Here is a 122,216-nt window from a genome sequence, read left to right on the forward strand (position 1 = left end):
TCTCAAAAAGTAAACAAAATGAAGTCTTTTTTTTCATGTCAATTTTTGTAAGAAATGTGTAAAGTGCCTAGAATATTGTCATTTTTTGGCAATGTTGTACGCATGCATAGACAAAATTTTTAAAAAGAGGTAAAAAACTAAACTTTTTGATGGAATCTTTAAAAGATTCCAAATGTTTCTTGTTTTCAAAAAATATTACTTATTTTGTAACAGTGTTATATTCTATATGAGAATATTGCTTTAAGTCATAAAACATTGTATCCAATGTAACCAAACCCAAAAAGTACTCTAGTTTAACATGCAAAAAAATCAAAGTACTCACAAGGACAAAAATAGTGCCAATTTTTCCTTGGTCAAAAGGAGTAATTACTTTGTCTATCAAGATCATATAGAATTTGAACGAGTCAATGTAGCATGCTTAGAAAAAGAAATATCACTGATCATAGGCTAATCTTGTCTCTCTAATACCGATGCATCATGACACCTTCCAGACCCCAGCTCGTGGATACGGCATTGTCATTATATCGGTCTGATTGCCTCGACAATTCACACACCAACATGGAACTTTCTGCTCATTGTATGTATGTGCCTAGTCAGCTTCATGCTGCACAGATCTAGACGATGTCAGAGAACATGCCAATGGAGATGAGGACACACCTCCTTGCCCTTTCATAGGAGTGTGTAGGCGTGTTGGAGGAGGTAATGTACCGGAGGATAAGTTGAAACCTATTTGCTATTAAAACAAAAAAAAACTAGAGTAACTACTCATTAAAGTCTTTTATGTATGAGTTTGTAGTGAAAGTATTCATAGCATGTTCAATTTTTTCACTCATATGAACCTAGTAAGTATTATCTCTAGTTTTATCTATATTTAGACTCATTATTTGTTGCAACCTATGTCTACGTGTGATAGGAAATTCAGTGACTTGATGGGCGAGTGTTTCACAACTCATAGTTAACACACATGCATTAATTTTTTATTTAAACTTATTGGATGTGACTTCAAAATGTCTAGGAGATATTCCTCAGTGGGGCAGATAACATGTACCCCACTAATATGCATCTTGATTTGTGGAGGGCCTTTCGGTGGGAGATGTAACTCAGGACACATTAGGATTAGCACAAAAGGTACATACTATTTATTCTCTAGCTATGTACGTGTGTGTGTGTGTGTGTTAAATCTTAGGTCTATGTATACATGTTTTTTGATTCCAAACGTATGCCTATAGGAAAGACTTTATTGTCACTTTTGTAAGTAATTATTAGAATGTTTATATTTGGTCTTATATGTGCATGTAGGTGTGTATCATATGTTCTTTATATCAATCAATAACTCATGTTTTTTTCAAATAAAAGGTGAAGGATTATGGTCGCGCACCCCTCCTTAGGAGAGATAGAGATGGCCACCTATGAGGGTTATAGGCATGCACCTAAAGACCTAGTTACCTCCAGAGCTACTTTGTAAGTAATCTCAATCAAATTTCATTCGACTTCTAATCAAAGTATTCAAAAATTAGCTCATTAAGATTGCAAAACCATAGGAGTTGCATGACAATGAGGACATGATAGAGGTAGATTCACTGAGCATCGTTGGGTGCAAATCTACATCGACGGAGCAGCCTGTGTCGGGGGATGATGATCATGAGGATGATGAGGATACATGTTAACCTATGGCTAACATTGAGACATAACCTAAAACCTCTCATTCTCTAAGTGTTGAATACAAGGAGTGCTCTTGCTTCATCTTCTCCATCTCCTTCTTCAACGTGTGTGTGTGCGCGAGAAGGAGAGAGTGTCAATGGCGGCACGGCAGCGGCAAGGCAGTAGAGCGGCGGCGGCAGCTCATTCTTCATCGTGGTGCAAGAATCCTTCATACTCACACAAACCCTAGAAGAGAACACACATGGGGAGAGGCTGAAAATTCTTCTTCTTCTTCACACAAAAAAAGAGGTCTACAAAGAAGATAAAGCGACTCACATAATAGAGTATATAAAAGTGGTCCATAATGTGAATATGCTAAGTGGATTGGGTAAGTGTGGACTAGTAGCGGTGTAGTCCAACTGTACAATCTCTAGCGAAGATATGTCGATGCCAGCTACTAAACCCACCATTGATGTAAATGTCGAACGGTCATATAGGTGCCTCATGAGTGTCAGCTTATGTTGAGCTTGACATCTCAACATATAGTATCTATAATTGAATTAGTCAAGCTAGCAAGACACCACACAAGAGAGCAAGAGAGTAGAGAAGAAGAGCACTCTATTAGTTGCATAAGAGAATGAATGGTGAGAATACAAAATGACCCTTATCTTTGTCCGCAACCTTCACACCTTGGGCATCCATACTTGAAATATATGTCCATGGCTATCTAGGACTACCTTCTAGGCTTGTGCAAACACTTAATCTAAGAGTGCAATCTCCATAATTAATCTTGTGGCACACATTTCAAAGAAAGATGTGATCATACACATAAAATATCCAATGTGAATGTCAATAGCCAAATGAAGCAATAGTTGCCAATGGATGGCATCAACGCTGGAGAGGTATCCAATGAGGGGGTTAACACATATGCAAAGGTTAACACCTATGCATAAAGCTTGTAAGCCTATGCATAGCAAGCCTAAACTAAACCTAAACCCAGCATCGAGGGGAGCAATAAACTTAGAACTGGCATAAACAATTAAAGGAAAAAGATATGGTAGATACCTTGATATAGGAGGAGGACTTGTGAAGGTGGGAAGGGAGAAGAGGAGGAGGAGTTGTGAGGGAGATTAGAAGAATATGTTGTGAAGGTGAGAGAGCAGGGTTGGAGATTAGGTAGTATCGATCGATACCACCTAGCTCAGGAAGGGGGGAGTCACAGGAAGCTTCTAGCTCCTCATGCCATTCACACGTTGATATAGAAGTTTCTGCACGCTCTACACCTACCCTTGTCAATACCCACCAAGAAACCAATGAGTCTACGTCTCCCCTTGTAAATGTATCGTCGAAAGCCATATCCTCCGTTCGTTCATGGGAGCGTACACTACCATCTCTGCAACTTGATGTGGACACAAGGGTCATAAAAAGCTATCTGACCACATCACCACCTATAACCCATTGGACAAATTGGCTCCAAGGGGCTACAACATCATTGCAAAAAATATGATCTACCCAAGAGGGGAGCATGTACTCACGTTTGACATTCTATTGCTTCCTCCCTAACCTTCTCCCCTGACCATGTAACTTCCAAACTTGAGGGAATGTATATATATAGCTTCATACAAAAAAAAAGTAAAAAAGAGCAAAGCACATTAAGAGGAGAGTTATCCGCACACAATTAGAAACAAGATTGACCTATCTTCATGAACCAACTGATGCTATATCTATGTTTGCAGATATGGCACATGCACGAGCATCACACACTTCATCCACTTCCACCTTTGGTGAGAGGTATCATCTGTACCTTTCTCAGATATTTCACATGTGATATCCTGTAATTAAAATTGAATTGGGTCATATAGATGTACTAGCCAGCCGCGAGGGAAATGTGAGGAATTAGAATGGCTAATTCGCCTATTCACCATGACTGACCCCTACTCTGTAGAGGACGTATCCCCGATATCCCAAGTCTTTACATTTCCACAAGATAACTTCCCTCGCATAGTTACATTCTTGACGAGTCTATGTGGATGGGAGGACGAAGAAGATATATCTAACGATGAATGGACGGATGAGACTCATGGCACTATCGAGGCTGATTTTATTTATTTGGATGATGCGGATAGAGGCTTAGCCTTAGGGCTACAGCCAGGACTCTACAACATCCTCTTACCTTGATCCTCAGTATTAGTGTGGTGACTAGTAGTAGGTAGGTTAGTGTTTTCAAGTTGTTTCTAATTTTGTGTCCTTAAACAAGTCCTTATTTTTTCCGCTGATGTGCCTCTCGAGGTATAGTGCTTGTTAGTTAATTGTACAGGTTAAAAAGTTTGAGGTGGGTTTGCTTTCATATAGTTCTGGGACTGCCCTAATGTTCATACATGGATATCTACATCAAATTACGGGCATTTCAAGGAGATCTCCAAAATACAGGTGTAATTCTTCCATGCCCACTCTCTTTCATTTTTACTGTTTAATTAATTGCATGAACTATAATGCATGACCACATGGAATTTGTCAAGCACTACTTAGCTTTTGAAGTTGCCTAAGGTGTTAGTGTAAATCATTAATTGAGTTTAACCTTATTTTAGAAATTCTTGGGAATGCATGATGTCTTTAGTTAACCTTGGAATATGGTTGTCTTAGGTCTAGGGTTAAAACCATCTTAATGCTTGAACAACCTGCCCGTGTGTGTTGACCTCTAAGACATAGCTTCTACCCCTTTGTCGAAAGGATGTAAGAACGCATGATAATTTGGGAGCAAAAATCCAAAGAGATAAATAAAAAATAAAAAAGAAAGACCTACAAAAAATGGCAATGTATGTCTGTTATGTGCTTTAATGTCGGCCTATCACCCTATTGACACTTGTTGGTAGGTGAGGAGTATTCCACTCCACACCGATGCCCTGGGTTGGTAGGGGGTAGCCTTGCCTAAGGTGAACTAGTAGATTCCTGGAGAAGGCCTTGTGGTAAACATGGCACTAAGGTCGATGCTAGTTTTGCTTTAGGGAGGTCGCCATTGTTTGTAAAAATTATCACGTGCATAAAAGAAATAAAGGCAAAAGACTCCTATGACTCTGATATTTCTTGTGTCAGGCTCTTGGGATTAGCTTGTTCTTGGAATAGACACATTGTGGTCATGTGTTTATTTATTAAGCTTGGTAATTTTCCTTGACTTAGGCCAGCTGTAGACCTTGATTAACCTTCGGCACCTTGCTAACTCTTGAATTACTTTCAATAGTTTTAATCTCCTGTTCATTTGCTATGTTAGCTCTTTAATGTGACCTCTTAAACTAGGTTCTCATGGCATGCTTCCATTGTGTTCTAACATGCTTGATTTTATTTTTGATACACTCTATATCTTTTGAAGACCAAGCATGCTTTCACTCTACTTCCCTGTTTTGCAGATACAGCCTACCACAGCAAACCCTGTCGAGCTTACCATACCATAGCTTCCAACAACGGAATCTACATTAGGAAGGGGGGCATGTTAACCTATGGTGGACATCGAGACGTATTACTTTTTACATCATATAATTATTTTACGTATTCTGAGTCATGGGCCGGGCTTGTCGGCACCACATGTAAAGGATAAGGGGATTGGGTGATCGCCGATGAGAGACGCACCTCAAATTTCATTAGGATAAGGGTTAGGATCGACAGCCATGTGTGGGTGCCCATGTGTGAACGGCCAGGTCACATATAAAAGTCAAATGTAACCTAAAACCTCTCATTCTCTAAGTGTTGAGAATACAAGTAGTGCTCTTGCTTCATCAGTCTGTAATGCTACTCTAAGATGATCAATCTCTGCTCTTTCCTCTAGCAACTATTTGCGAGTCTCTCACTTGCAAACGTGGAACCCTACACGACATAATCAACCACCATTAATTTTAAAAATATAGAAAAGTTGATATAAAGACGTAAACAAACAACTATGAAAAACCTAAAGAATTAATGAAAATATATAAGTACCTCAACATCTATCTCAGCAACGATCATCCAAACAGACATACCACGTGCTAGATTCTCTTAGTGAACTACGCACGTCAATCCCCACCTGAGCGCCTAGTGAGCCAATAGTAGACAAAGGTACAAATGGAGGCTCTACAACAACAACTACATGTAGGGCTGGTGGAGCCTGCTCCCCCTAGTCCTGGAGATGATCTCGACCAACACTGCCGCGTGCCGATGCGGCTGGTGTAGTCAACCTACTCCCCTAAGACAAACTTTACATATAGCTTCTGTACAAAGTAGATGGGGATCTCGTCATCGGCTACATATCAACAGATATGTGCCACCATAGGAGGATGCGAACACCACAAAATAGTAAGTGGCTTCACTTCCCCCAGGCCACATGCCACACGGCTATTAAGAAAAATATCCAAGTATGCTACATCTCTAATAGTACCAAGCTCACACACCTGATGATATGTCAAGCCATGTGATACTGGAGCAATACGCTGATGTTCTTTCCAATCATCTATATAAACAACATCGTGAAGGCTATAAAGTGAGAGCATCGCCTCCAGGTCCACATGAGATGTAAAGTAGATGATGTGTCTCTAGCACTCCTACAGATAGCCACTAACTCACGGTCTATCTCTGCAACAATGAGGTCCACATGAATAGACGAGCGGCCCTCCACACATGACTCCATGCTAGACCATAAGCCTAACAACACAAATGAGCAGGCCAATGTGAAAGGCTAATGTGAAAGGTACAATGCCTAGTGTTTAGTAAATACTACTTTACTCGCACATTTGACACTCTTAGTGCCTACATAAGCGAACCCAAATGAGGAGGACTTAGTTGTTGACGAGGGTGCTACAATGCACGCTTGAGGTTGTAATTCATGTTAACACTCTTGAGTTAGTTAGGCTTAGGGTCTAGCATGGAATCACACGAGGAGGACCTAACAACATAGACGAGCAGGCCAATGTGAAAAGTACAAGGCCTAGTGCTAAGAAAATACTACTTTACTCATCCATTTGACACTCTTAGTGCCTACATAAGCGAACCCAAATGAGGAGTACTTAGTTGTTGATGAGGGTTCTACAATGTGCGCTTGAGGTTGTAATTCATGCTAACACTCTTGAGTTATGATGGTACTCCATTAAGACATCGATCTCTTATTGATGAGATTTCTCCCCATAAATAATTACTACTTCTTTTATGAAAGCATTATTATGTATGGATGCCTTCCATGTTTCATCATACGTGGGAATGCTATGGATGGTATGCATGTGGATGATGATGTAAAGAATGATTTGGAATTATCGATACACTTACTCAAGGATTCACATTTTTTTATTCTTTCATCTAGATGACGCAGTTGTATCACACCCTTTAGTGCTTGCATGGGAGGATTCATGAAAAGGAGCTCTATATGCAGTCCAACTTTCTTTGTGGAATCTCCCAAGTGTCTATTTCCTTTGATGTGATCCGCAGAGCAAATGACAAAACACCAATGGATAACTAACTTATTATTTAAAAAGAAGAATCCTAGACCCTTTTTTGAAGGAACATTACCTTACAAGAAACCCCAAATGGTATACGAAATCTCGAATGCCCTTGATTAAGAATTCATCAATTATAAGTGGCAAGATGTGCTACAGATAGTCCACCTCTGATGTTAGTATCCACATAAATTAACAAATGTCAAGAATAAGATTTAGAGACACAAAATACCTTTAGGAAGTTATGCCAGTCCTTAATCCAGAAAGACACTAATCGTCCATAAGTAAACATGTTTCACATGATGCACCCTAGCTTGAAGAAGTGTACATATCGATCTCATCCAATCATTCATTGTGTTCATCTCGTCCATTATTCAGTACCCATGGTCTTGGGTCTTAAGTCATCTTTACTCTTTTAGGGCTTACAATAGGCCATAAAGATGGTTTCTAGTTTTGTTCCTTTAAATATGCCTATAAGATGTTTCCAAAGTGAGTGTCCAACATTTTTGAAAATATGCATGGGGTCAAGAAGATGTGTAATTTTTGATTCTTTCCAATATTCCAAACTATACCATATTGAAATCTCGGGTGCCATCAATTTTTTCCCTCTGTCTCTCTATGACAATCCTTGTCTTCCTCTCTTGTGAGATCAGAGTTTGGATATATAATAGGCCCAATTGTCCATTTTTTGTACCCAGTCCGTAGGATTCGTTCGTATAGGACACATCCTTCTACTGAAATTTTTTGCTTGTTTTTCTGATCGCAATATGTGTCCTTCAAGCAGAAATCTTCCATGTTGGAGATATATATTCATGTTGAGATTCTTGAGCTATATTTGGATCGTATCTAGTCCTGGCATAGCATACATGCCTTGTAACCTTTTATTGATAGACCTATGAACAATCAAAGTCTTAGTGCAATTATAATTCAACATCACTTTCAAATTCAAACAAAGTAACTCTAATCATGTCCTTAGGCAGGATAGCCATGAATAGTCCATGTTAGAATGCTGCAAACCCTTAAAGCTTTGTTCACTTTCAAAGTAACTCTAATCATGTCCTTAGGCAGGATACCCATATATAGTCCATGTTAGAATGCTGCAAACCTCAAAGCTTTGTTCACCTATAGGCTGGGATATGTCAGGAACTTTTATCCCTTTTCACAGTTGTATATATTCAATGGTGCCAGGTACATACCAATCTCTTATACTTGTCATTTTCCTACATCCAAGTGTTGTATCGAATACGAGTTTTCAAGAAGTATAAACATATCGAGTGTGGATACAATTTCAAAACATGTTGCTTGTGCACATACTTGGAATTAGTAAACTCAATATTAGATGCTCCTTATTTATGGACATGAATGGTGGTAGGTTGTAATTGATCAGCACACTACTACTAAGTTCACCACTTCATTGATTAATGCACACATGGATTGATCCCATCGAGACCAACACCAAGTTTTAAGTGACAATTTTCTTGACTAAAAAACTCTAGCCATGTTCTATCAATGTGCTTGAAGGCTCGTGTGCTGTGCAAGTTGGCTCTTTTGAAGGACTCTCTGGTATCCATCAAACTCGTGTGAACTCCACTCAATCTCTGGAGGTACCTCAAGCTCCTGAACTCTGTCATCATCAGCATCGACTCCTAATTCACTAGTTGGTGTAAAATCTAGAGGCCTACCAGTCCTAACATCGACTCAAGTGATGCATTGGTAAAGGTCGTTAATACCAAGAACTCTATATGTGGCCTGGTTGACTCGTGCTTGCGGCAAGAGGGACATGTCAATAAACGTACAAGCTCCTTGATGATGCAGGACAAATGGAAAAATGTCCACATCCTTGAGCATATCCACCGATACTATCTATGTCCTTAAGGCATAGAGCAGAGCAAGCATTGCAGAGAAATGGTGGTGCATCCTAAGGGAGAGGTCACCAAAAAACCTCCGTAAAGTAAGACATTGTCACGTCAAAAGACCTATGGAACTCCCAAATATGCAAGATCAATTGCTCTGCCCTTTGCGCAATCCTCTCCATGATCAATGCTGCTCTGCCTCCGCTCTAACACTCTCTACCTGAGTCCGGGCGGCTTGATCAAAAAGTAAAGCATAGAAAAAATTGATTAGTCTCTCTAATTTGGTATAACTTAAAAAAATTTACAAGTTTAGATCTTAATTATAACACCTTTACATAAAAAAAGAGAGACCTACTAGGTGGATATCAATCTCTTTCACCAGACACGCCTCTATAGTGGCCGCCTCTATGGTCTGTAATGTTGTTCTAAGATGATCAATCTCTGCTCTTTTCTCTAGCAGCTATTTGCGAGGCTTTCGCTCGTAAATGTGGATCCCTACACGACATAATCAACCACCATCAATTTTAAAAATATAGAAAATTGATATGAATACGTAAACAAACAACTATGAAAAACCTAAAGAATTAATGAAAATATATAAATACCTCAACATCTATCAGCATCGATCATCCAAACAGACACACCATGTGCTAGATTCTCTTAGTGAACTACGCACGTCAATCCCCACCTAGTGCCTCAATAGTAGACAAAGGTAAAAATGGAGGATCTATAGCAACTACATGTAGGGCTGGTGGAGGCTGCCTCCCCTGGTCCTGGAGATGATCTCGACCAACACTGTCGCGTGCCGATGTGGCTGGTGTAGTCAACCTGCTCCCCTAAGACAAACTTTGCATATAACTTCTGTACAAAGTAGATGTGGATTTGATGATCGGCTACATATCAACAGATATGTGCCACCATAGGAGGATGCGAACACCACAAAATAGTAAGTGGCTTCACTGCCCCAGGCCACATGCCACACGGCTATTAAGAAAAAGATCCAAGTATGCTACATCTCTAATAGTACCAAGCTCACACACCTGATGATATGTCAAGCCATGTGATACTGGAGCAATACGCTGATGTTCTTTCCACTCATCTATATAAACAACATCGTGAAGGCTATAAAGGGATGAGAGCATTGCCTCCAGGTCCAACATGATATGTAAAGTAGATGATGTGTCTCTAGCACTCCTACAGATAGCCACTAACTCACGGTCTATCTCTGCAACAATTAGGTCCACAATAGATGAGCGGCCCTCCTCACATGACTCCATGCTAGACCATAAGCCTAACAACACAAATGAGCAGGCCAATGTGAAAGGCTAACGGGAAAGGTACAATGCCTAGAGCTAAGCAAATACTACTTTACTCACACATTTGACACTCTTAGTGCACCTACATAAGCGAACCCAAATGAGGAGGACTTAGTTGTTGACGAGGGTGCTACAATGCACGATGCTTGAGATTGTAATTCATGTTAACACTCTTGAGTTAGTTAGGCTTAGGGTCTAGCATGGAATCACACGAGGAGGACCTAACAACACAAATGAGTAGGCCAATGTGAAAAGCACCTAACTACTACTAGTGAATCAATAGTAGACAAAGGTACAAATGGAGGCTCTACAACAGCAACTACATGTAGGACTGATGGAGGCCGCCTCCCCTGGTCCTGGAGATGATCTTGACCAACACTGCCGCATGCCGGCTAGTGTAGTCAACCTGCTCCCCTAAGACAAACTTTGCATATAGCTTCTGTACTACGAAGTAGATGGGGATCTGGTGATCGGCTACATATCAACAGATATGTGCCACCATAGGAGAATGCAAACACCACGAAATAGTAAGTGGCTTCACTGCCCCAGGCCACATGCCACACGGCTATTAAGAAAAAGATCCAAGTATGCTACATCTCTAATAGTACCGAGCTCACACACCTGATGATATGTCAAGCCATGTGATACTGGAGCAATATGCTGATGTTCTTTCCAATCATCTATATAAACAACATCGTGAAGGCTATAAAGGGATGAGAGCATCACCTCCAGGTCCAACATGATATGTAAAGTAGATGATGTGTCTCTAGCACTCCTACAGATAGCCACTAACTCACGATCTATCTCTGCAATGAGGTCCACAATAGCCGAACGGCCCTCCTCACATGACTCCATGCTAGACCATAAGCCTAACAACACAAATGAGCAGGGCAATGTGAAAGGCTAATGTGAAAGGTACAATGCCTAGTGTTTAGTAAATACTACTTTACTCGCACATTTGACACTCTTAGTGCCTACATAAGCGAACCCAAATGAGGAGGACTTAATTGTTGATGAGGGTGCTACAATGCACGCTTGAGGTTGTAATTCATGTTAACACTCTTGAGTTAGTTAGGCTTAGGGTCTAGCATGGAATCACACGAGGAGGACCTAACAACACAAACGAGCAGGCCAATGTGAAAAGTACAATGCGCGCTTGAGGTTGTAATTCATGTTAACACTCTTGAGTTACATGATGATGGTACTCTATTAAGACATCGATCTCTTATTGATGAGATTTCTCCCCATAAATAATTATTGAGTTAGTTAGGCTTAGGGTCTAGCATGGAATCACACGAGGAGGACCTAACAACACAAACGAGCAAGCCAATGTGAAAAGTACAATGCCTAGTGCTAAGAAAATACTACTTTACTCACCCATTTGACACTCTTAGTGCCTACATAAGCGAACCCAAATGAGGAGTACTTAGTTGTTGATGAGGGTTCTACAATGTGCGCTTGAGGTTGTAATTCATGCTAACACTCTTGAGTTACATGATGATGGTACTCTATTAAGACATCGATCTCTTATTGATGAGATTTCTCCCCATAAATAATTACTACTTCTTTTATGAAAGCATTATTATGTATGGATGCCTTCCATGTTTCATCATACGTGTGGATGCTATGGATGGTATGCATGTGGATGATGATGTAAAGAATGATTTGGAATTATCGATACCCTTACTCAAGGATTCACATTTTTTTATTCTTTCATCTAGATGATGTAGTTGTATCACACCCTTTAGTGGTTGCATGGGAGGATTCATGAATAGGAGCTCTATGCAGTCCAACTTTCTTTGTGGAATCTCCTAAGTGTCTATTTCCTTTGATGTGATCCATAGGGCAAATGACAAAACACCAATGGATAACTAACTTATTATTTGCAAAGAAGAATCCTAGACCCTTTTTTGAAGGAACATTGCCTTACAAGAAACCCCAAACGGTATACGAAATCTCGAATGCCCTTGATTAAGAATTCATCAATTATAAGTGGCAAGATGTGCTACAGATAGTCCACCTCTGATGTTAGTTAACATCACTTTCAAATTCAAACAAAGTAACTCTAATCATGTCCTTAGGCAGGATAACCACCATGAATAGTCCATGTTAGAATGCTGCAAACCTCAAAGCTTTGTTCACTTTCAAAGTAACTCTAATCATGTCCTTAGGCAGGATAGCCATGAATAGTCCATGTTAGAATGCTGCAAACCTCAAAGCTTTGTTCACCTATAGGCTTGGATATGTCAGGAACTTTTATCCCTTTCCACAGTTGTTGTAGATATTCAATGGTGCCAGGTACATATCAATCTCTTATACTTGTCATTTTCCTACATCCAAGTGTTGTATCGAATACGAGTTTTCAAGAAGTATAAACATATCGAGTGTGGATACAATTTCAAACCATGTTTCTTGTGCACATACTTGGAATTAGTAAACTCAATATTAGATGCTCCTTATTTATGGACATGAATGGTGGTAGGTTGTAATTGATCAGCACACTACTACTAAGTTCACCACTTCATTGATTAATGCACACATGGATTGATCACATAGAGACCAACACCAAGTTTTAAGTGACAATTTTCTTGACTAAATTCTGGCCATGTTCTATCAATGTGCTTGAAGGCTCGCGTGCTGTGTAAGTTGGCTCTCTTGAAGGACTCTCTGGTATCCATCAAACTCGTGTGAACTCCACTCAATCTCTGGAGGTACCTCAAGCTCCTGAACTCTGTCATCATCAGCATCGACTCCTAATTCACTAGTTGGTGTAAAATCTAGAGACCTACTAGTCCTAACATCGACTCAAGTGAAGCGTGGGTAAAGGTCGTTAATGCGAGGAACTCTATATGTGGCCTAGTCGACTCGTGCTTGTGGCAAGAGGGACATGTCAATAAACGTACAAGCTCCTTGATGATGCAGGACAAATGGAAAAAATGTCCACATCCTTGAGCATATCCACCGATATTATCTATGTTCTTGAGGCATAGAGCAAAGCAGGAATTGCAAAGAAATGGTGGTGCATCCTAAGGAAGAGGTCACCAAAAAACCTCCGTAAAGTAAGACATTGTTACGTCAAAAGACCTGTGGAACTCCCGAATATGCAAGATCAATTGCTCTGCCCTTTGCGCAATCCTCTCCATGATCATATGCTGTTCTGCCTCCGCTCTAACACTCTCTCCCTGAGACCGGGCTTGATCAAAAAAGCTTGATCAAAAAGTAAAGCATAGAAAAAATTGATTAGTCTATCTAATTTGGTATAACTTAAAGAAATTTACAAGTTTAGATCTTAATTATAACACCTTTACATACAAAAAGAGAGACCTACTAGGTGGATATCAATCTCTTTCACCAGACACGCCTCTATAGTGGCCGCCTCTATGGTCCCTGTAATAATGTTCTAAGATGATCAATCTCTGCTCTTTCCTCTAGCAACTATTTGCGAGGCTTTCGCTCGCAAATGTGGAGCCCTACACGACATAATCAACATCCATCAATTTTAAAAATATAAAAAAGTTGATATAAATACGTAAACAAACAACTATGAAAAACCTAAAGAATTAATGAAAATATATAGATACCTCAACGTCTATCAGCATCGATCATCCAAACATACACACCACGTGCTAGATTCCCTTAATGAGCTACGCACGTCAATCCCCACCTGACCGCCTAGTGCCTCAATAGTAGACAAAGGTAAAAATGGAGGATCTACAGTAGCAACTACATGTAGGGCTGGTGGAGGCCGCCTCCCCTGGTCCTGGAGATAATCTCAACCAACACTATCGCATGCCGATGCGGCTGGCGTAGTCAACCTGCTCCCCTAAGACAGACTTCTTTGCATATAACTTCAGTACAAAATAGATGGGGATTTGATTACATATCAACAGATATGTGCCACCATAGGAGGATGCGAACACCACAAAATAGTAAGTGGCTTCACTACCCAGGCCACATGACACACGGCTATTAAGAAAAAGTTCGAAGTATGCTACATCTCTAATAGTACCAAGCTCACACACCTAATGATATGTCAAAGCCATGTGATACTGGAGCAATACGCTAATGTTCTTTCCACTCATCTATATAAACAACATTGTGAAGGCTATAAAGGGATGAGAGCATCGCCTCCAAGTCCAACATGATATGTAAAGTAGATGATGTGTCTCTAGCACTCCTACAGATAGCCACTAACTCACGGTCTATCTCTGCAATGAGGTCCACAATAGATGAGCGGCCCTACTCACATGACTCCATGCTAGACCATAAGCCTAACAGCACAAATGAGCAAGCCAATGTGAAAGGCTAATGTGAAAGGTACAATTCCTAGTGCTAAGCAAATACTACTTTACTCACACATTTGACACTCTTAGTGCCTACATAAGAAAACCCAAATGAGGAGGACTTAGTTGTTGACGAGGGTGCTACAATGCACGCTTGAGGTTGTAATTCATGTTAACACTCTTGAGTTAGTTAGGCTTAGGGTCTAGCATGGAATCACACGAGGAGGACCTAACAACACAAACGAGTAGGCCAATGTGAAAAGCACCTACTAGTGAATCAATAGTAGACAAATGTACAAATGGAGGCTCTACAACAGCAACTACATGTAGGGCTGGTGGAGGCCGCCTCCCCTGGTCCTGGAGATGATCTCGACCAACACTGCCGCATGCCGGGCTGGTGTAGTCAACCTGCTCCCCTAAGACAAACTTTGCATATAGCTTCTGTACGAAGTAGATGGGGATCTGGTGATCGGCTACATATCAACAGATATGTGCCACCATAGGAGGATGCGAACACCACAAAATAGTAAGTGGCTTCACTGCCCCAGGCCACATGCCACACGGCTATTAAGAAAAAGATCCAAGTATGCTACATCTCTAATAGTACCAAGCTCACACACCTGATGAAATGTCAAGCCATGTGATACTGGAGCAATACACTGATGTTCTTTCCACTCATCTATATAAACAACATCGTGAAGGCTATAAAGGGATGAGAGCATCGCCTCCAAGTCCAACATGATATGTAAAGTAGATGATGTGTCTCTAGCACTCCTACAGATAGCCACTAACTCACGGTCTATCTCTGCAATGAGGTCCACAATAGACGAGCGGCCCGCCTCACATGCTAGACCATAAGCCTAACAACACAAATGAGCAGGCCAATGTGAAAGGCTAATGTGAAGGGTACAATGCCTAGTGTTTAGTAAATACTACTCTACTCACACATTTGACACTCTTAGTGCCTACATAAGAAAACCCAAATGCGGAGGACTTAGCTATTGACGAGGGTGCTACAGTGCACGCTTGAGGTTGTAATTCATGTTAATACTCTTGAGTTAGTTAGGCTTAGGGTCTAGCATGGAATCACACGAGGAGGACCTAACAACACAAACGAGTAGGCCAATGTGAGAAGAACCTAGTGAATCAATAGTAGACAAAGGTACAAATGGAGGCTTTACAACAGCAACTACATGTAGGGCTGGTGGAGGCCGCCTCCCCTGGTCCTGGAGATGATCTCGACCAACACTGCCGCATGTCGGGCTAGTGTAGTCAACCTGATCCCCTAAGACAAACTTTTCATATAGCTTTTGTGTACGAAGTAGATGGGGATCTAGTGATCGGCTACATATCAACAGATCTGGTGATCGACTACATATCAACAGATATGTGCCACCATAGGAGGATGCGAACACCACAAAATAGTAAGTAACTTCACTGCTCCAGGCCACATGCCACACGGCTATTAAGAAAAAGATCCAAGTATGCTACATCTCTAATAGTACCAAGCTCACACACCTGATGATATTTCAAGCCATGTGATACTGGAGCAATACACTGATGTTCTTTCCACTCATCTATATAAACAACATCGTGAAGGCTATAAAGGGATGAGAGCATCGCCTCCAGGTCCAACATGATATGTAAAGTAGATGATGTGTCTCTAGCACTCCTACAGATAGCCATAATCGAAGCATGTTTGGATTGGTAATTAGCGCCCAGTGCGGATTTTTCAAGTCTCTTGGTGCTTAAGAGGCCATGGAAAATCCGGGCCTTCCCCATACCGTCGTACCCAAACATGCTCCGCCGATGGGGACCAAACTTTGCAAGTATTTGGGGGGGACCCACCCCCACATGCTTGCAAACTTTGGTCACAATCAGAGCATGTTTGGATTGGTAATTAGCACCCAGTGCGGGTTTTTGAAGTCTCTTGGTGCTTAAGAGGCCATGGAAAATCCGGGCCTTCCCCATACCATCGTACACCCAAACATGCTCCAATGGGGACCAAACTTTACAAGCATGTGGGGGGGACCCACCCCCAGATGATTGCAAAGTTTGGTCACAATCGGAGCATGTTTGGATTGGTAATTAGCGCCTAGTGCGGGTTTTTCAAGTCTCTTGGTGCTTAAGAGGCCAAGGAAAAATCCGGGCCTTCCCCATACCATCGTACCCAAACATGCTCTGATGGGGACCAAACTTTGCAAGCATGTGGGGGGGGACCCACCCCCACATGCTTGCAAAGTTTGGTCACAATCGGAGCATGTTTAGATTGGTAATTAGCGCCCAATGGGGATTTTTTAAGTCTCTTGGTGCTTATGAGGCCATGGAAAATCCGGGCCTTCCCTATATCATCGTACCCAAACATGCTCTGATGGGGACCAAACTTTGCAAGAATGTGGGGGGGACCCATCCCCACATGCTTGCAAAGTTTGGTCACAATCGGAGCATGTTTGGATTGGTAATTAGCACCCAGTGCAGGTTTTTGAAGTCTCTTGGTACTTGAGGCCATGAAAAATCCGGGCCTTCCCCATACCATCGTACCCAAACATGCTCCGATGGGGATCAAACTTTGCAAGCATGTGGGGGGGACCCACCCCCACAATCATTGGAATGTTGCAGGTGCGTTGGTTAAGCCAAAGGCCATGACGTGAACGGCAAACACTCCAAACTCTGTTATAAAAGCTGTTTTAGCTTGGTCCTCTACTGCAATTGTGATCTGAATATAACTAAAGTACCTGTCTAAAAAGCTATAAGCGTCCTTGCCTGCAACTCTTTCAAGCACATGTTTCGAATACGGCAAGGGGTAATGATATCTTCTGGTGGCTGCATTAACCTTTTTGAGATCAACGCACGCTCTAAGTTTCCCATTCTTCTTTGGTACAATGACTATCCGAGAAACCCATTTTGAGTGCTCAATAGGGTATATGAATCCACATTTTATAAGCTTTTCAATTTCCTCTTGTACAATCTTTGCATACTTAGGATTCATTGGGTAGGGTTTAGCAGTGCTAATCATTGGAATTGTGTGTTGCACCACATTGGGTGAAACACACTTCATATCATGGTATGTCTAAGCAAATATGTCCTTGAATTCTTTAAGAAGCATCTTAAGTGTAGCTTCTTCCATCTTGGTGAGGTCTTGAACAATAAAAACTGGTTTAGACTCCTCACCTGGATCTGCTAGTTCTATCTCCTTAACTACCGCCGGGACATAGGACATGAAATCCATTAGTCTGGACACATTCAATGGTACTTTTCGAGATATCGACCCTTGACTAGGGACTGGTGAAGATGGAATCACTTCCTCTTCGATGGGATCAGGCATTCCCTCACTAAACATTCTTTCAAGCAAGAAGGGTGTCTGCCCACTTCCTGATGTCCTATCCTCACTTTCTTCCCGAATGATACTAGGCATAGCTAACGGTTTATGGCTCCTCCTGTGAGGCTGAACTCGGGTAGGAAACACTATGTCTGGGATCTTGATTTTTCTAGGTTCTGGCTCCAGTTCTCTTTGTGTTTCTTCCACCAAACCCCTTAAGTGTTGCACTCGTTCAATCTCCTCTACTGGGTTTGGGTAAGTCCCAATCTTTTTCTTGAGGGTTTTTGGCCCACGTGGCTTGTCTTTGAGAGTCTCAGTCAATCTGGGTAGCCGAGAGGGCATTAGATGACTTGGTTGTGGGGCAGGAGGAGTTTCTTTTGTTTCCCCTGATTTATGTTTTTGCTTGATTCTCCTTCGTTGTGCTCCCGAGTAGTGGCTTTGGTCCCCATGGTTTCTATTGAATCAGAATCATCTTCAGGATCATTCATATACACAGGGTCATCTCCTGTCCCTATATTAGTCTTTGAACAAGGTTTGGAGCTTGTGGCATTAAGCGATCTCTTCTGTCGTGTTTTCTTTTTCTTTGCTCGAGTAATTGATGCAGTATCCCTCTCTTCAAGAATGTAGTTTTTATTTTGAAGCATTGACCGTGTGACTACATTTGTGATTACAACAGGTGTGATTCCTAGTGCCTCATTGGTGACCTCAACCAAATTCAATGGCGTAATCTTGGGTGCACTTGCATTATGTGGACATTGAGCAATCAAATGATCTATGCCACAACGATTACATGTAAGTACTGGCATTCCCGACGTGCTCCCTTGATTTGGTTGCATTTGAGTGGCGATCTTCTATAGCCTATTAGGGCACTCCGCTACACGATGCGGTCCACCACAATCGTAGCATTGAAGAGGTGGTCTCCTGGCAAAGGTATTAAGGTTTTGCCCTCTTGTGTGGCGAGAGCAGCCGTTTGATATATAGGCTTGAATTGCCCAAAATGATCCTCCATGTAATACTCGGGAGTCATTTCAAACGTATCAATCCCATATGGAATAGTGGGGTCTATATCCTCTTCATAATCCCCACACGCACTATGTGACTCACAACCCATCTGGTTTATATAAGGATAACCCTCGGGATGCGGAGGTTGTGGTCCTAGCACTGGCGGTGGTACGGCACCGACTGGACTAAATTTGGGTTCCCTAGAACTATGTGTTGTGACGATTGCTCGACAGGTGGTGGTGCAGGCATCAGTATGCGGGTACTTGAGGTGTGTTTGACCAGGCTAGTGGTGCCTGATTAGCTAACATACGCTTAAGTACTAGGTAATCCTTAGATTGATGGCCATACTTACCACATGTATTGCAAGTCCCATTGAATTTAACTCTGAATGTGGGACATTCACTCGTGCTATGTGGTCCTAAGCAAACCGAACACCATTGTTTCTCTCTTCTTGGGTACATATGGCTATTTTGAGGAGCTCGATTACCCTCAAAGTATTCTTGGAGAGCCTTAGTAAGGTCAGCTATAGACATTTCAGATAGCGGAGGTTGTGGTCCTAGCACTGGCAGTGGTAACGGCACAGACTGGACTAAATTTGGGTTCCTTGGAACTATGTGTTGTGACGATTGCTCGACAGGTGGTGGTGCAGGCATCAGTATGCGGGTACTTGAGGTGTGTTTGACCAGGCTAGTGGTGCCTGATTTGCTAACATACGCTTAAGTACTAGGTAATCCTTAGATTGATGGCCATACTTACCACATGTATTGCAAGTCCCATTGAATTTAACTCTGAATGTGGGACATTCACTCGTGCTATGTGGTCCTAAGCAAACCGAACACCATTGTTTCTCTCTTCTTGGGTACATATGGCTATTTTGAGGAGATCGATTACCCTCAAAGTATTCTTGGAGAGCCTTAGTAAGGTCAGCTATAGACATTTCAGATAGCGGAGGTTGTGGTCCTAGCACTGGCGGTGGTAACGGCACAGACTGGACTAAATTTGGGTTCCTTGGAACTATGTGTTGTGACGATTGCTCGACAGGTGGTGGTGCAGGCATCAGTATGCGGGTACTTGAGGTGTGTTTGACCAGGCTAGTGGTGCCTGATTTGCTAACATCATACGCTTAAGTACTAGGTAATCCTTAGATTGATGGCCATACTTACCACATGTATTGCAAGTCCCATTGAATTTAACTCTGAATGTGGGACATTCACTCGTGCTATGTGGTCCTAAGCAAACCGAACACCATTGTTTCTCTCTTCTTGGGTACATATGGCTATTTTGAGGAGCTCGATTACCCTCAAAGTATTCTTGGAGAGCCTTAGTAAGGTCAGCTATAGACATTTCAGATATCTTGGGCTCCTCGGCAATAGGTTTTATAGCCATTGGCTTGTGCCTAGATACTTGCGAACTAACAAACTTTGTCTCCAAAGACACCTTTTTACCTGTAAATCATCAAGTTGTCTTCTAACTGGATTGCATGGCAGTGACTGCTTCCCATGTCGTAAGACCTCTAATGACTAGGCCATTGTATATGTCGTCGTGGCACAATCCTCGGATGAATCTATCAAGAAGTTTGTTGTTATTGAAGCACTCATCGGGAATACGACAAGAATTTAGATGCTTTAGTCGACTAATAAAGTCTCTCACTGACTCTCCTTCCTCGCGTTCAGTTTTTTGGAGTTGAGATGCTACACCCCAAAGCACACCCTCACATATGTATTCTTTCAAGAACAATCTCTTGAGAGTGGGATAGTGAGTACACTCTTCAACCCTTAAAGTTCGATACTAATCTCCGGCTTTTTCACTCAAGGTTAAGCCTAAGGCTTTACACTTATGTAGCTCATTGTGCTCTTCAATGTGCTTTCTAACATCTTTGTTACCCCACTGAAGTTTTGAGTGAGCTTGGCAACTTGTACCGCCTTACTTCTAGGCTCTCTCTTAGGTATGCCATGCATGTTTTCCACAATAGATCGTCCGATCGTTTGAGCAAACACTGCTAGATCACCTAATTGAGCAGGCATAGCTAGTGGAGGCACTTCTGGGATGGCCTGGTTGACAGGAGTTGGCAGTGGTCTTGGTATGTATGCAGCTCACGTAGGATATGATATGTGACTATGCATAGCTCCTCTTGGATAAGCGTTCTGATAAGGATACGCCATTGGCATAATAGGAGGCGTAGGAGCTACATGAGCATGAGTAGTGATAGAGGTACATATGATCGATATGCACTGGTACGCACTGTTGTAGATACTGTACCACTAGGTAGCGGTGTTGTACTAACTACAGTGGTGGTAACGGGTGCACTTTCCATCATGTTCATCATCAGAGTAGGCATTGTGGATTCCCTAATGAAAAGTTGAGCCAAAGTTGGAAAGCTAAAGTTACTGCTCGTGGGCTCAACCTGCATTGAGATCCCAGTTTGACACTCTTAGTGCCTACATAAGAAATCCCAAATGAGGAGGACTTAGTTGTTGACGAGGGTGCTACAATGCACGCTTGAGGTTGTAATTCATGTTAACACTCTTGAGTTAGTTAGGCTTAGGGTCTAGCATGGAATCACACGAGGAGGACCTAACAACACAAACGAGTAGGCCAATGTGAAAAGCACCTAATGAATCAATAGTAGACAAAGGTACAAATGGAGGCTCTACAACAACAACTACATGTAGGGCTAGTGGAGGCCGCCTCCCCTGGCCCTGGAGATGATCTCGACCAACACTGTCGCATGCCGGCTAGTGTAGTCAACCTGCTCCCCTAAGACAAACTTTGCATATAGCTTCTGTACTACGAAGTAGATGGGGATCTGGCGATCGGCTACATATCAACAGATATGTGCCACTATAGGAGGATGCGAACTCCACGAAATAGTAAGTGGCTTCACTGCCAATCAAGTTTAATTATCAACTTTCCTTGATCTAGTTATCAGACTCTTTGCTCCACCATCAACCACGTTAAAAGAATAGTTACTCTAATTTTCATACTGACAAAACTTTCTAAGTTTCGTCCATTACTTGGCTCAGTTAAATGCAACTTTTTCTCGACTCAATTCCATTAAATCTAAGTTTCTGTTCACTTTTGGATCCTCGATCCTTTCAAGTATTCTAGATTCCTTTCCCAGGGAATCTAGGAATAATTCAGTCCAAGTAATTACATTCATTCACTAAGCATGTTTCTGATCTTTTTCTGATTAAAAATTATCCATGTTTTCTCGATGCATTCCTATGAATATTTTCACATTCTTTCTCAAAATTCTCAAAATAAAATATGCTCAATATTCTTCTTTTTGAATAAAAGATTTATGCATAACGACCTCATGGGATTTACAAAATCAATTATACCCATATTTTCTCTTTCAGCATAAACACTAATTCATTTTTATCTAAATGAATCATTTCCATAATTCTCGTAAATTGAATGAATCTAGAAAATTTGTGCATAACCTTCTTTATTTTTCTAACAAATGAATAATGCTCAAAACTCCACTTTTAGCATAAAATTTATTATGCATAATTTCATTTTCTAATGATATAAATTCTACCATAGTCTCCTCGCATTTTCTATGAAATGAGAATGCCTAAAATTCCACTTTTGACATAAAATTAATTTATGCAAATCCTTCATTTTCTAATGATAAAATTTTACCATAGTTTTCTCACGTTTTCTATGAAATAAGAATGCCCAAAATTTTACTTTTAATAAAAAAAATTAGTTTATACATAACCTTCATTTTCTAATGATAAAATTTTGCCATAGTTTCCCCGCATTTTCCATGAAATGGGAATGCTCAAAATTACACTTTTAGAATAAAATTTATTATGCATAAACCTTCATTTTCTATTGATAAAATTTTACCACATTACTTCCCCATATTTTCTATGAAATAATAATACTCAAAGTTCCTCTTTTAGAATAAAAATTATTTATGCATAAACCTTCATTTTCTACACTGATAAAATTTTACCATAACTTCCTCGCATTTTCTATGAATTGAAAATACTCAAAATTTTATTTTTAATATAAAAGTTAGTTTATGCATAAACCAAAGCTTAAACATAAACATTAATTCATCATAAATCAAGAAAAGCATGGTTTTAAGATAAAAATAAATAAAATACTTCCCAAGCATGAGGGAGATTGGGAAGAAGATTACCATTGAAGAAGAGAGTAAAACACCATTTTTTAAGGCTTACCCTTGGTTTTTGGCTTGATTCTTTTAGAGAGAAGAGAAGCCCACAAGAGAAAGCTTGGCCACCAAGAAGAAGAGGATGAGTGAAGCTCCAAAGCTTCACAATGGAGAGGCAAGGTAGAGAGATAATGTAAATACACTAAACTAAAAATTACACTAGCTCCAAAGCTTCACAATGGAGAGGCAAGGTAGAGAGATAATGTAAATACACTAAACTAAAAATTACACTAGCATAGAGTTACTCTAATACGAAAATACAAAGGATTGGGGGTCTATTTATAGGTGAGGGAGGCCACCAACAAAGTCCAACTGGGATCTAGAGGCTTCCAACTTTAGTTTGATCCAATTTGGACAAGTTTTAGACTAGTTAAACCCATTTTCTGATCCAGTTTGATGAGAGAGAAAATATCTAGCCTCTTTATGATTTTTTTGAATAAAAAAATGCCCCCTTGAGGTGATTTCTAGGTGCCTCCTTCATGAGCTCCACTCCCCCCTCCTGAGGTGTCAAAAATCTATTTTTTTACTAATAAATCTCCATTTTTTTACTATTAAGTCTTGTACTAGTCAACTCTTCATCTTATGTGAGAATTTACTCCTTTTTGGGGGATTTTCTTTTATTCTTGTATTTTTCTCATTCCAACACTTGGATTAACCCTATTGGCCCTTTAGAACACTCTTTCGACACCTTAATCTATAATTTTCTGAAAATGTGGACCCTTAGGCTAAGGTGTCTAATGCTGCACATATTCAATTAAATTCTAATGCATATTAGAAAACTCTTTTTGAACTTCTCTTTTAGGGGAATTCATCTTAAATAAAAGGGATAACTTTATATCCAAAAATATCTCAAAATTGTATTACCTCTCTCTATAATATTTTCTCTCTATATGCCAAAAACAAAGGAAAACATTGTTTTCTTGCATTTTGAAATAGGGGATGATTACAGAGACTAAAGGGGAGGTTCTTACATCTTTACATCTCAAAAGCTGGAGGGAGGAATCTTACAAATTTAAAGTCTCTATTTTTTATGATAGTTTATTCAAGGATAATTTTTCACTTTGGAGATAGTTTGATCTTTAATGATACCCCTTTTAACCATCAGATTATCTTGGTGAGGTTGAGACCTCATGTTGTAATGCTTCATTAGAGTCTTCCTGATGGTGGGATAAAGCACCTCCACACATGAAATAGTTCTTTCTTGATGCATTTGCCAATGCAAAGTTGCTATTTTGCATGACATCAATGTATAAAGAGAATAGGATAGTTTATGTGAACGGCCATGTTAGTGGACACACCAAGGATTCACCTAGAGAATTTTCCATAAGATTAAGGGGTCTCATTTGGAGACACACCAAGGATTCACAACATAATTTAATCAACATGAAGAAAAAATATCATGCATAACACTATTTTCACGATGCACGGGGCTATTCATGCCAAGGTGTCCCAAATAAAGATTCCCTTATTAAAGTTGAGTGGATTTTTCATGTTTTGAAAACAAAACATTAAAAACCTTGAAAAATCACATAGATTTTGATGACTTTACCCTCTCAAAGCATTTCATAGTTCGGGCATGCTGATTTTTACGTAAATCTTGTGACTTTTTTGCAACTATGAAGTTCTTTAAGAATATATATTACATTTTCTAAGAACATAATAGTTGCAACATGACATATATATTCTTCTCCTTTTAATGTACTATTACCCATTACATATCTACACTTATGTTGCTTAGTATTTACATTTTTTATCACTATCACTATAAGGGAATGAGGGCATACTAGCGATCATATGAGTGAAAAATAAATGGGATGTTGGGCCTCATTTTGTTGGTACGACCATTGGTAAAAGAGCTAGTACGAGATCACTGGTAAACGAGCACCCCTACTAACAAAAATTTCACTGGTATAAATACTAGTAGGAGCGTTGTTTACCAATGAAAATTTAAAAAAAAATGAATAGAGCATGAAAAATGTAGCACTTTTGCTTTTTACAGTATTAAAAGTTATGCGCATTTTAAGATGCACGTAGCTTTAAATTGCATTTTGCATGCAAGCAACCAAAAGCAAAGTATGGGGCTTCTTTTATGCTCTATATAGATAGTTAATACACTATTACACTACAATTGTGATCCAAACTTACATAGACTTGGTCGTTCACACAAATGTCGACATGGGACATGGATGCTTAACAACTAAACACACACGAAATCTATGGAAACTCTCTTTCATTGAGCATAAAATATACATGGATACTAGTAGTTGATGGAATCCATGTAGGCTTTATGCCTAATCAAAGACCCTACACACTTGTTCAGATTGGACATAAAGTGTCCATGGCTTACATGGATGCATCTCATCCATGATTAGCATGATTAGCATGGATGATATAAAGTGTCCATGGCTTACATGGATGAATATCATCCATTATTAGGCATGCATGTCAATTGATTACCATAAGGCATCCATACTTTGTGTAGATGCTTTTTCTAGTAGCATGTATCCAAGCCATGATGCTTTACATCCAATCAACAAGAATTTACACTTGTTGCTGTGATTGGGCGGCGTAAAAAAGCATCCATAATTGTTGGGCAACATAAATGCTTGCCTGTCTTGCTCGATAATTGGATGTAAAGTGCCCATGGAATGCCAAAATGCTACTTGCATAGCCTCTAAGCATGCCATGGACGCTTTGCATCCAATTCTCAAGAGCAAACATGCTCGTCGAGTGAATGCAATGCAGCCATGCCACACAAAGACACTATGTGCATACACCACAACAAATGAAGAGCACAATCCAGTGAAGAGCAAACATGCTTGTCGAGTGAATGCAGTGCAGCCATGCCACACAAAGACGCTACGTGCGTACACCACAACAAATGAAGAGCACAATCCTGTGAAGAGCAAACATGCTCGTCGAGTGAATGCAATGCAGCCATGCCACACAACATCGTGAAGGCTAAAAAGGAATGAGAGCATCGCCTCCAAGTGCTTGTGTAATGAAAAAAAATACTTCCAAGAACTCAAGGGTGCACCATAAATAAGTAAAGAAATGAACTATGAAAGACAAGTACTCTTACCTTGAGAAGAAGATAAGTAGGCAATGCATTGCTATAGTCATATTTGGTAGTGACGTGTGTGAACACACTAGAACCAATCGAGGCACTTATTCCCTCTTTAGGAGGTTCTTTTCCCCATGCTAGTATACACCCATCTTGGGGTGTACTTATCATCTTTGTGTACAACACACATTTATTACTTATCTATCTATCATCTCAATGTATGCTCCCTTGAGCTTCTCCACTATGTGTGTGTGCATTCTTATAAACCTATTTCCAACATTTGGTATCAAAGCATACGCTCCTCGCCCGTGTGTTGCTACCTACCCTTCACCATGAGTCACTTGTCTTCTTAAATCGGATTAAGGGCCTCTTTTGGGAGAAGAAAGAGGACTGTGAAGTGTACTGATGTTTTGAGGGGTTTGATTTTTGTTTCATGTGTTTTGGGGACCATTCACGCGATTTTTGAGTTTCTCCAAACATCTTCGGGGACTAGATTTACACTGTTCTTCATCAAATTATGGAGTAGTTTTGTCAAATCTACTACAAACAATGATAGAATTTTTTGTGGACCAAAGGATGACTTAATGGAGGCCCCTGCCCACACTCCAAAAAAATAATAAAGCTCATAGAGTACATATAAAAATTGTTAGGAGAGGGGATGTTGCATGGCCACCAACCTCAAGTGTATGGTTGTTGATAGCTGCAGTGAAGTAAAGTTAAGAATTATTGCATGCGGGTGCTCCCCCCACCTGCTCGTTTGCTGTTGCCCTGTGCCCCCCTTCGCCACCCTGCTCGTGCCTGCACCTCCTCGCTTGCCTTGTGTCTGCCCCCTCCCCTCTGTCCTACCCGCCTGCATCTCCCTTTGCTCCCCTTGCTCCTGCCTTTGCCCCCTCCTTTCTCTTGCTTGGGCCCCTACCCACTTACGCCTTTACACCTCTTCTCTCCCCCTAATTCCCCCTTCGCCCCCTACTCACGCATGTGCCCCCCCTTGCTCCTGCCTGCCAAGCACCGCCTCCCCCCCCTTCTCCTCCTATTCCTACCTACACCTTCTCCCACCTTTTGTGCCCCTTCCTTTTTCTTCCCTTCATTCCCTCTTATATGCTCCCGACATCCTCCCTGCCACCCCCCTGCGCTCATGCCTCTTGTCTTGTCGCCTCCCCTTCTTCCATCGTCTCATCAGCAACACCCTCAGCTTGTGGGGTTGTTTCTCTACTTTTGGCAAGCTTTGGCCTCTTCTGGTCTTCGCCCCTCTAGGAGGACTCCATGGCAGCCACACTCCGTCTCCCCCAACCAAGGCCGTTGTTAGCGGACCTGCTACTACGACAATAGCATCCCTAGAGGGGGTATGCGTATCTACCGAGCTAAAACCTCAGAGTTAACAATCCCGAGCTATAATTTTCCACATGCATTAGTTCATATATTTATCCAAGAAATTCTACAACATACTAGAAAAAAGGGTTAGTGGGGATACATGTTCAGTGGAATTTCTTAGCATGGCCTCCTCTACAAGCACACATGACATCTATATCCTCCCTATTTACTTGTATAAAGTACCTAGGGAAGAGTCCCTATCATGGCTATGTTCTCCATTACATTACCATGACCTTCTTTTTCTCTCTACGCCCCCTTAGGGAAAGTACTTAAGGAGGAGTCCCTAAGATAGCAAGATCTCCTCTGCATGCACATGAACTAGGATAACTTGGTGTGAAAGAAAGCAATCCCAAGTACTTTCTCTAGAGAAAGTACTTGGGATAGCTTGTAAAAGAAGGCAAGCGCAAGTACTTTCGCTGGCAAAAGTACTAGGGACAACATCTCAAAATTGCCATAACTCTCACATCTAATGTCTAAATATATCCATCCAGCCACTCAAATTGAAGGGAAAATGCCATTTGAGTGCATTAAATGGGTTAAATCTTACCCCAAAAAAAACTTGATTTACTATGAAATTTTTTAAAAATAAAGATCTAGATCTACAATTGGATAAGTTTGAAAGCTATTTCTTATGCTTTTTTAGCAACATTACTTAAGTCTACTATCCCAGTATATGTATCTTGGGATGATCTCCTCTACAGACCCATGAACTCCTTGTCCTTCCTAATTTTGTTAATTAAGTGCATGGAGAGGAGTCTCTTGCATGGGCTTGATCTCCTTTACATATGCCTACATTCACGTGTCTTAAATCCACCAGCTCTCTCCATGCCACCTCACATGTAACTCCTAATATTCAGTTGTGCTTGTTTTCTAGCCATTGTGTAATATCAATGTTTCTTTCTTGGAATGTTAAAAATATATAATTTAATAATATATCCACATTTCTTGGATAAACATGCTGGTGGGATCATGTGATTTTTCTCAAAAAGTTAGTAATTGCCCCTCTTTTGTGATACCTTAGCTCGGGAGCTCGTGGGTTTTAGCTCGAAAAATGTTAAAAATACATAATTTAATAATATATCCACATTTCTTGGATAAACATGCTGTGGGATCATGTGATTTTTCTCAGAAAGTTAGTAATTGCCCCTCTTTTGTGATACCTTAGCTCGGGAGCTCGTGGGTTTTAGCTTAGAAAATGGTAGGTCCCCCCTAGAGGCCTCCACTCTGGTATGCAAGATTGTCAGTAGCCGCCCCGCACATGGCTAACTCAGAGATCTCCTTCAGGCTAGCCTCCTAGGTGCACCTAAAAAGATCGTAAATATTCATCCAATTGGGGCGTGGCTACTATCAAGTTAAGTTCAATTCACAAGTAGCATCTGATCTTGTCATGCAGCTGAGCCCCGTTGCATTGCATATGGCCTAGGCCTTCTTTGCACGGTGGCAGCACGGCTTCAACCCGGCATCTAACCCTCTAGAGCTGGAGTTTCAGGCTTTCCTATGACAGTTTGCTTTCTAGGCCCCAGGAAGGAATACCTTCCTCTTCTCGTGCGGTGATTTTACTGGTGCCATCGAGAGAGTGATGGAATGCCCCCCCACCACTACCTCAGCCCTCGCACGAGCAGCTGGGGTTCCATCTCTCCGCATATGTGTTACCTCATTGGATTCTATGCCTCATCTGATATCTATTCCTAGCCTTCAGGATGACCCCATTATGCAGAGAGTGGAGTATTTTGGACTTCCATGCCAATGCTTCATTTGCAGACAGATGGATCATCTAGCCAGAGCTTGCCCTTAACGTCAATCTAGGAGACTGCCCCCTGGTGGTTCCTCCCTGCTTCCCACTTAAATTTGCACCAAGGGACCAAGGGAGGAGCAAGTTCCCAAGTAGCAGAGCACCAGGTACCAACCATAGATGACCCACCAACCGGATAGTGGCAGATGGTTGGCCCCGCGCCCGTGGCCCCGCACCCGCCGAGTCGGGCACTGAGCACCAAAGTTGAGCGTCATCGCTATGCATGCTAGGCTATGCATGCTAGGCTGGCAGCATACATGATGATTCAGTTCTGTCAAAGAACCATTATGAGCACTTATCTCATCACCTGCCCATAAACGACAGGCCCCCTCCAGTCATGGAGAGGGCCCCTCCGCCTCTCCCTTGCCCTCCCCCCCCCCCGATTTGGTGATCGATTCCTCGTTTGTGACTCCTCTTTGAGCCCTCACAGTGCCCACCAGTGGGGTCAGTTGACCCCAACCTCTCTCCGTCGAGCCTTCCCTAGCAGCCTTCCTCTTTGATGGATGCCTCTCAGTAATGTGCCTACCCGCTCCCCCTTGTCACCTCCCCTGCCTCCTCCCCACTCTCACCTCCGAGTGTTCCCATAGTCACTCCATCTACCCCTTTCTCTTCTTTTACAAGCCCACCATCTCCCCCCCTCCTCCTCTCCCAGAGAGCACTCCCATCGGCCCCCTGTAGTAGCCCTTGATCCGAAGACGAGAAAGCTGGCGAGTTCCGTTCATCACACCTGATTCATCGTTTCTCAGAGCTGGTGGAGATGACTTCAGCCTCATCGGTGAGGGCTCTCCCACCTCGGTCTCCAGGTGGGGCCCCCAGGATCTTGGGGCAGCCTGTGGATTATAGTTTCTTCCGGTGTCTTTCAACAGAAGGGACAGACACGTTTGACGAGACTATAGCCCCTATTCGGATATGTGTGGTCTTCCACCACTCCATACCCTCTATGCCAAAGAATGGCACAATGATCTTCTCTTTCCCCTCCTTGAGCACAGCCTCTGAGCGCAGCCTCAGGGGACAGAGTGGGATATCCAGAGTCGGTGGCCACTACTATTCAAAGCCAAGCAGTTGAGCTATTGTGCAGAGTGGGATATCCAGAGTCGGTGGCCACTACTATTCAAAGCCAGGCAGTTGAGATATTGCAGAATCTTCAAGATGTTTGCATCACCGATGTTCTTACTCATCTATGGCCTCTAGTCAAGATGGAGCTTGGTGAATCAGTCCACAGAGACCAGTAAGGGGAGATGGTGACCTTCAATTGGAGGTGCTGCTTTTTGTGTTCATGCATACCTTTATTGTACCTCTCCCCCCTTCATAGGTATCTTCATTGTGATCGATGGAGCATGGAGTATGCATGCTCTCACAATCAGACAAAGTGGTAGTACATAAAGGGTAGGATCCACACCCACTTGGCACGACTTCTCACCAGGACGGATTGTGACTATTCCCCGTCTAAACCCGCTCCCAAGACTCTTCAAGTGGAGGGCAGTTCCAATAGTTCTACCTCACATAGAGATTGATATGAGGATTATCTCATGGAACATTCAAGGTTTAGGGGGGCCTCAGTGCTTTTAGAGATGAGGCATCCTTAGAGGAGAGCTTCAGTGAGCTATGGTAGGGGGACCGTGTCAGCTAGGTCTAAGGCCAAATTTTGAGGCAGAAGTGAGCTGAGTCTAGTCAAGAGGAGGTCAGAGGAAGGTTAACAAGACCATCGGAAAGGCCTTAGGAGTGTTTTTATCAAGTTTGCAGACGTTGGAGAATCATAAAGGATACTAGAGGATTAGTTTTGGACTAGAGTAAGCCATCCGAATTCGAAGCCAGGTAATAGTAAGAAAACTGACGTGTCTGGGGCATCCAAGAGAGAGTATTATCTCAGGAAGAGGTCAGTTGACTAGTTCTGAAAGGTTTTGAGACCTGTTTGTGAAGCTATCTAATGGTGCAGGACATCTTGGGATTATTCTGAAGAGAAAATTGCAGAGACATAAAACAAAGAGTTGACTTCAAAAGCAGGTTCTTAGTATTTCTACATCCGCTCTCGCTGGAGGTGTGTTTGGTCAACTGAGCGTCAACTGTGGTCAAGAGAGGGTTTTAGGTGATAGATCAAAGATATTGGAGGTCAATGTTAACCATAGAGGACAATTGAATCAACAATTGCAATAATTTGGGAGGCTAGGAGGGTAGTGAAGTATTCCTTTGGGGCAGCTGAGGACTAGGGAATAGTGACTGGGTGTGCTGGTGTCCTATAGTGTTATGTTTGCTGGGGTTTGGTGCTTGTGATAGACTCCTCTCACAGTGGTGTGCTTCAGATAGAGTTATAGAGGTAGTACTTCCTGAAGCCATCAATGGGTGTGTAGATACACAAGAAAGCATCTACAAGCTTCACATAAGTGATATTGATCTCTGAATCTTTCGAGTGAAGTTTCTACTCCTATACTCTTCATTTCTTTTATACACCTTGCAGGTCTCCATTATCAACAGTGACCTTATTAGTAGCCACCTTGGTTGCATCAAAGAGCACTCAGCACTTTGCAAGTTGCATGATTACTTGATTGGGTATTATCAGAAATGGCAAACAGTGATGTATTTTGGATGTTATCCACTAAGGATAAGCTTGACGGGACCAACTACCCATTATGGTCCTATATGATGTGGCATGTATTGGTAGCCAAATGGCTATGGAATCCTATGGTTGGTGTTGAGAAACATCTTGGTTCCTCCGATGAACATGATGCAAAAAGGCAAATATGTAGAAACGGACTCAATTTCACATGGCGCATTACCACATCATAGCATACCTCCTACACAAGAACAACAAAGTGGAATGGAAGAGATGCACTTCTTTGTCAGTTAAGAGTATCCTTCCTCACATTCGGTCATGCAGGACTATTAAACATGCTTAGGATGCACTTGCATCATTGTACCAGATATGTAATGAAGCACGTGTTGCCTATATACACAAGCAATTAGAGTCAGAGCATATGGATGAGAGAGACTCCATGAACAGTTTCCTTACAAAATCAAGGATTTTAAGGAGCAGTTGGTTAGTGTTGATAAAATATATCCTGATAGTTCATTGGTTCTTACTGTCTTGAATGTGTTGCCAAACTCGTATCAAGGTTTTGCTTCTACCATTAGACTCATGAGATGAAAGGCAATCTAAATGCCTTAGAGTTTGAGGAGTCAATTTATGTACTCTTGTGTTATGTGCACATTATATGTGCACATTATATGTGTATATACTAGGAGGCTAACCCACCCTAGGCATGTGAGCATGGGAGCATGGGAACATGCTCTAGTGGGACTAGGGTTAGGCCTAACCTTAAGTTGAGCTTAAGGTCAGGCAACCAAGGGTCACACATGGAAATGGAAGGTCAAGAGTCACTCTGGAAATGGAAGGTCAAGAGTTACTTTAGAAATGAAGAGTCAAGAGTCACTTGATAGATCTCCTATATAATAGGGGCATGGGCCACTCTCAAGGGATGTTCTCATGTGTAGAGTATTGTGTCTACTCTCTTGCCAAGTGCTGCTGGAGTGAAGTCATATCTCTTGGTGGTATGGGACACTAAGGTAAGATATGTGATACTTCATTGTATTTATGTGTGCACCCCTGGGCTCGGGGGTGGTCAGGTGGATGAGTATATGCCTGGTTTATGCATAGTGATTAACTAGAGAGATCTATGGGATTTTAAAAGTGGTATCAGAGCGATCTCTAGTTCATTTTGGATGTTTTTTCTCCTCTTAATTCTCTCATTATACCAAATTTTTTTGCATTTTTAAAGTAAATTTTAAAATTTACTAAGCAAAAAAAATGTTATTTTTTGGTTTATTTTGGTGTCTGATGCGTTGGTGGGAACGTGCTTCTCGACTTGGACGGACGTATCGACGATGCGGGGGAATGCCGTAAGTGTAAATGCTATTTTTCTCTCTTTTTCATGGGTAAATAAGCATTTTGCGCACATGATATTGTGGATAATTTTGGTAAAAAGATTCCCCTTACATCTCATGAAATTTTAGGAATTTTTTTCTTAAATTTTAAGACATTGTTTAACCATAGAAATGGTAAATTAGGCTTTTTTAGCAGTTTTTTGCGAAAAGCCCGCATGTGTGTTGATTGGCATCGTGCTTGTATGTCGTGTGGAGCTTATGCTTTCTCCCCTGTCTCTAAGAAAACACGGTGGCCAGGATGAGGGCAAGAAAACCTGGCAAGCGTAAAGAGTAGAATTTGGAAAGGTTAAGACTTTTTATGCCATATATGTGTGTCTTTGTACACAAATTTTATTTTGGCACACGCATTCACATTTGGTGAATGGGATGGTGTTATGGTTGAACCTTTGTTTGATTCCATTAGTCATGTGAGTTAATTTTTCCATGATTTTTTTTCGAGTTTATCTCGTGTGGAATTATTTCTTATTGGACTTGTTCCTTGCTTTCTTCGATGATGGCTGGAATCTGCATTCCAAGTGTGTCTTGCCTTTGACACTTGTCCATGATAATTTATTTTGCACTTGCTTAAGTGTGTTCTATGCTTCATTTCCTAAGCCTAAGACAAATTCTATCATGGGTTAGTTGATCTATTTGTTTTTGTGGATTTTATTGGATGGTTTCCAAGTTTTATATGGACTTATCAGCTTCTTCCTAGATCACTTGCGTCTAGGGGTTTTTAATGAGTGCTACACACATGTGTTTCACTTGCTTACTTTGGAGTTTTGCTTGAACAACACCACGTTCATATACTCCGGATTGATGAGCTGGCCACCAATTTTTAATGCTTCTTTTGGCATGATTAATGACCATTAGATGGCATGCATTGATTTTTATGATCAACTATGGTTTTCATGGATTCGAGGTGCTTCTATGCTTCTATCCATGGTTTTATGAGGATCTTTTGATCTTTTGGATAGCATCATGTGCTTTGAAGGTAGCATTTGCCTTCGTTTTTACACATAATTTTGGACTATGTTCCTTGTACTCTTGTACATATTCTAGCTTAGATACCTAGTTGCTTATGTATCTAGGTGAATTGTTATTTTTCTACCCCAACTTTACTGTGTGTATTGGGTAGTTATCATTAGAAAGGCGCCAATAATCCAAATTTTTTTCTAATGATGTACTCGGAAAGAGTTATTCTTTGATGTGGTCTCCGGTATTGGGTAGTTATCATTAGAAAGGCGCCAATAATCCAAATTTTTTTCTAATGATGTACTCGGAAAGAGTTATTCCTTGATGTGGTCTCCGGTATATAGAGACAGGTTTTAGTATGCGAAAGTCTGGGATAAGGCCGTTGCATTCCTTTTATATGCAGGATTTTGTTCATATTTCCTAGACGCATACTAGGGAGTTCCAAATTGGTAAGGTATGTATGGGTGGTATCATGGTGGTATGGGACATTAGTGATCCCTCACATATATTATCTTATCAGATAATTTGGGCTCAGGATTGTTGCCTTGCTTGCATCACTTGGCATGTTGACCCCAACATTCAAAGACAATCTCATTTTCTGACTTTCTTGAAGTTGTAGTGTAGGCATTCTCTAAATAAACTTCTTTCTATAGCTTGCATATTTTAATGTGTGTAATCTTGTCGGCATTTTCACTTGTTGAAATCTCTTTCTTTAGAGTTCAGCGAGTTTATCTTCTTGTGTTTGGATTAAGGAATTTTAGATTCTTCCTTTGTTGGCATTTCTTTCTCAAGTTCCATCCTTTAGGTGATTTATACAGTCCACTTGATGGTTTACGGATGTACATATGTGATCATCAAGACGTTGATGACTCCCTATGTTGATATGGGTAACTCAGGACATCGATAATTCCCTGTGTAGATGTGGGTACGTCGGGCCACCGATGGATCCCTAGTTCTTGCCGTTATAATGCCATGTCTTCCTACTTTATTCCGAATGGTTTGCAACAAGTTTGGAAACTACTTTAAGTATGAGTTCCTACTACGATCACCCGTAGTCTAATGGAAAAACAAAGCGTGTGAATCAGATTTTAGAGGATATGCTTCGTGCGTATATCTCTGGAAAACCATCGAGTTAGGAAAAATATCTTCCAATGATGGAATTTGCCTATAACAGTTTTAAGCATACGGTTCCTAGTTATAGCTTATGTATGGGTATCAACCCAGGGCACCTGTTGATGTCGGTCTTAAAAGGACATTGAGCTTGATGCATCGAGGGATTTCTTGTGTGATATGCAGGAAATGCTGACCCAAGCTCAGGATTCTATCAGGAATGCTCAAGATAGAGCACGATTTTATGTTGATAGGGGACGCTCACCTCGGTCTTTTGAGCTAGGAGCGTTGGTTTATTTGAAAGTTCCTAAAGATTCTCAGACTTTTTCAACATGAAAGTGCTCAAAATTATCTCCTAGATATTGTGGTCCATTCCGAGTTATACGTCGGACTGGCACGATTACGTATGAGCTAAAACTACCTCCATATGTTAGAGTTCATCTAGTATTTCACATCAGCAGGACTGAAAGAGAAGCTGGGAGGTCGAGGATTTATCCTATGTTCCACATGAACCTGAAAAGGTACTTGAATTCAAGGAAAGAAAACTTTGTAATCACTTAATCCTTGAGGTTAAAATTGGGTAAAAAAATAGGAAAATCGAGGATTCGACTTGGGAGTCAGTTGAGAACATTCAGCGCAGGTTTTCTTCTTTTCATTACAAGAGTGCAATGTTTTGAGAGAGGGAAAGTATGTTATGTGCACATTATATGTGCATATACTAGAAGGCTAACCCACCCTAGGCATGTGAGCATGGGAACATGCTCTAGTGGGACTAGGGTTAGGCCTAACCTTGAGTTGAGCTTAGGGTCAGGCAACCAAGGGTCACACATGGAAATGGAAGGTCAAGAGTCACTCTGGAAATGGAAGGTCAAGGGTTACTTTGGAAATGGAGAGTCAAGAGTCACTTGAGAGATCTCCTATATAATAGGGGCATGGGCCACTCTCAAGGGATGTTCTCTTGTGTAGAGCATTGTGTCTACTCTCTTGCCATTTCAAGCTACTAGAGCTAAGTGCTTTTGCAGCAGTGAAGTCATATCTCTTGGTGGTATGGGACACTAAGGTAAGATATGTGATACTTCATTGTATTTATGTATGCACCCTTGGGCTCGGGGTTGGTTGGGTGGATGATTATATGCATGGTTTATACATGTTTATGCATAGTGATTAACTAGAGAGATCTATGGGATTTTAAGATCTTGCAAGAAGAGCAATCAAGGTAAAATAAATATGTCATGCGTACAGGAGATTGTGCTTTTACTACTAGTCAACAAAGAGATAAAGGTGAATTCTTTCCTCAGGGTAGTTACAAGCCAAAATCAAAGTCATCAGGAAAGCCTACAGACAAGGAAGGTGAAAAGCCAAATAAAAGGGCAAATGCAACAATTGCAAGAAACCTAGTCACTAAATTAATGAGTGTAGGCAACGGCTAGAGAAGGAGAAAAAGAAAGACTTAGGTATGGTTATATAACTGATGCATCAGATTCTAATGCAAAAAACAAAGAATCTCTAAAACTATGCACATAATGATTGACTTTCATTGTGTAATGCAGTTATGACCCTTCGCATAAGAATTTATGCATGGCTTACAAATGTACATTTCTGGTATTTTGACAATGGTGCTAGTAAGCACATTACTTCTCCTCACAGTTTGTTCTCATCACTTGAATCTGCTCCACAGGGAAACACTGTAACATGTGCAAACAACTCCTCATATCTTGTAAAAGGAGTTGGTAAAATTGTTCTCTCACTGCTGGAAATGGTGAAACAATCACGCTTTCAGTTGTAATATATGTACTAGGGATCAAGAAGAATTTGCTATTTGTCTCTTCCCACCATTACTAAGACTCGATTAGTGGTTCAATTTGAGGATGATAGATGTATTGTTCATGATCGTAGTGACGGCAAGATAATTGTTGCTTTTGGTAATTTGTCTCATGGCCTTTACAAGCTAGATGTATATAAAAAACAAAGGCATGATATATGTATAGTTTCTACTACAAAGGCAATGGGTGATGCTAAGTTGTGGCATGCATGCTTTGGTCACTTGAACTTTGGCAGTTTGATGTGTTTACATAAACATGACGTGGTGTTTGAGCTGTCACATCTTGAAGCCCCTATCAAACATGTTTGTGAGAAGGGCTATATTCTTGGAAATTTCAGTTGGGCATCATTTCCCAAAGATGGTTTAGTTAGACCTCTCCAAAAATTACAGCTTTTACAACAATGTATGTGGTCCTATGAGGACACCATCTATTGGGGGCTACCTCTATTTTGTCACATTCATCGATGATTATTCCATACATACCTAGGTATATCCATTGAAACAAAAATCACAGGTGTTTATGTGCTTTAGGTACTTTATTGCTATGGTTCAAAATGTTTCTACATGTAAGAGTGGTACCCTACGTACTGATTGAGGGGGAGCGTATATGTCTAAGGAGTTTCATGCATACATAACTGATCATGGGGGATAAAACACCAATGTACTATGCCCTATACACCTCAACAAAATGATGTAGCTAAACGTAAAAATAGGTCTCTCATGGAGATGGCACATTATATGGTGAAAAGTTAGGAGTTACATCATGGTTTCTAGCTAGTAGCAGTCATATGTGCAGCATATGTTTTAAATAGGTGTCCTACAAAGGCTTTGCATACAATTACACCTTTTGAATCTTGGAATGGAAGAAATCCCTTTGTGACTCACTTACGCATTTTTTGTTGTCTTACTTATGCACTTGTGCCTAAGCAACTTCGTAGCAAGCTCGATGATAAGGTTGTTAAATGTATTTTTGTGAGATACAACTCGAAAAGTAAAAGTTATCATCTCTATCATCTTGCTACCAAACGGATTCTTGTGAGTAGAGATGTTGCATTTATGGAAGATACAATTCAGCCCTTGCTTCCATATAAAAAATAACAAAATTTATGTTTTGCTAGACATATTCGACACTCTCCTTCCATTCTCCAATGTAGGACACATTGATGTAGAGCGTTTGGGTAATCCAAGGAATGTTGAGAATTAGCCCACATAAGTTACAAATCAACATGTTTTTCAACCCACAGATCAGCCTATTGATGAGGCAAATGTGGATGACGTAGTTGATGAGGAAAGATGGGAAATTGTGGACTCTAAAAGTATGCCAAAATGGCTAGTGTGCAAACGCCACATGAGAGTAAATTGGCCACTCCTTTGCCTAACAGAACACGTGGAGGTTTTCATCATGCATCTCATGTTGATATGCAAGTTATGCTCTTATTGCCAATTTATGTGATGAAGAGAAACCTGTCTCCTTTGATGAAGTAAAGTAATCGAAAAATTGGATGAGTGCTATACAATCTGAGTATGATTTAATATTCAAAAAGGATACATGGGATTTGGTAGACTTGCCTCTTGGCAAGAAGGCCATTAAAAAAAGAACAAAATAATGAAAGAACAAAATCACTCACGGTATGCTTAAATGCAAAGTGTATAGCGTCATTAACATACCTATGCATAGACATAGCTAAGTGTAATACATATCCATGCATAGGCCATGCTATGACATTGCAAATTTCATAGCAATGCTATGCCATGCTATGGCATTGCAAATTCCATAGCATGGCCATGGCTTATGCATAGCAATGTCTATGCATAGCCATAATCACACGATGCTTACCTCACACAAAGTTGATTTATATCTTGTCCCTTAATTTGGAGCTAGGTTCTTGCCAGTTTCCTGCATACATACACACAAACACCACATAAATATGTGGGTGGGGGTGAGAAACAAGACCTTGTATAAGTGCTAAGTGTTAAGATGCTATGCAAGTGCTATACATAGTTTAATGTAAGAAGCTATGCATAGTGCTAAAGAGGCATACAAGTGCTATGCATGGCATGGGCACTTTGTGTCCAATCCACAAGCAAAAACTTAATGATTGAATGCAAAGCACCCATGCCATGCAAAGACACTATGCATAGGCTATGCATAAACCTAGGCATAGCCTATACATAGCTTAGGCATATGCATATGGAAAGACTACATTGGTAAGAAAATGCTTGCAAATGCTTAGGCATATGCATATGGAAAGACTACATTGGTAAGAAAATGCTTGCAAATGATTAGGCATATGCATAGGGCAAGCCTAGAAAAGCTTTCAAACCATATGTAAGCCTAGGAAAGCATATACATGCCATATGTAAGCCTAGGCGAGCATATACATGCCATATGCAAGCCTAGGCAACGTGTATGCAAGGCTAGGCAAGCTATATGCAAGCCATATGCAAGGCTAGGCAAGGCATATGCAACCCTTTGCAGTCATATACTTACGTATGCTTAGGCAATCATGTGGCAAGCCTAGGCATATGCATATATAAAGCCTATGGCAAGCATATGCATACAGAAAGCCTATGACAATCATATGCTTAGGCATACACATATGCATATGTCAAGTCTAATCATATACGTAGGGATATGATTAGACTTGACATGTGCTATATGCTTGCATAGGCATTGGAGAGCCTAGGTATATGCATACGAAAAGCCTATGGCAATCATATTCTTGCATATTCTTAGGCATATGCATATGTCAAGTCTAGTCATATGCATAGACTTGCATATGAAAGCCATATGCAAGGCAAGAACATAGGCCTTGCATATGCCTAGGCAAGCATAGGCAAGCCATATGCAAGCCTAAGCAAGCATATGAGATACATATGTAAGCCATATGTAAGGCTCTCCCTATGCTTGCCTAGGCTTTCCCATCTGGCTTTGCATATTCTTGTATGGCCAACTTAGGCAAACATATGGCAAGAAAATGCAATCCGTATGTAAGATTATGCAAGCCTATGCCTACATATGCTTAGTCAAGCATATGGATTTGGCAAGCCTAGGCATATGGATATGGAATGCATTGTGTTGGTGGTGATGATAATATTTTGGCAAGCACAATGGGGGAGCCTAGGCTAAAACCAAATTGAGAGTTTCGCCTACCTAGTCTGATCTTCTATGTGGTCTGAAATTTGAGTCAAAGTGAAGGGTGTCAATGATGTTAATATTAGATTTATGCCAAACATCTAAGCCAAGTCCAACATTTAATGCTGATCACATGTAGCATCATCAGTCCAGCATGTGCCTTGAGCATAAGCCAAAGCGGATTGGTTTGAAGTTGGACATCTGAGCCAAGCCACTGTGTCTAACTTCAAGCAATGTCAAAGTTTGAGTTTGAGCAGATGAGTATAGGTCTAATTCGGCATACATGACTATTCGCATCACATTTCAAGTGGAATTTTCAAAGGTATGAGACAAATGGAGTTTTCTCCACTTGTTGAACACGTCTCTCAAAGCTCATCTCAAACCTTATGAGAGTACACTTGCAAGATAGGCTATTATTACTCTCGGTTTTTAGATAAGGAGAAGTTGGGCTAGCAAAGGCTAATTGTGCTCTTTCGAAATGGCTTGAAGGAGAAAATGCTTAATCGTTACTTGTATATGGAAAAAGAAGTAACATTTAACAAGTGTTGTCTACTCGCCATTTACTTTTGCGATAATATCATGAAAGGGACTTTGGGATCTCAAGGAGAAGATTCATGCTCGGATGCTTCTTTCATTACATCAAGCAAACCCTCTCAGAAGGACAGCAAGAAGATTGGATGATGTAGTTGATAAACTGCTAGAATGTGTGAAGGCAAAATGGAGATACACTCAAGAAGGAAATTAGGAAGGTATGCCCTTATTGTGGAGGCATCCACCTTGCAAAAGAGTGCTTGTATGCAAGAGAATAGAATATGCCTTGGTGTGGGCATTGTAGAAGATACACAAATAGTGCCACACGCGCATGTTGATATGACCCTGTCAATAGGGTTTCACAACCCCTACCTTACCTAGAACCCAACAACTATTAGCATTACTGCTTGCCCCGCCTGGAGTAGGAAGTGGGACCCTAACTAGAACCATTTGTTCCCTTTATGATCTTATAGTTGCACCCATGAGGCATCTAGAACCACACCGATCATTGAAGAACCCCTAGAACCTTCAAATGCCTATGGTGAGTTTCCCCGAGACTTATTTGGTTATCATATACCTACCCCAGACCATGTACATTATGTTCAAGCATCAAAATACCACTTGGTACTTGTCACTGACTATTATGTGCTGCTACATTTATTGTCTAGCCTTTTGGTTTGATGAACGATCTTGCAACTTTCATGTGTCTCATGAATAATATACTAAGTACTTACATGATTGTGTTTTTGTGTTTCTTTGATGGTATATTTATTTAGTAATCTATGGATGAAAAAGAACACAAGGTTCATCTAAATAAGGTTTTGTAAAAGCTAAGGATTAGCAAGCTTTATGTCAAGATTTTTAAATGCATTTTTGCGTGAGATTAGATTGTCTACTTGGAATGCATAATAACCAAAGATGAAAACCATTGCCAGTTCGGACTTATTAGGGTCATATCTCTTTGAAGAAGATGTTGAGTTAAGTGTTGTGTATAATTGTGCATCCAAATATTAATCATGTTTCCAATGGTACAAGTGCCCTCTATACACTAGCATAAGTGGGTGTAGAATCTATGGTTAATTCTATTCATGATGATGGTGTTGCTAATGATGAGGAGCTATAAAAAGCTCTTGTTTGGATGATGAAATTGATGATGTCTTGGGTGGTCTTAAAGCTTTATGTGCTAAGTGGGAGCTCTAGTAGCCTTGATGAGAAAATACAAAGTTAATGTTGGTGTAGCAATGACCAATTTTCTTCCTTTGGGTTTATGTGATGAAAGAAAGGGGGATGTATCTTTGGTTAATGATTATATTTGTGGGCCCTTAAAGATGCATGTGATGCATGGTCAAAAGGGGAGACACTAATTGTATGTCCTATTCCAAATCTAGATCTAGTTGGTCTAGGGTCGTGTGATAGGAAGATTGCAACATAGGTGTGATCTAGTTGGTCTAGGGTTGTGTGCTGAGGAAGATTGTAACTCAGGTGGTGAGACCATACTCAATGGAGCATCTTGTGTAGGGCTTGGGTAGGAGTTCCCTATGGAGGTAGCACTAGCGGTGAGACTATGCTCAATGGAGCATCTTATGTAGGGCTCGGACAAGAGTTCCCTATGGAGTCACTATTGGAGGTGGTGAGACCATACTCAACGGAGCATCTTGCGTAGGGATCGGGTAAGAGTTCCCTATGGAGTCACTATTAGAGGTGGTGAGACTATACTCAATGGAGAGCCTTGCATAGGACTTTGGCAGGCGTTCCATATGGAGTCACCTATTGGAGGTTACAGTCTTGAAGATGGGTAACCCTGTAGCTTATAGAGGGGAATTCCCCACGTATGAAGGTGGATGATAGATCATGATTGGACATGGTACACGTGTGTTCTTCTCTTGGAGCACGTATGCATGTAAGTACTCAAGTTTATGAGGAGTTTGAAAAGTTTTGTGATTCTTTTTTGGATCCTTAACCAACAAGGTAAGATATAGATCACATACTGTTCCCTTAGTTCCTCTACTAACATATTCTTCCCTTGATCGACTAATGCACACATGCTTCTTTAGATCAATTGACATGTGTATGCCTTCCCTATCAATTGACACACCTGCTTCTTTAGATCAATTGACATGTGTATGCCTTCCCTATCAATTGACACACCCTTCTTCTATTGTCATACTCTTCCCTTGATTGACCAACACACGTATGCACACTCTTTCTTCTTGGACATACATAGCCTTCTTTTGATAGATCGGTACGTGCCCTCTTTTCTATGTAGGTCAGTATGCATACCCTTTTCTCATGGATTGGTACAATGTTTTCTTCCTTTTTCATACTCGTGTACATATTCTTCTTAATTGGTATAGTGTATGCTTTTTGGATTGATTGGTGCATTTCTTCAAGTTCAATTAGTATGTCGTATGCTTTTGGATCAATATGGATGTATGATTTTTTTACAACACAAGAACTTCACAAAAAGAAGTTGGCTGCTTTTCTTCGACCGTGACTAAACTGCACAAAAGAGAGGACAATTGCTTTACTCCAAAACACAATTTACCTTCAATGAGACATTCAGCAAATTGAAATACTTGTGCAAGTCTCTATACAAACAGAAGTTGGTTACTTTTCTTCATCTGTGACTAAACTATACACAAGAGAGGACAATTGCTATACTCCAAAACACAATTTACCTTCAATAAGACATTCTGCAAATTGAAATACTTGTGCAAGTCTCTATCCCTGGAATTGTTAGATCGCCTATGAAGTCTTCAATTGGATGATGGCCAGATGCAAATGGGGGGCAATTTCTTGGCATTGCTTGAGGCGTGGTTCAAAACTACACACTCTTGTAACTTGTCAAAATGTGAGGTCGATTGGATGACCTGTCGTCCTAGTAAGTGTTTGCACTCCTGGGCCCATTTAGAGAGGTGCAAAGGCTGGAGCCTGGCATATGCCATGGATGCTATGTAGGTATGTAGCGTGTGATCCCTTTGCGTGTCACTAGCTTAGAGGACGAGCTTAGCTTAATTAGGTTGCATAGGCATTGCCACACTGAGTGCACTGTTTGTTGATCGGTCAAAAGCAAAGGGATCTTCTGCCATACTGAGTACGTCTTGCTGTTGTTACAATCTTCGCTACAGCAATGGTGCCATAGCTACAGCGAAAGAGTACTGCTATCTACACCAAGCGGGATATTGAGACCGTTGAAATATAGAGCAGAGGCAGGAAAAACAAAGGCTACACAGAGGAAAGGTTCAGAGGTTATGGCATTTTCTGAGCTCGTGTAGGCTCCACGGTGATGGCGATGCTTGGAGACATCAGTGCTTTCAGAGCCTCCAACGGGCCACCATCGCTGCTGCAAGCCGAGTTTTCGAAAGAATGGCGAGGTAAACCGACACCCCTTCCTCACTATGTCTCTCCCACATGGCCATTTCTTCGTCTTTCTGCCGAATCATGCACGTCCGCTTCATTTAATATTGCCAACAAATCCTCTCCAAGGCACAGAAGAAGCCCCCGATTATCCCGAGTAGTAGGAGGACGAAGACCTTTTTCCAAACATGTTCTAGGGTCAGGATTAGGTTTAGGGTTTCAAGGTAGACATGGAAAGCATTTGGAGATCTTTCATGGCCTCCGGGTTTGCTTTGATTATCACCATAACTTATCTGTTCCAGAAACAATGGAGAAACATCTAAATCATAGCTTATCTCCAGTCAGAGTAGTGGAAAGACATTTGTTGAATCAGATTCCTTCCAATATTGGCAAGAGAAAGCGTGGCACTCTTACGGTGGTTGCATGCGAGCCTGGTGATGGCATTGACATGGAGACTCTTGGTTTTGCGGAAAGCTTGGGAGGGAAGAATGGACACTGTGGATCATCTGTTGGTGATGGAGATAGTCTTCTGGCAGAGACTGGCAATGGAGCCGATAGAATCAGTGCTACAGAAAGTAGTGTGCAGATCGATGGGAGTGAAAAGGAGGAGGGCAAAATGCTTTCTCTTGAGCATCTCAGGGGAATGCTTCAATCTGCACTGGGAGAGTTGGAAACAGCCAGATCAAATAGCTCTAAAGTTGAAGAAGATGCCCAAGCTATTGCAGAAAGAGCAATTGCGCTACGCGATGAGGCTACTGATGCCGAATTGAAGGCTGAGAATGCGATGGCCATGGTTGACAAGGTCTCAAATGAAGAATCTGGGGCAGAAGAGCTTCTTCTGAAGGCAAGAGCTCTGTTAGCAGAAGCAGAGGCACAAGTCAGTCATGCTGAAAAGGCGTTGTTGGAGGCACAAGAAAGACTGAAGGGTCAGCAGCTGATCACTTCTGAAGAGGGGGCAGATAATATGGGCGAAGGTGCTTCGATGCAAGTTGGCATTAAAGCTTTGAACGACACTAGTGATGCAGAGAATGTCAAGGGTAACTCACCAGAGGGAACATCTATATTGCCGAAGGAAGAAGAAGAACTAAGTGCAGCTGAGGCAGAGCTGATGGCTCGGGGGCTTGCCCTTGCACAGTACGAGGCGGATCTTCTACGGATTAGGAGCTTAAAGTCAGAGCTTCAAAAAGAGGCTTTGGGAATGACAGAAGCTGCGAAGTTGGCAAGAGCAGTTGCTGTGGAAGCAGACGAGGAAGTTGCTCAAGTAATGTCCTTAGCTGAGCAGGCTGTTGCTTTAGAAGTTGAAGCAGCACAGAGGGTATGCATTGCTGAGATAGCCCTCCAGAAGGGAGAAAAACTTGCACTTGAGGCAGCACAATCTAATGCAACTTTGGCAAGTACACAAGTGGTCGATTTGGGTGGGATTGCAGTAGATGAGTCAGGTAAAGGAAATATGAATACACCTGTATATGAAACATTACCTGAAGGATTTGGCTTTGACAAGTCAGTTATGAGAGAAATTGTTCATAGCAGTGATGGTCTTGACAACCTTGGCTCTGAGCAAAGAGGACTAGAGTTGGAACAAAAAACGACTGCCTCTACATCTTTTGAAGTTGCAGAGGTCACTGATGAGGTTGGGAAAAAGGCATCTGAAACTTTGAAAGTAGAAATAAGTGTTTTGCAGGAGACCGAGCTTGATAAGCCTAAGATGACACACCAGCAAAAGAAGGAGAACGTGAAAGAGGCTCCTCCTGCTGGAGTTCCCAAGTCATCCACAAAGAGATCTTCTCGTTTCTTTTCTGCTTCATTTTTCTCTTTTAATGACGACGAAGCAGAGTTCTCTCCCACCACTGTTTTCCGTGGAATGAAACAGCATTTTTTGAAGGTGTCTGTTGGCCTGCTGTTACTTTGCGGAGGGTAAGTTTGCCAGGTTTTCTCTCCTCTAGTTATCAATCAATACGAGCTTTCCTTGGATATCTTACCCTGAAGAGCTTGGCTTCAACCTGGTAACATGTGTGGCATCAACCTGCCTTCTTTTTGTCCACCCTGTATGGCTGTTTTAACATACTGATTGAATTCAGGAGCCTATATTTGAAGAATAGGATGGAAAATCAAGCACAGCTAGCTGAACGCACAGAGTTTGTTGCTAGTTTTGAAGAGGTTACCACTACTGCGAAGCCGCTCATGAGGGAGTTGCGGAAGCTTCCAAAAAGGGTGCAGAGGGTTCTCGAAAAGATTCCACATCAGGAGGTAGTTTTTCATCTCATATCAGAGTCTGCTACTTCATTGATTTTGGAAAACAATTAAGACATGCTCCTATGCCTTTAATACAAATGAAGAGAACACTCAATAACACACATTCTTATTCATGACAGAAATCTTGTCTGTTGTTTAAGTATAGGTGGCTTGTTTACAAGAGGTTTTTGATCTCTTGGTTACAAATTTCATGCTCTGGGACATAGTTCACTTGGTTTCAGATCTTGGTACATTTGCAAAAGTGGAATTTTTTGGCTCTGTGGGTCGGCTTCATGCACGCAGCACAGGTGTAAGAGCCTTGCAATGTTCAACCAAAAGCTGGGATGGAATCCAAGAGCTAAGGATACTGTAAATTGAGCTCAAGTTCAATGCACAGCTTGACTGGCTGGTTGCGTGTACGCCATTTTTGAGTATTGGCTACGAGCAGCATCTGGAAGCAGTTCCCCTTTTTTTAGCTGACATCATTGTGCCCTAAGCCAATAGCATAATAGACTTGCTCAAGAGATTATGGAGTCAGAAAGGCTGAAGTTTTGATCACTAACTTAATTGGTGTATGCCAAGCAAGCCAATAAGCACAGGGTTGACATCAAATTTGTGGAAGGTTTTGGCATCTTGATTCACATGCTGCTTAGCTTGACCATGTATCACACGTTTCATGTGGTTGCAAGGAAGCCCCATTTAATTGTGGATCAAGAAGATTCTTAGCTCCAAAGTAGATTATCCTTCACGCCTGTAAGCATGGAACTGTACACAGCTTGGCCAAGTCTGCTGAGCTGGATGATGCATGATGTGTTCCATGTGAGCTGCAACGAAGCACCATTTAATGGCGGATTAGGTAGAACCTTTAGTATCATAGTGGATTATGTTTAGCAAATCCAAGCATTGAACTGCACACAGCTTGACCAAGTTCCAGGGAACAACTGGACCTGCAATTCTCAATTCTTCATTGGGGGATTTTCAGCAGGAGGTTTTTGCCATTCATTCAAGTAGGAGAAGATGTCAAATGCACAAATTTCTGTCTGTAAGGCATATTCCCCATTACTTTAGGGAGGAGAGTTATTCAAATGCATACATTTCTTATCTTGGTGCAGGTGGCATTATTGTACCATACCTGTACTTTTACAAAGATTGATAGGTGTCATAAGCAGCTTTGTGTTTGATGAGCCTGTTCGTTTGTGGGACAGCAGAGCAGCAGGTGCGCCAGGTAGGCAGTAGTAGGAAGAATATGGGTACATGTTGCCAGCTGTGACCGGGCAGTTGTTAGGATTCGGGGCTCAGTGTGTGTGAACACCCTCTTATTAGAGGATAGGATAAAGGGTACCATGTGTCTTCAGTATAAAGGATAGGGTAAAGTGTGCCATATCAAAAGATAAGGCGACTAGCCTACAAAAGCATGTACTCGTGAAGGGTTTCATCATCAATCGATCAACCAACCATAATTGAGTCGTGCAATACTTTCTCTCACCCGAGCTTTGTCATATCTTCTCTCTCTACAGTCGCAATCTCTCTCTCTTTCTCTCTCTCTCTCATATCTGTCTCACTCACCTTGTGCACAACTTGTGACCACCGTGTAATCCGTACATGGTATCAGAGCTTGTTCATCACCTAATGCATCACCACTGAGCATGCCGCCGCCCTCGAAGATGTTCGCTGGTTACACTCCTCCCTGCTTGCAGCGCTCCGCTTGCTGCCCTAGGCAGCTCTAGTTGTCATTTGGTCCATCTCCATTTCTGGTGCCACTTCTATGGGACTGTCACTCCATAGAGCGGCCAGATTTGTGCCATGTTCACAGGAGGCCAGGCCGGTGTCTTATGTGAAAGGGCCAGTTACTTTGTGTCACATGGGCGGGAGACAGTCTCGTGCCACCCGTGTGTGACTAAGATCGTGTCATATGGACGGGAGCTTGTATCGTGTCACCCGTGTATGGCCATGACGGTGTCTTGTCCATGGGACTGTCAGTCCATGGAAGGACCTGTGTTTGTACTGCGTCTTGCCTATGGGACTGTCACTCCATGGAAGGACCTGTGTTTGTACTACGTCTTGCCTATGGGACTGTCACTCCATAGGAAGGCCAGGGTTTTCACATCCTGTCGCGCTAGATTCGTGCCCAAGTAGAATGTCTTGTACAAGTTTCATGACAGGTAGATTTCATCCATTACATGTGCATGTGCATCCATCTTTATATGTTGGATTTGTTTTCGTGTGATTGCTTGTTATGTCGTGCCAATGCACTGGACGGGGATGCCCTCTAGTGTACCATGGGTGTGCCTGTCTGTTTATGCGTTGGTGTGGCATGTGAACAAGTGGTAAGTATTCTTTTTAACCCATTTTCTAAGGTTATAATTTTTAAATTATGCTAACCTTTGTATTTATAAGGCTATGTGTTCACATTCATTAAAAATATTAGCCATGGGCAATAATAAGTGTGGGTGCCAAAAATTCATTTGAAGAAAGTCGTGTACTTGCCATGAAGATCACACACGTAAATATACTAGATGGGGGCCACATAGAAGAAGGTGTGGAGGAAAGAACTTTTGCCAACTCTCTCTCTCTCTCTTCTGGCAGTCGAAGCGAATCTCTTTTCTCTCTCACCCGGCGCATGGAAGGGAATCTCTCCTCGCTCACCCGGCGTACTGAAGTGAATCCGACTCCTCTTTTCATCACTGGTGGACTGCAGCAAACCCGACTTCTCTTATCCGGTGGACTAAAGCAACCGATTCTCCTCTCACACAGTGGATTGCAGTGAAAGCTCTCGAATCTTTCACTATGTCTCATTCGGCATACTGAACCAAGGGTTGTGACATAGAGGAGAGGGAACTGCTGGTTATGACATCCTCTCTTTTCCACAGGGTAAGAGCTGCATACAGAGTGAAACAACAGATCATTATTTTCATCCACTCTTACACACTCACGGGGCTGCACAAGTGGGTGGTGAACCATTCAATCTAGTGTGGGACTTGCTAAAGATTCTCCAGCAAACACATCATTTGAAACCAGTACTTTGAAGGAGTAGCAATTGGAGGAGTTCTTGTGAAATAGTTCTATTACTCTTTCTTCTTACCAATGGAACTCTTGAGGATGCAAGAGTCAAGATGCTAGAAGACGGGACCAGAAACCGGGAGTGAAGCTGAGAGTGTTTCTCTAGGAGAACTGGCTATCCTATCACCATGGTTGAGTACTTTGCCAGGCGTCAGTACGAGAGTGCCTGTTCGTGCACGGTCTCGGAACACTAGTATTGTGCAAGTGTTCAATCCAGGAAAGGTGAGGATTGCTCGAGATTGGTCTTCTTCAACGGAATTCTTCACCGACACATACACTGTTTTGGTATTTGTATTCACTCCATGCTTTGGAAAATCTGGCTCTCAGGTCCGTGAAACTTGTAATCATTAAATACTCCAAGAAATACATTTTGTATTGAGGGGGAGGTTGGCCCTTTCCGGCCCTAGTGGTGGTGTCAAGTTGGGTATTGTCATTTTCAGATTTGTGGATGCTTATGTTGTTCATTGATTATCAAGGTTAAGTGAACTAAGTTTGTGCATTTGTTTTCCGACTGTGGTTGGTCTCCCGTGGAGAGCAGTTGTATTGGTATCAGAGCTTGGTCGTCTTTCTTTTTCAAGAGGGGCCACGATGTTTTGAAATCAGAAGCAATCACATAGACACTTGACCCAATGGACAGCCAAGGCAATCCTTTGGAAGTGCCAGATTCAAGGGGCCAATCAAGTGCCTCGCGAGATTTTGATGCATTGCAAGGAAGGCACAAGCTCCTTGAGAGGGTTTATGACAATGATTTGTTGGGACAGACGTCCCGTGGAAAAGAGCCTATGCATGAGGATGAGCCTGATGCATTGAGGGTTGAATTGGAACACATGAAGAAGCTTTTGCAGGCAAAGGAGCAAGATCTGAAATTTTTGCACAAAGATCCTCATGTACAAAGTGTCATTGAAGCAAAGAAAGCTGATGCTATGGTGGATATGACCTTTTGAGTCCATGGCTCGTGAAGTGAGCAAGAAGCCAAGGGAGTTAGGACTCTCCTATCTCATCCGAAAGAGTGATCTCAAAGAGGGAGAGGATGGAGAGCTAAATGTTAAAGAATTCACCTCGTTTGAAGCATGGTGACCCGGCCATAGTCACATGGGAAGGGGAGCGGGGACGGGGACGGGAAACGGCAAAAGGCAGGGAACGGGGACGGGGGGACGGAATATACAATTTATTGACGACAAAGCACACTTAATAAAATAACATTTATGTTTTTACACTTTGAACTTTCAAGGCATCACTTTAAATGTACAATATGTGGCGCAAACACTGAACAGGCGCTAATAAGTACACTGACAAAGTTCAAACCAATATATAAGCATGGAATGATGATCACTATCAAATAACAAAAGACTAGTGTCTACAATGCACATAAAGTGCCGAGTCAAGACTCAAAAGTAAAAACAATGAAACATAGCTAAATGATAAATCATAGAGCCTGCAATGCTCAATCGGAGGGTGGAGCGTGAGAAGTATTGGCGTCATGATCATGGTTGCCTACATGACCAGTCTGAAAGGTAGTGGCATCGTCCTCTGGGCTTTGTTGTGTCTCCACCTGCTCATTTCCCTCCTCCTACTCCATCTCCCACTGAGTAAAGGGATCTGCCTTTGCAGTCGCACCCTTGCAAAGCATTCGCAAGTTTGCGCTTACAAAGACAAGATCATTGGCCTTTTCTACACCAAGGCGGTTCCTCTTCTTTGATGCAATATGGTTGTAAGAACTCCAAAGCTGCTCCAAACAAGAGGAGCTTACAGCTTGGTTGAGAATGCGGATAGCCAAGTGTTGCAGCTCAAGCCCATCTGAACCATAGTCTTCCCACCACAAAGCAGCCCCAACCTTTAACCTATCCTCCTGTGCATCCGCACAACCAAAAGCACCACGAAAGGACCTGTATGCAGCAAGCTGGTCTCTGATTTTGCGCCTAATGCCTCCATCTGGCACTAGATGAAATCGTAAATCCCTACATAACTAATGGCACATCTAAAATCATTAAATCCAAACGATTTATTCATGACCGTTTACTAAAGATACCATATGATGATGGTCATGTTAGAAGTCATCTCCTGTCTAGATTTATACACCAGGGCCTTTGTTGTGGGTGTGTCCGCCCTTATGAGGTGTTTTATCATTTTTCCCCACTCTCCGCATTTTTCCCTTATTTTTCCCATTTTTTCTGTGGCTTGGGAGGTAGCCCTGTAGTGGCAAGAGGACCCTGAGCCTGGCCAACTGCATCTGTGAGATAGCCGACTGCACCTCATGAGTCGTGGGACTCTTCTGCTGCTGGCCAACCCATCTTGATGCTGGCCGATTGTGTTTATCCAGTCGTGAGGCTTCTTGTGTCCAGTCGGCTGCCTGCATGCTGCTGACCGACTGCTGATGTGGGGGCATATAAATAGGCCCCCAGCCCCCATACCACATTTGTATCATACCGGGATCTTCTTGTGTATATCAGAGCAGAGTTACACGCCTACATCTATCTCTCTCTTGTGCTGTTTTTTTTGCATGCGTTTTTTGCTCGTGTTCCCAGATCTGGTCCTTATCTCCGCTGCGTATTCTGACATGGTATCATAGCCCTAGGCTCTAGATAGTTCTTGGGATTTGTGTGAGCAAGAGGGGGACTGTTTTGTGGCTGATTGGTGGACTGTTTGGGACTGTTCGGGAAGAGGAGAAGCAAGAGGAAGGCGGGCTGATTTGCTGAACAGCCACTTGCAGGTATTAGTTCTTCTTTGTTCCCACCGACCCACCCTTTTCAGAGTACATCCCCGCAATGGCAGATCTGTTTGAGATGGCCGAGAGACGTGTGAAGATCCCGACACTCCCCACGTTCCCGGTGGACCGTCAGTTGGACGGGAGCAACTACGGCATATGGAAGGTTATGATGGAATCTGTTCTGGAGTCTTACGACCTCGCTGATTTCGTCATTGTTGGCGTTCCACGGCCGGACGTTGAGGAAGGGGAGTTACCATCGACTCGAAAGGACCGAGAGGCTCAGACACACATGTGGGATCGTCTCAACGCCAGGGTCCGTTCGTTTATTTTCCTCAACTGCACACCATAGGTAATCAATCATGTAAAGCATATGACGCTGGCCAGAGGTATATGGCAGCATTTGGCCTCACTTTACAACAGGGTATCGCCCATGAAGAGGATTTCCTTGGAAGTACAGATGCGGGTTATGAACCCTGCAAAGTCGTCGACGATGCGGGAGCATATTAACAAGTTGCAGGCTCTTCAGGAGGAAGTTCTTCAGGCTGGGAAGGAGATATCGTCAGAGGACATGGCCATAACGTTGCTGTCGCACTTGCCCTCTTCGTACTCAGCATTTTACTCATCTTTGATTACCAGTGGCAGGCTCAGCACCATCACGTGGGAGGAGCTTGTGCCCATGGTCTTGGACCAGGAGGAACGATTCACGAACCCTCCTCAGGGTGGAGGTTCGGAGGCCTTAACTGGCCAACGGTCGAAAGGCCGTAACACGGGCAAAGGGAAGGCTTCGTCGGAGAAGTCTTCTGAGAAGAAGTCCGTTATTGACCGCGAGAAACTAAAGGCAGAGAGGGCCTGTAATGATTGTGGCGAGAAACTAAAGGCAGAGAGGACCTGTAATGATTGTGGCGAGAAAGGCCACTACTGGAGGCAGTGTCCCAAGCGGAAGACCGAGAAGGATGAAGATTCCGCAGCAGCAATCATAAAGACTCCGGCTTTTGTGCACCTGGAGGTGATGGACACCGATGTTTCATTTTCTTCAGGCAGGGAGGAGATTGGAGGACTCTCCCCGCAACGGATACTCGGGAGTGGATTCTAGATAGTGGTGCTTCCAGGCACATGACTCCTTCCCGTTCCGGTTTACAGGATCTCTGCAGGCTTTCTGGTCATATTCTTACTCGTGATACATCCACTATCCCAGTTCACAGTGAGGGCAGGATGGAGATAGTTCCCGATGGCAGAGGGGGGAAGCATTCCTCCCAGGTGTTGTATGTTCCGGCACTTGGTTTTCATCTGTTGTCAGTGCATCAGGTTTACAAGACTGGCGTACGGGTGGAGTTTGATGAGCATTTTGTTGCTCTCCGGGACAAAGCAACAGGCCAGGTGGTTTGGGAAGGCGGAGTGGAGAATGGAGTTTACAGGCTTTCAGCACTCTCTCTCCCAGGTCCTCAGGCTTGTGATGAGTGGCAGTCTGGTAATGGCCACTTAAGTGTGGATATGCTGCAGGTGCGGGCTTTCCGGGACCAGACGGTGGATAGCTTGCGAGTAGATGGCAGCAGTTGGCAGGAACTTTCCAGTATTGATGTTGGTAGTTCTTGTGTTCGTGAGTCAGAGAAAACTGAACAGGTCACTTATGCTCTGATGTCTCGTAGTGTTCGGGACAAAGAACCTCCAGTAGTTGAGGATGTTCTTTCCACGGGGACCTTTCGGAAAGCCAGGCAGGTGGCAGGTGCTTACTTGCAGAAGGAGGTGGTTTCTCCAGGCTTTGTGGTTCCGGATTCAGAGGGGGTGGTTGACAGGTTTCATCAAGTTTCCAGGACTTGTTTGTGCACCGTAACATGTGTTGATCCTTGTGAGCGGTGTGATGCCTTTTTGACTCAGAAGCTGTATGGTTCATGGATCTGGTTGATGGACACCAGATTGGACGGGAGCTTCCTGATGAGGCAGTTGAGCTCATGGTTACAGAGGACTCTTTGGGAGGCAGGATTGCGTTTCCTGTGGTTTCTGCGGCATGCGAAGGATCATGGACTCTTGTACACAGGAGGGGGATTGTTGGATGGAGTCCGACTCCACGATTGGAGTGACTTGGTTTGGGGAGGAGATACGGACACGAGGGGATCTACTTCAGGCCCAGGAGCAGGTTTTTGGAGCAGTAAGAGACAGTCATCCTTTGCCTTGTCGCGGACAGAGGCAGAGTACTGGGCTGTTTGTGATGCTGCTTGTGAGGTGGTGAGGCTGCAGAGGTTACATTGCAGGTTTGGGCTTCCACTGGAGGAACCCATGGTCATCCAGAGGCACTTTGTTCGTGAACAGATCGTTGCTGATGACATCCTGCTAGAGTTCTGTTCGACGGAGGACAGTACGGTGGACCTCTTCACAAAGTCGCTCTCTCAGGACTTGCTCAGGCGGCACCCCAGCGCCCTGTGGTTGGTTTCACAGCCAGGAGCTGAGAGGGGGTGTTAGAAGTCATCTCCTGTCTAGATTTATGCACCAGGGCCTTTGTTGTGGGTGTGCCCGCCCTTATGAGGTGTTTTATCATTTTTCCCCACTCTCCGCATTTTTCCCTTATTTTTTCCATTTTTTCTGTGGCTTGGGAGGCAGCCCTGTAGTGGCTTGGGAGGCAGCCCTGTAGTGGCAGGAGGACCCTGAGCCTGGCCGACTGCATCTGTGAGATAGCTGACTGCACCTCATGAGTCGTGGGACTCTTCTGCTGCTGGCCGACCCATCTTGATGCTGGCCGACTGTGTTTATCCAGTCGTGAGGCTTCTTGTGTCCAGTCGGCTGCCTGCATGCTGCTGGCCGACTGCTGATGTGGGGGCATATAAATAGGCCCCCAGCCCCCATACCACATTTGTATCATACCGGGATCTTCTTGTGTATATCAGAGCAGAGTTACACGCCTACATCTATCTCTCTCTTGTGCTGTTTTTCTGCATGCGTTTTTTGCTCGTGTTCCTAGATCTGGTCCTTATCTCCGCTGCGTATTCTGACAGGTCACCCTTGGTCTCGAAAAGTTTAAGTATTTTTACTAATGCATAGACGAGCAAATTGTGTGTTGCACCAAGATACTGTCTTCTCCTCCTCTCTTCTTCTTCTTCGTCTTCTTCTTCTTCTTCTTCTTTCTCTTCTTCTTCTTCTTTCTCTTCTTCTTCTTCTTTTTCTCTCTCTTCTTCTTCTTCTTCTTCTCCTTCTTTCCTCTTCTTCTTCTTCTTCTTCTCCTCTTCTTTTTCTCTCTCTTCTTCTTCTTTCCTCTTCTTCTTCTTTTCTCCTCCTCCTCCTCTCTCCTCTTCTTCTTGTTCTTGTTCTTCTTGTTCTTGTTCTTCTTCTTCTCCCGTGGCTCACCACACGCTGCCACGCAGCTCTCTTTTATCCCATATCTCATTTACAAGCTTGCAGAAAAGGTTATATATAATAAAGGAAGGCGTCCATTTCTTTCGTCTCCTTTGGAGACACTAGTGTTGCCTGATGTTTGTTGCTTGCTGTCGGCCGTGTGGGTAACGGCTGCCTCTTGCTTTGCCGGCCTGTCGCTATGTGTATCTTGCCGCTGTGACCACATGTGGTGTACGCGTGGCCTGTGCCGGTGTTCACTGTGCATGTAGCATCTTTGTCGTCGGCGCTTTGACGCATGTGTTGCTGAGCTGGTGTTCATTGTGTTGGCCGTCCTTGTTGCCGTGTGGTGTAGTTCGGCGTTGTTTGTCTACGCTGGGCTCTTGGGCTTCGTACCGCCGCTCTGTCACCTTCACATAGGACTGTTGGTCCCACGTTGGGCCATTTGAGTGCCCCAATGGTTGATGACAGACGGATGGCCTGGCAGGTTCTGACGAAGCGTAGCCAGGCTCTGATACCATTGTGACGGAAAACAGCAGGCCTCGGGAAGTGTACATAATAGAAAGTATAAGCGCAGGATCGGGTACGAACTGCCTCCCCAAACGTGTGCCAAAAGCATCTCCGCTTGAGTATTTATAGTTTTATTATTTTTGAAAATAGGTTACAAGGCTATTTTTGCCCGAGCTTGCTCTACAAGCTTTCTTTTACAAACATTGGATAATAAAATATCAGAAAATCTCACTCCTGTGATAATGATTGGGCTTTCTAAAAGCCAATATTTGTCGGTCGTGGGTTGTTTGCCTAGCTGTTCCCCTAAAATTGATTATAATAAATGTTGTGTGTGTTAGGCTTTGCTTCTATGTGTGTGTTCCATCTTTGAAATAAGCCTTGAATCTTATAAAAGGCTTTATTATTCTTACTTACCCTTGTTTAGATCTAAGGGGGGTTGTGCCATCCCAAACTGGGCCTTAGGAGGATCATTGTTAACTAGGGTTATAATAAGCCAAGGTTAAGGGATACACTAACCCGTGGTTAGGGTTGGGGCTTAGTCGGGCGCTGGGGCTAGTAGGACTCGCCCATAAGGCTAAGGGCTAGCAAGGATGAGGTTTGAATAGGCTTAGAGTCAATTAAAGGTAAGCCAGGGGATAAATATGGCTAAAAGCTTAGTAATAAAGCAATGGACCAAATTTAGTAGGATTATTACTATATAAGTGACTTTGGGGTCACTTATGATGATTATGATGATTCCTCGCGATGAAGGAGCTCCGCTTGGACGTGCAGGATCGCTAGGCCATAGTAATTGCAGGTGAGCAGGCACATTGGTGGTATAGGACGCTAGGGCGTGGCTGTCGAGGCCTAGTTGAGTCACGGCAATTCGACTTGAGGCTGGTTCTGGAATGGAGATGATGTGATGTCATGTGCATGCTCATTCATAGGGCTATTTCCTTGAAGGGCAACAGATAAAGAACCAGTTTAGAACTAGATACAGGTTCTTGTGCAGGGTAGGGGAGACTTGTGGAGGAACGAGGTGGCTATCGGCGAGCACATAAAAGGAGCATGCTTTTGTCGGCTGCAGCTTAGGATAATTTATTGTCTAGGGACTTGGTTGACAGCAGGTTGGCTAGTCCATGAGGTTTCCCAAGGCCTATATAAAGGCACACTTTGCTTATTGTAGATTTAGTCACTCCTCTAGGGAGTAGAATCATTAGATGTAGGACTCTATGAGTCAAGAACCTTTTCATGAGGGGCAGCCTATGGCTTGCCATGATGTACACTTTTTTGTACTATATGAATATACTGAAACTTAGCTATCCTGTCTCTTCTCTCCATCTCTCTTGCTTGCGTTTTGCATTAGGTTGTTCCAAGATGGTGTTTAGGGTTGAAAGAAGACTCCCAGAGCTTTCACATGTGACATTGGTATCAGGTTGGTTTTGAGATATTGTTGTTGCCCATGTCCCACCCACCCTTACTGCATCGCGCATGGATGAAACCATTGCCCGTGTCTTGATCTTTTGGTGGTGTGGTGACCAGGCAACATTGTATCGGCATCAGGTTGAGCAAGGCTAAACACTGATGGTGTCCTAGATGAAGGTGCAAACTTCAAAGTCCAAGGAGAGTAACACAAGACATGGAAGAAATTCCCAGGAGGTTGGTTGGTGGTGTTCCACAAGACCCTAGGGGAATGGCAGTCTTGTGAGTGGGATGTCAGTTGGGACATACCACGAAAGGCTTTTAGGCAATGGTTCCAAGGGAGGATGATCCTCCAAGGGGTGGAGTGAGAGTGCTAGACTCAATACTCAGGAAAAGAAGATCAGAGAAAGTGTTCAGGGGGAGTGCATGAAGGGATAGGGGACAAGATGGAATAGATGTATAGATCTTCATTAAATTTGGAGTTGGATTGGAGACCGGGTAGGGTTTTCAGTGAAAAGGTTGCCATGAAGGGAACGATGACATGTTTGGGAATCGAGAAAGAGACAAAGGGATGATGATAGTCATCCAAGAAGAGAAGTTGGAATCCCGTCATCAAGTTTAGCAGAGGGTGATGTCATGTGCATGCTCATTCCTAGGGCCAGCGAGTCCATGAGGTTTCCTAGTTCGCCCATATAAGCTTTGCTCCCAGATTCCCTAGTGTTTCTAACCTTCATTGGCTCTCAGAAATTCTAAGGACGTGGTTAGCACTACCACTCAGGGAAAAACTAACCAAACTAGGAAAGCTTCTTGAGGATGGTTAGCATAAATATGCTTTGTTCCTGCACTGCACAAAACTTGAAGAAATCTTTGAACTTAATTTAGCAAATTTTAATTTTACACAAATAAGAAATACAAGGCACTTGGTATAGCAAGTACAGGTCTTGGTACATCAAGTATAATCTGGTACAGCAAGTACAATTTGGTACAACAAGTACAATTCAGGTACTGCAGGTATAATTCAAGTATTAGGTAGGTACAGTTCAGGTACTGGGCATGTACAATTCATGTATTGGGCAGGTACATCACACGTGTGTAGGTACAACATCAGATACAGCACACGGGTAGCAGGTACAGGTGAAGTACAACAGGCGGGTACAGGTTCAGTAGCCGTACAGTACACGGGTGCAAGTGGGAGGCGGGTATAGAACAGGCGGATACAGGTTCAGCAGCCGTACAACACACGGGTGCAAGTGGGAGGCGGGTATAGAACAGGCGGGTACAATCGGGTAGAGCAGGCGATGAAGAGAAAGAGATAGTTGGCCACCACCCACGTGGAGAAAAATGCCCATGTTCCATGCAATAGTTGCCTTTAGTATTATTAAACTCTAATCAAAGCTTAGTTTATGGGCATCCACACTAGAAAGTAAATGTCCAGCCCAAATTTTAAATGCGTGTGAACACATTAGCTTATAAACATTAAAGTTAACCATAGCTTATGGATTTTACATTTTAAAAGGGCCAAAATGGTAATACTTACCACCTGTTCACACGACACACCAATGTGTCAACAAGCAGCACTCCACGGTACACTGGGGGCGTCCCCGTCCCGTCCAGTGTACTGGCACGGCAAAATAGGCAAACACACACAAACAAATCATGCGAAAACAAGTTTATGCATGTAGTCATAAATGCATATGCACATGTAATGGACGAAATCTCTCTTTCATGAAACTTGTACAAAAAGTTCCTGTCGGGCACAAAAACTGGCACGACAGAAATATGAATATATGCCTTGGTCTTCCTATGGAGTGACAATCCCATAGGTAAGACACCATCCTGGCCATACATGGGTGGCACCAACAGGCTCCCGTCCATACAGCACGAGGCAGGTCACACACAGGTGGCACAAAACTGGTTCCCGTCCATGTGACGCAGTACTGGTTACACACGGGTGGCACGAATCTGGCTCCCATCCATGTGACACCAAAAGATTGGCCCTTTCACATGGGACACCGGCCTGGCCCCATGTGAACATGGCACAAATCTGGCCGCTCTATGGAGTGACAATCCCATAGAAGTGGCTCCAGAAATGGAGATGGACCAAATGGTGACAGAAACTCAGCTATCTTTGTCTTTTCTCTCCATCTCTCTTGCTTGTGTTTTGCATTAGATTTTTCTAGGATGGTGTTTAGGGCTAAAAGAAGACTCCCAGAGCTTATGCATGTTACAGGTTAGTCGCTAGCCACAATCTTTTGCAGTCATTGATTTAGATTTGATGCGGGTTACTTCTAACCCTATTAGGGCTTCTAGGTATGTGGTCATTACATTTGTATCAGAGCTTGACCGATTGGCTTGAAGCATGAGGAACTCCAAAAGGAGGAGAAAATCCATCGTTAGGTTTCTTCCAGATTCGCGTCTGTGGGCTGTATTTTGTCTTTCAAGGCCTTGTGGTATGAGACACTTAGAGCTAAGGACGGAGCATAATCAGATGAGGATGGGGAAGACTGTGTGGTTAGATGTGTGTGGCAAATGGTCTTTTGAATGTTGCATATCTATAAAAGCAATGAGATTTTTTGGCTATGTGTGCTTGAGTTTGCTTGTCTTCTGACATGAATTTTGTGCGTGCTTTTGTGGGTGCATAGGAAGGGAATAAACCCTAGCAGCATGCATGAAAGGGACGCCATTAGTAGAGATGGGCACGTGGAAGAGGGAGCGACGTGGATTGTAGCGTGCTGAAAGAAGCTTTTGGGTGCCCACCAGTATGTAGAAATTTGTGGTCCAGGATGATACAAGTGCAAGGATAGAGATGGAAGTTCAAGCCATAGAGATGGTACAGAGAGTAAAAGGAAGAGAGAGAAAGGGAGAGATGTGATAGCAAGCACAAGAGAAATATGTTGTACAACTCAAATGATACTCTTTTGATAAGAGAACCTTCCAAGCACATGCTTTTATAGGCATCAAGGCTTATCTTCTGACCTAGACTTAAAAATAAGGGGATTCCCTCGATAGACAAAGACAGCCAACGTCAGCATACCAAAACAATCCCCCCTTGCTCTAAGCAGGGTAAAGAGGGAATGATGGAGCATACAAAAAGAAATACAAAATATTGAGATTTTGGGGGATTTCCCAGGCAGAGAACCATGATTCAAAATATTCAGATTTTGGGGGACTTTCCGGGTGTAGAGAACCTGTGACTCAAACATGATAGGAACTATAAGGTCCAATCATAATCTTCCTCCTTAAGAGAAAGATTCTCCATTGTTGGTACAGTGGTCCCTTTGTCTTCTAGTTCGCAATCTTCTTTTTCTTCTTCTTCAGCTACAAGGTTTGCATGCTCTTTTTCTTGTTCCTTTGTCATCTTTTTGAACATTTTGCTTCTATGTGACCAAGCTTCTTTTAGTAATTTCACTTGATTGCCCTGCCCTCTTTCTTTCCTTTCCATTTAGTTGCCATAGCTTTGTCTACATAAATGCCTTTGGCCACTCTCAGAAATGCCAAAATCTTTGAGAACTTGGTGATTTCTTCTATGCCAGATAGAAGAATGTCCTTCTTATCATCTTCCTCAACATTCACGCCCATGCTTGAGAGTTGTCGGAGAATGGAGCCAAGTTTGCTCAAGTGTTCCCCCAAGGTCTTTTCTTCACGCATTTTTTAACCAAACAATTTTTGCTCCAAGAAAACCTTTGAGTTATTTATCTTGTTGCCAAACAGATTTTCCAATTTGTCCCATACCTCATTAGCACTCTTGTTGAAGTCCACATGGTGAACAAGGTGGTCGGACAATGCAAGCCGGATGAGAGTGATGGCCGTTTCATTTCGGTCTTGCCAGATTTGAATTTCTCAGTTCCTTCATGGTTGCTTGATTTCTTGATGGTGCCGTTGACAACAGGCCACAAGCTGTCCGAGGTAGTTTTGTCTGCCATGTCGAGAAGTTGATGCCATTGAATTTGTCTATTCCAAAACTTCCCTCCATATTTCTGAAAACCCTTAAATATCTGCAAAAAGTCCTAAACTTTGATGTATGAGAGTGCTTAATCAGATGATTGTTAACATATGTTTGGAAAGTCCTAAATTTGATGTTGTTTTCTACAGGCTGTAGGTGCAGTAGATTAGTAGGTTGTTAGGTTGCAGATGCGGCGTTAGTGGAGCTACTTTAGAGATGGTTTAACGCAGCGGTATAGTTCAGGAAAAAACACACAGTTCAGAAAAAGAAATGCAGCAGGCAGAGGTGGCGGCAGCAAGAAAACCTTGTGTTTTCTCTTGTGAGAACCCGTGTTTGGTTGTGACTTGGGCTGCCTGCTTTAAGGAGTACTACTCTGGCACAATTGGCAGCCTGTAGAGACTGACGATACCTGCGTTTTCACCAACATGGCTAGCTGCAGCGCTTATGCCTGCTGATCCTCCAATGGCTTCCGTTTTGCTTCATAGGTTCTGAAGACGTGAAAATGCACAGCAAACACAGCAATGGTGATGTATAGAGCATAGCTAATCTGGCTCTGATACCATGTAGAAATCCATGGTGCCAGGATAATACAGGTACAAGGAAAGAGATGGGAGGTTCAAGCCATAGAGGTGGTGTGGAGAGAGAGAGAGAGATGTGAGCAAGCACAAGAGAAATATGTTGCACAACTCAAATGATACTCTTTTGATAAGAGAACCTCCCAAGGACATGCTTTTATAGGCATCAAGTGTAATACACGAGGTTACGTGTGAACGTTCCAAAAGATATTGTCTTGTGAAATAGATAGCACATCAACACTTAAGCAATGGACACTGCATCAAAGTAAATAACAGAGCTGAAAGTAGAACTGTACAAGGACATGAGCACTGGGGCTGCAAACGGGCTGACCCACCCTCAATACTGAGTATATTATTGGAGTATTTTAATTTGTACAAAGTTCCAAGGGCTTGCTTGCTAGATAATCCAATGCAATGCAAGCATGAAGACAAGTTACCCAAACAAAAGAATGTCGGGGTAGATTGTTGATGCCGGACTCGTCGAATGAGTCAAAGTAGCTTGGCCACCAATCTCATACACTTGGAGGGGAGTGAACGTGAAAACTTTCGTTCCGAGACCACGCACAAACAAGTGCTCTCGTACAAGACTGTGGCTCACATGCTCGCAAAGACTGTGGCTCAAGCCTCCCGGTGCGAGTACTCAAGCAGGAACTTGCACACGAATAGGTACAAGTAGACGAGAAGGTACTGGCACGCGGTGTTAATCATAGCAGCAAAGAAACCCGTTTCTTTCGAAAAGAAACATACAGGACGTTTCTTACAATAAGAAACGTTTCTTTCATAAAAAACATGAGGTAAGTTTTTTCTAAAAAACTGACTTTAGCCTTCGCAAAGGTTTTAACGTTTTGATGTTTTCAATCCCTTGGTCTCTCTCTCTCCCTAGTTGCTGCTTCCGGATGCTCCCTACTGATGTATTGTAGGGCTAGATACTTACCTTCAGTTCTTTCTTTTCTTTTCCAGACAGTGTATCAGATGTCACATGGTTGTAACTTTGGTCTCATAGGTCACTTTGGCCTTTTGAAGACGTTAATATAACATTTCATTTCATTTCTCTCTCTCTCTCTCTCTCTCTCTCTCTCTCTCGCGTTCTCTGAGCTCTCTCTCTCTCTCTCTCTCTCCCTCTCTCCCTCTCTCTCGCTCTCGCGTGCTGCTTCTTCTTCTTCCTCCTCCTTCCTTCTTCTTCTTCCCTCCCTCCCTCTTCTTCCTTCTTCTTCTTCTTCCCTCTTCTTCTTCCACTTCTTCTTCTTCTTCTTCTTCTTCTCCTTTCTTTCTTCATCTTCTTGTCCTCCTCTTCTATTCTTCCTCTTCATCCCCATATCATTCTTAGCTGAAAATTGGAATCTCCAATTTCTCCCAATTTGCAAACCCTAAGTTTCCCCAATTATGGAATTAGCCCCAATTTTTAGCCATTTCTCAAAATTGCCCCAATTTTGAGCAACTCCATCCACTAAGTGACAATGACAAGTGTTAGCTTCTTACTACTTTAGTGTTGCTCTAGTGTTTAGGTCTGAAGCTAAAACTCTATATGAAAATATTAAAAACCTTTTAAAAAACGACGTTTCTTATTTTGGCTTGAATTTTAGAAACGTTTCTTACGTGTTTCAAACATTTCCGTTTCTAACGTTTCATACGTTTTTGGCTGCTATGGTGTCAATAGCGGGATGATCTTTTGTAGATGTAGGATGATATTTAGCAGGTACTTGTAGGTAAAGTTAGGGTTTCAGCATGTACTTGCAGGTACAATTAGGGTTTCAGCTTGTACTTGCATTACAATTAGGGTTTCAACCTGTACTTGCAAGTATAGTTCGGGTTTCAGCCTATACTTGTAGGTACAGTTAGGGTTTCAGCTTGTATTTGCAAGTACAATAGGCGGCTACATCAGGTACACAACTAGGTATAGCAGGTACAATAGATGACTATAGCAAGTACAACAGGTACATCAGGCGGCTATAGCAGGTACAAGATGTATAGTAGCCAAGGGGGAATCCTGTGAGAGAGAGTCGACTTGCAGAAAGAGAGAGCCCAGTAATGATTGGCTTCCTTTCCAATGGCTTCCTTTCCAATGAGAGAGAGGGAGAGAAGCACTTGTGGGATAGGTTGATGAAGGGGTCCAATCCCCATTTGACATGTGGCAATGCCCACCTTTAATGAAGGTGGGCACCTCCTATAGTGCCTAGCGAATAAAAAGGGTTCACATGAGCAATGGGTGCCCAAAGATTGGGCTGCCCATACATGGGTTCCTTGGGCCTTGGTCATTGGCTAGTGGCCGGTGCCCAGTTTTAATGAATGTGAACAATGAAGGTTATAAAATCTTAAGAAAAATAAACAAGGGTTTTAATGAATACTTACCACCTGTTCACATGCCACAAACCATGTCAAAATACAGTGCACTCGCACAGTTCACGGGTGGGCCCCTGCCTGTGAATTGGACCCACCATAGCAGGCAGTCACACGAAAACAAGTCGGGCGAAAACAGTTTTCAGCAGGCAAAGATGCATGTATATGCCTTATGCAATGGATATATCTCCCGTTCCTAGAACCTGTAAATAACAGGTCTTCTTGAGCACAGAATTGGCTCAGTGGGAAGCATAAACCGGGATCCCTGGCAGTGGGTTCCATGTATTGGCCACACACTGAGTGACACGAGGCCTGGCCTCCTGAAGGTGACCTGAATCCTGGCCTCAATACAGGTGACATGAAGCTCCGTGGCCTCCTGTACCTTGGCATGAAATAGGGGAATACCACTTGGGCAGCCAAATGGTGACATCAAGCCTTATCTTCTCACCCATAGATGATGTTCTCACCAACTCACTTCGAAATATTCGATATAGTATGCACATGGTCGTGGTGGTCTTTTTGAAACTGGTTGGACAGTAGAAGACCCACACATGTGTGCTATTCAGGGGGCGAGTGCTGAAACACGCTTAGAAGCATGGGCGCACTACACGGATACATGGGCGCCTCCAAAAAGCAAGCGTGGTGATATTCTGGGCGTTTTTTATAAAAACGTTTTTTTAAAACTGTTTTAATGCCTAGAATAGTAAGGTAAAGAGACTCATAATTGGTGCATGCTTTTTGTGCTAATATGGGCGCATGCTATTGAAACGTTTTTGAATGTTTTAAAGCCTAAAAATGGGTGAAAATGTTTATCAATGTTTAATTACCTAAAAAAGGGGGGATAAAGAGGCTAAAAGAAGTCGCATGCTATGTTTAGTAGAATTAAGCTTTTTTTGGAACTAGCTCAAATCAGTTTTTTTTGGGAAGGCTAGGCTATGGGACAAGCTTCTTGAGCATGTGGCTATGCAGGGAAGGTGGGACTATCTGTTGTAAGCTACGGCATTCATCTTCATACCTCATTAACCCTCATGCTGTGCTTTCTCTCTTAGCGCTACCTATCTCTAGGCTTTTGTAAGTTTTGACATGGCTGAACATTAAGGTGGGGCAGCTATACTTGTTGACATGCTTGGTGGATGGTGGGATTAACATTATAATAGTGCTGGAAAAAAGTTTTTAATTTATAGGTGAAAAACCTCCACCTCACAATACTGCAAGTAATTTTTGAATATTTATGTTTTTTAATGAGTAATTACTAAACCCTCTTGAAAACCACCAATTTTTAAACCAATCTCAAAAATTTGAAGTTTTTTTTTTGTGAAGGTGCAATTATGTTAGAAGTCATCTCCTGTCTTTATCAAACACCAGGGCCTTTGTTGTGGGTGTGTCCGCCCTGTATAGGTGTTTTATCATTTTTCCTTACTCCTCGTATTTTTTTCCCATTTTTTCCCATTTTTTCCATGATGTGGGTAGCTGCCACAGGCTGGCAGGAGCCTCTGATGCTGGCCGACTGCACTCATGTGTGCCAGGAGCTGGCCGACTTCATCAGGAGGGGTCGTGGTATTTTTCTCTGCTGGCCGACTGGATGTGCCCAATCGTGAGGGCCACTAGTGCTGGCACTGACTGCATGATGGGGCCATATAAATAGGCCCCATTGCCCCACATTGTACTCATTCAGTTATTTCTTGGGATCTTGTGTATAGAGAAGAGTTATACGCCTATCTCTCTCCTTCTCTTGTGCTGTCTATTTTCTGCACTCTACTTGCTCTCGTGGTCTCAAGTTTGGTTATCAATTCCGCTGCATATTTTGACATGGTATCAGAGCCCTAGGCTCTTGATAGATCTTGGGAGTTTTCTGAGCAAGAGGGGGATAGTTACATTGTTGATTGGTGGACTGTTTGGACTATCCGGGAAGAGAAGTTGCAAGAGGAAGGCGGGCTAAAGTGCTGGACAGCCACTTGCAGGTTTAGAGTTTTTTTTCCCACCCACCCACCCTTTTTCAGTTACATCCCCGCGATGGCAGATTTGTTAGAGATGGCTGAGAAGCATGTGAAGATCCCGACACTCCCCACGTTCCTAGTGGACCGTCAATTGGACAGGAACAACTACGGCATATGGAAGGTTATGATGGAATCTGTTCTGGAGTCTTACGACCTCGCTGATTTCGTCATTGTTGGGGTTCCACGGCCAGAAGTAGAGGAAGGGGAGTTACCGTCGATCCGAAAGGACTGGGAGGCTCAGACACAGATGTGGGATTGTGTCAACGCCAGGGTCCGTTCGTTTATCTTTCTCAACTGCACACCGCAGGTAATCAATCATGTAAAGCATATGACGCTGGCCAGAGGTATATGGCAGCATTTGGCCTCTCTTTACAACAGGGTATCACCCATGAAGAGGATTTCCTTGGAAGTACAGATGCGGGTTATGAGCCCTGCAAAGTCGTTGACGATGCGGGAGCATATTAACAAGCTGCAGGCTCTTCAGGAGGAAGTTCTTCAGGCTGGGAAGGAGATATCGTCAGAGGACATGGCCATAACGTTGCTGTCGCACTTGCCCTCTCAGTATCAGCATTTTACTTGTCTTTGATTACCAGTGGCAGGCTCAGCACCATCATGTGGGAGGAGCTTGTGCCCATGGTCTTGAACCAGGAGGAACGATTCACGAACCCTCCTTAGGGTGGAGGTTCGGAGGCCTTAACTGGCCAACGGTCGAAAGGCCGTAACACGGGCAAAGGGAAGGCTTCCTCGGAGAAGTCTTCTGAGAAGAAGTCCGACGTTGACTGCGAGAAACTAAAGGCTGAGAGGACCTGTAATGATTGATGGAGTCCGACTCCACGGTGGGAGTGACTCAGTTTGGGGAGGAGATCCGGACATAAGGAGATCTACTTCAGGCCCCGGAGCAGTTTTATGGAGCAGTAAGAGGCAGTCATCTTTTGCCTTGTCGACAGAGGCAGAGTACCGGGCTGCTTGTGATGCTGCTTGTGAGGTGGTGAGGTCGCAGAGGTTGCATTGCAGGATTGGGCTTCCACTGGAGGAACCCATGGTCATCCAGAGGCACTTTGTTCGTGAACAGATCGTTGCTGATGACATCTTGCTAGAGTTCTGTTCGACGGAGGACAGTACGGTGGACCTCTTCACGAAGTCGCTATCTCACGATTTGCTCAGGCGGCACCCCAGCTCCCTGTGGTTGGTTTCACAGCCAGGAGCTGAGAGGGGGTGTTAGAAGTCATCTCCTATCTTTATCAGACACCAGGGCCCATGTTGTGGGTGTGCTCGCCCTGTATAGGTGTTTTATCATTTTTCCTTACTCCCCGTATTTTTTCCCCATTTTTTCCCATTTTTTCCATGATGCGGCTGGCTACCACAGGCTGGCAGGAGCCTCTGATGCTGGCCGACTGCACTCATGTGTACGAGGAGCTGGCCGACTTCATCAGGAGGGGTCGTGGTATTTTTCTCTGCTGGCCGACTGGATGTGCCTAGTCTCGTGAGGGCCACTAGTGCTGGCCGACTGCATGATGGGGCCATATAAATAGGCCCCATTGCCCCACATTGTACTCATTCAGTTATTTCTCGGGATCTTGTGTATAGAGAAGAGTTATACGCCTATCTCTCTCCTTCTCTTGTGTTGTCTATTTTTTGCACTCTACTTGCTCTTGTGGTCTCAAGTTTGGTTATCATTTCCGCTGCGTATTTTGACAAATTACACTATACTTGTGTTTTCTTTGAGCATTGCCTCAGAAGCGGTAGGTTTTGGAAAGCTTGTGATCGGATAATTTTTTAAAGCCAATTGTTGATTGTTGACAGGCTTTGATCTATGGAATCTGTGGCTAGCAATGATTTGTAGTCACTGAAGCCATCCGGATAGCTTGGACCCTATTCTCTGCCTTTTTACTTGCAAGAGGATGACCGGGATAATGTGGTCAGAACCCTCTAGTGTTCGACATGGCTGAACCCGAAGATGAGGAACCATAGTCCCATTACGTAATGATAAATGAGAGCTGATTGTTCTCTCTTAGTTCCAAGAGGTCTTGATGTGTGGGATCTTGATGGGAATCCACTATTTTTTTTTGTGTGGGTCTAGTAGTGGCTTGATAATGTGGAATTATAGATACGTGGTAGTGATTGTGTGAACGGGGGCTTACCAGGGGCACTTTTTCCCTCTACACATTATAGAGGTTTTTTTCCCTTGAATATTTGGTGTGTCTGGACACCTATACTTTTACATTTCGGGTTTCTACTTAGGGTACTTGTGGTTGTACACATCTTATCACTTCCTTCTAGTATATCCATACTTTCGAGCTCTCCGTTGCTCCCCACTTTGTGTTCTTGTTGTTTCGTGTGCACTTTTGCTGAACATTAGGGTTTCTTAGAACCCAACAATGGTATCAGAGCTCTAGGTTGATTCTACCTTGAGCTCGTACCCGACTATACATTGCTTGCGCAAGCCTGTGTCCTACTGTAAGTCCTTGTGTTGTCGCGAACTTGTTCCTATATCCTCGCGTGACGCCTGCACGCTGTACTTGCAGTCCGTACGGTTTGTACCGTTAGTACTTGCTCGCATTTATACCTACAACACCTACAAATTTCAAAATTTGGGCCTTTTTGCAATTATAGCACAAATTGGGGCATTCAACCTTCAAGGTAACACAATTTTGCTTTTAGCTGTCAATTTCTCTCCCTACAGGAATTTTATGGAGTTGATTGCTACAAGGCAGTTTGCAGTGTGTTGCATTTCCCAAGGGGAAGTTGACAAAAAAAAGCATTTCAAAAATTGTGTGCATTGTTGCCTGTGCATTTGCAGTTAGAAATGGCACAAAATGCTGGAGATGTGTTTGGTGGTCATGAGGTCAGTTAGGAAAGCACAAAATGTCCTTAATTACTTTGTTGGTCATGAGGTCAATTATACCTCATATCCGATCTTGTAGGATGTCTAAGCATGCTTGGGGATACTTTGGAGGCCATGTACCAGGCCGAGAATGAGGCAAGGGTTATGTATTTGAAAAGACAGCTTGATGGTGTTGGATCACTTGACGAAGATCCAGGATCTTCGTGAGTAGTTGTTAAACATTGATGAAGTGATTCTGGACAGCCAGCTAGTGTCTATGACACTTAACTCTTTGCTTGAGTCATACTCGAGCTTCCACATGCTGCTCAACTTGTCTACTCTTACCATGCAAGAGGCAGAGTCATGGCATGTCAGGTTTGGGCATGTGAATTATGGCAATCTAATGCTCTTGTTGTAACATTAGTACTATGTGGAAGCGTGCTTAATGATGATTAACGCAAGCAATAAAGATTAACGCTAATCACATGCTCATGACATAGAGAAGTAGAGAGAAGGAGAAGAGAGAGACTCTCTACCTAATCACTTCTACTTTGCATTAATGAATGAGTAATTACAATGAGTTTGTCACAGATCCGATGTAGATGTAGACCATGAATGCTTGCATAAACTAACTTCTGTCTCCACTTTGCATTAGTGCAAAACGCTGATTTGGAGATGACTTCTTGCTGATCCAGACTAATGGAGTGCTTTGCCCTTTACTTTGGCTCTCTTGTCCTTGGTTGGCTCTGCAATCCCTGCTTCTGAATCCATGATAATGAACCTTATCCCTCCTTATATAGGTGAGAAATGGAGGTTGTTTTTTGAGGTAAGGCCGTCCACTTAAATGCTATAAAAAGTCATAAAAAATGTCATATAATGTCTTCAAATTGTGTCCAAAACCTGTCCCAACCATTGGTCCATGTCTTGGTGCAGGAGATGGACCAATGGTTGGGACAGGTTTTTGTCAGAATATGCAGCGGAGATGAAGACAAAATCTGAAAACACAAGAGCAAGTGCACTGCAGAAAAACACAGCAAAAGAGAGGGAGAGAGAGAAGCGTATAACTCTGCTTTATACACAAGAAAATCCCGAAATCTGAATACATGTGTGGGGGCAAGGGACCATTTTATATGGCCCCTATGAGCCAGTCGGCCAGTAGAAAACCAGCCAACAGCCCTCTGTAGGACACCCGACTGTTGCAACATCAGCCGGCCAGCATCAGACCAAGTCGGCCAGCTCCAGACTAAGTCGGCCAGCTCTACAGAGAGAGGCGGGGAGCAGCAGAAGCAGTCGGCCACCACACCTCGATCAGCCAAGAGCCACAGGACAGCCTCCCACATCAGAATAAAATGGGGAAAAAATAGGGAAAAATGAGAAAACACCTAAATCGGGTGGGCACACCCACAACAGAGGCCCTGGTGTAAATATACAGACAGGAGAGGACTGCTAACACCCCCTCTTAGCTCCTGGATGTGGAACCAACCCCAGTGAGCTGGAGTGCCGTCGGAGCATAGCCTGAGGTAGAGACTTCGTAAAGAGGTCCGACGCATTGTCCTCCGTCGAACAATAAAGAAGCAAGATGTCATTAGCCAAGATCTTCTCATGTACAAAGTGATATTGTATCTCTATGTGCTTGGTCCGAGCATGGAAGACTGGGGAAGAGGAAGTGGAGGCGTGGAGGAGAAGAAGTGAAGGAGCGAAAAGAAAGAGTGGACGAGGAGAAGAGGCAGAGCAACAGGTTGCGGCCGAGAAGAAGCGTCGGATGCGTGGAGTGGAAAATGGGCAGCAAACAAGGACGGAAAGGACGGCAAAAATCGCATTCGCAAAAAAAACCTTCTGCCCTTTTTTTAAACCTCACTTTGCATTTGGGCGAAACACCGTTTCGATGGGCAAGTTTCGTTTTGTTTCGAAACGTTTCGTGCCGTTTCAAGAGGGCAAAATGGGTTTTTTTGTTACTATGGTCCTAGCCCGACCACAGTACCTGCTGACTCCTCCCCTCCCCCCCGCTACATCGGGTGGTCTATTCTTGCTCCCCCCCTGACAACCTCGCCCCGACCTTTCACCATGTCATTGACTTGCCCTCTTGGCGATGGTTCTCACTAGGGCACAATAGCGCCAACAAGAGCTGCAGGCCCAGATGGTAGCTATGCAAAGTTAATTCTAGAAGACTTTGGAGAGACTCACGTTGCAGATGCAGTCCGGACATTCTCAACCTTCAAGTTCGACGGCTTCAATCCACATACCAATTCTAGACACCGACGTGGTACCCCTAGAGGTAGAAGCCAATGACTTAAAAGCTATTTATAGCTTGTTACAAGCATCAAAAACTAAGAAATTAGACATTAAACCTTCTGAGTCCTTTTCTGGCCAACACAATAAGCGTACACTTGATCAGTGGCTGCACAAGCTTTGCTTGTACTTCAAGTCCCTGGACCTCTCCGATGCAAAAAAGATTACTTTCGCCACGTCTTTGCTGAAAGACTATGCATTATTATGGTGGCAATGGCGACTGTTTGATGGGAAGACCGTCAGCATGTGGGAAAAATTCGAGCATGTCATCCGTAAGCAGTTCATACCTACCAATGGAGATTTTCAAGCATGATCTCGCTTACGCCATTTGATCTAAACGGGATCACTGGCCTCTTATTTCTCGCAGTTTACCAGCTTGGTATTCGAGATTTCAACATTGTTCCTGTCAAATCTCCACGGATCTCCTCGTGATCGATCTCGGTTCGAGACTCGAATCCTGCAAACAAAGCAAACAAACAAACAAGGGGGTGCAGGCATGACTCACCTCCCAACCATGACAGCCGTGGGCGAGCCCACAGTCTTGGCTGTCCCCACCGAGCCACGAGCTGAGCTAACTAGGTTGACGTACCGACCAATCTCCTCCTCGCGACGTCCCATACCGCCACGAAGCTGCCCTCACGGGCCTCGAGATTGCTGCCGGCCTCGGCTGTGTAAAGCAGGTGCACGTCTGCACTAGATCCAGGCTCCAAGACCATAGAGCTCTCACAAACTCGCGAGACTCTCTATATCACAATAACTAACCTTGGCCACCCTTTTATAGGCTCTTGGGCGGTCATCGGGCGTCCACACTTGGGCGCCCGCCCGTCCATACTTGGGTGCCCGCCCGTTAGTATTTCCCTAACTCAGCTCGTCAATCAGCCTGTCTAGTTCCAAGCTTCCCCAAGCCCCGAAACTCTCTATATCACAATAACTAACCTTGGCCACCCTTTTATAGGCTCTTGGGCGGTCATCAGGCGTCCACACTTGGGCGCCCGCCCGTCCATACTTGGGTGCCCGTCCGTTAGTATTTCCCTAACTCAGCTCGTCAATCAGCCTGCCTAGTTCCAAGCTTCCCCAAGCCCCGAAACTAGTCTTGCGTGCGTATAGCACACGGTAGATACACACTGTGCACATGACATACTCCCCTTCCTCTAAGAGCTCACTCTTGAGCTCACTAAAAAGCCAGGGTTATCTCTCCGAAGAGTAGTCAATGTCTCCCATGTAGCGTCCTCCTCAATACGATCCTTCCACTTGATCTTGTATTCCGTGAGATAAGCGTATTACGCAATCTTCTTTCACAAAATCCAAGAATCTTTTCAGGTTCGTGCGGAACAAAGGTCATATCCTCGACATCTATAATTTCTTGAGGAGTAACTAACTAATATGCTCCACCCAGTACTTCCTTAAGTCTACTGACATGAAATACAGGATGAACTGTCACATGAGAAGGCAAATCCAATTCATATGCAACTGAACCAATCCGTCGTGTAATACGAAATGGTCCACAGTATCTAGGGGATAATTTCGGAGATCTACCTGTCCGTAAAGTCTCAGAATCTTTCGGAACTCGCAAATACACCATCGTTCCTTCAGAGAACTCTTTGGGTGAACGATGTCTATTAGAATAAAACCTGTCTCGGTCTTGAGCACTTCTAATAGATTCCTTCGCAAGTTGTAACATTTCCTGTATATCTTGCAAAAAATCACGTGCTGCATCATGCTGAAGTCCTGAGAATCCTACTGTAACAGGTGATCTAGGTTGAAAACCATACATAAGCATGAAAGGACTAAACTCTGTACTCGTATGCTTAGTACTGTTATATGCAAATTCTAACATAGGAAGATAATCCTCCCATGAACTGTGTCTTTTGGATACATATGCTCGAAGCATATCCTCTAAAATCTGATTCATTCTTTCAGTCTGTCCATCAGATTGAGGATGATCTGAGGAACTCAAATTCAAAGTTGTTTCCAACTTCTCAAAAACAAGTTTCCAAAAATCACTCGTAAACTTAGAGTCCCTATCACTGACTATGTCCTGCGGTAGCCAACGAGATTGAGTGTCGTCTAGCTTTTTACTTTCAAAAGCAACCGGTCTACCATCTTGAAATAGAGCAGCCCCGATCATAGTAGCAACGGAACGGGAACGGGAACGGAACGAAAGCACCACCAGGGGAACGGGAACGGGAACGAGGGGGAACGGAAACAGGGAACGTACAATGCACATTTATATAACCAAATCAGAGACACACTAAAGTCTAGTGCACCATAATTTGCATGGCTAGATACTAACACTGAACAGATCTCACAAGTCAAAATAAATTAGTCCACATCATACATGACATAAGTGACAAAAAGCACAAAATGTGGCCCACATGGCACAGCCTAGATAAAAGAAACAATCCAAGTCCAAAGTCCAAGCCTCAAGGTGACATGCACATTGCAAATAGTAAGGAGATATCATGCATGGCTACTGCCAGTGATGCCATCAAGGAGACTATCATCTATGTCATCCAAGAAAGCCATATCATCAAGACCAACATCTGCAGCATCCAAATCTTCAATCCCATCCTGACCAGGATCTGCAAGTCCATGTGTCTCCTCATCATCCGAGGACTCCTCATCAAGCAATATAAACTTCTCTGGTTTGGGAGATGCCATATCACCAAGCAAGCGCAAATTAGCACTTAATCAAGTCATTGACTTGTTTTGTCCCAAATTTGTTCCTCTTCTTGGATGCAACATGGCCGAACACACTCCATAGCTGCTCAATCGGAGAGGAGCTTGCACCTTGAGACAAGATCCTTACTGCCAATGATTGAAGCTGTGGTGTACGAGCCCCATAATCCTCCCACCATAAAGCAGCCCCTATCTTAAACCTATCTCTCTGAGCATCAGCCGATCCAAACCTTCCCAACTTGCTGCGATAAAATCCAAGTTGGTCTTTCACCAACCTTCGTTTATCTGCATCACGAACCTGCCTAGAAAGCACTGTCTCCCAACCATCCATCACCTCATCATCGGCCTCTTGTCCACATCCTTGGAACTCGGGATCCAAGACATACGCTGCAGCATGCATAGGAGAATGATAACCATTCCATCGTGCTTCACATAATTCTCGAACCTCTGCATATTTCTCATCAGACAAGCCCATTTCCCCTATTTTCTCGATCATTCGGTCAGCCCCCTCATAAACCTTGCCAATGCATGGCTCCCGTCCATCTGCAATCCGCATCAAGCGCATGATCGGCTTCATCATAGCATTGATAGTATTGACTTCATCCCAAAATGTGAAGTCTTGTATGGTTCTTGCAACCTCTATGCCGGCTCTTGAGCGAGAAAGTGCCCATCCCATCCACTCATTGCATACAACCAACTGCTTCAAAGGCAATTGCACTTTGGATAACCTCTTCATCATGAGAAAGTTATAACCAAAGCGTGTCTCTGAGTACTTCAAGAGATCCTTTTTGGCCGATCTCTTGCGGAATTCATTCAAAATAAACTGATGGTTTTGAATGAAGCTTATTATCTCCTTGCCTTTTTGAATGTGTGGATCAACCCATGGCAAGCTGCCAACATCCTTCAATAAGTTGCTCAAACAATGAGCAAAGCATGGACTGAATGTGATATGCGGATACCTGTCTTCAAGCTTAAGACCAGCTGCTCTATTTGTTGCCTCACCATCAGCTAAGAACTGAATAACATTCTCTGGTCCAACTTTCTCAATACCTTCGGCCCACTCTTCCACAAGCTGATCTGCAGTTTTTCCAGTCCCAGAAGCATCATGTGAGGAAATGAATTGCATTCTTCCTCGAGAATAAGCAACCATGTCATGAATGGACCTTTTTCGAGTGTCACTCCAACCATCTGCAATAAGTGACACACCATTCTTTGCCCAACTTTCATGCACAGACTCTAAAGCACATTCAATTGCAGCTTTCTCCTTTTGCAACAAGGTGGTGCGTATGGTCTCATATGAAGGAGGCTTGTATGTTGGGCCATACCGTGCAATCTCCTGGACCATTTCAATGAAATATGGAGACCTGGCAACATTGAATGCTACATGATCATGATAAAAGAACCTTGCAACAGCTGCATCTACCCTCTCTTTCTTGCGGGGATCCCAAGCTGCTCCCAAGGTTTGCTGCTTGCCGGAACTTGCACCCATAGACTGCGAATCTTGGGAAAATGCAAAGCTCCCAAGTCCTCCATACTGTTGTCCATCTCCCAAGTGTACATCTTCCCCTTGTCTACTGAAGTAAGATGCATCAACTGCCAGTTTCTTTCGTGCACATGCTTTCTCCTCTTCACTTGGGTACTTTGCCAAAAGCTCTCTACGCATTTCAGGTGTTGTCCCTGGGCATTTGTTCACTTGTGCTTTTTCATTGTTCACATGGCATAGATGTGCTCTCACACGGTTTGCTCCTCCTGACTTCTCTTTGTTACATTGCTTGCATTTCCATCGTGTTGCACCTCCCTTAGATGAATACCTTTCTAGCCTTTCAACCTCGTCCCACCAAGTAGCATTCGAAGCTGATCGCTTTGAAACCGAGTAAGCCATGATGTCTGCAAATTCGGGCAAAAAGTTGAATAGGCTTTCAAAGTTAACCATTCCAGAGAAATGAGTCCTTTTTTTTCTTCTGTTTAATGGGGAGAGACTGTGCACTGTGCAGTGTGCAGTCCAGATTGTGATTCACCATAGGTAATTTTTAAAACACCAAAAGTTCAAAGTTCAAACAAAAAAAGAGAGAGAGAAGAAAGAGAAAAGCTTCTTGCTGCCTTGCCTTTTAGATGACTGTAGTCTGCACAGTGCAAGGGCTGGGGGCCTGGCTGCCAGTGGCTGGGGCGACTGTACTATGCAGGCAGCAGTACAGAATGTCAGGACTCAGAAGTTGAAAGAACAGCTGCTGTACGGGGCCCGGGCAGGACAGTACGGGCGCTGCTGTACGGGCAGGACAGTACGGGCGCTGGCGGCTGTACTCGTGGAGTCGTGGACAGCAACGGCGTGAACTCCGAAAAGCGACGGGCGACGGGCGGCGTACGGACTTGTGCGAATTTCCGAAAAGCGCCTAGCGTAACTTGCAAGGCTTACGGGCTTCATTTCTTTTAAAAAAAATCCACGTCATCTGCACGTTCCCACGTGGGGGAACGGCAGGCTAGGGTTCCCTGGCCCGTTCCACCTAGGGTTCCACCAACGTTCCCTGCCGTTCCACCTTTTTTCGACCAGCTCCACGTTCCACCATGCGTTTCCAGCGTTCCACTGGTCCACGCGCTGGGGGAACGCGTTCCACCGTTCCACATGGGGGGAAACGGGGTTCCCCTGCTACTATGGCCCCGATAGCATAGTCACTGGCATCAGTTTCAAGAACATAAGGCCGACTAGGATCAGGTAATGCTAAGATAGGTGCTTCCTTGACTTTGTCTTTCAAAAGTTTGAAGGCCATATCCAAATCGTTATTCCAAGTGATAGGTTGATTTTACTTACGTCCACGACCTTTCAATAAGTTGGTCATCGGTACTGTGAGCTGAGAGTACTCCCGTACAGATTTCCGAAGAAAAACAACAAAACCGAGAAAAAAACGAAGTTGTTTTACTGTTCGTGGTATAGGCCAGTCCAGAACCTTCTAAACTCGGTCATAGTCAATGCTCAACCCATCTCTAGTGATCTTGTGTCCCAAGTAAATGATGTCGGTCATAAAGAACTCACATTTACTTAACTTAGCATATAGTCGATTCTGTCTTAAAATAGATAAGACAATCGTGAGGTGTCTGACATGATCCTCAAGAGTACGACTTTATATCAAAATATCATCCAGGAACACCACCACAAATTTCCCCAAATGTTCACGAAAAAGATCGTTCATCATTTGCTGGAAAGTGGCTGGAGCATTGGTTAACCCAAAAGGTAATACGAGAAACTCGTAATGGCCATACCTAGTCCGAAAGGCGGTTCTTTCGACATGCCTTTCATGAATACGTATCTGGTGATAGCCAGTACGTAAATCTATCTTCGTGAAATATTTCACTCCTGCTAACCGGTCAATCAGGTCATCTGATCTAGGAAGAGGATAACGGTTCTTAATTGTCAGCTTGTTCAATCTCTTGTAATCCATACACATTCTCCAGGTATTGTCCTTCTTTCTCCTAAGCAACACAGGTGCACCGCAAGGTGATTTACTTGGACGGATCTAGCCCATCCTCAAATAATCTTCGAGTTGTTTAGCCAACTCATCTTCCTCGGCTTGGCTCATCCTATAAGGTGGAATACTCACATGATGAGCACCAGGGATCAAGTCAATACGATGATCTACTGCCCGTTCAGGTGCTTGTTCAGGTGGTAAACCCGATGGCAGTTCCTTAGGAAATACATCTTGAAACGAATCAAGTATCTTCTGTAATTCTTTGCTTTCAAACACACTTAATTCATTTACATCCATGGAAGGGATGAGAAAAGAAGAAAGTGGAATCAATACACAATGGAAAGCGGTATACAAAGAAGAATCCATTATATTTCCAAAATCAATTGTATTTACAAGAGGTCCCTGAGAGGGATGAATACAATCACCTAAAATACTATACTTGGTGTCCTTATGTTGAAAAGAAAAAATATGACTAGACCAATCTATCTGGACTTCAAGAGTCTTAAACCACTCAATCCCTAATAACAAGTCTACATTTTCTAGATGCATTACATAGCATTCCAGAGTGTCTGTGTAGTCCTGAATCTGGATTGGAAGCATCTCCACCTTGCGATCCCAAACTTGCCTTCCTGCAGGTAGGCGTACCTCATAGGTATGGTCGTTGAGTGTCGTATCAAGACTCAATTTCTGCACAAGTTTGTAGTTAACAAAGTTATGTGAACTGCCAGGGTCTAAAAGAATGTGAATCTTATGGCCATTCACTTCTCCATAAACTCGGAGAAGATCATGCAAGCCAAATACTTTAGAATTGAACAGACAATCAGAACAAGTACTAGGGCGAGAAAGTACAGTAATTGACGTACCTGTCAAAGACAACTGGTTAGCTGCCTTTGGCTTGGGTCCAGCGTTTGTCTTGGTTCCCTTTTGCTTTGGGTACTCGTTACGCATGTGTCCTTTTTCTTCGCAGATAAAACAACGTCCTTCCTTCTTGAGCTTTAAAGCCCTAAGGAGTTGTTTCTTCTTCGCTGGTGTCGAACTGGAACTCTTCGAAGGTTGGTCCGAAGACTTTCCTTCTGTCGTGTTAGCCATAGGTGCGGAGAACTTTCTTTTATGCTTGTTCCCCTGCTCGGTAATGGGTTTCGACTTGGAAGAGACCATCGTATCATCATAGATACGAGCTGAATGAATGGCCTCGTCCAATGTTTTACATTTGTTATTTTTAACCTGTAATCGGTACGAGTTTGGTAAACCAGCTACGAAAAACCCCAAAAGAGTAGTGGGATCCATCTTTGTAGCTTTCATCTGCAAGTCACGAAACTTCTGGAGGTAGACCTCATAAGTGAGGTGCTGCGAGGTCATGGTCAAAGCTGAAAACCGGGCAACAACATCATAATCATCCTCTTTCTTGAGGAATTCTTTCTTGAAGACGTCTTCGAATTGTGCCCAAGTCGTCGGCTTAGGGTTGAGTTCCTTCCACCAAAGCAAAGCTTTGCCGGACAGGAAACCTGCTGCTAAACTGGATCTTCGTTCCATCATCATATGGATGAAACTGAAAGTGAACTTGCCACTTATGTAGCCACGTGTCCACGATCTCCTTGGAGCGCTGCTTTTGCTCGCCCCCGAATGGTTCTGGAGTAATGTTGGGGCCTCAAGCAGAGGCCAAGGTATCCATACCCGAGAAAGTAGAGAGGGTAGTGGTCAATAGAGCAATGTAGTTTTGCAAAGCTTGCATCTGGGTTGCGATTTGTGCCTGACGTTCCGACGAAGAAGCTTCGAGAGCTACTTTGAACTCTTGGAAATCTGATTTTGACACAAAATCGTCAAAAAGATCGGCATCGGTACCTTCCGTAGCCGGCAAGCCTTCGCATTCCACAAGGGGCTCCAACTCTGATTCTTGGGTCGACATCGTGAAGAGGGTACGTGGAGAGAATTTGATCTTTGCACAATGAAAGTGCAAGGGAAGTTGAGAGCTTGAGAGCTTGAAAACTTGCGAGATGTGTGGCAAGAAGTCCACTTAAGGGGTTTATAAAGATAGCCCCAAAAGCTAAAAGTCTCCAAAAGCTAGGCTTAGCTTTTACTTAGCTTTTGTGTTTTATATATATATATATTCTATACTCTTAAAAAAATAAAATAAACACTTTGAAACCTTGGAGGAGGGGTCTTTTAAACCTTAAAAAAAAAAAATAAAAAAATTTAAACCTGGCCGCCTGGCTTGGCAGGCCTGACCGCCTGGCTACGCAGGCCTGACCACCTGGCTACGCAGGCCTAGGCCGCCTGCCTACACAGCCCTTGGCGCCTGCGCATACTTGGCCGGCTGCAAGCGTGGCCGCCAGCATAGACACCAAAAGCCAACGCTTGCCCAACGTGCAGATGTTCGCGACCAGCAGCTCTTCACGACTAGCCCTGCAGCGTGCGCCTGGCTCGCTTTCTCTCGCTCTCTCTCTCTCTCGTTCGAACCAGAAAAGCATCGTGCTTTTTCTGTTTTTTGCTTCTCACCCGACTTGCTCATGCGTATGACTGCACAAACGACTCTCCTCTTCCTTGCAAAGCAACGACCCTACTTAGACTACCACCTCCGGTCAACATGGGTTTCTTTGATGAAGAAAAAACACATACTGAATCTGAAAACAACAGTATGCACAGCAAAAACAGCAAGTTTTTTAACACATACCTTTCTTCGACCTCATCTTCTCTGCCTACCGACTTGCTCGTTCACGAGGTACGCTCTGATACCACTGTCAAATCCCCACGGATCTCCTCGTGATCGATCTCGGTTCGAGACTCGAATCCTGCAAACAAAGCAAACAAACAAACAAGGGGGTGCAGGCCTGACTCACCTCCCAACCATGACAGCCGTGGGCGAGCCCACAGTCTTGACTGTCCCCATCGAGCCACGAGCTGAGCTAACTAGGTTGACGTACCGACCAATCTCCTCCTCGCGACGTCCCATACCGCCACGAAGCTGCCCTCGCGGGCCTTAAGATTGCTGCCGGCCTCGGCTGCGTAAAGCAGGTGCACATCTGCACTAGATCCAGGCTCCAAGACCATAGAGCTCTCACAAACTCGCGAGACTCTCTATATCACAATAACTAACCTTGGCCACCCTTTTATAGCCTCTTGGCCGGTCATCGGGCGTCCACACTTGGGCGCCCGCCGGTCCATACTTGGGTGCCCGCCCGTTAGTATTTCCCTAACTCAGCTCGTCAATCAGCCTGCCTAGTTCCAAGCTTTCCCAAGCCTCGAAACTAGTCTTGCGTGCGTATTGCACACGGTAGATACACACTGTGCACATGACAGTTCCCAAAAGACAAGCTATATGCTTTTGTTGAGGGACTTACCTCCACGTTGCGCAAACAAATATGACCGAGTCGACCTCATAGCTGCTATTTGGTATGCTGAATGCATAGCTGATATCCCAGTCACACAACGGGGATCTTCGTCACAAGGTCACTGAGGCTCTTCTAATTTCGGCAACGGTAATAAATTCGTTCGTGATGGTTCTAAACCTTTTGACGGTTCTCAACCTCGACCCAACTCTAAGCAGCAGTCATCCCAGCAACCTCGCTAACAGGACAGGTCGTCTTTTAATCATTCTGAGCGTCAGCAGTCTTATCAATCACGAGGATCAGACCGTGGACGAGACTATGGATGTGACCAATCTCAGACTCCTCGTTCTGCAATAGCTTCACCTTCTCGTGAACAGCAAAAGACAAGATTGTGCACAATTTGTAATTTCAACCATAGATGGTTTTAATGCCCTAAACGACCCAACGCTCCTCAAAACCGTAATGTGGAATCTTCAACTTCAGATAAAGGAAAACTGCTCCGATAAAGGAAAACATGCAATAGCTCATGCACTTCATGTTAATCTTAAACTTGGGACATCTATGGCAAACTTTATTGAGTCAGTTGATGACAACATCGAGGATTCTTCCACCATGACTTCAGAGGAATAGCAAGATGATGTTGAAAAGTCCTTTGATTCTTTATCTCAACATGATGAGTCACCAACGATGGACTGCTTTGGAGACACAGGTGGATATAACACTTGTTTCAACCTTACCCACATGGACTGACACAGTTGATATCAAACAAGAGGATAATGTTTTCAACACTACAAAGAATTTCACACATTTTTCTAACAACTTGGATGAGTACTTTACTACTATGAAGATGAACACTTCAGGAGATACTATTTAAGTATCATCGAGAGAATTCATGGTTAAACCTTTAGATTCTTCTAGGCCGCAACATAGCCAAGTCCACTTCAAGCCCAACATTTGGAAGCACACAAAGAAGAAGACATTAAAGAATGATGTTACAACTTGGGATTTGGCATTTAAAGCACGACAACAACACTATAGAGGACACTTGTTCAATATTTCTTGTGCAAGCTTCACTACAAGCATAAATGGCCTAATGACAAAGATCTTCAACAACATTAGAAGTCACTTATATTACCTTGGATCTTATTTAAAGTGGGAGGGAATGTCACGATTGTGACTTAATCTCTTGTAATTCATCATTGAAAGGACACCAGTGAAGGATCACACCCTATCACATGGGTCATCACCAAAGGACACACCTCTTCAAAGGGACACATCTATTAATTAAAGAAAGGACACCAGTGAAGGATCACACCCTATCACATGGGTCATCACCAAAGGACACACCTCTTCAAAGGGACACATCTATTGATTAAAGGACACATCTCTATGTACAAAGGAGATAACTATTCATTCAAGAGTCACACCCTTTCATCAGGGATGTGCCTCTTCATTTGTACCTCTTCAAGTTCTATTTAACAAGGCCTTGTGTCTCAATGCAACAACACGCAGCTTTCCGCTCTAAGCATTGTGTTAAGTATTTTAATCATGTCTTAAATCACTAATAGACTAAGAAGTCCTGACAGTGTCAGCAAACACCCACTCCCATTCTCACTGATAGTCAGAGTGCTATGGCTCTGGCAAGGAATCCAATTTTCCATGGTCGCACCAAGCATATAGAGATTCATTATCACTATGTTAGAGAGAGGTTACATGCAGGGAGATTAGCTTGATCTATTATCCTACACATGACAACATTGCAGATTTGTTTACAAATGCGTTGCCTCTAAAAAGGTTTGAAGCTTTTCGCAAAGGTTTAGGCATACTTGAGTGATCTGCTAACCTGTACATGTTCACACTATACTACAGGGGGGATTGTAGGATTATACATATGTGGTAGTGACCGTGTGAATGGGGGCTTACCAGGGGGTTTTTTTCCCTCGACACATTATAGAGGTTTTTTTCCCCTGGACAGTTGGTGTGTCCGAACGCCTATACTTTTACATTTTGGGTTTGTACTTAGGGTACTTGTGGTTGTACACATCTAGTATGTCCACACTTTCTAGCTCTCTTTGCTACCTACTCTATGTTCTTGGTGCTTTCTGTGTATTTCCGTTGAACATTAGGGTTTCTCAGAACCCAACAGATAAAGCCGATTTCATAGAACCATAATTTTGATGATGTATTTATTCACTCTGCAGGTCATATCTCAAGTTACATGGGAATCTCTCATATATCAGATTTTTTGGTAGTTATCTACTTTTTGTATAAAAACCCCTATTGAATGAATTTATGAGGTTTTATTATTACCAATTTTTTTGTTGTTGGATCCAATTTTGCTTTATACAAATATTTGATTCTGCACATCTCCTTACATCCCTTGAACCTTGAGGACCATAGGTAGAAGAGCTATGCTTTTGTATGCTAGTTCGCATATCATGGCGTGTTATAGCTTGGCCAAATGCCATGATTTTCACTGAGGGGTGATGCCTCGCGTACTGGATAGCAAACTCTCTGAAGGGGTGGAGAGATGATGATACCTGGACCATTTTATCCATGTTTGAACTATGTAGCTCATGGGTGGCCGATTGTATAGAGGCCTAGACTCAAATACTGAGGGTTTTGGACAAATTATGGATGGCTAGCTAGATGGCGAGCTATTTCCAAAAGCCGAGGTCGTGAGGGACCTTATACCTTGACAGTTTACCGATGTCTAGGTTATGGCTTGAATGGAAAACTGAGGTTGTGGACATGGTGGTATCTTTTGTGTTTGGTTATACGGATTGAACTGGCCTGGCACTAGGTTGATCTGGAGGTTTGACCATGACATCCAGAGGGAGGTTTGGTTGCATCAAGATTCGGTCTTTGGGGGAAAATTGATAGAATGTGCAGCGGAAGAAGGGAAAGTGGAAACACAGGAAAGAGAGTGAGAGAGAGAGATGGAGAGGAAACACAGGTGAGAACCTGCTCTCAATATCATCACCAAAAGGAATACATGTCCCGAGCAAGAGGGGAGAACCTTGTAAGTGAGGGACTGCAGCTAGGCAAGCTAGGCAAGCAATGAAATACGAGGGAGGCATGCCGGCTATATATACCTCTATATGAAGGCAGCCGACTGGTGATACATATCTCCACGACTGGGAAAAATACCTAGGACCATAAATGGGGAATAAATATGGGTAAAATACATGTGAGGGGTGACCAGCCCCTCAGACTAACATGGTCAGCCTTAGAGGCTAAAATAGGACACCAAATAGGAAGCCAACAAGTAGGGGATGATATCTAACACCCCCTCTCAGCACCGGATGCTGAGCAAACTCCAAGAATCCAGAAACGCCGTCCTCGATCAAAGATGAAAGACTGCAGAAACAGGTACCAAGAAAGCTCCACAAGCAATCTCCTCAGTAACTCAGCTACAAAAGCAACAGAACAAGCTGCCAGGTACACCGCTCCTCTAGAAGAAAACAACCATATAGGCTGCGACGTGCTGCTCCAAATAATGGTTCCAAACCCAAGTGTAAGAACACTCCCCGAAGTCGAATGTTGTGTATCCAGCTTGGAGAAGGTATGAGAAACCTCATAACCAACCAAGATCAGATCATATATATAATCAATCCTGGGAGAAGCAAACTGCTCCTCACTGGAACCCTCAAAAGAAATAGAGTCAATCTGCTCCAACTCTGTACCAAGAGTAGCCAAATGCTGTATAAAAGCATCCTTTGAAAAGGTCGGCATCGCAAGATGTAAAGACTCTGTAGAAAAGATGGGGTCCATTTGCTCAAACTCCATAACATGAGTTGCCCAATGCTGTACATAAGTACACGCCACTGAGGTGGGCATCACAAGATGAAAGGACTCCACATCCCCCTCTGAAAAAAGATATCGTCGGATTGATATAAGTCCAACTTGATTCTGATCCAAATCCAAAAAACTTTGAAAGTACCACTGTGCCCCAAGCACGGTTAGCAACCACAGATCCAAAGCATCCCACTGGGTCCAAAAAACCATCCTCCAAAACAACAAGCCAGCAGAACTGGCAGGGGGAGGGGCATCCTTAGAAGCATCACAAAGAGAGGCAAAGGTAGACTCCTCACAATGAGGAAGGGAAGCAGGAATATAGATTGCAGTGATAACAAAGTCCTCAAAAGCATCACAGATAGTAGAAGACTGTCCAGAAGTAGAACCAGATCCCAAGAATCAGCAACTAATAAAGGATCCATGTGAAAGGATCACGCCGCAAAAGGGCAAAACACCCTCCTTGTTCTGCAAACACTGCAAAGAACACAAGCTCGGACAAAATAAACTCTTCTTAGGATCTCTAAAAAGATCACTGCTCTCCTCCAAAATCAATAAACTCCTATCAAAGAAGAAAGTCTCCACAGATACAACACAGCTCCTGAATCTGATCCTCAAGTGAAGTAGCTGGAGAAAGGCGCCCTCTGAGTGCAGAAAACTCCTATGGGAAGCAAAACGCAGTCAAAACACTGCTATCCAGCAAAAAAAATAGCACTCCACCGCCAACAGAAGGCAAGGAACATGTAGAAACCGGGAAACCGTGTAGGCCAGGAACAAAACACAGGTATAGATGCTCCAAAATCAGCAAAAAGCTGATTGAAAACTGAAACTCAGAATCCTCTTCAAGTACCAAACTGCCTCCAAGCCACAATCCAATCAAGAAACCCCCTCTGCAAGTGATCTGTGTGCACTGGAGAAGAAAACACAGCCAAACAAGGGACATGAAAGTGGGGCTTGCCTTGCGTTCATGATCATACCGATTGCATGCTACATTGGTATCAGAGCTTTTGGTTGTGACCAAGCTTGACTACCTACAGTGAGAGCATTCTGTGAATGGTAAAATTGAGGTGAAGAAAAGGTACCCAGCCCAGAAGAAGAAAGAAGCTTTAAAGATGGCATCGCTGCACAAGAACGTGTCCACGAAGGCACCACTACAGAAGAATGTGTCCACAAAGACTCAACAAAAGAAGAAACGCTTTCACAAAGCACTAACATTTTCCTTCAATAGCGGATGGAACAAAAGAGGCTACTGAAGTTACAACTACAGCAGGAGAAAGAAGCAAAAAAGCATAAAGAGCAGCCTAAACAGTAGGGTCCTCAAAATTTTGAACACATGCTTCTTCTCAAAGAGCTTGAAAAAACCCAAAGTTATTGAGGAGAAGAGGTGTTGATGACATTAATTGCATAGCCAACAGAAGAGCAAGAGTCTGAGAAGGAGCGAGAACCCGATTTGGTGGCAACACCAGGGATTCAAAGTTATGCAAGCCTTAGAGATCATTCCTAGGGAAGGATGCAGAGATTTCAAGTTATGAGATTTGTACAATGACCAATGTCCCAAAGGATGTGATCCATTGGAGGAAGAAGAGATAGAAGAGCGTAAGTTGTGCCTATAGTTGGACCAATTTGCAGTTAGATAATCCTACCAGCCCACCTGCAACATGCATACATATGAGCGTGAATACTCACGATTAACGGTAAGCAACAAAGATAGAAGAAGAGAGAGACTCTTTACCAAACAAACTCCTACTGTATATTAAAAAATGAATGAGTATTTACAATGATTGGCAAGGATCCAAAGTAGATATGAGCCTTGAATGCTCTGCATAAATTGAAGCCTAGCGTCCATTATGTGTGTTATTGGAAATGCTGATTTGGAGGCGTACTTGGCTAATTGTGATGTCGTGACTGCATGCCCTTGGTCTTGGCTCTACAACCTCTTTCTCTGAATGCTTACAAATGACCATATAGTCACAAGGGACGGGGGACAGTGACGGGGGACGGGGACGGGGACGGGGACGGGGACGGGGACGGGACGGGGGACGGCCATAAGTAGGGAACGGGGACGGGGGAGGGAACGGCACTCAAAAAATACTTTTTTTTAAAAATTTTTCTACTCCACTTATTCTACTTTGGAAGTACATCAAAATGAGCACAAATTTACACTAAAATGGTAAGCTTTTGAGTCATATTAATAATTAAGTGGATACAAAATGAGTCATGACTCAAGAGTCAGGACTTCGGAGTCAGGACTAAGCCTTAAGGAGGCAAAATACATGGACGGACTCAAATGAGTCAATGACAAAAAAGTGCTGAAGACTAGAGGCTAGAGGCTAGAGCTAAGTAGTAAGGCCCATGAATCATGATCCATGAATGATCATCCACGTGAAGTGCTCGCCTCATGGTCATGGGTAGCTTGTGCCAAAGAAGCATCAAGCTCATCCTCAGTCTCATCCTCACTGGCATGCTGCTCCTGCACCTCATCCTCTTGTTGCTTTTCTTGTTGACTCATCTCCCACTCGGTGAAGGAATCTGCCTTCTTGGTCACGCTCTTGCAAAGCATTCGCAAGTTCGCGTTGACGAAGACAAGGTCATTGGCACGCTCTACCCCGAGTCGGTTCCTCTTCCTAGAGGCAATGTGGCTGTAGGTACTCCAAAGTTGCTCCAAGCAAGAGGAGCTGACGGCCTGGCTAAGTATGCGGATGGCAAGCTGCTGCAGCTCCGGTCCATCCGAACCAAAGTCCTCCCACCATAGAGCAGCACCAACTTTGGAGCGGTCAACCTGTGCATCATGACAGCCATAGGAGCCATGAAATGACCTGTACATCGAAAGCTGGTCCCTGATCTTGCGCCATCAGGCACAAGACGATCCAAGATGATCCTCCATCCAGCGCTCACCTCCCGGTCGCTCTCTTGCTTGTTGCCTTGGAATTCTGGGTCCACCACATAAGCTGCTGAATGCAATGGAGAGTAGTAGGAATTCCACCTTCCTAGACACAAGGCATGGATCTCCTCGTATCTGTCTTCGTCAGGCACGAAGTCTTTCAACTTCTCTATCATGCGATCCATGGCCTCGTAGACCTTGCCTATGCATGGTTGCATAGCGTCTACAATCCTCAATAGGTGGACTATGGGCCTCACCATAGCATCTGTGGTCTTCACACGCTCCCACCAAGAGGCGTCATCCGCCCGTAGCCTACACTCTTGGCTAGTGTTTGTATGGGACTCTTGCATGGCGACAAACTCGTCGCTAAGGAAAAGCCCCCTCAAAGCACCGCTACAATCCTTCAACCGGCCCAACATGAGAAAGTTGTAGGCAAACTGGGTGTCGGAATATTTGAGGAGAGAGAGACATGACCTCTTGTTGAACTCAGTTCCCGTCTCTTCTTGGGCGTGACATTCGTGCAAAACCTCACCTCATGCCCACTCTCATGCAAGAGGTGGGCTCGCACTTTGTCGGCGCCACCCGTTCGCCGGTACGGGCAAAGCTTGCATACCCATGGCCGAGAACGGCCTCCATGAACGGATGTGGTGTAGTTAACCTCCTCCCACCATGTCCATCCCGTTGTCCTTCTACGAGAAGCCCCGGCACGTGAGGAGGATGCCATGGTTGAAGATGGCTTGACTCTTGAGCCTTGAGAGAGAGAGAGAGAGAGAGAGAGAGAGAGAAAGAAAGAAAGAAAGAAAGATTTTATTAACGTCTTCCAAAAGACCGAACTCGGCCTATGAGACAAATCGGAGTACATGTATGGGGTATCCTCTGTCATCCCAACAAAATGAAAAAGTACTGAATAAAAAAGCTGAATTTGGGTGTGTAGGGGATGGAGCTCTATTACTAGGAGAATGCAAAGCTATATGCATGGAGTATACAATCATGATATGCAACCTAGCTAGCTCCATCCTGTACCATACTGGGGGTATAAAATGGTATACATCAGTGAAGGGGGTGTCCACAGCTCCCTGAAGAACATGCCTGGGTGTGCTCTGAAGCGAGCCAGTCGCTCCTCACCCTCTCTGTGAAACTGAGCTCTGATCTCTGTCATCTCTCTCTGGTATAGGCGTGGTGTCCGAAAGCCAGGTGTCCTCTGTCTCCTGCAGGCTCTAAGTGTCTCTCTCTCTCTGGAGAGAGAGAGAGAGAGCCTAGAGGCTTGGAAGTTGGAAGACTCGAAGAGTCAAGACTCAAGAGGCCTACCACAATGCCCATTGGCAGGAGGCCCATGGGAGTCACATCAGATTGGGCACGCACACTCCAGAAAAGAAAGAAAGAAAGAAAGATTTTATTAACGTCTTCCAAAAGACCGAACTCGGCCTATGAGACAAATCGGAGTACCTGTATGGGGTATCCTCTGTCATCCCAACAAAATGAAAAAGTACTGAACAATAAAAAGCTGAATCTGGGTGTGCAGGACGCCCTCCTCGTTTCGTCGGACCTTGACACCCCCAGCTCATCAACCCCGGATTTAGGAGGTCCTGGCATGCCATCAAGTAGCCTCATCCTCACAGCGGACTATTGACATCTCTAGCCTTCTTGTATCACCCATGATGGACATCGTGAATGGGTCCTTGCCTGGCAGTGGATTGTCTTGAAATTACACTCATACAAACTGATGTGTGTGGTCCCATACCATCACTTAGGAAGCATCTTTGTTTTGTGACCTTCATTGATGATTAGTCTAAGGTGTTTATTTGTTTTCAGCATTATGTAGCAGGAGCTGAAAATGAAACAGGTTGTAGAGTGCAAACTGTCCACTCAGATCGAGGGGGGGAATACATGCCAGATGCATTCAAAGCATATTTTCGAGAGAGGCATTAAAAATGCTCATGTGCCTCTACAACCCAGTTCATGAAGAGCGGACAGCTTTGGAAGAAGCTAGAATAGTGCCTCAGGGGCTGGTCCTTACATTGCAAGAGAGTAAACTCCAGCTCCTCTTCATAGATAGTAGGACATGGGCTGGTTTCAGAAATGCTAGAGAACATGCATATGTGACCTGGAGGAGTCGTCTTTATGACACAATGAGTTAGACTCTTATGAGGAGGCTCAAGAGGATGAGCACTGGCAAGAAGCCATGGAACAGGAAATCAATGCTATCCAGAAAAATAGCACATGGGATCTAGTGGATTTACCTCGTGGCAAGAAGCCAATTGGTACAAAGTGGGTTTATGAAGTCAATAGAAAGTCTGATCATACCATTGATAGGTACAAGTCTAGACTTGTTGCTAAAGGTATGCCTAGCAGAAAGGCATAGATTATGATGAGACTTTTGCACCTACGTCCCACTATTAGATGTGTTGTTGCTTTGGTTGCCCATCATGGATGGAGGGTGCACAAGTTGGACATTAAGACAACCTTTCTCAATGGAGACTTGTAGGAAGAAGTTTAAGTGAGTTAACCTATTGGTTTTGTGGTGCCTGGCCAAGAAGGCAAAATATGAGCCTCGTATGAGAAGATACACTCTTATTTGGCCAGCAAGGTTTAAAAAACAGTCCAACTAAGAGCACCTTCTATGTTAAAGAGGATCATGGGGTTTGACTTGTGCTCATACTGTATGTGGATGACATGCTATTGACTGGGATCGGTGAGGATGCCATTTCAGCTTTCAAAGCTGAATTAAAGACCTCATTTGAGATGTCAGTTCTAGGTCTCTTGCACTACTATTTGGGCATACAGTTTGTGCAGCTAGATGAAGGCATTATGATGGTTCAAACAATATTATCTTTATCCCACTAGGGTGTATGCTCTAATTGGGTTGTACATGGACATAGCTTAAAGCTACAACCACCTAAAGGGCAAGTTCCGGGGTGAGTTTTCACCAATTGGGCAGCTTTTTGGACACCCAGACTAGTGGCAGCCAGGAGCCTATATTTAGCATGTTATTCGGTTGTGGGCCAGTCCAACCCTACAGACAAACCAGCCCTACAACAACCAATATAAGGGCAGGTTGAGGGTCATTTAGGGCACTCAGAGACAATGTTGTGCACAGATGGCTCCTAGGCAAATTAGCCAATATCTCGATCAGCAGAGAGCATCTTCCATGAGGAGACAGGCAGGTGAAATTTTGTTAAGGGTGCCAGGTAGCTGTAATGACTGGGACATAGCAGAAGGGGCAACGCATGAATGCTGAAGTTCTTGTGTAGTTTCTTTCCAGCAGTTTGAAGGTTTTATCATAATTTAGTTAATTACAATTTTTCAAATGTTTTGAATCACGCTTAATGTTGCTCATTAAGAAGTGGGTGTTTATTGGCAGATGAATGAAGAGGAGACTTCCCTTTTTGATGTCTTGTGGCTACTTCTTGCGAGTGTCATCTTTGTACCTATTTTTCAGAAGCTTCCTGGTGGTGAGTCTAAGCTGGATCTATGCCTCTTCGTTTGTTGCTTCAATGTTTGTCTAAACTGTTCGCACACTTTTAGTTTCTGTGTGTTGTTGAAGTGCTGTTTAAATGAGGATTGACAGCAACATATTACATATTATGAACACCTCTGATTTGCATGACAGGCCTGTTCTCTGTCATGCAAAGGGAACTCTTGAGGATTTACAGCAACATATTATGATCCAGTGTGAAGGATTTCTGCAGTTTGCATGGAGGCATGCATCCAATTTCGTTTCAGCAACCAGTTTTATGAAGATGGGAAATTTTTTGGACTATGAACTCAGCAAGAGGGGATGCCATGTGTGCGCGGGTCCCACTCCCATGACCTAGGTAGATGAGTAGATTTCAATGAAATGCTTGATAGGTTATTTGGAGCTTCTCTTCCAAAGGACAGCCTTGGTCATTCTTCCCAAAGAGCACTTAGAGATCAGAGGCTCCTAGCAAGAAGAACTTCATTGCTTGTAGTAAAGAAAGTTATTGCTCAAATGCCTCGTTTCTCTTCTGTAATTCAAACATAGTAGCCCTTAGGAAATTTATTTGATCGCTGCCTTTTTCCTCTAGAAGCAGAGTTGTGTGCTTTGTGATGATGCATGGCAGGTCTTTCATGCTGCTACATTAGTGTTGGCACACACTCAGACACAACAGTACTTACTAGAATCTCTTCTTGATCAGCAAAGAGGAAATGTCACGTTCATCAGTTCTCAGATGCATGTGCCATGACTATTGAGGCCATACACGAGGTAGACTAGGTGAGTGTTTGCCACTATCAAGCCCTAGTTGATTATGGGACAAGGCCATGGAGTGTATAGGTAGGCAGGGTAGTAGTAGGTACAGTGTGATAGGAAAAGTTAGTGCCTGCAGGCAAATGCCTATGAGAATGTGCAGGAAACAGAAGAGTTAAGTATGGAGGTTGAGCAGGGAGAAGTGGTGCAAATGGGCCATAAATGTGCTAGAAAAGTGCCTCACCATAGTATATGGTCGGACCAAGAAATATAGCCGGAAAACCGAGTTTAAGGGGGTCCTTTATACCTGAAAAATTGGAATAAAGAGACCAATTGCAACGAGTTCATCCTCTAAAATGATTCAGCATCCACTTTCCTCCTCACTGTGCATTTGGTTTGCCGAGCACTCAGCTCACTTAGAGCAACAGAGGCCAACAATAATCAGCCCTAGAATCAGTCCAGATATAGCAGCAAAGAGGACGACTTTAGGTACATGCAGAAGTGGAGAAAACAAGTGTTTTGCTCTGTTCCTGGCCTGGTAAACACGGAGAGCTTGGTCTCAGCAGATATCAGCCAATTCAGCCTTGTACTCTCACATTCTCACATCAGTAAAGCAAATACTTCGTGGGGGGGCGTCTTGACCAGTGGGACCCAGCGCTGGTGTTGTGTGTGTAGTTGGTCAAGAGTTTCTTGCTGTGTATACATGTTTTATTTATTAATTAATTGCTTCCTTAAGAGCACCTTGACGGCTGTCTCCAAGGCATTAGGCTCGTGGTTTGAGCTTACCTCATCGCCTTGGGTGAGAAAGGGTCTGGCACTCCAAGTGGAGAGAAAGGCAGCATGCTGCTTCTGCATAAACTGTGAGCAGCCTTGGAGGTCTGCTGAGTCTGGTACTTCGTGTAGGATTGTAGGGATTCAAGGAAATCAAGACACATTTCTTGTCCCAACTCTCAACTGCTTCTAACTGCCTTTGTTTTGTAATAATAGTATGTTGTCACTCCCACTCCTCTCTGCCTTAGAGTTTGACTTGGAAGCTGAATCAGCTATGCTTTGCAGGTTCTAGGTCAATTTGTGTTTCAGTGGAACAACATTCTTTTGTGTGCAGGGCTGGTTATCAATGCTTATCTTGTTTTTGTAGGTAGTCCTGTGCTGGGGTACCTGGCAGCTGGCGTATTGATCGGGCCATATTCTTTGTCAATCATACGTCATGTTCATGGAACAAAAGCGATTGCAGAGTTTGGTGTAGTGTTTTTGCTCTTTAATATTGGACTTGAGGTAATTTCAATGTTGTCAGCTAATGTATTTGGATTTTTTTTTCCAAAACTATTGGAGTATCAATTCATTTGCTTCTCAAATTGGTTTTGTGCTAATCTCAAATTGTTGGAAATCTATGTATGCCCATGCTCCAGATGGTTTTTGTTTTTAGTTGAAGCGTGTTGGTTAGTGTTACATGCCTAGTGGAAGATCACTGATTGGGCGTGCTTAAGATGCAATTAACTTCAATGAGAGAGAGAGAGAGAGAGAGAGAGAGAGAGAGAGAGAGAGAGAGAAATGAAATGAAATGAAATGTTATATTAACGTCTTCAAAAGGCCATAATGACCTATGAGACCAAAAGTTACATCATGGTGGATCTGATACAATGTCTGGATAAAAAAACCCAGAAAATGAAAAATAAAGATGATACTACTGGCACCTAGAAAATGAAACTGGAACTGGAAGGTACACTATGGAGGTACCTCCATCTCATAATATGTGCCGCATCGGACACTGGCGGATCTCCTCAATATCCTCTGTGAGAGAGAGAGAGAGAGAGAGAGAGAGAGAGAGAAAGAAAGAAAGAAAGATTTTATTAACGTCTTCCAAAAGACCGAACTCGGCCTATGAGACAAATCGGAGTACCTGTATGGGGTATCCTCTGTCATCCCAACAAAATGAAAAAGCACTGAATAAAAAAAAGCTGAATCTGGGTGTGGAGGGGATGGAGCTCTACTACTAGGAGAATGCAAAGCTATATGCATGGAGTATACAATCATGATATGCAACCTAGCTAGCTCCATCCTGTACCATACTGGGGGTATAAAATGGTATACATCAGTGAAGGGGGTGTCCACAGCTCCCTGAAGAACATGCCTGGGTGTGCTCTGAAGCGAGCCAGTCGCTCCGCACCCTCTCTGTGAAACTGAGCTCTGATCTCTGTCATCTCTCTCTGGTATAGGCGTGGTGTTCGAAAGCCAGGTGTCCTCTGTCTCCTGCGGGCTCTAAGTGTCTCTGCTCTCTGGAGAGTAATTCCCTGCCGTGTAGACATTGCACCTGATTGGGTCCCAATCCACCCATTTAAGGGCCCCCACCTGATATCTGCCCGTTGTTATTGGATTATAAGCGAGTGCAAAGTATTGCTACCACAATGATGACTTGACAGAGCATCTAGACCTGTGCGGAATTGTATTGGCTAAATTCCAAAGCAGGGCCCAGTCTCACGTAGACTACTGCTTGGATCTCATAGGTCAAGCCCAGTCTCACACAGGGCAATGTTGAACCTAGGGACAACGATCCCTGGTCTTCAATCACCTCGAAGCACCAGCAACAGTAGTACTCTTCATAGCCTCCAGGTTCAACAGAGCTCTCTCTCCAATGATAGTACAAGTGGCAGGAGCAGCAGGATCAGCCCGTACAATGCTCGAAACAGACCGTACACCCTCTTGAACAGTTCGGGCAGGTCCTGGCCAGGTGTGGGAGCAGGCGTCTAGAGCCCTGCAAAATGCCAACCACCAGTCAATTGACAAAAGCATTGACACGATCTTACAGCGAGTAGTTCCGGGGGTGTCACCGATGCTACAAGAGAAGCGTCGTGGCCGGAGGCGCCCTGAGCGCAGGTGGGCCGCTGCTGACTGTGCCATCCGGCGGAGGGTGGCTAGTGGCGCTGCAGTGAAGTGCGCTGACGTTGGTGGTCCTCGCCGACTGCAACTAGCAGAAGGGGCGGCACAGAGGTGGATGCCAATGGATCTGGGCCGTTGGTGGCTCTGCATGACGGTGGTTGGCCGGTGTAGTGACATAGGGGCGGAGTTGCTGCTCAGCAAAAATGCATCATGGTATGAAAAAAACGCATCATGGAATAAGAGAAGAAAAATGCAGAGGTGGTGAGTTAAAACGCAATTATGATGATGGTGGTTCACCCTAGCTCTGATACCATGTTGGTATCTTGAGGATTGGAGAGCAAGCTATGAAGGGTGGAAGATACCCATGATGTGAGTGGGAAAGAGAGATGAGGGTTCAAGGAGAGAGATGAAGTTCAAGCCGAGAGAGAGAGAGAGAGAGAGAGAGAGAGAGAGAGAGAGAGAGAGAGAGAGAGAGAATGAGACCAAAGTGATACAATAATGTCCATGGCATATCTCATCATGGAATGGAAAATAAAACAGAACGAAAACATAAACATAGCTATCTCATCATGAGAGAGGAAGAAAGAAAGAAGGAAAGCTGTATTAACGTCTACTAGAGGCCGAACTCGACCTATGAGACAAATCAATGTACAACTGTCAATGTCTTCTGGATGTCCAGAAAAAAAAAGGACAAAATGAACATGAAATAAACCATGAAAGTACTGAGCTAGTGGGGGGGTGTGATGGATGGAGCACCACTACTATAGGCTCAGTATGCAACCTATATGCGCAGGGTATACAAGAATGCAATGCAGATCTGTCTAGCTCCAACCAGTACCATAATGTGGGTGTAATATGTGATACATAGGCGATGGTGAGGCAAAAATACCTCGGAGCATGATCTCCGGGTGTGAGTGTAAGTGAGCTAGCCGCTCCTGGATATGGTGCTGATGTCGAGCCCGTATCTCTGTGATCTCCCTCTGATGTAGTCTGGGAGTCTGGTAGCCTGGTGCTCTCGGTCTCCGTCTGGCTCGGATGTCCACAGTGCGCTGAAGTGTAACCCCCTCCTGTGTCAGGATAGGCACTGAGATAGATCTCTGGAAGAAATCAGTGAGCTGGAGCTGTTGCCCACCTCTCCCTGTGGTATGAGTCCGTAGCAGTGTCTCTCTATGGCGTTGTGTCTCTAGCAAGAATTGGCCAAATCTGCGCTGGTTTGCGGACTCCATGATCTGGCGGAGTGAGGGATGTCCAGTGAAGATGGTGGTGTATCTCTCTCTAATGACACTATATGCTGTGCATCTGCATACATAATGTTCCTCACTCTCAACCTCCTCCTGGCATAGTCTGCATATCCTCTCTGCTCTGGGGATCCGTGCTGCCCTACCTGCATCAATCTCAAGCTGGTGTGATGACACTCCGAGCTGGCCAATCACCACTCGGGCACTGTGAGGCATGTACACATCCATGTATCCAGGTCTCTGTATATTCCCATCCGCTGAGATACGCATAAACTGATCTGTGTAGTATAACATCTTCGGCGGTAGAGGCTGACTGGGTGTAATCCAAGTCTCTTGAGTGTATCGCTGCCATAAATCCATAAATCCTGCCGAAGGACTCTGTTCCTCTCACTATGAGAGAGCTGGATGTGTGGTGCATGTATATCATACTGGTGTGATCTATGTCAAGACCATGCTGAGTGAGCCACTGTATCATCTGTGAATACATGATCTCCTATCTCCACTCTCTGCGAGCTGCCTGGACGCCTCAAAAGCTCTATGTGAGAGTCGATCTGATGGCATATCTCTGATCCTCTGTATGAAGCAGATCGTCTGGAAGAGGGCCTCTACTAGCATAGGAGGTGCAGCAAACTCCGTTCGGACAATGTCATGTGGGTCGGAGGGTTTGTTGTGGATCATCCGTGAGAGCATGAGAATCTGAGGCCTCTCTATCTGAGACCATCATGGCCTTGGTTTTCCCAAGGCTCACTGTAAGCCCCCTCTGTGTGCAGAAGTCATCGAGTGCATGGAGATGGTGCTGTAATCCCATCCGCGACTCCGAGACCAGAATAATATCATCTGCATATAGCATAATGTGGACTGTGGTACCTGAGATGTCTACCCCGTCCCCACCACCGTGACCAATGAAGTCAGCCACCTCATCGATGTATAGCCCAAATAGTGTAGGAGAGAGTGGGCATCCTTGCTTCACACCTATGGTGCTAGCAATAACATCAGATAGCCCCCCAGGGCATCGTATGCGCCCGAAGACCTGCTCATATAAAGCATAGATGCCGCAAACCATCTCTGATGGGATCCCCAATGACTATAGGCGCTGGAAGAGTCTCTCTCGTGGCATCGTGTCAAATGCTTTGCGGAAATCCACAAAGCAGCAGTATAATCTCTTCTCCCCTACCCTAGCCTGGTCAATCAAACATCTCAGAGTGAATATATGGTCAATAGTGGAGAAAGCTCGTCGGAATCCAGCCTACCCTGGTGCTCGCAGTCCCTCCCTCTCTGCATATGAGCTCAACTCTGCCTCGAGCACTGCGCCATAAAGTTTGGCCAATGTATGACCAATCATGATAGTCCTGTAGTTGCTGGGGTCTAGCATGTCTCCCGCTTTGTGGAAAGGCACGATGGTGTGCATAGTCCACTCAGCTGGTAGGCCCTCCACTAGTGCCCTATTAAAAAGGTGAGCAACAAAGGGTCCCAGTGTGTCAGCTGCATAAATAAGATGCTCACTCTGTATACCTGTGTGGTCAGCCGATCTCCCATGCTGTAACCGGCGAATAGCTTTCTCTACCATCGAGGCAGTAAAGAAAGTAGAGGTGGTAGGGCGGGATTCCTGTGGTTTTGGTATGGGCGGCTACTGAGGGATATGGTAGAGGCTCTTTGCATATGTGTGCCATGTGTGTGGATCCTGAATCGGGGTACGAGGGCGAGGCTCTCATCCTGCGCCATGCAGTGGTTGCATCTCTGCTCATGGAGTAGGTGGTATATATCCCAATACTGTGCCTCCTCATATGCACGCCTCTTATAGCGTGTGAGGAACGGCTCGCCTGTCTCTGTGTAATGGTCCACAGTGCTCTCTGGGCACGGAGGTGTCTATATAGCTCTCTGCACTCATCATCATACCACCGATTTTGGGGCATGCTCCTAGATCTATCTGTGTGTGCAATGTGTGTATGATGGGGGAAGCTGCGGGTGGCGGCCGTATGTAGTAGAGATGACAGCTGGGTGGTGAGTGTGTCTAGAGGTGACAGGGGATCCATCTGGAATAGCCCGTCAAATACATGATGCTCATATATGTCTGCCAAGTCATGGGTGAAGTAGAAAGTTGTATGCGATGCCTGTGTGGGCTGTGGGTGCTGGTGTGACCATAGCTAGTGTTATCCGGCCCCATGTCCTCTGACACCCTGCAAGCTCTCGTGTCCTCCACCTCTAGTGTGTGCATCACCTCGGGGTGCTCGAAATCATAAATGTCGCACTGTCGGCTGTGTCCGTGCATTGAAGTCCCCCATAAGGAGGACTTCCCCCAGGTTGGAGTAGTGTATGATCTCATCTGAAAGGGCTGCATATGGTGACTCTCCCAATGGCATATCTCGATCCTCTAGGAGAGAAGTAGCATAGAGCAATGTATAACACCCTGTCCGTTGAGAGGTGCAGTCTAATCCACATGTATCTAGCCTCCTGGTCACGTGCTACCACCTGTAGGCGCTCCTGTAGCTCTCTCTTGAAGAGTACCGCTATACCTCCAGATCCTCTCGATGTGCTCTGCCGTGTGGTCCCCGTGTATGTAAACTCCCACTGATAGCCCTCTACTTTGGGTAGCCCCCTCTCTGGGCTCTAGTGCATCTCTGTAAGTAGTATGATGTCCCGTCCCTCCATGACCACCTCCATCCTCCCAGGATGTGTCCAAAGTGCTCCATTGCAGTTTCAAACTGCTATGTGTATGTGTGAATCTAGATCCTCCATAGCCGATGTTTCATAGGCCGCCTGGCGCTAATCGGTGGCCTTGCCATCGATGATGACACGGCCATCGCGATAGAATGCTCTCTTGCCCTCTTTCCGGGCCTGTAGGACTCTCGGCATGCATGTTTTTCTATGTTCTATCTGCATCCTTGTAAGGTCGTCATCCAAATAGATGGGATCTCCCTGTAATCCTCGTAGAATCACCCTCTTCCTCCTCATGAAGGTGACCCTCTCCGTCTCTCCTGCAAATTGTAGGATGAGGGCTCGCTTGCGTGTTGAGTCTTTCCCGGCTCTCCATGCTTTGGTGAAGGGGAGAGGGTCCTCTTCCCTGTAGCCGAGCTTCATGCATAGAATCCATGGAATGTCATCATCATGGAAAACTGAAACTGAAATTGGAAACCTAGTAACTGAAGCTAAGTCCTAGGTAAATGCATAGAACAAACAGAGGAGCATGCTATAAAGTAGACAAGAATGATCATAATGCACTCTATCCCGAATCTATGGAGGGGAGGAGTCCATGGAGGAGATCCATCATCGGGAAGGAGAGGTTGGCCACAAGATCTGAACTAGTGAAGAGAGGCTGAGAAAAGAGGCCTCCATCGTGTGTCGGTGTTGTGTAAGGATCACATCGATTTGGGCCTGATGGACTGGTGGTGGTTGTGGTCTAGGGGGCCGAGGTTGTCTCACAACTCGGAGCACTGTGGCTTACGGTAGAGTGACCCCTATGCTCCTCGATACTATCCTGGTCTGATGAAGTGCCGGATCTGCTGGTGGAGTAGGTAGAGCATGCTAGGGCTGGAAGAAGTTGGTGATCCTGAGCTGGATTGAACTAAATCGCGAGGTCTGTGCTTTGAAGAGGCTCTTTGTGTCGTCATAGCTCCAACAAGAACAAGCCTAGGCATCTCTGGTCTGGATCATAGTTGCATTCCGTACTCCTACTCATCCGTTTGGTACCTTGAATATGTACGGTATTGGTACAATGCTTTCCATACTCGTACAAAAAAAAAACCGTTTATAGTGACTAGTCATTAATAACTACTAGTGAACACATGGTATGTAGGTCGATGTTGAGGAGTTGGAGCATCACAAACAGCAACATGCCGAGGAGAGTGACATAGTACGTGATGAGCAGGAGGAGATATGCTGACAGCTTCACAATGAGCTCAAGGGCATTGATAGATGAGTGACTTGAGCTCAGCCTCAAGCGATCACCACTTCTTCAGCTCAGCAGAGTCGTCCTTCCACCTCTAAAGGCACCAGGGTTTATAATATATATATTTTTATTATATATACATTATTTTAAAAAAGTGAATGTATTGAAAGTATTGATCTTCATGTGTACTTTACGTACTCGTACACAACGCGTACCGTACCTAACGTACGCAACCACTATGGTTTGGATAATCCATGATACGGCTAATAGGACCGAACTCTTTCTGAAAAGGCAATGGTATCTCCCTCTAATCTCATATTAGACTGAGCATCGGCATACATAATGCTTCTTAGACTCTAGAGAGAGAATAGCTAAGCCCACAACAAGAAAAAGCATAGAAAAGCAAGACCTATGAGTTGAGGATAATTGTTTAATAAGTTAGGGGGTTGTCACCGAAGCATCAAAATGCAGTTTGTGCAACGTGAAAAAAAAATGGAAAAAAAGTTTTGAAAAAGTAAAAAGTGATATGGCACTGATGATGCGGCGATGGTGATGTGGCATTGACACATGGCAAGATAGCAGCGCAAGGCCACCTTACAAGCTTGGAATGATCCGACTAGCTTTTGGAAAGAAAAAGATTAAAAGCTTTTTAAATACTAAAAAGAGAAGAGTTTTTATTATTAAAAAGATGCTTTTTGGGCTATAAGTGAGTTTTAGAGCGCTTTTCTCAAGTGCTTTTGGGCAAGAACTATAAATTAAGCTATTCTCTCATTTGTTGAGACATGTAAAAAGACAAGAGAGCTCTCTGGCTCTAAGAACTTGTACTAAATACTCCTCCAAAGGGGTTTTATCTAATATAACTCACCGCGCCGCGGGGGGGGGGGGGGGGGGGGGGGTGGTTAGTAGTCATCTCTTGTCTATACCATATTACTCAGTAGGGAGTGAGGGCCTCTGTTGTGGGTGTGCTTGCCCAGTTAGGAGTAGTCTTCATTTTTTCTCATTTTCCATGTTTTTTACCCAGTTTTGCTAGTCGTGGGGGATCTTGAGAGTTGGCCGATTGTCTTCTCTTGGCCGACCTGATATGGTCCTAGCCGACTGGTCTTCTGCTGGCCAACTGGAGGTTTTGCCAGTCGTGGACCTCTTAGTTGCTGTCGGCTGTTTTTGGGCTGGCCGACCAGCAGCCTAGGGTGGTATAAATACCACCCTTGCCCCCCACTTGTCATTTGTACCGCTCCTGTGAAACAAAGAACCCCAGATGGGAGGAGCTTGTGCCGATGGTTCTGGATCAGGAAGAGCGGTTTACAAACCCTCCACAGGGTGGAGGTTCTGAGGCCTTGACTGGCCAGCGATCGAAAGGCCGCAACAACAAGGGCAAAGGGAAGTCTTCACAGGCGAAGTCTTCTGAGCAGGAGCTTGACTCGGATTGTGACGCCTTGAAGGCAGAGCGGACCTGTAACCGTTGTGGCGAGAAAGGTCACTATTGGAGGAAATGTCCTTAGCGGAGCACCGAGAAAGGTGCAGGTTCCTCAGCTGTAATCGTGAAGACTCTAGCTTTTGTGGACTTGGAGATTATGGACACCGAAGTTTCATCTTCTTTAAGCAGGGAGGCGGTTGGACTCACCGCTAGGGAAACTCGGGAATGGATTCTAGACAGTGGTGCTTCTAGGCACATGACTCCTTCTCGAGAGTTATTACAGGATCTTCAAAGGCACACAGGTCACATCCTTATTGGTGACAAGTCCACTATCCCGATTCACAGTGAGGGCAGGTTGGAGATCGTTCCCGATGGTAGAGGAGGGAAGCATTCCTCCTAGGTTCTTTATGCCCCATCCCTTGGTTTTCATCTTTTGTCAATGCATGAGGTTTGCAAGAACACGAGATCAAGTCCAATCTGGTGTTCAACAACCAGATCAATGAACCAACCAGCTTCCGGTACAGAAGGGTGGAGTTTGATGAGCATTTTGTTGCTCTATGGGACAAAGCAACATGCTAGGTTGTTTGGGAAGACGGAGTGGAGAATGGGATTTACAGACTCTCAACACTCTGTCTTACAAGTCCTCAGTTAGGTGATTTGTGGCAGTTTCGTCATGACCACTTGAATGTGGATACGCTGCGGCGGGCTTTCTGGGACCAGATGGTGGATGGCTTGTCAAATGTTGGCAGTAGTGGGCAGGGACATTGCAGTTCTTGCGTTCGTCAGTCAGAGGAGCCTTTACAGGTGAACTATGCTTTGATGTTTCGTATCATTCGAGACAAAGGGCCCACTTTCGTTAAGGAAGCTCTTTTCCAGGAGACTTGGAGGAAAGCCATGCAAGTGGAACTTGAAGCCATTGAGAAGAATAACACTTGGGAGTTGGTTTCGAGGCCGTCAAAACGGTCTGTCATTGGTGTCAAGTGGGTCTATAAGACGAAGTATGCGTCTAATAGGTCAATGGACAATCACAAGGCCAGACTTGTGGCTAAGGGCTATGCTTAGCGACCTAGCATCGACTATGAGGATACCTTTGCACCGACAGCGAGGATGACCATGATTCGGACAGTTCTTGCCCTTGCCTCTTCTCAGCGGTGGCCGGTGTATCAGATGGATGTAAAATCCGCGTTCCTTAATGGTGACTTGCAAGAGGAGGTGTATGTTGAGCAACCTCTAGGCTTTGAGGTTCCGGGATCAAAGGGAATGGGTTTACAGGTTACGGAAGGCCTTGTATGGTCTTAAGCATGCTCCCAGGGCTTATAATCAGAAGATTGATTCCTTCTTTCTACGGAAAGGTTTTCAAAGATTAATTGCAGATCCTAACTTGTATCTCTTTCGGGAACGCGGTATGGTCACTTTGATTATCCTTTATGTGGATGATCTTATTCTCACTGGTGGTCATGTGGAGCACATAGTTGTGATGAAGGCCGCCTTATCAAAGGAGTTTGAGATGACCGACTTAGGCTTACTCCATTTCTTTTTGGGATGGGAGATTTGGCAGACCCAGATGGGGTTCTTTGTTTCACAGGAGCGGTATGTCCATGAGTTGCTGGAGATCTTTGGGATGGAGAGCTGCAAGCCTATTTCTTCACCGATGGACCCGAATACCAAACTTACAGTTCATGATTCTTGTGAGCAGGCTGATGCCTCCTTGTATCGGAAGCTTGTTGGTTCATTAATTTGGTTGCTGAACACCAGATCGGACTTGAGCTTTCGAGTGGGGCTATTGAGCTCATTCATGCAGACATCTTTAAAGACTCATTGGAACGCAGGATTGCGGATCTTGTGGTATGTTGGAATTAGGGTTAGGGTTGCAACAATGCACACACACAAGATAGAGAAGCTTGAGAGCACACAAACTCACTAGATTAGAATAAACAAATGTGTGTTAGATACAAAAGATAAGTACACACCCCAAAATGAGTAGATAAGAGGGTGTACATACGCACGGGGAAAAAAAAACCTCCTAGTGAGGAAAAAGTGCCCTGGCGTCCTAAGTGTGTTCACACACATCACTACCATATAATGCTACAAGTCCCTCCTGGAGTGATGATGTGAACATGTACAGGGTATGGCCGATCAATCCTGAAAAGACAGTAAGCCCAAAGCTTTACGAAAAGCTTCGAACTTTTCACGAGGAAGAGCCTTCGTGAGAATAAATCTTCCATGTTGTCATGTGTAGGCACATAGACCAAGCTGATCTGTGCTGCATAGAGTCTTTCCCTGACATAGTGATAATGCACCTCAGTGTGCTTAGTGCGACCATGAAACATTGGGTTCCTTGCAACTACTAATGTGCTCTGGCTGTCAGTGAAAATCGTAGTGCTAGACGACTGTCCAACACCCAAATGAGCTATAAGACATTTGAGCCACACATACTCAACCGTAGTTGTAAATGTTGTTCTGTACTCAACTTCACAGCTAGAAGTGGCCACTGAAGGTTGCTTCTTGCTGAGCCATGATATACATGAATCACCAAGGCGAAAGCAAAACCCACTAGTGGACACTCGTGTGTCATAACATCCGGCCCAATCTGAATCACCGAAAGCATGCAACTATGACTCACCTCCCTTTGGCTAAAATAATTCAAAATACTGAGTGCCCTGTAAATAGCGGAAAACCCGCTTAACAGCCTGCCAATGCTTCGTACCTGGGCTATGCATCACAGTCATAGGGAATGGGCATTTTTAGACTCAGGACTGTTGGGGATGGCAGCATCTTCTCCTTCCCATTCCCGTCCCATGTAACTCTATAGTCACAGGGAATGGCCATTCTCAATCTTTTCCGTCCCCATTTCGCGTCCCATGTGACTATGCTATGCATAAATGTGCTCAACTTTGAGACTTCATACTGTATATTTGGCCTCGAGTTGCACACATAAAGAAAGGATCCAACAGCCTGCTGATACAAACTAGCGTCAAAAGAGTCTCCTGCATCTTGAAGAATAAGTCGAGTACATGTCTCCATAGGTGTAGCGATAGGTTTACAGTCTTAAAGATTAAACCTTTTCAGGAGCTTCTGTGTATATTTAGACTGCAACATAACAATGCCATCATTGCGTTGCATAAACTGAATCCCCAAATAGTAATGCAAGGGTCCCAAATCTGACATCTCAAATGGTGACTGCAAATCAGCCTTAAAGGCTGAAATCTAATCTATATCGGGTCCCGTGAGCAGCATGTCATCAACGTATAGAACGATGACCAAAAATATGTCCTTACTCCTCTTCACATAGAGGGTACTCTCTGTTGGACTGTTGCAAAAATCATTTGCAACCAAGTATGCATGAATCTTCTCATACCATGCTCTAGGAGCTTGCTTAAGGCAATAAAGAGCCTTTTTCAACCTGCATACTTTAGACTCTTCTCCTTTCATAGCAAAAGCAGGAGGCTACGATACATACACCTTCTCATGTAAATCACCATTCAAGAATGCAATCTTAATGTCCAACTGATGTACATTCCACCCATGATGTGCTGCCAAAGCAATGAGACACCTAATGGTAGTCATACGAGATATGGGTGCAAAGGTCTCATCATAATCAATGCCCTTTTGCTAGGCATACCCCTTGGAACAAGTCTGGCCTTGTAGCGATTAATGCTACCATCTGCTTTGCGTTTGTACTTGTAAACCCACTTAGTACCAATGGCCTTCTTGCCATGAGATAGATCTGTCAAATACCAGGTGTCATTCTTGAGTATAGAGTTATACTCATCCTGCATAGCGTGCATCCAATGATCATCATCCTGTGCTTCCTCAAAGGAAATAGGTCCCTCCTCATTACATAAAGTAGAAATGAGAACATGATCCACATCAGAATAATGTGCATGATGAGAACCTGCACGAGTTCTACTAGGTAAAGGAGCTGCCAACTTGATATCCCTCAATGTCTGCACAATCCATTTTGGCATACGCCTAGATTCTTCTATGGCTGCTCTCTCCTCATCCACTACATCTTCAATAATTGCCTCATCAGAAGGCTGATTTGCAAGTTGATTTTGCACCTACAAAGGCTAAATTTCAGCACTTACTTGAGTATTCAATTGCTCTACATATGGCTATCCTCCATTAAACAAAGGTAGGAGCGAATCAAACATGTCATGTGAGCATACATTATGTTGTTTTTTGTATGAAAGCATGGGATGAACTGAGTTTTCAACAAAAACAACATCTCTACTTCCTAAAATCCGCTTTGAGGCCGGATGGTAGAGTCTATATCCCTTGCTTTCTAAATTGTATTCCACAAATATGTATTTAACTGTCTTATCATCAAGCTTATTGCGTTGTTGCTCAGGCACAAGAGCATAAGCAAGACAATCAAAAACACGCAAATGAGTCACAAAAGACCTTCTGCCATGCCAAGCTTCATAAGGAGTTTTAGACTGCAAGGCCTTGGTAGGGCATTTGTTCAACACATAGTTTGCGCACATAGTTGCCTCTAGCCAAAACCCATGAGGTAAATCTTGGGCTTTCACCATACATCGTGCCATCTCCATGAGAGACCTGTTCTTCCTCTCAGCCACACCATTTTGCTGAGGTGTCTATGGCATTGTACATTGATGCCTTATGCCTTTTTCGGCCATATATGCATGAAATTCCTTGGACATATACTTCCCTCCTCGATCTAAACAAAGGGTGCCAACTTTACATTCACATGCATTTTCAGCCATGGATACAAAGTGCAAAACCTCTAACTTTTGCTTTAATGGATACACCCAGTTGGGACAGATTCTAGTGATGAGAACAAAATTTTTTGTGAAGTAATGTGCTTACTAGTATCACTGTCAAAGTACCAGGCATCCAACTCTGCCACTGACATGCATACATCATGAACAGAAGGGTCATAACTGCAATGTACAGTCCATGCCCAATCATCTTAAGCAAAACTAGCAGATTCCTTCTTCTCTGCACTTGGTGTAGATGCATCGGCTATAGCCATGCCCGATTCTTTCTTTTTCTTCTTCTCTAGCTTTTTCTTACACTCATTTATGTAGTGCACTGGTATCCTGCAATAGTGACACTTGCCCTTCTTTTTAGGCTTATCACCTTCTTTCTCTACATCCTTACCTGAGGATTCTGATTTGGCTTATAGCCACCATGTGAAGAAGCTTTACCTTTGCCTTTCTGACTGGCAACAAAAGCTTGGTCACCAACTCGCATAACAAATCTGTTTTGCCTAGACTGCTCTTCCTGCAGCAAGAGTACTGAAACCAGGTCATCAAATGTAAGGGCATTTGGATTTCCCTTCATCATGAGTCTAAGAATAGAGGCAAAACTTTGATAAGAATAATCCGGCAATGCATTGAGAACTGTGGGCACCAATGTACTATCAGGATATATCTCATCCACACTAGCGAGCTGCTCCTTAAAATCTTTGATCATTGGTCAAGAAGCTGTCCATTGAGTCTCTCTCATTCATGTGCTCAGACTCCAACTGTTTGCGTAGATATGCAACACGTGCTTCATTGCGCACCTGGTATAATGTAGCAAGTGCATCCCATGCCTGTTTTGAAGTCTTACATGATCGAATATGAGGAATAATGCTTCGCTTCACATAAAGTGCAAGCAATGCATGTGCTTGTGTATCTCTTCCATCCCATCTCGTTTGAGCAGCAGTGGGAGGTACTGGTGGTGCATGTGGAGGAGCCACATCTGTATCAGATTTTACTTCAGATGTACTTGCAGCACCTGGTTGAATTGGTAGTTGTGAAACAGGACGAGTTTCACTACCACTGACCACATTCCAAAGGCCTTTAGCAACCAGTACATGCCTCATCATATAGGACCACAATGGGTAGTTAGTCCCATCAAGTTTGTCCTCAGCAGACAACATGTTGAATACATCACTATTGCCAGCCATGACTGTCTATCAAATGCAAAATCTTTCAACACACTGCAAGTACTCAGTCACTGAAATGCAACCCCGGATGGCTGCCAACTGACTGAATCACGTGCAAACTGTATGAAAAATAACATAGAGTAGAGAATAGAGTGTTACTGGTGAAAGTATGATGGGTGATGTTGTTGAAGACACTGTAGATGTTGCTGTACACCAAATCTTTGCCATTGCATAGCCCAAACACCCAAAATCAAGCAGAACCAATCCAAAATGATGCCTCTCTAGAACGTCTGCCGAAACTTTGCGGTGCCCGAAACGCGCCCGAATCGCGCCGCGGACCTTGAAAACGTTGTACACTTCGTATACGGTACACTACAATATATACCTTCTTCTCCTAAGAGGGTATCTCAATCGGAGACAGAAAAACAGGGTCGTGAGGAGGGAGGCAAACTACTAGATCAAGTGTCAAGGAAGCTAGCTCTGATACCAATTGTTGGAATTAGGGGTAGGGTTGCAACAATGCATACACACAAGATAGAGAAGCTTGAGAGCACAGAAACTCACTAGATTAGAATAAACAAATGTGTGCTAGATACTAAGTACACACCCCAAATTGAGTAGATAAGAGGGTGTACATACGCACAGGGGAAAAAAACCACCTAGTGAAAGAAAAAGTGTCCCGGCGGTCCTAAGTGTGTTCACACACATCACTACCATATAATGCTACATGGTATTTTAGCAGCAGAAAGGGCACGTTGCTGACTAAGATCTGTAAGCTGCCGTAGTTGAGACTTAGCATTGGCCACCCGAGTTCGTAGGCCTTCCATGTAGCATTTGCCATAGTCTCGGATGATATCCTGCATGCCCATGGAAAAACGATCCCTTGCCTAGTTGGCATCAACAGAAACATGCAAAACAAGGCGATCAATGAGTCCATGTACCATGAACTGGAAGCACTGATGCTAGGCTTAAGTGGTTTCTTTGGCAGTTGCCAATCCGACGAAGCAGCAGCCTTAACTGCACCATTCCCCTTGTCCCAAGTCTTGACTGGCAAGGTAGACACTTTAGCTTTCCTTTTCTCAGTTGGTGTGGGTGGCGAGGGAACACACACACACACACTTTTTTTTTTTTTTGGTAAAACCAGTTGAAATTGCATTATATCATAAATGTACAAAAGGGTTTGACATCAAGAGGATGTCTAAACCCTAGAACTTAAAAACAACAGTAAAAAAGTTCTATGCAAGAAGAGGGCAGTGCTCAAGAAAAGAGCCTATGCCCTATCCATCAGAAACAGTAAAAGAAAAGCTGAACACAAGAAACATCCAAATCTTCCTCATGTACGGCATCATATAAGAACTGCCGCAAAGAGGCTCGGAAGAACTCATAAGGGTGTTGAAGGGGTGAATTCAGATATGCATGATTTCGCTGTAGCCAGAGGGTCCATAAGGCCCGGTATCTGATCCAATGGAAAAAAAGAGAATACTGTGACAAAGAAGCTGTTAACGTGCCAAACATCCAGAAAAACCTGTAGAACCTGTGTGCAGGAAATCTGAGAGATAAAAAATAGGAGATCTTATCCAGAAGGTCTCTGGAATATGAACAAGACCACAATAAATGCGGAATACTCTCAGTAGTATGATGACATCTTGGACAAAGAGGAGAGGCAATCCTTCTTTGAGCCAATTTCACTCCCACTGGAAAAATACCGACAATGCATCTCCAAAGAAAAGCCTCTGCTTCAATGGCATTTTCAACTTCCATATCAATGTCAGTTTTCCTTTCCACCAAGCTAAAGACTTATCCAGATGCCAAAGAGAATTAGCATGATGAGCAATCCATGGAGGAGGTAATATCAATCGATAAGCCTGTATAGAAGTCAATAGATGCAAAGGCTGAGAGGATAATCTTGAACTTGAAGACTGAAGATGCCAATCTTGAAGCCTGTCTCTTACATCCAATGTTGGAATCGGAATGAAAGGGTGTAAGAGATCTGCAATAGCTTTCCATATAGATCTATGGTGCATCCCAAGATTGTATTGTTGGCATGCTGCCGGAAAAGAAAGAATTTGCCCTCGAGTATCTACCACGTCGTCAATGAACCGGATGCCCAACTTCATAAGATTGTAAGCTTTGATTGGTTGTTGTACAGCAAGGGGAGAGTAAAAAACCGCACTCCAATCTATGCTTTCCATTCGAAGCGAGGAAGCTATAGAAGCAGGATGGGTCTTTCGCATGAAGAATGAATCATCTCCATAAGCCTGTGCAATGAAAGGCCGTGAACCAGAAATCTGAAGCCCCTCTAACTGTCTAGTATCAACGAGATGATCCATATAAAGAAGCAAAGGATGTGAAGCAATAGCATAGAACAAAGCACTGAGAGGGCATCCCTGTCGAACTGATCGTTCTAGAGTCCAAGACTCAGACAAATGTTTCCCTATAAAGCATTGAGCAGTGGAATCTGAGTAAAGCCAATATATGACATTAACTAGCTTTGGCCCAAAACCAAGTTTAGACATGATTTGAGAAACATAATCCCGCTGTACCGTATCAAATGCCTTTGCCACATCCACCTGCATGACCAAGACATCTTGAGCAGAGTATTTTGCATATTCCATTTCAATGAGAGTATTGGAGATATTATCATGTATATGCCTTCTTGGAACAAAACCATATTGCCTGGGATGAAGTCCATCATGAAGGATATCCTTTATCCGATGTACCAACATTTTAGCAATAAGTTTATATGTAACAGGCATCAAAGTGATAGGCCTCCAGTCATCCATTGTCTCACACAGAGGTTTTTTGGGCAGAAGCTTAACCAGACCATGCTTCCAAGCTGAGGGAAGATGTTGATGCTGCCAGGCTACATTAATGAGCTTCAAGATTGGACCCTTCAATTCATCCCAGAAGGCTACAAAAAATTCAACCGTCAAACCATCCCAGCCTGGGGATTTATGTTTACCCAAATGCTTGAGGGCTTCATCCAATTCAGTATCTGAAAAGGACATTTCCAGCATTGAAGCTTTTTGCAAAGAAACAATAGGAGAAACAAGCTCAATGAATCTGCTCCGAGCCAATGTAGCCTGAGGTGTAGAAGAAGATGGTAGAGAAAAAAGAAGCTGAAAATGATCCAGACATTGTTTTTCTAGCTGCGATAAAGTCTGGGTCCAATGACCATCGGGTTTCCTGACTCTCATGATAGATTGACTTTGTCTGTACGTGTGTAAATTTCGAAAGAAAGATTTCGAGGAGCAACCCTTATCTAGCATAGGTTTAACTCTAGCCCTTGTCTGCCATTTGGAAAGCTTGCGTTTATCATTAGCATCAATTATGGAAGGAGCACAAGACAATGAATTCTGTTCAGAAGCAGAAAGAGACTTTTTGATGGCTAATCTGTACCAAAGACTGCTTAATGATTTTGCCCACTGGATATGCTGTCTGGTTTCTGCCATGTACCATCTTCCATATTCCTTAATGACATTTTGAATACGATGTACAAAAGAGTTTCAAGCAAAATCCAGATCCTCCTGAGCATGAGATAACAATGGCTTACAAGCCAATCTGATCATTTGCTGGAATTTTTCATGAGAAAGATATAATTGATTAACCTGCAAATGTCTGACTAAAGAGAGCTGAATATCATCTAGAGGCATACCAAATGAAAGGTTGAGCCAAAGTGGAGTGTGATCAGATAGTTTTGAGAATAATCAGTCATTTAACATGTATAATCATCATATTGCTGAGCATGAATAAGATACCATCTATCAAGCCTGGCCCAATATTCTGTAAAAGCATTATGATGATATGTGAATCCCAAAACCGAAGGGTGAGTTGCTGTCCATAAATCTGCAGTATGAAGTGATGAAGTCATATGTTCCCATTGTTGGATTTCAGAGGGAAGCATATGGGATTTATGTGTGGTATTGTCCTTCCAGTGAGGAGAATTATTAAAGTCACCACAAAGTAGAGCATTTGAGGACCAAGGATATTGGTTTATGGAGTCCCACATTTGAGCTCTGGAAGCTGAAATTTGAGAGGCATACAAGGAGCCTATTTCAAAAATCTCTCCATTGATCATACATTGGATAATCATCCATCGGCCACAAAGATCATTATATGCTACACAGGGCTGCAGATCATGTCTGGCTAAAATACACAACCCAGAGAATTGTCCAGATCCTGCATAAAATATATCATATCCTGAAAAGAACCCATGCTGGCCAGCAAAAGAATGCTAATTATGCTCTTGGAGACACACAACATCTGGATGAGTAATATTTATATAATGCCATAGGAGCCTCCATTTATGCTGATTGCAGAGGCCCTGTATGTTATAAGAAAAACATTTAAGAGAAGTACGCATGAAAATATGTACAAGAGATGAGCAGTCCTCAAAGAGAAAGGGAGGAATCAGGCCTCTGCCATTGCCACAGGGTCTTGCTGACCCTCAGAATCCAATTCCTTGACTAGATCATCTTCTTCACAAAGTGGAATACCCTTCTTAACTGCATTGACCCATGCCTTTGAGATGGGGCTGTCCGAAGAGGTAGAAGGTTGACTAGGAGATGGAGCAGAAGCATCCCAATTATGAGATTGGAGAGGTCTTTGTTTGAGAGGCACCATCTTCTTTGCATTGTGCCAAACCTCGTGAGAAGATGAATTATTTTCCACTAGCTTGCTTTTTCCTTTATCCTTGTTTTGAGCTGAATTGGCTTGGTTCCCTATATGAACTGAAGGCTTTGCTCCTTTAGCTTCAGTCTTTTCCACATAAGTCTTTTGACCTCCTTTAGTAGATGGCTGAGGAATGGCAGCTGGAGGAGGCGGATGAAGGATCGAGGGACACTCAGAAGCTAGATGCCCGAACTTGTGACAAGAGAAGCAAGCTCCAGCAAAAATGCCCCATTTCAAAGTAAAATATTTCTTTCCCAAATTAACACCCTCAATCTCAACTGCAATAGAAGAGGGGGTTGGTCTATCAGTATCCCATAAGATGCAAAAACGATTTTTATTACCTGTGGGACGAGGGGGACAGATCACTTGTTCCAATGTCATTGCTAAACCTGGAAGCTCTGTTCTCATGTAATCTGGAAAATCAACGACTTCAACCCATACAGGGCAATGATGTTTAATGAGACTCTGATAATCCTTATTAGGAGACCAAGGCATGATGTGCACCATTTTACGACCAAAAAATAAAGGGGACATTTCCAACATCTTTTGTTTTGTCAATGCATCCAAGAGATGAACATAAAATCCTTTCGAGGCAAAATAGACTCCTTCTACATAGCATCCACCTAGGAGAGAATTCACCCATTGTCCCACATCATTAGCCGAGGGTATTTTACCTGGAAAAAAGATGATGACTGCAGTTTGAGAGAGCTTCTTCAGAGGATGCACAAGAGAAGGCAACTTCATCTTGTAAGTGAGTTCCGGAGCAGGTAGTATCCATTCTCTTCTACTTTGTTGAAAATCCTCATTCAACATGTCAAACACATAGGAAGCATCTTGAGATGAAGGAGCTATGGGGGGCAGAGATTCCCTTGATTGTCTTTTAGGTTCAGGAGAAAGAGCTCTCTTGACATAATACTTGCTTGTTTCTGCCATCGAGACTATTCGATTCAGCAGGAAGACACAGATCAGAAAAAAAGGGGGACAGCGCTATTGGAATACTATCTTACACAGAAGGGAAAACAGAGACCTGTAGCGAGGCGCGCGCGCGCGCGCGCGCGCACACACACACACACACACACACACACACACACACACACACACACACACACACACACCCGCACACACACACACACACTTGTACACATGCAGACAGGTCACGGAAGAGAGGAAGATAGGGCAGATTGACGATGAGAATACAGTGTTTCTGTGCGCTAAGAAGGGACCCTCAGAAGGTCGCGAAGAGGGTTGCAGGCCCGACACAGACCAGGAAGCAGGCGCGCCTTACCAGACGTGCTCACACACAAGGGGCGAGCAGGTCGAGCAGAACAGCAGGCGAGCAGGTCGAGGGAGCAGGCGAGCAGGTCGGGACGTCTTAGCAAGTCAGCCCCATCACACACACACACACACACACACACACACACGTGTGTGTTTGTACATGTACACTCAAAAACACATCAACCATGGTCAAAAAGCAAGCGACCTAGACTCAAAACTTTGCACACGAAAACAAATCATCTCTCTTGTCCTCGTCCTTTAGAACCAAACCTTCACCATGTGACCTCATCAAAAGGCAAACCCTACCTTTCCTCTACAAACATTAGACTTGCATCCTTGGAGCATGAATCAAAACCCTAGCAAAAGTGGTTTAGAGGAATTCTTGCTTTTTGCACAAAACCCTAATAAAGCAATGGGGAACTCTATATAAATTTTTCTCTGTGCTTCACATTCATGCCTTGTGCCTGTTTAGGGTGCTCTAACACCATCTATAGGGGTGTCTCATTATGGAAGTCGAGTTTCTCACGACGGAATCTACCCAAGATCTCCTAAACACGAGACACAAGTATGCAGGCGAAATTCAAGTTTGCAGATAGATGCTCCCTACCCAGCCATTGATCCTGCCAATAGGATCACCCTTGAAGGCTACTGTACACCATCACATATACATGCCTATTAACCTTGGTGTTCCATACCACCAAGGTTTGCCTAGCCAAGGCCCTTGGCAGTCATCTGCATCAAGGATAGACAGATTTTTAGCCTCTCTTCAGCAATGGAGGAGAGAGATGGAAGCTGTGAAAGGAATTCAGCCTGTTGATGCCATTGTAGGCATGGATACAGAGGATGCCAATCCTACACAGGATACTATGTCTAGTGGTATGGACATTGGCATTGGAGTTGGGTCTAGCTCTGCTCCACGAGCTCAGAGGAAATCTTTGCCGGTGGCCACGGCCTAAAGAGGGCAAGCATAAGAGTAGCGATTCAGAAGTAGGCTGTAAAAAGAGGCCACTAGAGAGTTGACCAAGCTCTTTATACAATGTGCATTGTCCTTTCATATTGTGTGTACCCCTCGTTGGAGGAAGGCAATAAGGACAATTAGCTGCATTGGATACGAGTGGGAGGGCCCCTTTTATGAGAACCCAATTGAGGAAAGAGAAAGAACAAGTGGAGCTAGAGATGGAGCCATTGAAGGGGCATTGGGTTAAATATGGCTGCACTATCTTATGTGATGGGTGGTCAGACATTAGAAAGAGGAACGTGTACAACATTTTGGTGTCCTTTTGCAAGGGCACTATGTTTTTGCGTGCTATTGATGTCTCTATAGCAGGGACACTGGTCACAGGTGCATGTGCTGCCCACAGCTTGGATTTATTGATTGAACATGTGGCTAAAATCAGATGGATTGCTGAAGTCTTTAACACATCTCGGAGCATGGTCAAATTTGTGACAAAGAGGCCCAAGGTCCTGGCTTTGATAGGGCCAACAATGATCTTGAGTTGCTAAAGCCTCCAAAGACCATATTTTCTTACATGTGTATTGTGGTTGACATGCTTGTGAGAGTCTGTCAAGGACTACTCTCTACTGTTGTCTCACGGGAGTGGATGTTGTGGGAGGATTGTGTGCACCCTGGAGCGATACATTTTGTGCGCATGGTCACGCAGGACACTTGGCGGGTAGAGCTGAAGCACTTGTGAAGGCGATTCAGTCCATTTACAGTGTTCTTCACATTACAGACATGGAGGTAAGCACACTTGGACTCTTGTATGAGTTTATGGACTGGATTGGCGACCGTCCTGTCACTTGCCAGGTAAGAATGTCAACAATTAATAATGTTGATTGCTTAAAGCCTAATGTCACACGTTTCTTCTATCATTGATTAGGGTCCAAGATATTAGAGAGAGATGGAACCGCAGATGGGATTGGTTTCATAAACCAATTCCATGCGATTGCCCATATACTGCATCCTCTATAGTGGAACGAGGAGCAGTTCGATAATGAAGAGATTGAAGAGGGTTGGTAGTACCATATTCATAGGTGGACAGGAGGTGACATTGACCTCTTGAAAAAGCTGGAGGATGAGCTCTTGATATTCCGCAACGGGGGCAATGCCTTTGGGAGGGCCACAACTCTTTTTGAGAGGGACTCAACTTCAGCTAGTCTCTTTACATTTGAGAGAGACTCAACTTCAGCTAGACTCAAGTGTTTACATTTGAGATGTACACTGTACTTACAACATTTTATGTTCTCTTATTGAGAGAAATGCCTTGCACTTCGGGTCCTCTCACTAGATTGTAGCTTAGGCCCATGTGAGGAATTGGAGCACATGGGCTGTCTTCCATATAAAGAAGAGGAACAAGTTGTCCACTATGGTTGGTTTATTGCCATTGTAACCTCCGTCTAATTGAGCAAAGAGGCAATCCCACAGAGCCACGACAAGTGAATGTCAATAAGATCGACATTGAGAAGGTGAAGGACATTCCAGAGATTCCTTCCGATGAGTGAGACATCTATGCCATGCTCTATGAGGAGATGATGGTCGCTAGCTCATGTCACATGAGCACATGTATTTGCTGATGGTGCACTACGAGTGTGGCAGTGGGAGATGCAGAGATGGATCCTACCAATGTTGAGGCATCATCTTCTTCCGACATTGAGTCAGATACATCTAGGGAGGTGGGAGATGAGATTGAGGAGGTGGAGCATGTTTAGGAATAAGAATGATGCTAGGACCTGACACTTGGGGCTTGGCGCTTGACTCTTGAGATTGTATTTTTTTTAAAAAGTTTGGTGATTGGTCCATGGGCCATTTATGACTTTTGTACTTCATGATTTGGATATCTATTCGTGGCTCTTTGAGAGCTCTTTTGATTCATGATTTGCTGTAGAATTTAGTTTTAATGAAATGTGGATTATGACTCATGAATTTGTTTTCTAAGTTCTAAGGTTTGTCTTTGGCCATGGCAATGGGCACGGCATGCTTTTGTCAACAACCAGCTCCTAGCTGTTGCCAGTAGTATGCAACAATACAAACTTGCTATGCATGTTGTGCATGTTTAGACATTGTACATGATATTATTTCTTTTCAGGTCTCTATTAAGCTTTCCTATTTTTGATTTTGTTTTTTTTTTCCTAGGAAAAAGATCCTTCAATTAGTTAAAGAAAAAGAGCCACAAAGGGCTAGATACAACCACCATGGGCTACATACAAACTTGCCTCATTTAAGGATTGGAGTCAAATGATCATGAGGGGAAGAGACACTTCTCCTCCGGTTTGCTGCTCTGTGAGGAGAAGGCTATCTCATACAGGGGGAGGGGGTGGGAACAACCACATGGGTGGTCTGTAGTGCCAAATGGGGTCTCCTCCTCTATCTGTGAGGAAAAAGCCGGGCCTCCAAAGTCTCAAGAAAGCTTCCCGCCGCTTCCGCATACGGTCTGAACCTCCATGTAACTTCCCCCACTAACCGTGGAGGGTGTGAATGATATCAAGCCATATGCTCTTGATGGTCTCCGCCGACTGAGTGTGGGTACCCTCGATGGCCTCGTTGCATCTAGCATGGCAAATGTGCCAAGTTATGCTACTGCAAATCTCCCATCTCTGACATGAGTGTGGCCGCCAGTCGCCTGTAGGTGGGGCTGTGATTGGTACTGCTGCAATACGATGGTGGGAGACCTGAAGGCCTAGCCCTCTCCCATCCTACACGTAAGCCCTGACCACTCTAGCCTTTGTGGCCCAAGCGACAATACCCCATGTGATGATCCGGGTTGATGCCCTATCCATAGCAAAGATGCAGAGAATCCTCTACCAAATGTGCTGAGCCTTCGGGCAATTGCAAATGCAATGTCTCTAAGTCTCATGGGGTGGCCGCACCGTAGGTAAGTTGCCGGTCAACCACGAGCTGCTAGCCAAGTACCGACCGCTAAACTCCTATGCGCCATCAACCAAAGAAAGAGGGTGATCTTTCTTGGCCGAAAGCTGTCCCACAGCCTCTTCCAGAAATCTGAAAGGAAATGCTGTGAGAGGCCTGAGACTGCCAATGTGCTGCTGCTTCCAGTGTGCCATCTATCTTGGGCATTTGGATCTTGCGTCCTAGCCGCTCAATATATGCAAAGAAGAGAGCATCCAGAGTCTCCTCCTGATTTGCTGGATCATGCTAAGTCCACTCTCCCGGATCCCATTGTAGGCGCGTGAGAGGGAAGCACTCCCATATCCATAGCTGCCATAATCTCTCCTTGGCTACCTTGGCTTGTGCTGGATCAATATGCCATTCTGGTGCCCGAAAACCAATCACCCTCAATCTCTGCAAGGTGCAGCCGCTAAAAACCTCCAAAGGAAGCTCATATCTCTCTAGTTTGCCATGGGATCCAATAGAGAAAGTGAGCAGACCACTGTCCTCATCTGCTCTGTAGACCGCCACTAGGATATCGTGCCGGGTAAACACGCCTAGCCACACTGGGGGAGTCGGGTCTGTGGGAGTCAGCCACTCCTGAGGGATAGCTGAGTCGATGTCGATGCTGAGCCTATCTCTGCCCCGGATCCCTGTCAGGCCTCTCTCCTGCACCTCTAGGGGTAGCTGCTTGGCGATCCAATCTCCAAGAGACCTGGTTGGTCCCATGCTCAAGGCGCCCCAAGAAACGTGTAGTTGGGCCCCTAGCATGTGGCCATTGGGTAAACGGATCAGGGGGTTCTAGAGGAAAGGCTGCCGAAGCCGCTCCTCTGATGCAACCGGAGGTATCTATCTGAGGACGGGGGGCCTAAGGTGCTCCCAAGCACGAAGTAAGCTGGCTGCAAATCTGTCCTCAAAAGCCAAGCTAAAACCATGGGCTCGCATCTCTATGAAGATCCATCGAGTACTCTGTGCCAAGGGCCCCCAAGACTCGGAGTGCGGGCTGAAATCTAGGTTAACAGAAAATCCTTCTAGGGCTCACCACTGGGAAGGGGACCTCTAACAATCAACTTGCCCAACTGGGCGCGACTCTGAATAGCCGGGTCAATGAGGCCTAGCCCCCCTATGCAACGAGGCTGAATAATACCTGGCCAATAAAAGCCCGAGAAAAGGCCCAGCACGGAGTGATGTACCACATGGTGGCTAGAAGTACCTGGTTTGCCACCACCACCCTGCTATTGTTTCTGATCCTCGCCCCCCCCCCCCCCCCCCCCCCCCCCCCCCCTCCAAAGGTGAGAGCCATCGCCATGCACTTTTTTCGATCCCTCCTCACTGGTGCCCTAGCATCTCCACAGGTGGTGGAAGCACGCGAGAAGGTCTGGCGGCATACGAGGGAGGTGGTTCCCCTTTCTCTTCGGTCATTCTTATTGACACCGTTCACTATGAGGAGTTGGCGGAGGCATTGATGGCACTTCCCAGGGGCAAATGCCGAGGGGCGGATGGGCTTCTAGTCTCTTTTTTCTTTGCCATTGGGACCTCATGGAAGGTGGCCTTTGCGCTGCCTTCAATGAGATTATGATCATAGGTTCCATGCCAGAGGGGCTCTCCGAGGGCTTGATTCACTTGATTCCCAGGGAGGGTGGTGACAGATTGTAGATTCGACAGTGGTGACCCATCACTCTTCTAGGGACAGCCTATAAGATCTTGGCCAAGGCCATCAGCAGGAGACTTCAGCCTTTTCTCCTAGACTTGATCCATGACACTCAGACCGGCTTTGTTGGCTATCTCGGTTACTGGTTGATTTGGGCTATACAGGGGATATTCCATTGTTGCATTGTGACAGTCAGAGTGCCATCCAGTTGGCAAAGAACCCTGTTTTTCATGCAAAGACGAAGCATGTGGATGTGAAGTATCACTTCATCAGAGAGGTGATAGAGAACAAGCAAATTCAGCTTGTTAAGATTCATACGGATGACAACCCGGCTGATCTGTTGACAAAGAGTTTACCTCCGGAGCGGTTTGCTCATTGCAGACACTTGATGGGCATTGGATGAGGCCAGTTTCAGCCTTGATATGGCCTTGTATATTATCATGTACATGCTGATTTTTCTTTTCCTTCATTTAAGGGCACTTTGCCTTTAAGTGGGAGGTTGTTGGGGTAAAGGCGTTATGCCCACCCTTATAGTGTGTACAAGCCCATAAGTTATAGTACATAGTACACTTAGTACTTTTAATGTACTAAGTGCACTATGTGTACTAGTGCAATATACATGTGTGATAGGGGAGTCACACACTCATCTTGATGAGTTGACTTATCCCCACAACTCTCTCTCTCTCTCCCTTGTTTCTCTGAGTATGTCTCCCACATGAATCTCTAACCCTAATTAATCTCTCCCATTCAGATGGCACCACCAATCAGCGAGAGAAGAGGAAGGTAATCCTTCCTAAGGCCTGGGAAGCAAACTGTCATTGGGAAGCCCGAAAGGCTAGCCAATGGGTCAGACGTTGGATCGAAGCCGTGTTGCCACCGTGCAAAGAAGGCTTGCGTCGTACGCAAGGCAAGGGGACTCAGTTGCATGACTCAGTCTGACACCGATGGCAAGTTGAACTCCACCTGGTAGTATCCGCGACCCAGAGGGGTGAATATCGGTGATCTTTGTAGGTTCGCCGATGAAGCTGGCTTGCAAAAGATTCCTGAGCTGTCCACGTGCATGGCGGCTACCAACAATTTTGCAGACCAGGGTGGAGCCTCGAGTGAGGCAACAGTCGTGGCAAGAACCTACGAAGAAGATAATCCAAGCAACGGCAGTTTAGGTAAGGGATGACGGAGCGGTTGCCATGGAGTCCTCTTGAGGGTGAAGACCATAAAAGGCCGAAGCTTGCCGAAAAAGCTGAAACCCAAAAAAGAAAGCACCAACCTGCAGTGAAGGAGAGAAAGGAGAGGGACGGGGAACGAAAAGGAGGATTGAAAGAATTAAAAAAAGGGAAGGAGGGGGGGGGTGAGGCAGGGGGAGGGCGGAAGGAAGAAGGGGGAAAGGGGGCGGGCTGAAACATGGACCGGGGGGGGGGGGGGGGGGGGGGGGGGGGAGGCGGGGAGTGAAGGGAAGAACAGGGGGATGGAGGCAACCCTATTTCTTTTAAAGAGCTAGTTGGGTTACTCCTTTAGGAAGAGTAGCCAAGGAAGAACAGATCGCAAGGAGATGCTAGTAGAGAAGACCATGCCTACTTCTCCAGGGGCAAAGGCAAAGTGGACTCATCTCAGGGTGACACCAAGAGAAATGAAAATGTCATTACTGCCACAGGCCTAGGCACTACATCAATGAGTGCCGTAACTGACTTGCCAAGGTGAAGACCAAAGATGAAGCGCAAACTTTGCTACCTCTACCTCCGAGACGAGAAGAAGCAGCAAACCTAGTCCAGGGGAAATGTTAAATATTAAATAGTGATGAATGTGGGAATAAACAAGTGCTAGGTGCTCATGTAAACTGGCACCTAATAACTTAGTATTCTAGCTTTATAATAAAGCGGTTGTAGTGTGTGTGAATAACCACTAGTGTCTGGGTTCTTTTGTGTGTGGGAACACCCACTTAAGAGGATCTTATGTAAGCTATGATGTATGCAGGCCATACCTCTTAGAAACAATCGCATCATATGTGGTTGCAGCATATGTATACACAACTTGTAAAGGGGGGTTGCTCCTATAAAAGGACCATTATCATAATGTTATGAGTATGCCTAATCATTTCAAGTTAATCTCGTGCCCTCTTGCTTAATCACTTTGTTAAAACCTTGTGATTGACCCCTAATCATGATGTTAGCTTAATAGAGAACTTCCTCTTTTGGGAAATAGGTTTCCTTCTTAGAAAACTTCAAGACTCAAGCTTACAAAAAGTAGCTTTTTGTGTGTTTTAATGAAAGCATCAATCACTTATTAATTAACTTGGACAAGTTGGCATGTAAAAGGAAAGAGTTGGCAGCCATAAGAATTTTAAGTTGGGCATTTCTCCAGACTTTCTAATACGAGGAAGCCCATTTCCATTCAACAATGTTCTTTGTAATGCTTTCCCTTTGGGAAATCAAACCCATGATACCACTAAGATCAATGTGAAACCCACTAGGCTCAAATCAATGTGGTTGATGGTCCTTAGTTATGTGGTCATGATTTTTCTCCTGATATCCTTCTTGTAGTTGTGGTCTATGTAATTTTAAATGGTGCTTTTTGTGCTGCAGCTTTCTGTTGAAAGACTGAGCTCCATGAAGAAGTATGTTTTTGGACTCGGGACGTCACAGGTACGCATTAGTGATAACTTTGCATTTGATATAGTGAAATGTGTTACAGCTCATGATTTAGATTCCATTGAGGATCTATTGGCTTGAACATTCCAGGAGCTGATACTGTCCTTATACCACGTGGATAGAAAGCTTTTTTAATATGATCACTTATTTCTGCATGTTGCAGGTGTTTGCCACAGCACTTGTTGTGGGTTTAGTTTCCCATTATGTGTATGGTTTCTCAGGACCGACAGCCCTTGTTGTAGGCAATGGGCTTGCTCTTTCTTCAACTGCTGTTGTTCTTCAGGTAGTGCTTCTCAATGGTCTGTTTTTTTTTTAATAGTTGTGCATATTTCTATATTTGACTTTATTTTGTGTGGCAAAGCTAAGCTCAATAGAATTTGGATTCTGATTATTTTGTCTAAGATGATAAGCGGGCAAATATGCATGTTTCTGGTCCTCCAACATGCATTGAAGTCAAGCATGTAGATCTAGGAGTTGAGTTGGGAGTATGTTGTTGACTTCTTGGAAGCAACTTCACACTTTAACTTCAGCAATGTGGGTGGAGCTGCTTGTTGACTTCTTGGAAGCAACTTCACACTTTAACTTCAGCAATGTGGGTGGGGCTAGCTATGAGTAAGGCTAAAGGGGCAACATCCCAGTTATGTACTGTGAGTATGCAGCTGATCCTGCTTACTGTAATGTTTTCATGACCTGCTCTTGGCAGGTTGTTTAGTTTTAGTGCATGACTGAGTTTGGTTGATGTCATGGCCCAATGCCCCATTATTGTCGCCCCATTATTGTCCTAATACTCTACTTGCTTTGCACGTTGCACAACTACTGAGATGTGCACAATAGCCATCAATACTGTAGAGTACTTGTGCCTATGTGCAAGGGTTGAAAAATGAAATGAAATGAAATGATATATTTACGTCTCTAAGAGGCCATAGTGGCCTATGAGACCAAAACTGAGAGTACATCTGAAGTGGTGTCTCATCAAAGAGAACAACTAAATGAGACTAAAAAGTACAATAAACTGATTGTCCTACAGTTATAAGAACATAACTGTAAGACTCCGAGATGATACAGAGTAGAAAATACTGGAAAATACTGAAAAATGTATATCAGGT

At 43.9% G+C, this 122,216-nt stretch overlaps 1 protein-coding gene across 1 annotated transcript; it reads left to right on the top strand.

The window, feature by feature from the left end:
• The first annotated feature begins 43,598 nt into the window (after positions 1-43,598).
• LOC147627804 (K(+) efflux antiporter 2, chloroplastic-like) lies at positions 43,599-121,457 on the top strand. The gene is made up of 6 exons (XM_086814775.1): positions 43,599-46,043; positions 46,208-46,376; positions 90,829-90,919; positions 92,813-92,949; positions 121,045-121,104; positions 121,274-121,457. The coding sequence occupies exons 1-6, from the start codon at positions 44,059-44,061 to the stop codon at positions 121,424-121,426; spliced, it is 2,595 nt and encodes an 864-aa protein (XP_086670901.1). The 5' UTR covers positions 43,599-44,058; the 3' UTR covers positions 121,427-121,457.
• The last annotated feature ends 759 nt before the right edge of the window (positions 121,458-122,216 follow it).

This window comes from Cibotium barometz, chromosome 20 (genome assembly GCF_041138505.1).
Source record: "Cibotium barometz isolate CiBa-2024 chromosome 20, ASM4113850v1, whole genome shotgun sequence".
In the NCBI taxonomy this organism is placed as follows: Eukaryota; Viridiplantae; Streptophyta; class Polypodiopsida; order Cyatheales; family Cibotiaceae; genus Cibotium; species Cibotium barometz.

Bases quoted from the DNA above. Each gene is read 5' to 3' on its own strand.
- LOC147627804 (XM_086814775.1), top strand. From the start codon at position 44,059: ATGGCGATGCTTGGAGACATCAGTGCTTTCAGAGCCTCCAACGGGCCA. The intron at 46,044-46,207 runs GTAAGTTTGCCA...GATTGAATTCAG, and splicing joins CTGCTGTTACTTTGCGGAGG to GAGCCTATATTTGAAGAATA. The intron at 121,105-121,273 runs GTACGCATTAGT...TGCATGTTGCAG, and splicing joins TTGGACTCGGGACGTCACAG to GTGTTTGCCACAGCACTTGT.